The following is a 144,179-nucleotide window of genomic DNA, read 5'->3' as shown; positions in this document are numbered from 1 at the left end:
CCTGCATCGGCGCTAAACGCGACCCTGTTCCACCTAACATATTCCTGGAAAGGTTGTTCAAACCATCCGTAGTATGGGAAGGGGAGTCCGACAATACTAGCACGGACCCGAACTCACCCCTAGATTCCGAACCGTCAAACATAATCGTAGGCTCTGCCACCGAAATTACATCTTCGGCCCACAAAACCATGGCCGTAGTTGCCCCGTGGACTGAACCCTTCCTGGCCTACCTAAATAGGCAGGAGCTCCCCGAGGACCAAAATGAAGCACGCTACATCGTCCAGTGTTCTAAGGCTTACAAGGTCCACGAAGGGGAACTCTACAAGAAAAGTGCTACCGGAGAGCTCCTAAGATGCATCTCCGAAGAGGAAGGGCGGCAGCTCTTGGCTGAAATCTATGCCGGACAGGGCGGGCACCACACCGCGGCTCGAGCACTAGTCGGCAAGGCCTTCCATACAGGCTTTTATTGGCCAACGGCCCGAGCAGACACACAGGACCTTGTCCAACACTGTGTTGTTTGCCAGCTCTTCGCCAATCAGAGTCATATGCCCCCTACCGCTGTCCAAACAATCCCCATAACTTGGCCCTTCATGGTCTGGGGGCTGGATATGGTCGGACCTCTGAAAGGGGGAAGCCATAAGAAAAAATAATTATTGGTTATGGTAGACAAGTTCACCAAATGGATAGAAGTCAAACCAGTCAAAACGGCCGAATCCAGACCAGTAATAAACTTTATATCCGGGGTCGTACACCAATACGGTGTCCCCCACAACATCATCACCGATAATGGCTCAAATTTGCCGGCCGATGAAGTGAAAGCTTAGTGTGGCAAAATGGGCATTAAGCTCGACTACGCTTCCGTCTACCATTCTCAAACAAACGGCCAGGTCGAACGGGCAAGCGGTCTCATCATGAGCGGCATCAAACCCAGACTAGTGCGATCCTTGACAAAGTCGGACACGCACTGGGTCGAGGAGCTCGACTCCGTACTCTGGGGGCTGCGGACCACGCCAAATCACACCACTGGATATACACCATTTTTTATGGTGTACGGCGCAGAAGCAGTACTACCCTGCGACATAATACATGATTCGCCACGCGTACACATGTACGAAGAGAAGGAAGCCGAGTTAGATCGGCAGGATAACTTGGACGCCCTGGAGGAGGATCGCGACATCGCGAAGGCCCGCTCCTCATTCTATCAGCAACAGGCTCGATGATACCAAAGCAGAGAAGTGCGGGCCAAAACTTATAATATTGGCGAGCTCGTTCTACGCTTATCAGAGAAGAAGAAGGACAAGCTCAAACCCAAGTGGGAAGGTCCCTTTGTCATTGACAAAGTTCTCATAGGAGGATCATTTTGCTTACATAATGTGTCCGATAACAGACTCGAGCCGAATCCATGGAACATGGCCAGACTCCGAAGTTTCTACGCCTAGCGCCGAACTCAGTGTTTGTCTCTTTACCTCCTCCTTTTTAATTATGCTCCCTCCCTTTGCCTTTCTCGACCTTTTTTTTCTTCACACAAAGTATTTAATACAGTACAGACTCCCGATTACTCCGGCCGCACTATGTGTGTAAGCAATACCTGGGGGCTTCCTATATGGAAGCTAAACATAATTACTCTAATGGCTTTTCGCCCATCACATGTGCATTTATTTTCCACATGTGCCTTTTCTTCACCATTATAAGCATCGATATGACTTAAGATGTGGCCAAGCTGGGTTGCCTGGCTCTTGTGTTTATGCCCTATGTTCCCATTAATTCGGCTAGGGCATAAGGGGAGCACCTCTGCGATTGTTATTGCCGGTTCAGCCGGATGTGTACCTCAGACTGGGTGAATCCGAAAGCTAGTTTCCTTAAGACAATATTCGGTCGGTGAACAAAAGATGTATTCGTTTATTACAACGTAAATCCCCAGAAGTCTTGTATCCTGCGCCATCGTTCGCAGGCTGGAAATGTGCATTGTCGCATGCATACCCAGGGAAAGGAACCCCTAACGGAACTATTCTCCCTGGAAGATGTTTCTTACTATCCATGTTATATAACATAACTAGTTGGGTACTTGTCTGTTCAAGCACTTATGACCCCTATGCCTAGTTTCCACGCATACCCCGGTTTTGTATAACTGAGTGGGTATTCGGACACACCCCGGACTATAGTATCCGGGGGCTGAAGCGAAAAGGTCCGCCATGACAAATGATTTTAATCCGGCTAGGGGCTACTTATGCCCATCGAATTACACAGTCACTTAGACTGACTATATTCCTCCTCTATACCACCCAACAGGCTATCTAGCTTACAATCCTATTGAGAATACTTGGCGGCTAACGCTACCTGGTCATATACCAGACTTACGGGAATTTCTTGCCCATTAGGCCCCGTCGGTCCTACTTCGGCCATATGGTTCGGGTCCAGCCTGGTGTAGCGCGTCTTCACCATAGCCCAGGCTTCTCTTGCACCTTGCCAGCAAGCTGACACCTTCCACAATCGGAAGCGCCGCCGTGCTCCTTGAAGCATATCCACAAGCTCCCTCATGCCATTCGGCAGGGAACTTGTTGGCCACAAGGCTTGAGCAACGTCGTGCATCACCCGCCCAGCTCGCTCGAGCAACTGTGAAAAGTCTTGTAGCAAATCGCCCGCAGATGAGGGCATCTCCTCCCCGAGGTGACCCGTTAACATTCCTACAAGCAAAACTCTTTCAATATACTTCCTCGCCGAACTATAATCTTGTTCGTCTGGATACTTACCATAAATTCCGCATCCAAGCTTTTTATTCTCCTTCACGGAATCCGCCAGCTGAGCACGGACGTCCTTCAATTCCACGCCCAACCGGACATTGGCATCTTGAAGATTGTTCTTCTCCTGCCTAACTTGCGTAAGAATGCGCTCGCCATCCTTTAGCTGCCTTTGGAGATGCGAGTCGTCATCCGTTACGCCCTCTGGATTCACCCCGGGATTGTCTGCAGAATTCTCTGTTAGACTTGTTATACAAATCATTTAATACCTGGTGCATCTTCGTACAATTGAGACAAACGTTACCAGATGAGGCCTTTTGGGATTCCTCTAACTTGGCAACCGTGTCCCTCAGCTGGGACTTGCATTCCTCTAGCTCTCGAGCCAATTTCTCATTCTTATCTACAAGGATCTGCGCATAAATTGATCCTTAAAACAGTTGTTCCAACCATTTCAAGTCTCAGGGGCTACTGTTATACATACTTATCAAAATTTCTTACCCGTATATCTTTGGTATACTGGTCCATCGCTCGGGCAAGCCTGCCTTGAGCTGCTCTGATGTATGCGTCCCTCGAATTGAAGGCATTAAATGCCTCTTCGGAGAAGATGTTGTTCCAGAGCACGGCCCTCCGGCGCCGGTGATTCATGGCGCTCTCTACTTCGGAGTTCGTGGCCGATAGCATATCAGCATCCTCTGTCAGAGAACTATGCGGTTCTGGCCCCGTGTCCGCCTCCGCTCTCGAAGCTGGTTCTAGAACCCGGCTGGTGGAGGCGTGATTGGCGGGATCCCCGGATATAGTCCGGCTGCTCCTCTTCCTTCCAAGACATGAAGGGCGTTGTTATACTTCAAATACAATAATCGCAGGACAGGTTTTTGCTTTACCTATGCAGTGGAGTGTCGACTCTCACCGCCTTCCTCTTGAGCCTGCCCGATCCGGACGCCCGTGGTCGACGAGTCCCTAGGGGCTCGGCCCCATGCTCCAATCGTCGTCTCTGCAAACAGCACAACACCTTAAGGGTAAGGCATGACACCTGAGGGGGTCCTCTTCGGAGGATAGAGTCTTCGGCTTGGCTTACACGCGACATTGGTAGCAGTACGGGATAATCGATAGTAATAGCCACTGCGGCACCGTCACAGCTCGCCCGATAAAATATCCCGTTGACAAGTTGCACGGTCATATCCGGATCTTCTTCGAGTCCTGGATCCAGGGCCCTTTCGGGGTCCTCTGGCTGCGGGGAAGGGCTGGAGATTCCTTCTATGGCCCTCCTCAGTTCCTGCTTGGAAATATCGAGGCAGATAATCTAAGCGAAGAACGCCACAATAAGTGAAGTGGGAAAATGAATGACGACTTACCCAGTTTGGGGGATTGTACATGGAGAATCCGTCCCGCGGTTTGATGTGAAGGAATTCTTCCTCTTCTCCTTTGTATAAATCGGATAGTATCCTTGCCAAAGCAGTGGCGGAGTCCGGACCCTTACGGCCACAATGGGTGGCATCGTCTTCCCCGTTGAAATGCCACATGGGATTGCCCCGATATTGGAGCAGTTGCACCCCCTACATTATGCATATTGTCATAACCTCCACTATCGCCAGTACGGATTTGGCCAGTAACTTTATCCTGCTCATCAGGAAGTGTATCTCCCTGGTGTCCTCCTCTTGGGGGCCTCGGGGGCGCCAGCTTAGACGTGCTCTTGGCGGGGCATTACTGAACCTGAGGAGACCTGTCCGGACTAGATCCGGGAGGGGAACAACATCAATGTAGAACAACTCCGAAGGCCAGTTCTCTGGTGCCTTTTGGGAGTGCCGGATAGGTATCCGGTATCTGCGATATGCCATACTTCGGCCCCACCCACTTGACATAGGGACTCTCCCTGGTTACGGGGGACAAGGCAGAACAGCTTCTTCCATAACCCAAAGTGAGCCTCGCAGCCTAGAAATAGCTCACAAAGGGTGATGTACCCTGCTATATGTAGTATGGAAGCTAGGGTAAAGTTGTGCAACTGGAGGCCGTAGAACTCCAGGAGCCCGTGAAGGAACGGGTGGATAGGAAACCCGACGCCCCTTAATAGATGCAGAATGAGGCATATTCGCTCCTCTGGAGACGGATTAGGAGATCTCTCCGCTTGTTCCCCGCCATTATAGGTGGCTATTCCGGCTCGGATGGAGGCCATGAACACCGGAGAGAGAAACCCTTGGATTTGTAACTCTATCAAACGGCTATGAGGAGCTGAACACTCTTCCCAGTCCCCCGGCTCAGGGCAAGGGGAGCAAGCAGAAGAGCTGCAACGACCGGCCATGTTGGAATGGTTTTTCCGGGGTGCTCTGTTGGATGCTTGCTCGAGGGGGAAGAGTGAGGTTCGGATCTGGGAATCCCCGTCTCTTCAAATAGACGGCTAGCCCGAAGGATCGGGGGTGGCAAATGCAAAAATGCCTTGACTCCTCGCATTCGCTCGACACGTGGAAATGGTCATTATTGAGGCACTGAAGCTGAGGAGAACAAAATTGATAAGAAGCCGGACACTGTTAGTCGTAATAGGTACATTGGAGTATTCGGAGATGGAACCCGCCTTGCAATGCCGAAGACAAGACTACGCGCCGGACTCATCGTCATTGAAGCCTGGTTCAGGGGCTATTGAGGGAGTCCTGGATTAGGGGGTATCCAGACAGCCAGACTATATACATCATCCGGACTATTGGAGCGTGAAGATACAAGACTCAAGACTCCGGCCCGTGTCCGGAGGGGACTCTCTTTTGCGTGGAAGACAAGTTTGGCAATCCGGATATTATATTTCCTTCCTTGTAACGGACTCCATGTAAACCCTAGCGCTCTCCGATGTCTATATAAACCGGAGAGGTTGGTCCTTAGAAGGCCGATCACAATTACGATCATACCATCATAGGCTAGCTTCTAGGGTTTAGCCTCTACGATCTCGTGGTAGATCTACTCTTGTACTACTCATATCTTCAATATTAATCAAGCAGGAAGTAGGGTTTTACCTCCATCGAGAGGGCCCAAACTTGGGTAAACATTGTGTCCCTTGCTTCCTATTACCATTAGCCTAAGACGCACAGATCGGGACCCCCTACCCAAGATCCGCCGGTTTTGACACCGACAGTGATGACCAGAATTATGGAGGTAGAAGAGGAACTCAAGTCTACACGCGATGCATATGAGGAGGAAATGAGAATACTAGTGGAGAAGAATGACAACCTGACGAGGAAGCTAGGAGCATTCATGGGAGACCCTGTGCCAGGAGGAGATGACGACCATTCCAAGGACATTCGTTCTGAGGACTACATCATCATCGATGACACCAATTCTGACCCCGATGATAGCGATGATGACTATGAAGACAAAGCTGGAGCGGATATCATGGAGTCATCCACCGATCAAAAGTTCTAATCGACCACCACATCATTAGTAGTATACCCCATGTATATAGTATTAGTCCGAGCACTTTGTAACAGTAGTTAGATCGTTTGTATGCCCTTGTTTGAATTGATTGGTGTGATATGAATATGTTTGTCTCATGTGCATATGGGTAGTGTTTTCCCTTTAGACCTCATTCTATTTGTTTTCTCACCTTTTCTAAACCCATCAGATGCCTATGAGACATGACAATGGATTTGCTTTCCCACCGGAGCTCACTTAGTTGATCCAGCAGCAGAATACCTTGATGCAGCTACTAGTTTAGAATCAGAACCAAGGCAACAACAACAACAACCCACCACCACCACCACCTATTGATCACTTAGCCTGTTTCCTAAGGCTGAATCCGCCAATGTTCTCTAGTAGCACCAAGCCAATTGTTGCAGATGATTGGCTCCGCAAGATTGGAAGGGAGCTGACCACTGCAGGATGCACAGACGCGGAGAGAGTGCGTTTTGCCGCACATCAGCTTGATGGACCCGCAACATCATGGTGGGAGAATTTCACTGCTACTTACCCCATTAACACTGTTACATGGGATCAGTTTTAGCAGGCTTTCCGACTGCCCATGTTTGAGCAGGAGCTATGAACATGAAGAAGCGCGAGTTTCGCAACTTGCGCCAAGGAGGATGCACAGTGGGCCAGTATGTGGATGAGTTAAGTAAGTTAGCATGATATGCCCCTGATGACGTAGGTACAGATGCTGCTAAGCCGGAGAAGTTTCTAGAAGGATTGAATGATGAGCTGAGCATGCAGTTGATGGTGGCAACATTCATACCAGGAGTTAGTAGATAGAGCTCTTATGATTGAAGGGAAGCAGCAACAGATAGAGAGCCGCAAGAGGAAGTATGGACAAGGGGAGTACAATTCAGGAGCTCAGCAGAGACCTCATTTTACCCCGAACTCGAGAGGACACATTCACCATAACCATGGAGGCCACACTACCGATGGGGGAAGTTAGCATAACCATAGTGGCCCCAAGAATGGGAATGGGAATGGAGGAAGCAACATCCAGAACCGTTCTAACCTAGCAATGCCCGCCAAGAAGGATCTAAGTCACATTACTTGTTTCAAGTGCGGGAAGAATGGACATTACGCCACCAAGTGTTCTGAAGCAAAGAATGGAAATGGAAATGGAAGCTCTGGGAAGGAGCCCAACCCTTTCAACAGGGGACAAGTGAACCACGTTAGCGTGGAGGAGGTTGAAGAGTAGCCAGATGCAGTTATAGGTAAGTTTTTGGTTAAGTCATTTACTGTAATCATTCTTTTTGATACTGGTGCATCGCATTCATACATATCAAGGGGATTTGTGGATAAGTATAAGTTTCCCACCAAAGTTCTTAGGACACCTATGTTAGTAAGCTCGCCAGGAGCGGAGCATATGGCAACCCAAGGATGTTTTCAGATGCCATTGACCATAGGTAGGCATGTTTTCCCCTCAGATCTGATAATTCTGGAGTCACAAGGATTGGATGTGATATTGGGTATGGATTGGTTATCGATGTATGGAGGAAACATTGATTGCGCCCGTAAGTTAATTATGCTCACCACCCCATAAGGAAGAAGGATCAAGTATGTATCTCGACATGTGTCGAAGAGGACTCAAGTAAATTCCTTATCAGGAGTTGTACAGGAGGAAGTACCAGTGGTGAAGGATTACCCAGATGTATTTTCGGAGGAGTTACCAGGCATGCCACCGGATAGGGACATTGAATTTTTGATTGAGCTTTTGCCAGGCACCGAGCCAATATCAAAGAGACCGTATCGGATGCCTGCAAAGGATTTGGAGGAAATCAAGAAGCAGATCAAGGAGTTACTGGATAATGGTTACACACGACCAAATTCGTCACCTTGGGGAGCCCAGTGCTTCTAGTGGAGAAGAAGGATGGATCATTAAGGATGGTTGTTGATTATCGTGCGTTGAATGAAGTGATGATCAAGAACAAGTACCCACTACCGATGATCAATGATTTGTTTGACCAGTTGCAAGGAGCTAAAGTATTTTCCAAGATCGATCTGCGATTAAGATACCACCAGCTGAAGATCCGAGAGCAGGATATACCTAAGACAGCTTTTACCACAAGGTACGAGCTATACGAGTATACCGTTATGTCATTTGGTCTAACTAACGCGCCTGCCTATTTCATGAACATGATGAACAAAGTTTTACGGAGTTTTTGGATAAGTTCGTCGTGGTGTTCATTGATGACATATTGGTCTACTCGAAGAATGAAGAGGAGCACAAGGAACATTTGCATTTGGTCCTTGAGAAGCTCAGGGAACACCAATTATATGCCAAGTTCAGCAACTGTGAGTTTTGGTTGATGGAAGTTGGATTTCTCGAACATGTTATATCCGTAGAAGGAATAGCAGTAGACCCCACCAAGGTTGTTTGTATGACTAAATGGGTGGCACCCACATCAATTGGAGACATCAGGAGTTTTCTCGGACTCGCAGGTTATTATCGGAGGTTCATTGAGAATTTCTCCAGGATTGCAAAGCCCATGACAGAGTTGTTGAAGAAGGACACCAAGTTCAAATGGACTGAGGAGTGTGAAGCTAGTTTTCAGGAGTTGAAGAAACCTTTGGTTACAGCCCCAGTGTTGATTCTTCCAGATCAATGAAAGGATTATCAAGTGTATTCCTATGCTTCACGTCGAGGACTTGGAGTAGTGCTTATGCAGGAGGGAAGAGTTGTTTCATATGCCTCACGACAGCTTAAACCTCATGAGCTAAATTATGCTACTCATGATTTGGAGTTAGCAACCATAGTGCATGCGCTGAGGACATGGAGACATTTTCTCATCGGAAACCACTATGAGGTATACACAGACCATAAGAGTTTGAAATATATCTTAACGCAGAAAAAGTTGAACCTCAGGCAAAGGATATGGTTGGAGCTCATTAAGGATTATGATATGAAACTGCATTATCATCCCAGAAAGGCCAATGTAGTAGCAGATGCGTTGAGTCGCAAGAGTCATGTTAATATGCTCATGACCGCAGGATTACCTAAGGAGTTAGCAGAACATCTTCGTGAGCTATGTTTGGAAATAGTTTTGAGAGGTTACGTAGCAGCATTGGAAATTCAGTCCACTTTGATGGGTAAGATCAGAGAAGCTTAGAAGACTGACAAGGAGATTGCGGAGATAAAGGAAAGGATGATCAAAGGAAAGGCTAAAGGATTTCGTGAGGATGAGCACGATACTTTATGGTTTGAGGATCACGTATATGTGCCTAATGACCCCGAGATCAGGAAGTTGATTCTGCAGGAGGCCCATGATTCGCCGTATTCAATTCACCTAGGAAACACTAAGATGTATCTGGATTTGAAGGAAAGTTTTTGGTGGACAGGAATGAAGAAGGATATTGCCAAGTATGTAGTAGTATGTGATGTATGTCAGAGAGTTAAGGCAGAGCATCAAAAGCCAGCGGGATTGCTACAACAATTGCCGGTACCCTAATGGAAGTGGGATAAGCTTGGCATGGATTTTATCACTGGATTGCCCAGGACTCGTTCGGGCTATGACTCTATATGGGTTGTAGTTGATCGATTGACGAAAGTAGCTCATTTCATCCCAGTGAAGACCACCTATACGAGTGCTAAGTTGGCAAACATATACATGACTAGGATCGTATGTCTGCACGTAGTTCCGAGGACCATTGTATCAGATAGAGGAACCCAGTTTACCTCAAAGTTCTAGAATTAGTTGCATGAGACTTTGGGTACTAGGCTAGAGTTCAGTACAACCTTTCATCCATAGATAGATGGGTAGACCGAGAGAGTCAATCAGATTCTGTAGGACATGTTGAGAGCTTGTGCGCTAGATTATGGATCTAGTTGGGACAACAACTTGCCGTATGCAGAGTTCTCTTATAACAACAGTTATCAAGCCACTTTGAAGATGGCCCCTTTCGAAGCTTTGTACGGAAGGATGTGCAGGACACCATTATTGTGGGATGAAGTTGGAGACCGTCAGTTGTTTGGACCAGATCTGATTGAAGAGTCCGAAGAGAAGGTTAAGCTGATTCGTGATAGACTCAAGGTAGCCTAGTCTAGGCAGAAGAGTTATGCGGATTCTAAATGCAAGGAGACAGTTTACGAAGTCAGAGACAGAGTATACCTTCGTGTGTCACCACTTCGAGGAGTTAAACGTTTTGGAGTTAAGGGAAAGCGAGCACCATGTTTTGTGGGACCATACCGACTTTTGAACGTATGAGAGAGGTTGCTTACAAGCTGGAATTGCCAGAAGGATTGTCAGGAGTTCACAATGCGTTTCACGTTTCCCAGTTGAAGAAGTGCCACGCAGAGATGGCCGATATTCCTCTGAGAGATACAGTGCCACTTGAAGCGATTCAGCTGCATAGTGATCTGACTTGCGAGGAGAACCCAATGAAGATTCTCGAGTTTAGCAGCCGAACCACACGCATCAAGGTTATCAAGTTTTGCAAAGTTCAGTGGAGCCACCATACCGAGGATGAAGCCACCTGGGAACGAGAGGAAGATCTACGGAAGGACCACCCACACCTATTTTCTAGCCAACCTGAATCTCGAGGGCGAGATTCATCTTAAGGGGGGTAGGTTTGTAACATCCCAAATTTTCAATTTGGAATGTTATACATAGGTCATCATATGCATTTCATATTTTAATTGCATTTTGGTTTAATCCTACAAATTCTAAGCAACTCAAGGACCCACAGAGAGAGTTGGGGATTTCATGTATTTTCATATTTGAATTTTTCTCAAATTTGAATAGAGGATCATTTTGGTTTCAATGTTTTTCTTCCCGAATATTTCCACTATTAAAATAAAAGAGAGGGGATAAAATGACTTCTCCAAAATAAAAGAAATATTGGAGGAAAATGTTAAATTAAATAAATATTTTAATTGGATTTTCATTGCTATTTTATTTGGATTAGAAAATATGCATTTTTTTAAAATTGCATTAGTAGCCCAAATAAATGCACTTTGTCCGTGAAAATATTATTAGAGGACCATGAAAATTTATTTCGGGATTTTTGGACTTCGATTGGTATTTCTTTTATTTATTTTACTCCGTCCGTTAAAAAAATCGCAATCGACCTACGGGCCGTGCCCGAGCCGGACTCTTCCGGCCGGCCCCTTTATAGGGCGAGCCCCAGGCCCGACCTCAGCCCAGCCGCCGCCCCGCCCCAAACCCTAGCCGCCGCCGCCCGCCACCCGCGCCGCGCCGCCGTCGCCTCGCGCCGCCGCCGCCGCGCGCCGCCGCCGCCTCCCCGCCTGCCGGAGCCACCGCTGCCGCTGCCCACCGACACCGCCGCCGCCCACCGACATCGCCGGAGCCTCGCCGGAGGTAGCCGTCGCCGCCGCCGGTCTTTTCGCTCGGTTAGGTAAAACCGTTCGGTTTTTTAAACCCTAGATTGGTTTTTTTATTAGATCGGTTTTTCTGCGGTTACGTTATTTTGCGAACGCTTGTTCGTTAGCTCGTTTTAACGAACGAATTCGTTCGTTTGTCTCCGTTAGAGGACGATCATCCGTTAGATTTTTTTCTTTTTCTATTTTTTCGCCAGGGACCTATCCATGATTATTTTATTGCAGCTTAGCTCCTAATCTTCAAACCCTCGCAACTTTTTAACCGCTAGTCGGAATCCAGTGAAACCAATGCCAAAATCTTCATCTCGAGCCCCTCTTTCCATTTAATTGACTTGAACATGATTTTGACAAATTAAAATTTGGTTCCAAGAAGTTTTGGTTTCGATCTTCTTTTGAGCGTAGTTTGAGTTTCGTAGCTCCGTTTTGGTTGATTCTATTTGCAAATCGAAGCTCTTCAGTTGAACTTTCACATTGTATCTTCTTCTTTTAGTTTTACCGGTGCATATATGCTTGAGTGCTTATGTATGTTATTGTTTGTTGCGATAGAATTCCCGGAGTGCGAAGCGTGCTACTATGAGTCTCTAGGGTTTGCAGATCGTCAGCAAGGCAAGTAACACTTTAATCATATCCCTTTACTACCTAGTTTTATTGCATTAGTTCCAATCCTCAAACATTGCATGGTTAGGACCTATATAGCATGTGGGTTTGGGAAGTAGATGATGAGGTAGAGCCTATTGCCCTCTTATTATCAAACCTTTGGGAGTTACTTGTACGTTATGCTCAGGTTGCTATGCTATGCTTGTAGACGTGGAATTGTTGAGTGTATCCATGACAGATGTGAGAATTGTTAATTAATGGTTAACTTAAGGTGGCTACTTAAATACACATCTGGGTGGATTGGTTGTGGGCACCTGGGGAATCCAGTGTTGTCCAAGGGATATGCCAGAGTACCCGTTTGATCATCCTACGGTTCGCCACCCAGGCTCAAAGGGATCATAAGATTATTCATGCTAGAAACTTTCGTGTGCAGCCACAAGCTATTATGGGCTCCAGTATAGTTGAGTAGGTTGCATGATCCCTTTAAGTGGTGGGCTAGCAGATGTAGGGGAAAGTAGGTGTCACTGCCCATCCAAATTAAAGAGTTAATGTTTCTGAAAGACTGTGTCTCGGTCATCCGTTTCTCAAACACCATGTAGTGCGAGAAATCCAACGGAGGATATCGAGTCTTGTGAGGAAAAGTGCGCAAACCTCTGCAGAGTGTACAAACTAATCATGGTTAGCCGTGTCCCCGATTATGGACATCTTGAGTATCTGGTTCTTGGATTATCATGTTGATCTCATCACTCTAAATTAATTTGTTGGGTTAACTGATACATGTTTAATTGGGATTGAGTTGGAGGAACCTTCTCAATGTTTAACAACCACCATGATAGTTAAATAAAATTTATTCCCATGTTGTAGGAAAAAATGGCTTTATGCAAAACCTTAACCATAGAGCTCTCCACCAGCCATATATCCATGTAGTGATAGCATTTATTCTATTCATTGCTATTTTGTGTTACATTGCCAGCATATTCCATGTGCTGACCCGTTTCGGGCTGCAACATATCATGTTGCAGACTTTTCAGACAAAGAGTAAGGTGCGCTATGTCATTGTCGTTCACTCAGCGATGCCGTTGGAGTTGATGGACTCACTTTATCTTCCAAGCCTTCCGCTGTTATCTTATTTAGATGGCCTTAAGCCATATTATTGTAATAAGTTCTCTTTTGAGACATTCAATGTAATAAGTGTGTGATTGAAACTTTGTTATAAATCCTCGAGTATTGTGTGTGTCCGCATTACCGATCCAGGGATGACACAAATGCACAGAGACTTGACCGTTTGAGGTCTGGTCGCTACAGAAACCACTTTTCCACTGCCGCAACCTTCTGTACCCATGAGATCCTATCTTGGGGCCTTTTCCGGCGATCTGCTGGAGGGGGATTCGATCACAAAGGGCTTCTACATCAACACCATTACATCTCTGATGAAGCGTGAGTAGTTTACCATAGACCTTTGGGTCCATAGTTATTAGCTAGATGGCTTCTTCTCTCTCTTTGATTCTCAATACAAAGTTCTCCTCGATGTTCTTGGAGATCTATTCAATGTAATATTCTTTTGTGGTGTGTTTGCCGAGATTCAATGAATTGTGGATTTATGATCAAGATTATCTATGAATATTATTTGGTTCTTCTTTGAATTCTTATATGCATGATTTTATATCTTTGCAAGTCTCTTTGAATTATCGGTTTAGTTTGGCCTACTAGATTGGTCTTTCTTGCCATGGGAGAAGTGCTTAGCTTTGGGTTCAATCTTGTAGTGTCCTTTACCAGTGAAAGTAGGGGAAGCAAGGAACGTATTGTATTGTTGCCATCGAGGATAAAAATATGGGGTTTATATCATATTGCTTGAGTTTATCCCTCTACATCATGTCGTCTTGCTTAATGCGTTACTCGGTTCTTATGAACTTAATACTCTAGATGCATGCTTGATAGTGGTCGATGTGTGGAGTAATAGTAGTAGATGGAGGCAAGAGTCGGTCTAATTGAGACAGACGTGATGCCTATGTTCATGATCATTGCCTTATATGTCATCATAATTATGAGCTTTTCTATCAATTGCTCGGCAGTAATTTGTTCACCCACCATAATACATGCTATCTCGAGAGAAGCCACTAGTGAAACCTATGGACCCCGGGTCTCTTTTAAATTATATTAAGTCTCTTTTACATATTATTGAATCTCGTTTACTATTTTGCAATCTTTACTTTCCAATCTATACATAAAAAATACCCAAAAAATTACTTTATTATCTCTATCAGATCTCACTTTTGCGAGTGACCGTGAAGGGATTGACAACCCCTTCATCGCGTTGGTTACAAGTTCTTGACTGTTTGTGCAGATATTCGGTGACTTGTGCATCGTCTCCTACTAGATTGATACCTTGGTTCTCAAAACTGAGGGATACACTTACGCTACTTTGCCGCTTCACCCTTTTCTCTTCAAGGGAAAACCAACACAAGCTCAAGAGGTAGCAAGAAGGATTTCTAGCACCGTTGCTGGGGAGATCTTCATCAAGTCAAGCCATACCAAGTACCAATCATAAACTCTTCTCCCTTGCATTACATTATTTGCCATTCGCCTCTCGTTTTCCTCTCCCCCACTTCTAAAATGGTTTTTGAAAACCTTTGCCTTTTCTTCGCCCCTCTTCCGTTCATCTCTTTCCACTTACTTCTTGTGCATTCATGTGTTATATCATTTGTTTCGCCCTCATGGATAGTCCTCCTATCGTTGTTAGTACTCCCGATATTGAAGTTCTCAATTTTAAACAAAGGGAGGGAGAAAATCTAAAATATGCTTGGTATAGAATTTGCAATGCTCAAAATAGATCTACTTCCATTCTTCTTCGCAATTTTTATGTAGGCATTACTCCTTGGAATATATATGTTCTTGACACCATTACCGGAGGGAATTTCTTGGGAAGCCATACTTTTGATTCTTATAATGCCATGATAGATTTGTTAGGCCCACCACCTCTTTTGGTGAATGGAACCATTTTAACCTTGGAACATGTGATGCAAAGGCTTGATATTATTGAAAATAAAATTGCTACTATAGAGTTAACCGAAAATTTGGATAAAACGATTCATAATCAAATCACTCAATATGGATCTAAGATAGGAGTTACCTTAATGAATCTTAGGGAAAAAGAACCCATAGTTAACGAAAAGATAGATCAAGATTCTACTAGAATTGATAAACTCGAAGATATTATTACCAACTTGGGTTCCGCTTTTTCTATCATTAAAAATACCTCAAATCCTCCTCCTGCCAAAGTTGCCAAGTTTATCTACATTCCTAAGAATAATGGTGAATCTTCTAGTAAGGAAAATGAAGATCTCAAATCAATATGTGTTCACCCCAATTATTTCGATATCATTAAGGAACCTTTTGCCACAAATGAATTTCCTTGATTTCTTGCCTAGGAATTTGTTCATTAACAAAACTAAAGAACCTCCTAAGGACTATGTGTGTTCAATTGAAGGATTACATACCAAATATAGCAACACCTAGATCTATTCTTGCTTTTATGCCTAGCTAGGGGCGTTAAACGATAGCGCTTGTTGGGAGGCAACCCAATTTAATTTTTGTTCTTTCCTTTTTGCTCCTGTCTAGTAATAAATAATTCATCTAGCTTCTGTTTAGATGTGGTTTTATGTTTTAATTAGTGTTTGTGCCAAGTAGAACCTTTGGGAAGACTTGGGTGAAGTCTTTGCGATCTTGCTGCAAAAAACAGAAACTTTTGCGCTCAGGAGAATAGCTGTCATTTTTTTTACAGAGGAGTGATTTTAGGTTGATTCTCTTTGCATAAGATTAATACACAAATTACTCATGTACACCAATTTATTTCAGAGTTTTTGCAGTTACAGAAGTATTCAAAAGTTACAGATTGCTATAGGCCATTCTGTTTTTGACATATTCTGTTTTTCGTGTGTTGTTTGCTTATTTTGATGAATCTATGAGTAGTATCGGGGGGTATGAACCATAGAGAAGTTGGAATACCGTAGGTTTAACACCAATATAAGTAAATAATGAGTTAATTACAGAACCTTAAAGTGGTGGTTTATTTTCTTATACTAACAGAGCTCATGAGATTTTTCTGTTGAAGTTTTGTGTTGTGAAGTTTTCAAGTTTTGGGTAAAGATTTGATGGATTTTGGAATAAGGAGTGGCAAGAGCCTAAGCTTGGGGATGCCCAAGGCGCCCCAAGATAAAATTCAAGGACAACCCAAAGCCTAAGCTTGGGGATGCCCCCAGAAGGCATCCCCTCTTTCATCTTCGTCTATCAGTCACTTTACTTGAGGCTATATTTTTATTCACCACATGATATGTGTTTTGCTTGGAGCGTCTTGTATGATTTCAGTCTTTGATTTATAGTTTACCACAATCATCCTTGCTGTACACACCTTTTGGGAGAGACACGCATGAATCGTGATTTATTAGATTACTCTATGTGCTTCACTTATATCTTTTGAGCTAGACAATATTTCTCTAGTGCTTCATTTATATCTTTTTAGAGTACGGAGGTGGTTTTATTTTATAGAAATTGTTGATCTCTCATGCTTCACTTATATTATTTTGAGAGTATATTATAACAGCATGGTCATTTTCTTTGGTTATAAAATTAATCGTAATATGATGGGCATCCAAGATGGGTAAAAACTTCCATATAAAGTGCGTTGAATACTATGAGAAGTTTGATTATTTATGATTGTTTTGAGATATGAAGATGGTAGTATTAGAGTCATGCTAGTAGAGTAGTTGTGAATTTGAGATATACTTGTGTTAAAGTTTGCGATTCCTGTAGCATGCACGTATGGTGAACCGTTATGTGATGAAGTCGGAGCATGATTTATTTATTGATTGTCTTCATTATGAGTGGCGGTCGGGGACGAGCAATGGTCTTTTCCTACCAATCTATCCCCCTAGGAGCATGCGTGTAGTACTTCGTTTCAATAACTAATAAACTTTTGCAATAAGTATATGCACTCTTTATGACTAATGTTGAGTCCATGGATTATACACACTCTCACCCTTCCACCATTGCTAGCCTCTCTAGCACCACACAACTTTCACCGGTACCATACACCCACCATATACCTTCCTAAAAACAGCCACCATTCCAACCTATTATGGCATTTTAGTACCATTCCGAGATATATTGCCATGCAACTTTCCACCGTTCCATTTATTATGACACGCTCCATCATTGTCATATTGCTTTGCATGATCATGTAGTTGACATCGTATCTGTGGCAAAGCCATCGTTCATAATTTTTCATACATGTCACTCTTGAATCATTACACTTCCCGATACAACACCGGAGGCATTCACATAGAGTCATACTTTGTTCTAAGTATTGTAATTCTTGAGTTGTAAGTAAATAAAAGTGTGATGATCTTCATTATTAGAGCATTGTCCTAGTGAGGAAAGGATGATGGAGACTATGATTCCCCCACAAGTCGGGATGAGACTTCGGACGAAATAAAAAACAGAGGCCATAAAAAAAAGAGAAAAGGCCCAAAGTAGCACTTGTGCTTCAAAGTAGCACCATGATCTTCATGATAGAGAGTCTCCTATGTTGTCACTTTCATATACTAGTGGGAATTTTTCATTATAGAACTTGGCTTGTATATTCCAATTATGGGTTTCCTCAAAGTGCCCTAGGTCTTCGTGAACAAGCAAGTTGGATGCACACCCACTTAGTTTATTTTTTGAGCTTTCATACACTTATAGCTCTAGTGCATCCGTTGGATGGCAATCCCTACTCACTCACATTGATATTTATTGATGGGCATCTCCATAGCCCGTCGATATCCCTAATTGATGTGAGACTATCTTCTCCCTTTTTCTCTTCTCCACAACCACCATTCCATTCCACCTATAGTGCTATGTCCATGGCTCACGCTCATGTATTGCGTGAAGATTGAATAAGTTTGAGAACATCAAAAGTATGAAACAATTGCTTGGCTTGTCATTGATACGTCTCCAATGTATCTATAATTTATGAAGTATTCATGCTACTATATTACCTGTTTTGGATGTTTAATGGGCTTTACTATAGACTTTTATATTATTTTTTAGGACTAACCTATTAACCAGAGGCCAGCCCGGATTATTGTTTTTGACTATTTCAGTGTTTCACAGAAGAGGAATATCAAATGGAGTACAAATGGAATGAAACCTTCGGGAGAGTTATTTTTGGAACGGAAGCAATCTAGGAGACTTGGAGTAGATGTCAGGAAAGTTTCGAGGAAGCCATGAGGTAGGGAGGCGCGCCCTACCCCCCTGTGCTTGCCCCCACCCTCACAGGCCCCTCGTGGCTTCCCTGACCGACTTATTTCGCCTATATATGTCCATATACCCTAAAACCTCTTAGGAACACAATAGATCAGGAGTTCCGCCGCCGCAAGCCTCTGCAGCGACCAAAAACCAATCGGGACCCTGTTCCGGCACCCTGCTGGATGGGGGATCCCTCACCAGTGGCCATCTTCATCATCCCGGCGCTCTCCATGACGAGGAGGGAGTAGTTCACGCTCAGGGTTGAGGGTATGTACCAGTAGCTATGTGTTTGATATCTCTCTCTCGTGCTCTTGATTTGGCACGATCTTGATGTACCGCAAGTTTTGCTATTATAGTTGGATCTTATGATGTTTCTCCCACTCTACTCTCTTGTAATGGATTGAGTTTTCCCTTCGAAGTTATCTTATCAGATTGAGTCTTTAAGGATTTGAGAACACTTGATGTATGTCTTGCCGTGCTTATCTGTGGTGACAATGGGACGTGGTCTACTTGATGTATGTTTTGGTGATCAACTTGCGGGTTCAATGAACATATGCATAGGGGTTGGCACACGTTTTCGCCTTGACTCTCTGGTAGAAACTTTGGGGCACTCTTTGAAGTACTTTGTGTTGGTTAAATAGATGAATCTGAGATTGTGTGATGCATATCGTATAATCATGCCCACGGATACTTGAGGTGACATTGGAGTATCTAGGTGACATCAGGGTTTTGGTTGATTTGTGTCTTAAGGTGTTATTCTAGTATGAACTTTATGATAGATCGAACGAAAAGAATAGCTTCGTGTTATTTTACTACGGACTCTTGAATAGATCGATCAGAAAGGATAATTTTGAGGTGTTTTCGTACCCTACCATAATCTCTTCATTTGTTCTCTGCTATTAGTGACCTTGGAGTGACTCTTTGTTGCATGTTGAGGGATAGTTATATGATCCAGTTATGTTATTATTGTTTAGAGAACTTGCACTAATGAAAGTATGAATCTTAGGCCTTGTTTCCTAGCATTGCAATACCGTTTACGCTCACTTTTACCACTTGTTACCTTGCTGTTTTTATATTTTCAGATTACAAAAACCTATATCTACCATCCATATTGTACTTGTATAACCATCTCTTCGCCGAGCTAGTGCACCTATACAATCTACCATTGTATTGGGTGTGTTGGGAACACAAGAGACTCTTTGTTATTTGGTTGCAGGGTTGTTTGAGAGAGACCATCTTCATCCTACGCCTCCCACGGATTGATAAACCTTAGGTCATCCACTTGAGGGAAATTTGCTACTGTCCTACGAACCTCTGCACTTGGAGGCCCAACAACGTCTACAAGAAGAAGGTTGCGTAGTAGACATCAAGCTCTTTTCTAGCGCCATTGCCGGGGAGGTGAGTGCTTGAAGGTATATCTTTAGATCTTGCAATCGGATCTTTTTATTTCTTGTTTTATCACTAGTTTAGTCTATAAAATAAAAACTTCAAAAAAATGGAATTAAGTTTGCCTCATACACTTCGTCTTTTTAATATCTTTCGTGAGAATGATGGAAAGGAAAATTGTGCTCAAGTGCTAGAAAAAGAAATCTATAAAATGTTTGGCACTAAATCTTTGAATGATGAGCATGATTGCAATGTTGTTAGTATGAACTCTTTGAATATCCATAGTACTAATGATGATTGCACTAGTCATGACGAAAATGTCTCTTATAAGCATGTCAATTTTTGTGGAGTTGTTGGGGATATGACTACTGAGTTCAAACCGCCCAGGAGGGGCTGGATTACACTCACAAGGAATCCTGTATAAGAGCCCACGAAGATGAAGGCTATGGCGCTATAACTATGGAGGCTTAGAGGCCCGGAGCCCAATGGCGGATTAGGGCCCATAGTAGTAAACCGCCATAGATGTGTAAACTTGTATTGTAAGTTAGGGAAAGAAAGAAACCGAGCCAGACGCTTGTATGAGCCGGCCTCGGGATTCTGTAGACCGGCCGAGCGTCAACCTGTGTATATATAGGGATGACCCGGCGGTGGTTCAAGGACAAGAAACAACAACTCGAGAAGTAGGCAAAGCATATTTGCTCCCTGGTAATCAAGACCACATCAAAACACCACAACTGTATCATAGGCTTTTACCTTCACCGCAAGGGGCCAAACCAGTATAAACTCCTTGTGTCCTTTGTCCGGTTTAACCCCTCTAAGCTAACCCAACCGCAATGGCTCCACGACTAAGTCCTTTCACTAGGACATCTGACGTGATAATTCCACGACAGTTGGCGCCCACCGTGGGGCTATCGCTCGATGGTCTCAAGTTCTTGGAGGGCAAGTTCGAAGGGCTCAAGGGATACGCAGTGGGCCGGATGACTAAGTTTCGTCATGGCAAGCTCTACATCGACGACGCAGGTTGGGGCCCCGACGCCAGCTCAATCGAGTACGGGTACCGGGTCCCCTTCGGATGAATTCACGTCTTCATCGGCAAGATCGGCGAACCGGGCCCTGAGCCGGACATCTGCACCAACCTCATTGAGATGGCTCAGCGTGCGAGCCCTACCCGGGTTCAGCCCGCCATGAAGCGTGCGTTCGTAGGATTCATCCATTGTGCCGAATCTGAACCAGTAACTGATGGTGAGGCGACCGTCTATTTCGATGGCGATTCATCCACCGGCGAGACCGAGTCTTTGTATCAAGTTCAGGATGGCCTGTTTGGGGGTTATTACGATGGCGGCAGTATTCCGGACTCCTTTGAACCGCCAAACCGGGTTGTAATCTTCATGGCCGGTACCCAGCTCACACCTCAATCTTCAACAGTGGCGGCGATGGTTTCCGGATTAGCAGCCGGGGCAGGAGGCCCTGCGCGCCCGCCGGTTGAAGTCTTGTTCGGGTTGTTGGACGCTTTAGCAACATTGTTGACCGCTGAGGTTAATCCAGATAATCAGGATGAGCATAATGCAGAAGTCAGAAAGTTGCAAGATCAGATAGCTCAGGCTAAGGAGGACATGGCTGCTGAAGAGACCAGGATGGCTGAGGAGCGGGTTGCTTTGGATGCTTAGGCTCAGCGGGTTCATGCGGAATCTTACCGGCTTATGCTGGACCAGAACGCTTCAAACGAGGTGATGAGGAGGAGGCACTAGTCTCGACTGCCACCGGTTTACGAAGCAAGGAATCTCTTTACTACGCCAGGAGCGGGCACCAGTAACCCGCCTGTGGTGAACCAGATTGAAACACCCAGGACAGGAGCGCCGGATCAACCGGGCATGATGGGCCCACCTCAGCAGAACCGTGATCCTCCACAATACGTGGCACCACCACTGGGTTACTTCCCTACCCCTTTGGACAATATGATTGCTGCGGCATCAAGATTGGCTACTATTCCAATGGAAGGTGACTCCCCCACGGCAATTGAGACACGATGGGCGAGAGATCTACTCCAGACAACAATGGTTTAGCAACAGGCTTATTCATACAGTCGGGATGGGATTCACTCTACCCCTCGTCCAAGCCAAAGTTACAGCAAGCATGTTGAAGAGCCAGCTGTGTCAAGCAGTGGACGGAATCATAATACGCCACAGAGGCCTAACTCGGCTAGGGGAAGGAATGAAGCATAGGATTTAGTGGAGCAAGGACGAGCACGCCGCGGTGCCGGATGGACTGCGCAGGACATGGAACGTCAACTTACGCCGGTTCGAGCAACTACTAAAGTGGAGCCAGGGGTTACTTTTACCACTTTGGGGGTGCCATGTCTCACACCGGCCCTGCGCAATGCGCGGTTGCCAAAGGACTTCAAGGGCCCTCGAAAGGTACCCAATTACACTGCTGATTTACACCCCGAGTCATGGGTAGAAATCTATGAGATGGCCATGGAGATGCTGGACGTGGATGGAGCGGTGTGTGCTAAGTACTTCACTATGATGCTAGAAGGAACAACTCGCACTTGGCTAAAGAGTTTAGCGCCCAATTCAGTTGGGTCATGGGACGAGCTGAAGAGCCGGTTCATCAACAACTTCAAGGATACTTGCAAGCAACCGATGGCAATTGTTGATCTGGCCGCTTGTGTTCAACGAGAGGGTGAATTGACTACCCATTGGGTACGCCGAGTTTCTAAGATCTTGCAATCATCTGACCGCATCAATGCAGATTCAGCAATCATAATGTTGGAAGGCAATTGCAAGTTCAAGCCTCTGAAGTTCAAGTTGGGGCGGATGAAGTGTCACTGCAATGATATGGGAACACTCATGGGGTCTCTAGTTAAGTATGCTGCCTATGATAGTACCAAGGATCCCGAGTCTGACGAGGAAAAGCCGGTGAAGGGAAAGAAGAGCGGCAACACCAAGGGACAGCAACCTAACCCGGCGGGCAATAGTAAAAATGGTAAACATAAAGCGGGCAATTCAGATTTTGTGGCTAACACCAATGTGCAGGATAAATATCAACATCGTAAGGGTAAACCGCCCCAGCGCGGTGGTGGTATGAATCTGGAGCGTTTGTTCAATCAGCCTTGCCCGAAGCACGGGACAAAGGAGGTTCTAACCACGCACCTCTAGAAGGACTGTTTCATTATGAGAGAGTTCAAAAACTCTAATCTTTTCCGGTATGATAAGGGTCCATCTGGCGGTTCAGGATCTCATAGGACGGGTTACGCGGTGGCGGTTCAAACTCCGGATTCTAGGGCAATCAAGGCAATCAGGGCAATTAGAACAACCAAGGTAGTTATAATTAATAGAATAATCAGGGGAATCAGCAGCAGTCAGGTTATCAGAGTCACCCGAAGCAATTGAGTAGTGGGCAGTATCATGTTTTCACCACTAGCTTGTGCAAGCGCAATCAGAAGCTCCACAAGAGGGCAGTAAACGCTGTTGAATCGGAAGTGCCACGTTACTTACGTTGGTCCGAACAGCCCATTGTGTGGAGAAGAGAGGATCATCCACCCCGGGTTGATAATCCGGGTCATCTGGCTTTGGTGGTGGCGCCTCAGGTTGGAGGTTATAAGTTCACCAAGGTGGTCATGGATGGAGGGAGCAGTATCAATATTCTGTATTATGAAACCTTCCGGCGCATGAGATTGATGGATAAAAATGTTAAACCGTCAAACACTATTTTCCATGGAGTGGTACTAGGTAAATCGGCATACCCGGTTGGTAAGATAAATTTGGAGGTGGTATTTGGAGATGACCGTGATTCTAGGTCAGAAACCTTAACCTTTGAGGTGGTGAAAATCCAGAGCCCATATCACTACCTGTTTGGACGGCCGGCTTATGCAAGGTTCATGGAAAGGCCCTGTTATGTTTATCTACAACTCAAAATGCTAGGTCATAAGGGGACCATTACATTACATGGGAGTGGAAAGATAGCCTTGGACTGTGAAGAAGGTGATGCGGCTTATGCTGAATCAGTTTGTGCGGCAGAAGAGTTGAAGTTCTACAAGGACAATGTTGATCCGGCAGATATGACTCCTCTGAAGAAGCCCACCACAGAACATGACCCGGCCCTGAAGTTCAAACCGGCTGATGAGACTAAGTTGGTTGATTTTGTTCCTGGCGATTCATCCAAACTATTTAGTATCAGCACTAATCTGGATCCGAAATAGGAAAGCGCACTCATCGAGTTCATCCGTGAGAACCGGGACATCTTTGCATGGAAGCCTTGTGACATAGCAGGTGTACCAAGGGAACTCGCTGAGCACAATCTCAATATTGATCCCAAGTTAAAACCGATCAAGCAGTTTCTTCATCGCTTCAACGAAGAAAGGCACAAGGCCATTGGTGAAGAGGTCGCCCGACTGTTGGCTGCTGGGTTTATCATTAAGGTTTTTCATCCAGAGTGGCTGGCCGATCCGGTGCTAGTGCTTAAGAAGAATGGCAGTTGGCGCATGTGTGTGGATTACACGGACTTGAACAAAGCTTGTCCGCTCGATCCTTTTGCTCTCCCTCGTATTGATCAGATCATTGATGCTACGGTGGGTTGTGAGTGTTTGAGTTTCTTGGATGCTTATTCTGGTTATCATCAGATCAAGATGGCAGTTAAGGACCAGGAGAAAACAACTTTCATCACTCCTTTTGGAGCCTTCTGCTATGTATCTATGCCCTTTGGGCTCAAGAGTGCCCACGCGACTTATCAGCGCTGCGTGTAGAATTGTCTTCATACCCAAATTGGGCGCAATGTTCATGCTTATGTGGATGATATTGTGGTTAAGTCCAGGAAGAAGGAGACACTGATTGAAGACTTGAAGGAGACCTTTGACAATCTTCGGGTGTATAAGATGATGCTCGATCCGGCCAAGTGCGTCCTCGGTGTTCCGGCAGGCAAGCTTTTAGGTTTCCTGGTGTCTAACAGGGGCATTGAGGCTAATCCGGAAAAGATCAAGGCTATTACATCTCTGGCTAAACCGGCATGTATCAATGATGTTCAGCGGCTGGCAGGTCGAATCGCAGCCCTGAGCCGGTTTATCAGCCATTTGGGAGAGAAGGAAATCTCTTTGTATCAGATGCTGAAGAAAACAGACACTTTTGTCTGGAGTAACGCTGCTGATGTGGCGTTTGAGGACCTGAAGAGGCAGTTGGCTGAACCGTCGGTCCTTGCTGCTTTGGTCGACAACGAGCCGCTATTATTATATGTGTTTGCTAATGCCCGGGGTGTCAGCGTGGCTATTGTGGTCGAGCGCAAGGAGGCTGGGAAGGAATATCCGGCTCAAAGGCTGGTTTACTATATCAGTGAAGTACTCATCGAGTCAAAACAAAGATATCCGCATTGGCAGAAGCTGGTGTATGGAGTTTTCATGGCGAGTCGGAAGCTTAAGCAGTACATTCAGGGCCATCCCATCACAGTGGTCAGTTCTGCTCCTTTGGGTGATATAATTCAGAACAGGGAGGCAACTGGCCGGGTTGCAAAGTGGGCTATTGAGCTTGGACCGCAGGGGTTGAAGTATATGCCTCGGACACCTATCAAGTCTCAAGCGCTTGTCAACTTCATCAATGATTGGACAGAATTGCAGGCACCGGAAGACAAACCGGATAACATATACTGGATTATCCACTTCGACGGGTCTAGGCAATTGGAGGGCTCGTGGGCTGGAGTTGTCCTTACTTCCCCTCGAGGTGATAAAATTCATTATGTTCTCCGCTTAATGTTTCCTTGTACTAACAATGCAGCTGAGTACGAGGCCTTGCTCCACAGTCTTCGCGTGGCTAAGGAAATGAACTTAAGCCGGGTACGATGCTTTGGAGACTCTGATCTGGTGGCTCATCAAGTTTCTAGTACTTGGGACTCTAAGGATCCACTCATGGCGGCTTACAGACGAGAGATGGATATTGTGGCTGGTCACTTCAAGGGTTATCAGGTTGAGCACATTGATTGGTGCAAAAATGAAGCAGCAGATGCTTTAAGCCGGCTGGGGTCTCAGCGTAAACCGGATCCGCCCAATACCTTTTTGGATGTCCTGCATAACCCGTCAGTTAAGTTGCCTACAGAGGAGGACTTGGCTGTTCCTGGTCCGGAGGCACAGTTGGTGGCCGCTTTACATATTATTCTGGATTGGATGGTTCCCTATTTGGCGTATGTGAACCGGGGCGAGTTACCAGAAGATGAAGTTTTGGCCAGACGGATAGTCCGACGGTCCAAGTCCATGGTTATTCACAATGGCGAGTTACACCACTGCAGTGTCTCAGGTGTGTTCCAGCACTGTGTTTCTCCTGAAGAGGGGCAAGAGATTTTGCGCGAGATCCAAGAAGGAGACTGTGGTCACCACGCCGGTTCAAAATCTTTGGTTGCTTTTCGTCATGGTTTCTATTGGCTGACGGCTCATGCTGATGCTGAGGACTTGGTAAAGCGGTGCGACGCTTGTCAGAAATTTTCACGCCGAGCTCACATTCCGACTCAAGAACTAACGATGATTCCAATCACTTGGCCATTTGCTACTTAGGGGCTTGATATGGTAGTACCTTTTAAGTGGTCCAAGGATAAGAAGACCCACCTGTTGGTGGCGGTTGATAAGTTCACTAAATGGGTTGAAGCAGAGCCAGTAAGCAAGTGTGATGCAGCCACGGCGGTTCAATTCATCAAGAAGGTGATCTTCCGTTTCAGTTTTCCACACAGCATCATCACAGATAATGTCACGAACCTCTCCAAAGGTGAGATGGAGGATTTCTATCAAAGAGAGCACATCAGGCTTGATGTGTCATCAGTGGCCCACCCCCAGTCTAATGGTCAACCTGAGAGAGCTAATCGGGAAATCTTGAAGGGTATCAAGCCCCGGCTTATGGTTCCTTTGAAAAGGACGCCGGGTTGTTGGGTGGAGGAATTACCTTATGTGCTATGGAGCATAAACACCACCCCCACTCGATCTACATGGTATACACCTTTCTTCATGGTTTACGCCGCAGAGGCGGTACTCCCAAGTGATATTCGTCATGACTCGCCCCAGGTTGCCAATTATGTTGAAGCGGACAACGAGCAAGCACGTCAGGAAGCACTGGACCTGTTAGATGAAAAACGGCACATGGCGTTGGCTCGTTCGACGGTTTATCAGCAAGACCTGCAGCGTTATCACAGCCGCCGGGTTAAGACAAGAACCTTTCAAGAAGGCGACTTAGTGCTTCAGCTCATCCAGGATCAGACCGATATGCATAAGTTATCCCCACCTTGGGAAGGGCCCTTTGTGGTCAGCAAGAATCTGCACAACGGATCATACTACCTCATCGATGTTCGAGAGCACGCAGACTCACGCAAATCTGAGGAGGAGACCCGGCGGCCGTGGAACATAGCTCTCCTTCGACCTTACTACACCTGAGCCATAAACGCCTCTTACGTACATATTTTGACAATGTATATATTATTATCAATATAATAAACCGGCATCCTTGCTATAAGTAGGGCCTCTACTGTTTTTCTCATATTTCTTGATTACATGGGGGCTTCAGCTGACAAAGCGGAGTTCTGTCCGTTAATCCGGCTATCACGGCACAATACAGCTTGGGAGCTTCACACCCAAGGGGCCAAAGAGAGTCTTGTTGCTACGCACAACTCAAACATGGGCACCCATAGAGCACAGCTCACAAAGTTACTTGGGGGCTCTTTGTGCAATGCAACAAAGAGTTTGAAAGGACCCTTGTAATATGCTATCAAGCATGGCTTGGAAGCCTGGTGTATTCACCTAAAACCCCGGGTTAACATGCCTTCATCAAGTAAGCCACTCCTTTCCAGGTAATCCTGGCATGACCCGCCGAACGTTTGACAAGTCAATCTTGTACAGACCCTGAACTTGTCAAAGTTAAAATGATGATTGGTTAGTTGGAGGCCCATCTTGAAAGGCTTTGTGAGATGGTTTAACTCAGTGGCCTGGCAGCCCATGAAAAGCCTCGAATTTGGGCCCGGCAGCCCTTGAAAAGCCTCGACTACACTGTTTTATTTGCCTTTGTCAAGATTTTTCTCTTTTGATGAAATTTTATGATGAACCGGCGTCTATTGACCCAGCATGGCTATCAGTCATCAAATTAACCTGGTGTTTGTTAACCCGGCTTGGCTTTTAGCTACAAGTTGTCAGACCACATTCAATTTTAAACCGGGGTTTATTAACTCGGTCTGGCATTGACTATATGATGCCAGGATGATCATCCGGTGTTTATCATAACCCGGCATGGCTTATTATACGCCACCACAACATGGTGTGAGTTATCAACACTCAAGATTTGGGTTATCGCCCTTACTACAAACAAGTTGGTAAAGCCAACAATATGATTTAATATCACAGGTATGATCTATTTCATATTTTGATATTCTTGCAGCCTAGGTTATAAACCAGGCTTTGTATTGGGCATTATGACCTGTCCGGCGGTAAACCGCTAGGACAATGTTTTTATGCAGAAACAAGGATTGCATGAAATTACCAAGGCATATAAGCAAGCATAGCAACAATCATGGCAGATTAAACAGTGTCATGTAGCAGTGCACGATGGCAGCATATCAAAGTAATGCAACTAGCCTATTACAAGGCAATTTGACGCCCAAAATAAAGACTGTTTGTTGCATAGAACGCAGTCTGCGGAAATCAAGCCGGCTGTTGGATCAAGATTCATCACCAGGCTGATGTGAAGTTGAAGGATCATCTTGCGCCGGTTCACCCTCCTCCTCCCCATCCACTGGCTAGAAGTCAATGTTTGCCTAGTCAATTCCAGACAAAGCTCGGAAGACAGCTTCATCACTTATAAGATCTGACGGTTCAATGTCAGGGGCATAAGTGTGCTTACGGATTGGTGGAATTAGATTTTGCACTTCATTGACAGATTCCTCAATCGACTTGTTGTCCGCGTCATAGTTGGACCGGTGGACAGACAAGTCAACTTCTTCCGCTAATCTGCTGGCAAGCGGGCGCATCTCCTTTGACAAGACTTTGAGGGCTTCATTGTCAAACTCTGACCCGTCTTCTTGTTGGCTAGGATAGCCATTTCCAATGTCTACCGGATCAAGATCAGCTATCCAAGCCTTGGCCCGAGTCAGTATAGATAAAGCGCCAGCCCTTGCAGCAGATCTCTTCATCTCTTCTAGCTGAGCAGGAGTCATAGATAACTTGGCCAACGTATCCTTGATTAAGGTTGGTGGTGGTTTGTTGTATGAGGCTGCGCAGATGACTCGTTGAGTGCCGGTATACAGTTATTCTATCAAGGTATAGGCTGCTTTCAACTTCTTGCGCATATCCGAGCCCAGATGAGCAACACGACTGCCTGCAATCGTTTAAAAAATTGCTATTAACCAGGAAGTGTCAAAGATGTTTACTAAAAAAACTGAAGAAGAGTACTTACCAAAGATAGCAGAAGTCATAGCATTGATTTGCCGCTTTAAGCCACTCAGCTCTCCTGCTACCGGTTTAAGTGACGCTTCAGCATCTTTAGCCCGTTTCATCAAAGCGGCTTTTTCAGTTTCCCAGCCCGCCCGCTCGTTCTTAAAGTTATCCTTCAGTTGCTCCATGGATGTTAAAGTGCCCTTCAGTTCATCTTCGGCTTTGGAGGTTTCAGCTTGCTGAGACTTAATATTTTCCTGGAGGTCGGCGATTTGGGAATCCTTATTGGTTAAGTCAGCCTGCACAAGACAGATAGTAATTTGGTAATAATTTTTCAAAGTCCCAAGCACATAACAAGTTATACACTTGGCACTTTGGGGCTAATGCGGATTGTTTCTTCCTAACTGCTATTTTAAGTCCCAAGGCTCAATACAAGTATTCATCTTGGCACTTGGGGGCTAATGCTTATTTGATCAGCCAGATATGAAGGAACTCAACAAGGATGAGCTTTACAACAGGAAGTACCAGTTCATCTTCAAGAGATAAACCGACCCTTGGGGGCTACACAGTTGAAGTTTTTCTTATTAAAGTACCGGTTCATCTTCACAAGATAAACCGGCCCTTGAGGGCTATAATGGAGTTGATATAAAGCAAAATGAAGAACTCTATGAAACGTTCAACTGGAATTACCTCATAGCGCTCCATCATCAAGTTGACTAAACCAGCCTCATAATCACGACTTGTATACAGGCGGTTTAGAAATCCAGAGTGAAGTTCCTGAGCGTTAAGGTTAACACAGCTGGATAAATCTGTTTCCACTTGCCTTTGCCCATAGCAGCAAGTTCTTCCTTGGCAGCATGCTTCGATAAGGCAACCGGGTTACCAGGAACAGTATGACCAGTACCAGTAATGACAACATCATCATCATCACCTTTGGCTGGGCTTGGCGGATTGTCAGCATTCCTGGTTGGGCTTAGAGGATTGACAATATTTCTGACTAGGCTTGGCAGATTATCTTCATCCTTGGCTGGGCTTGGCGGATCAGCATGCTGGTTCATGACATTTCTCTCGTCCGATTCAGCAAAAGTATCTTGAACCGGAGGTACTGGATCTTCTTGGACAACATCAACATTCGGATCATGAGGTTTAGGGGTCTGATTATCATCAGTTGGAATAGTCAGCTTAGCTTTCTTGCTGAGTCTGGCTTTGGCACTGAAAAGAATAAAAGTACAGAGATTAGTATAGTAAACCAGAGCAACATATAAAAGTAAGTTTATTATGCTTACCCAGGAAAGGTCTTGAGGGGAGGCATCTGTGTGGTTGATGAATCGCCGAAGGATGAATTAGAAGTTCCCTGATAATTTGAATCAGGCGAATTAAGAGGAAATCGAAAGCAGCCCGCCTTGGGATAAGATGTATTGGAAGTACAACAGACCTCTGGACGACGTTTGCGAACCGGAGAGTTTGGTAAACCGGAAGAAGTGACTTGTTGACCACTGTGCCGGGTTGTGCGACGATCTTCTTGTTACTATGTCTTCAAAGAAAAGTGCGGATCCAAATAAGCGAGAGGATGTGAATGTTTCACTTTCCGGACTGCACGATGGAGTTTTTGTACTGGCACATGTTCTGAATCGGAGGAAAGGGAAATTACCTCTACATTGTCAGCACGGCTGGCTTCCGCATCATCCTGATAGTGATCATTGTCAATAAGGTGCATGAAAAATGAGCCAAGTGAATCAAGTTCTACCTATGATTTCGAGTCATTAACATCTTCGGCCGGATCAGGGGACTCGGCGTTCTCTTCTTAGCTGGCCTTTTTGTGACCTTGGACTTAGCACGAGGTGCTCGCACTGGTTTGTCTTGTGCTTTTGCCGGTTTATCTAGAGTTTTCCTCTTCTAGAACGGATCATTGGACTGCAAAGATAAATAGAAGGCCATCAGAAAATATCAAAAGAGGACAGCTTAAAGTAAAAGATGCAATTCTTACAACTGGCGGTTTGTTGGAAGCATAAAAGGGACGCAACCTAGTTTTGCTGCACTCAGCTACCGGTTCGTCTAACATCTTCTTGATGGCTTCAGTAATCTCATCATCAGTTAACTGAATGTCAATATGACGTTGAGGTCTTTCAAATCTCCGGTGTACTTGCACACTAAACCGGGACGACGGCTTAAAGGCAAGACACTCCACGAAACCCAGCAGCGGACAAGATCGACACCAGTTAAACCGTTTGCCATAAAAGCCCGGATCTTAGAAATCTGTGTGGCATATTTCATTCGTTCCTTGGCAGTCGACCGTTGAGGTAGTGGATGTTCATTACTGAGCCGGTGAGCACGATAGCCCGGCAGAGGAGTTTCATCTTCAGGGGCAGTGTTTTGGCAGTAAAACCAAGTTTGGTTCCAATCCTTGGGGTGGCTGTGATGTTTGGCAGGAAAATTGACTTCTTTCCTTTTTTGAATCGATACCCCTCCAAGCTCTGTATTGGGGCCGTCAGTACTCAGTACGGCGGTTCAAGTGAAAGAAGTCTCTGAACAATTCAACACTCGGTTCTTCTTGCAGGTAAACTTCACAAAACACTTGAAAATTGCAAAGGTTAGACACAGAGTTTGGTCTAATGTCTTGAGGGTGGAGTTGAAAGCTGGCAAGTACATCACGGATTTTTTTGATCCGGGAGGGCTAAACCCTCAGTCCAGATGATGTTCAAACACAAGTACTTCTCTATCTTGAGGTTCAGGAGGACACTCAATACCTGGGACCCTCCAATGGATGGTTTCCTGTTTTGCTAAAGCGCCAGTCAAAACGTACCCAGTCAGATGCTCTTTAGTGACCCGGGAACGAACCCAATTGCAAGCAGAGAACTGTTTGGCCATTGTTGATGACGAGCTGTAAAAGAAGTTTGAAATGCTGGCTCACAGTTCAAAATTGATATGTATAAACCGGTGTCAAACCGGGGGATTCAATCAGAGCATATGTGCACGTTAAGTCGGATACTGATGTTCAGATAAAGCTGGCGGTTTGAGTGAGGGCTAATGGTACCTGGTGGATTGTAACTTTCTAAAAGTTAAACCGCATACGGTGGTATAGAAGAAACAAATCTGAAAAATTTCTAAGTACTGCAGAAACAAGTTTCACAGGCTAAAGCTATAGTTATGGATCTGGCGCAGTTCAAGAAAAGGATAAATTCTAAACTTAAAGGTTGCGACAGCAGAAGAACACATATGCTCGGACGGGATCTCTGGTAGTAAAAAATGTTTTCTAAGGGCGACTAGGGGTGTTAAACTATCACCATTACCTTTTGCTATTAGCTTCACATCTATCTATGAGATCTAGGGGAGAAAAAAGGATGAACAATGAAGAACAACCGACGAACAGCGGAACCCTAATGCCAATCTAATATTGGGAAAGAGGAATACTTACTGATGCTGCGGGGCAGCGGAGGAGTGTCGCAGTTTATCTGGTCAAGAACAGATTGATGCAGCTGTTGGGGAACGTTGCAGAAAATAAAAAAATTCCTACGGTTTCACCAAGATCAATCTATGAGTTCATCTAGCAACGAGAGAGAGGAGTGCATCTACATACCCTTGTAGATCGAGCGGAAGCGTTCAAGGGAACGGGGTTGAGGGAGTCTTACTCGTCGTGATCCAAATCACCGGAGATCCTAGCGCCGAACGGACGGCACCTCCGCGTTCAACACACGTACGGTCAGCGTGATGTCTCCTCCTTCTTGATCCAGCAAGGGGGAAGGAGAGGTTGATGAAGATCTAGCAGGACGACGGCGTGGTGGTGGATGCAGCAGGGATCCCGGCAGGGCTTCGCCAAGCGTCTATGGGAGGGAGAGGTGTAGCGAGGGGGAAGGGAGGCGCCAAGTGCAAGGGTGCGGATACCCTCCCTCCCCCCTTTATATATAGGGTCCCCAGGGGGGGGGGCCTAGGAGATGGGATCTCCTAGGGGGGCGGCGGCCAAGGGGGGTGCCTTGCCCCCCAAGGCAAGTGGAGGCGCCCCCTCCCCTAGGGTTCCCAACCCTAGGCTCAGAGGGGGCCCAAGGGGGGCACACTAGCTCACCAGGGGCTGGTTCCCCTCCCACTTCAGCCCATGGGGCCCTCCGGGATGGGTGGCCCCACCCGGTGGCCCTCGGGACCCTTTTGGTGGTCCTGGTACAATACCGGTGACCCCCGAAACTTTCCCGATGGCCGAAACTCGACTTCCCATATATAATTCTTTACCTTCAGACCATTCCGGAACTCCTCGTGGCGTCCGGGATCTCATCCGGGACTCCGAACAACTTTCGGTTTGCTGCATACAAATATCTCTACAACCCTAGCGTCACCGAACCTTAAGTGTGTAGACCCTACGGGTTCGGGAGACACGTAGACATGACCGAGATGGCTCTCCGGTCAATAACCAATAGCAGGATCTGGATACCCATGTTGGCTCCCACATGCTCCTCGATGATCTCATCGGATGAACCACGATGTCGAGGATTCAAGCAACCCCGTATACAATTCCCTTTGTCAATCGGTATGTTACTTGCCTGAGATTCGATCGTCGGTATCCCAATACCTTGTTCAATCTCGTTACCGGCAAGTCACTTTACTCGTACCATAATGCATGATCCCATGACCAGACACTTGGTCACTTTGAGCTCATTATGATGATGCATTACCGAGTGGGCCCGGAGATACCTCTCCGTCATACGGAGGTACAAATCCTAGTCCCAATCCATGTCAACCCAACAGACACTTTTGGAGATACCCGTAGTATACCTTTATAGTCACCCAGTTACGTTGTGACGTTTGGTACACCCAAAGCACTCCTACGGTGTCCGGGAGTTACACGATATCATGGTCTAAGGAAAAGATACTTGACATTGGAAAAGCTCTAGCAAACGAACTACACGATCTTGTGCTATGCTTAGGATTGGGTCTAGTCCATCACATCATTCTCCTAATGATGTGATCTCATTATCAATGACATCCAATGTCCATAGTCAAGAAACCATGACTATCTGTTGATCAACGATCTAGTCAACTAGAGGCTCACTAGGGACATGTTGTGGTCTATGTATTCACACGTGTATTATGATTTCCGGATAATACAATTATAGCATGAATAAAAGACAATTATCATGAATAAGGAAATATAATAATAATGCTTTTATTATTGCCTCTCGGGCATATTTCCAACAGTCTCCCACTTGCACTAGAGTCAATAATCTAGTTACATTGTGATGAATCGAACACCCATAGAGTTCTGGTGTTGATCATGTTTTGCTCGTGGAAGAGGTTTAGTCAATTGATCTGTGACATTCAGATCCGTATGTACTTTGCAAATATCTATGTCTCCATCTTGAACATTTTCATGGATGGAGTTGAAACGACGCTTGATGTGCCTGGTCTTCTTGTGAAACCTGGGCTCCTTGGCAAGGGCAATAGCTCCAGTATTGTCACAGAAGAGAGTGATCGGCCCCGACATATTGGGTATGACTCCTAGGTCGGTGATGAACTCCTTCATCCATATTGCTTCATGTGCTGCCTCCGAGGCTGCCATGTACTCCGCTTCACATGTAGACCCCGCCACGACGCTCTGCTTGCAACTACACCAGCTTACTGCTCCACGATTCAACATATACACGTATCCGGTTTGTGACTTAGAGTCATCCATATCTGTGTCGAAGCTAGCATCGACGTAACCCTTTACGACGAGCTCTTCGTCACCTCCATAAACGAGAAACATGTCCTTTGTCCTTTTCAGGTACTTCAGGATATTCTTGACCACTGTCCAGTGTTCCTTGCCGGGATTACTTTGGTACCTTCCTACCAAACTTACGGCAAGGTTTACGCCAGGTCTGGTACACAGCATGGCATACATAATAGATCCTATGGCTGAGGCATAGTGGATGACACTCATCTCTTCTTTATCTTCTGCCGGGTTGGGCATTGAGCCGAGCTCAATCTCACACCTTGCAATACAGGCAAGAACCCTTTCTTGGACTGATCCATATTGAACTTCTTCAATATCTTATCAAGGTATGTGCTTTGTGAAAGACCTATGAGGCGTATCGATCTATCCCTCTAGATCTTGATGCCTAATATGTAAGAAGCTTCTCCAAGATCCTTCATTGAAAAACATTTATTCAAGTAGGCCTTAATGTTGTCCAAAAGTTCTATATCATTTCCCATCAGAAGTATGTCATCTACATATAATATGAGAAATGCTACAGAGCTCCCACTCACTTTCTTGTAAACGCAGGCTTCTCCATAAGTCTGCATAAACCCAAACGCCTTGATCATCTCATCAAAGTGAATGTTCCAACTCCGAGATGCTTGCACCAGCCCATAAATGGATCGCTGGAGCTTGCATACCTTGTTAGCATTCTTAGGATCGACAAAACCTTCCGGCTGCATCATATACAGTTCTTCCTTAAGATATCCGTTAAGGTATGCCGTTGTCACGTCCATCTGCCATATCTCATAATCATAGTATGCGGCAATTGCTAACATGATTCGGACGGATTTCAGCTTCGCTACGGGAGAGAAAGTCTCATCGTAGTCAACCCCTTGAACTTGCCGATAACCCTTAGCGATAAGTCGAGCTTTATAGATGGTAACATTACCATCCGCGTCCGTCTTCTTCTTAAAGGTCCATTTATTTTCTGTCGCTCGCCGATCATCGGGCAAGTCTGTCAAAGTCCATACTTTGTTTTCATACATGGATTCTATCTCGGATTGCATGGCTTCAAGCCATTTGTTGGAATTTGGGCCCGCCATCGCTTCTTCATGGTTCGAAGGTTCACCGTTGTCTAACAACATGCTTTCCAGGACAGCGTTGCCATACCACTCTGGTGTGGAACGTGTCCTTGTGGACCTACGAAGTTCAGTAGCAACTTGATCCGAAGTACCTTGATCGTCATCATTAATTTACTCTCTAGTCGGTGTAGGCACCACAGGAACATTTTCCTGAGCTGCACTACTTTCCGGTTCAAGAGGTAGTAATTCATCAAGTTCTACTTTCCTCCCACTTACTCCTTTCGAGAGAAACTCTTTTTCCAGAAAGGATCCGTTCTTGGCAACAAAGATCTTGCCTTCTGATCTAAGGTAGAAGGTATACCCAATGGTTTCCTTAGGGTATCCTATGAAGACGCATTTTTTCGACTTGGGTTCGAGCTTTTCAGGTTGAAGTTTCTTGACATAAGCATCGCATCCCCAAACTTTTAGAAACGACAACTTAGGTTTGTTCCCAAACCATAATTCATACAGTGTCGTCTCAACGGATTTAGACGGAGCCCTATTTAAAGTGAATGTAGCTATCTCTAGAGCGTATCCCCAAAATGATAGCTGTAAATCGGTAAGAGACATCATAGATCGCACCATATCCAATAGAGTGCGATTACGACGTTCGGACACACCGTTACGCTGAGGTGTTCCACACGGCGTGAGTTGTGAAACGATTCCACATTTCCTTAAGTGTGTACCAAATCTGTGACTTAAATATTCTCCTCCACGATCTGATCGTAAGAACTTTATTTTTCGGTCATGTTGATTCTCTACTTCATTCTGAAATTCCTTGAACTTTTCAAAGTCTCAGACTTGTGTTTCATCAAGTAGACACACCCATATCTACTCAAGTCATCAGTGAGAGTGAGAACGTAATGATATCCTCCACGAGCCTCAACACTCATTGGACCGCACACATCACTAGTATGATATCCAATAAGTTGGTTGCTCGCTCCATTGTTCTGGAGAACGGAGTCTTGGTCATTTTGCCCATGAGGCATGGTTCGCATGTGTCAAATGATTCATAACCGAGAGACTCTAAAAGTCCATCTGCATGGAGCTTCTTCATGCGCTTGACACCAATGTGACCAAGACGGCAGTGCCACAAGTATGTGGGACTATCGTTATCAACTTTACATCTTTTGGTATTCATACTATGAATATGTGTAACATTATGTTCGAGATTCATTAAGAATAAACCATTGACCATCGGGGCATGACCATAAAAGATATCTCTCATATAAATAGAACAACCATTATTCTCGGATTTAAATGTGTAGCCATCTCGCATTAAACGAGATCCAGATACAATGTTCATGCTCAAACTTGGCACTAAATAACAATTATTGAGGTTTAAAACTAATCCCGTGGGTAAATGTAGAGGTAGCGTGGCAACGACGATCACATCGACCTTGGAACCATTCCCGACGTGCATCGTCACCTTGTCCTTTGCCAGTCTCCGCTTATTCCGCAGGTCCTGCTTTGAGTTACAAATATGAGCAACGGCACCGGTATCAAATACCCAGGAGCTACTACGAGCACTGGTAAGGTACACATCAATTACATGTATATCACATATACCTTTAGTGTTGCCGGCCTTCTTGTCCGCTAAGTATTTGTGGCAGTTCCGCTTCCAGTGACCCTTCCCTTTGCAATAAAAGCACTCAGTTTCAGGCTTGGGTCCATTCTTTGACTTCTTACCGGCAACTGGCTTACCGGGCGCGACAACATCCTTGCCGTCCTTCTTGAAGTTCTTATTACCCTTGCCTTTCTTGAACTTGGTGGTTTTATTGACCATCAACACTTGACGTTCCTTTTTGATTTCTACCTCTGCTGACTTGAGCATTGAAAATACTTCAGGAATAGTTTTCACCATCCCCTGCATATTGTAGTTACTCACAAAGCTCTTGTAGCTCGGTGGGAGCGACTGAAGGATTCTGTCAATGACCGCCTCGTCCGAGAGGTTAATGTCCAGCTGGGACAGGCGGTTGTGCAACCCAGACATTTTGAGTATGTGCTCACTGACAAAACTATTTTCCTCCATCTTACAACTATAGAACTTGTCGGAGACTTCATATCTCTCGACCCGGGCATGAGCTTGGAAAACCATTTTCAGCTCTTCGAACATCTCATATGCTCCGTGCTGCTCAAAACGCTTTTGGACCCCCGGTTCTAAGCTGTAAAGCATGCCGCACTGAACGAGGGAGTAATCATCAGCACGTGACTGCCAAGCGTTCATAACGTCTTGGTTCTCTGGGATGGGTGCTTCACCTAGCGGTCCTTCAAGGGCATATGCTTTCTTGGCAGCTATGAGGATGATCCTCAGGTTCCGGACCTAGTCCGTATAGTTGCTACCATCATCTTTCAGCTTGGTTTTCTCTAGGAACGTGTTGAAGTTCATGTTGACATGAGCGTTGGCCATTTGATCTACAAGACATTTTTTGCAAAGATTTTAGACTAAGTTCATGCTAATTAAGTTCATCTAATCAAATTATTTAACGAACTCCCACTCAGATTAAACATCCCTCTAGTCATCTAAGTGTTACATGATCCGAGTCGACTAGGCCGTGTCCGATCATCACGTGAGACGGACTAGTCATCATCGGTGAACATCTCCATGTTGATCGTATCTTCCATACGACTCATGTTCGACCTTTTGGTCTCTGTGTTCCGAGGCCAGGTCTGTACATGCTAGGCTTGTCAAGTTAACCTAAGTGTTTTTGCATGTGTAAATCTGTCTTACACCCGTTGTATGTGTACGTTAGAATCTATCACACCCGATCATCACGTGGTGCTTCGAAACAATGAACTGTCGCAACGGCGCACAGTTAGGAGGAACACTTTCTTGAAATTATTATTAGGGGTCATATTATTTACTACCGTCGTTCTAAGTAAACAAGATGCAAAAGCATGATAAACATCACATGCAATCAAATAGTAGTGACATGATATGGCCAATATCATATAGCTCCTTTGATCTCCATCTTCGGGGCTCCATGATCATCTTCGTCACCGGCATGACACCATGATCTCCATCATCGTGTCTCCATGAAGTTGCTCGCCAACTATTACTTCTACTACTATAGCTAACGATTTAGCAATAAAGTAAAGTAATTACATGGCGTTAAATCATTGACACGCAGGTCATACAATAATTAAGACAACTCCTATGGCTCCTGCCGGTTGTCATACTCATCGACATGCAAGTCGTGATTCCTATTACAAGAACATGATCTCATACATCACAATATATCATTCATCATTCATCACAACTTTTGCCCATATCACATCACAAAACAATTGCTGCAAAAAACAAGTTAGACGTCCTCTAATTGTTGTTGCATCTTTTACGTGGCTGCAATAGGGTTCTAGCAAGAATATTTTCTTACCTACGAAAAAGCCACGACGTGATTTGTCAACTTCTATTTACCCTTCATAAGGACCCTTTTCATCGAATCCGTTCCAAGTAAATTGGGAGAGACAGACACCCGCTAGCCACCTTATGCAACTAGTGCATGTTAGTCGGTGGAACCTGTCTCACGTAAGCGTACGTGTCGGCGTTCTAGGAACGGTGGTCCCCAGACTTGCCTGCCTGCGGCCTGTGGCGTGCCTGAAGGGGTGGCCCAGCATGGCCCATCTTCATCAGCACGAGCTCAAGACCCTCGCGAGGGGCCGAGCCTCACGGGGTGGACGACAGGAAGCTTCCTCAGGCACAGCCTCGTCAGGCTGGATCGCGAGGAGGCGGAGAGATCAAGGTGGGATACCTCACGAGGTGACCATGACGCAAGCCATGAAGACCAAGGGCGCCAGGCGGGCGCCAGGCCGCGCAGTGTCCTTCTTTCCTCTTTGGTGCAAAGGGAGCAAGCGCATGCGAAAGCGTCAAGCAAAGGCATCCATTTCGGTGCAACAAGACCAAGACCAGCAGAACGGCAGGACGGAGGTCATCGTGGAGCCCAAGCCGGCGTCACCACCAGAGCCTTTGGCAGGAGAGGACCAACTTTAGTCAGGATAAGTGTACTAGATGTTCCCCTTCAAAATTGCCAATTGTTGGCGCCCTTCCCGCTCAATATTTGAGAAGAGGCCCAGGGCCTTTGCCTATAAATAGGACTAGCCACTCCCAGGGTAGAGGCATCCAGAGGGCGACTGAACTCTCCCTAGCAGTTCATCGCACCAGCCAAGAACAGACCCTCGCGAGGCTGTTCTTCCTTGTATTGTTCATCATCAGCCCAAGAGGCAATCCACCACACCATGCACTGGAGTAGGGTATTACACCACAATGGTGGCATGAACCAGTATAAACTCTGTGTCTCTTGTGTTGTTCCTTTGATTGCTTAGATCGTTGCGAGGCGGTGAGGTGCAGGTAGGTGGTGGGTGAAATCTCTGCGCGCACCCCAGTGTTCCAATCTAGAGGGTCTGCCGGAACCCGAAATCCGACATTTGGCGCGCCAGGTAGGGGTGCGCCGGAATTCGTCTTCCGCCGCCGTGTTCTTCACCGACCATCGCGTCCATGTCAGACACTCGTCAGGCCCGCGCCGAGCGCTGAGCCGCTCGCGCTTCCCGCGTCGCCCAGACGGCCCCCGTCGGCGGCCACCCCCGCCGTTCCCCGTCGCCTGCCATCAACGCCGCCACCGGCCCGGCAGGGAACGAGCAGCAAGCATCGTCCAAGCATCCATCCATGAGGCAAGACGGCCACACTGCTACTCCCTCGCTCGCCCCGGCTGGTTCTTCGTCCCGCGTGCCCCGCGCGGCCATGGAGGCTCGAGCTGTGCTCATCACGGCAAACAAGCTCCTGCGCTACCGCCTAGTCGACGACGTGTACGAAGAGTGGCTCGACCGCGTCGCCGAGCTCGTCCGCCGCCGCAGGGGGCTCCCCCGCGCCGTCCTTCTTGCTGCACCGCGCCCCGCCCTGCGCGGGCAATGAAGCTCCGGGGGCGCCTCTGCCGCCTCCCCCTCAAGAAGGTGCCCTGGCCCCAAGGCGCGTGGCTCCTGGGCGGAACCCACTCCGTCCGGTGCTAGCGCAGCAAGAGCGGAGCTCCCAAGAGGTCCCTCATCCCCAAGAAGCTGCCCGAGTGCTCCCCACTCCGGCCCATCGGGACCACGCTCCTGTTCCAGCACGCCAAGACCCCACGCTGCTCCCAGCTGCAGCGCATGAGGAGGGCCCGCAAGACCAAGCTCCTCATCACCAGAGGCCTCCCGTGGCCACAACAGGCTGCCGCGCCTTCACCACCGAACTGCGCAGCGTCGCGTGGCCCTGCAAGTTCAAGCCAGACCTGCCTCCTCGCTATGACGGCACGGCCGACCCTACGGAGTTCCTCCAGCTCTACGAGCTGGGCATCGAAGCCGCCAATGGGGTTGAGCAGGTCATGGCGAACTGGTTTCCCATGGCACTCAAGGACGGGTCCTGCACCTGGCTCCTGAACCTGGCTCCAGGCACGATCTCCTCCTAGGACGAGATGCGCACCGTTTCATCGCCAACTTCCAAGGTACTCGCGACCGGACACCTGCCGTAAGCGACATGCGCCACATCAAGCAGCAACTAGGGGAGACCCTGCAGAAGTACATCCAGCGCTTCAACAACGCACGTCTCAAGATTCCCAAGGTGGCTAAGGAGGCCATCATCTCAGCCTTCTCCGAAGGCGTGCGAGACGTCAAGATGAAGGAGGAGCTGGCGATGCATGAAGATCTATGCACTTCCTTGGAGCTGTTCAATTTGGCGACCAAATGCACCAGGGCAGAGGAAGGGCGCCTTTCCCTCCTCGAGCTGCCAGCCGCAGACCCAGAAGAGAAGAAATCAAAGGCCAAAGATGTGAAGCGCAAGGGGGCTGTCGTGCTCACGATAGAACCAGACACCAAGCGGGGCAGAGATTAGCCAGAGTCTTTCAAAGGCAGCCGGTACTATGTGTACCACGACCTCCACACCCACAACACCAACGAATGTCAAGAGCTCCAAGCCATGCGAGAAGGGAGGAGCGGCCGACGCCCTGACCGCAACGATCGTGGCTACGGCCGAGGAGGAGGAAGGAACGCAGGACGGTGGGAAGACCGCGGCCCTCACCAAGGGTGGCACGACCAACCTCGCGAGGATCACCGGCAGGATTAACCTCGCGAGGGAGACTGGAGGGATCAGCCTCACGAGGATCATCCACAAGGAAACGCAGGCCTCTCTCCACTGCTGCCGCAGCCAAGGAGAAACGAGAACCATCATCAGGACGAGGGGGCTGGGGGATTCCAGGAGCCGCGTGCGATCGCCTGCATCCTGGGCGGAGCTCAAGCCCCAGCCTCTCAACGCATCTTCAAGCAGTTCGCCCGCGAAGTGAATGCAGTCCTCCCCAAGCTTGAAGCCACGCGCTCCCTTTGGTGGTCGGTGTGCACCATCACGTTCAGCTCAGCGGATCAACTCAAGTGCGCGGCCACAGCCGGAGTCCTCCCGATGCTTTGCTCCCCAGTCATCAGCAACGTGCAAGTCACCAGGACACTCATGGATGGCGGGGCAGGGCTCAACGTCCTGTCCATAGAGACATTCAACAATCTCCAAGTGCCTTACAATCAGCTTCAGCCAACCAAGCCTTTCTCCGGAGTCACCGATGGCTCCACGGTTCTGATTGGGCAGGTCCGCCTCCCTGTCACCATCGGGGCCGGGCGCGCAACAACTACCGCACTGAGCTCATCGACTTCGACATCGCCCACATTCGCCTGCCGTACAACGCCATCCTCGGGTACCCAGCTCTCGCCAAGTTCATGGCCGTGACTCATCACGGCTACAACGTCCTCAGGATGCCAGGAAGTGACGGAGTAATCACGGTGCCCTGTGAAGAAAGAGACGCAGTGTGCTCCCTCGAGCGAGCTTTTCAGGCCGCATCACTTGAAGACCCAGATCGCGGGAGCGGGAGGCTCCCTAAGACCGCTGCCAAGAAGAAGAAGACATTGCCAGGCCCGACCCCTCAGGAGGCAGGCCCCTTAGGGTCTGCGCCTGCTCAGGGGGCACCTCTTCCTGTCGCATAGGAAGGCGCGCCCGGCGCCCTCCTCAAGCAAGGCTCGGGGGCTCCCTCCTGGAGGGCCACCGACTTTGCTATGTCCACGAGGGAGGCGGTTGGGCACCACTTGGAGGCGTGTTTCAGAGCACGTTTCCCTCAGGAAGGAGCAAGGCAAGGAGGGCCAAACCCTCAGGAGTTCGTCAGTCAGATCACGCAGGAGTTGTAGGAGTCAAGAGTCATGAGTGGCAGCCGCCGCTTACCCGCTGCAGCTCCCCATCCAGGTGAGGATGGCGGGCTGCGCGTCTGCATCGACATCCCAGGGCTCAACCGAGCCGCCACTCAGGAGTGCTTCTGGCCCTCACACGTGGGGCGCTGCGAAGGCCCTCCCCACAGCTACGTTCGCATGCCCTACGGCTTGCCGAATGCGGCTGTTGTGCGCCAGCGCCTCATGAGGAGCATCCTGGAGGCTCAGGAGGCCAGGAATTCCGCAGTCCTGGCGGAGATGGAGATGGTTTGCGAGGAGCCACCAGCGCCTCCGGAGCCTCCCGAGGCTCCTGGCCCTGGGGGCTCGTGAAGATCAGTTTCCATGGCCCTCGACGTCCGCTACTCCAACACCCCTTTGTCTTCAACGCTATCAGGTGACATCCTTCAAGTTTCGTTTCCAGCTGGGAGCGCCCCCAGGGCTGCATTATTCCCAGGCCGCGTGGGTCCGTCCCTGCGGCATGTATCCCCTTTTTTACCTTATGTTCCTAGCTTACTTTGTTGGGGGCGCCCCTCGGGCTGCATCATCCCCAAGTCGCTGGGGCCAGACCCAGCAGCTTGTACCCCTCTTGCGTTTATTTTCGGGCCATGCATTCGACCCATCATGCTTGTTATTTGATGCCTGTCCGTGGCACCTCTTCTTCCTTCATGTCGGCCGCTTGCACGTTAAAGGGGGGGGGGTACCTGAGCATCGCGACTCAGAGCTCCTACTGGCTCTCCAGACCTCACACTCTGGCTTTGTCCACGGCATCGCGCCCTGGCAACCCAGCGACGGCTGAGACCCGCTCGAGGGCCGGGACCCGAGGACGTAGAGCGTCGACATCTAACCAAGCTTGCGCGTTAAAGGGGGGGGTACCTGAGCATCGCGACTCAGGGCTCCTACTGGCTCTCCAGCCCTCACCCTCTGGCTTTGTCCACGGCATCGCGCCCTGACAAACCAGCGATGGCTGAGACTCGCTCGAGGGCCGGGACCCGAGGACGTAGAGAGTCAATTTGCAGGAACACATCACAAGTTAAGGCCTAGTGCCAGGCGCAACCCACCTTGAGGTAGGGCCCCGTGAGTCCCGCGCTGGCTCACGGGTGCCCGGATGCACCTCGTCAGGCCTTTAGTGCCTCGTTGCCACTCCAAAACAACTAACGGCTAACCGCCGCTTGTCATAGCGGACTTTTGTTCTTCTTGTGGTGGGCCTACAGGATCCCTTCAATGAGCAGCGCCAGGCGAGGCCCTCACGGCATCCTCTTCACTCTCGTCCGCGCAAACTACTTGCACGTTAAAGGGGGGGTACCTGAGCATCGCGACACAGGGCTCCTACTGGCTCTCCAGCCCTCACCCTCTGGCTTTGTCCACGTCATCGCGACCTGGCAAACCGGCGACGGCTGAGACTCGCTCGAGGGCCAGGACCCGAGGATGTAGAGCAGAAAGGGGAGCAGAGGCGAGAGGGAAGAGGCACGCGGGGACCTCGCCAGGCAGCCCCTTGTCGGCCGATGCGCGGACCAAGCGCCGCACCAGGAAGCAGTTCCTGACTCTCGAGATCAGTCACCCTCCGGAAACACTAGCTATCGCAGCACCGTTCCCGCATCCAATGCAATCCCGTGTTAGCAACGTCGCGCTCCTTTCTCACCAAACAATGGCTGCTTGAGCGCTAAAGGGGACCTCCTGAGCATCGCGACTCAGGGACTCTTACTGGACCCCGGGCCGCTCACCTCCTGGCCTTGACCACAGCATCACGACCTGGCATACCAGCGACGGCTGAAGCTTGCATTGGGACCGGGACCTGTCGGCGTAGAGCATCGAGCCCTCACGAGGTTCGAAAGGAGGAACTAAGCTAAGGCAGGTTGAGCATCTCACACTACTTCACGATAAGGATCATATAGACAAAAGGAGCTACAGACACCTTACATGCCCCCACGGGGTGTGTTCTTGGCTCCTCGCAGGGACAAGAGACGCGTATCCTAAGGGGTCCTAACTATAGGAACCATCGCGGTAGACGCCATCATCAATAGTGGGCCGTCAAGCACCGGCTCCAACCTCATCCAGATCAGAGACGGCGGAGGCCTAACGGGCCCGTCCTGCTCCGAGAGCGGCACAGGCTCGGGGGCTCGTAGTTGTCGTCGCTTGTCTCTGGAGTTGCGAAGAGCTCGGCGGAGTCGCTGGATCCTCCAGCACTCCCGCCGCTTGAGGAGCTGCTGGAAGAACGTGCGACGGCAGGCGTGGTCCCTGCCCCTCCGGAGCTTCTACCACTGCCTCCGGGACAACACTCCAGCCGACGCCCATCTTCGTCGAAGACCTTGAAGAGCATCATGGAAGCGACATCGAACTCCAGGTGGATCACAAGGGCGCCCCTCGTCCTGCAAACCCGGGCGATCTCGCCCCAGCCCCGGGTCATGAAGACATTACCTGGAGCGACGAGGTCGACATTCGCATCGGTCGCAGGAGTCTGGCAGTCGACGTGCTGCAGCCAGAGCCTGAAGGGCCCCCTTGGCGGAATCTCGAAGGCGAAGGAAGGAGGAAGGCGAATCCAAGATCGAGGAGGCATGGCGGCGTGAAGCACAAACTCTCGGGACGAGCCCTCAGCGTGAACTCCAGGAGGGACAACGCGCGCCGCCGTGCCCCGCCGGTGCCGACGGCGGCGTCGTCCATGGCGCTCGACATCAACTCCTCCAGGACCCTCAAGGTGGGCGTACAAGGGTAGCAGGAACCCTGGCGGCGGCCGCTCGCACCAAGGCCTCGACACCTCCTTCCATGCACCCTCATCTCGGCGGCAGAGGACCAACCGCTTCTTCGGCGAAAGCGGGTCAGGACCCTCTCGGGGGGCCTTTCCCTTCTCTTCTGCAGAGAACCGGCGTATCGGAGCCATTGCGGCAAGGCGGAGCAATGACGAAGATGAAGAAGAGGAGGAGTAGCAGAGGAAGATGAACTGGAATGGCTCACGCCATTCCATACTTATAGCCAGGGGAGGCCAACCGCCGGCCTCCACGACCACAGGTAATCATGACCCGCTTTGCATGCAGGGACTTGTCAGTTCGCATAGTTGCCGAGGCATCATGGGGGAGCGGGGCACCCACGTCCAACCAACCGCCACGCGGCACCCGAGGCCGCAGGCTGATTAGGGCCTGCGGCACTTCGCACTTGCCCCTTCGCTTCTCTGCTCAGCCAAGTCCGGGCGCGCCTTGGGCCCAGGGGCTACTGTCGGCGTTCTAGGAATGGGGGTCCCCAGACTTGCCTGCCTGCGGCCTGCGGCGTGGCTCAAGGAGTGGCCCAGCACGACCCATCTTCATCAACACGAGCTCAAGACCCTCTCGCGGGGCCGAGCCTCGCGGGGTGGACGACAGGAAGCTTCCTCAGGCACGGCCTCGTCAGGCTGGCTTGCGAGGAGGCGGAGAGATCAAGGCGGGGTACCTCACGAGGTGCCCATGACGCAAGCCATGATGACCAAGGGCGCCAGGCGGGCGCCAGCCCGCGCAGTGTCCTTCTTTCCTCTTTGGTGCAAAGGGAGCAAGCGTAGGTGAGAGCGTCAAGCAAAGGCATCCATTTTGGTGCAACAAGACCAAGACCAGCCGACTGGCAGGATGGAGGTCATCGTGGAGCCCAAGCCGGCGTCACCTCCAGAGCCTTTGGCAGGCGAGGACCAACTTTTGTCAGGATAAGTGTACTAGATGTTCCCCTTCAAAATGGCCAATTGTTGGCGCCCTTCCCGCTCAATATTTGAGAAGAGGCCCAGGGCCTTTGCCTATAAATAGGACTAGCCACTCCCAGGGTAGAGGCATCCAGAGGGCGACTGAACTCTCCCTAGCAGTTCATCGCACCAGCCAAGAATAGACCCTCGCGAGGCTGTTCTTCCTTGTATTGTTCATTATTAGCCTAAGAGGCAATCCACCACACCACGCACTGGAGTAGGGTATTACACCACAATGGTGGCCTGAACCAGTATAAACTCTGTGTCTCTTGTGTTGTTCCTTTGATTGCTTAGATCGTTGCGAGGCGGTGAGGTGCAGGTAGGTGGTGGGCGAAATCTCCGCGCGCACCCCTGTGTTTGAATCTAGAGGGTCTGCCGGAACCCGAAATCCGATAGTACGTGTAAGGTCGGTCCGGGCCGCTTCATCCCACAATACCACTGAAGCAAAATAAGACTAGTAGTGGCAAGAAAGTTGAAAACATCTACGCCCACAACAGATTTGTGTTCTACTCGTGCAAAGAGAACAACGCATAGACCTAGCTCATGATGCCACTGTTGGGGAACGTTGCAGAAAATAAAAAATTTCCTACGGTTTCACCAAGATCAATCTATGAGCTCTTCTAGCAACGAGAGAGAGGAGTGCATCTACATACGCTTGTAGATCGAGCGGAAGCCTTCAAGGGAACGGGGTTGAGGGAGTCGTACTCGTCGTGATCCAAATCACCGGAGATCCTAGCGCCGAACGGACGGCACATCCGCGTTCAACACACGTACGGTCAGCGTGATGTCTCCTCCTTCTTGATCCAGCAAGGGGGAAGGAGAGGTTGATGAAGATCAAGCAGCACGACGGCGTGGTGGTGGATGCAGCAGGGATCCCGGCAGGGCTTCGCCAAGCGTCCGCGGGAGGGAGAGGTGTAGCAAGGGGGAAGGGAGGCGCCCAGTGCAAGGGTGCGGCTGCCCTCCCTCCCCCCTCTATATATAGGGTCCCCAGGGGGGCGCTGGCCCTAGGAGATGGGATCTCGTAGGGGGGGCGGCGGCCAAGGGGGGTGCCTTGCCCCCCAAGGCAAGTGGAGGCGCCACCTCCCCTAGGGTTCCCAACCCTAGGCGCAGAGGGGCCCAAGGGGGGGGGCACATCAGCCCATCAGGGGCTGGTTCCCCTCCCACTTCAGCCCATGGGGCCCTCCGAGATGGGTGGCCCCACCCGGTGGACCCCTGGGACCCTTCCGGTAGTCCCGGTACAATACCGGTGACCCCCGAAACTTTCCCGATGGCCGAAAATCGACTTCCCATATATAATTATTTACCTCCGGACCATTACGGAACTCCTCGTGACGTCTGGGATCTCATCCGGGACTCGGAACAACTTTCGGTTTGCTGCATACAAATATCTCTACAACCCTAGCGTCACCGAACCTTAAGTGTGTAGACCCTACGGGTTCGGGAGACACGTAGACATGACTGAGACGGCTCTCCGGTCAATAACCAACAGCGGGATCTGGATACCCATGTTGGCTCCCACATGCTCTGCGATGATCTCATCGGATGAACCACGATGTCGAGGATTCAAGCAACCCCGTATACAATTCCCTTTGTCAATCGGTATGTTACTTGCCCGAGATTCGATCGTCGGTATCCCAATACCTCGTTCAATCTCATTACTGGCAAGTCACTTTACTCGTACCGTAATGCATGATCCCGTGACCAGACACTTGGTCACTTTGAGCTCATTATGATGATGCATTACCGAGTGGGCCCAGAGATACCTCTTCGTCATACGGAGTGACAAATCCCAGTCTCGATCCGTGTCAACCCAACAGACACTTTCGGAGATAACCGTAGTATACCTTTATAGTCACCCAGTTACGTTGTGACGTTTGGTACACCCAAAGCACTCCTACGATGTCCGGGAGTTACACGATCTCATGGTCTAAGGAAAAGATACTTGACATTGGAAAAGCTCTAGCAAACGAACTACACGATCTTGTGCTATGCTTAGGATTGGGTCTTGTCCATCACATCATTATCCTAATGATGTGATCTTGTTATCAATGACATCCAATGGCCATAGTGAGGAAACCATGACTATTTATTGATCAACGAGCTAGTCAACTAGAGGCTCACTAGGGACATGTTGTGGTCTATGTATTCACACGTGTATTTCGATATCCGGATAATACAATTATAGCATGATTAAAATACAATTATCATGAACAAGGAAATATAATAATAATGCTTTTATTATTGCCTCTGGGGCATATTTCCAACAGCAGCAGCCTTGTTGGTGCAGATGCAAAGGTCGACGGTGGTAGTGAAGCTTGAGGTCTTCAGGGTCGCAAGGAAGAAGAAGAGGCGAAGAGGCAAGGTGGTGAATGGAAAGGACCCCCGATTTTATTTATAAAGGCAAAGGGATAAGTGACAGGCGCGAGAATCGAGGAGCCAAAAATTGGATATCTGATACAGCTGTCGCCTCGATGTTCGGATATCAATTAATAACAGGGAAGTCTTTATGAGTTTTTTACGCAGATGACGTCACGTCGGTTTACGGCAATTTCAGAAGATGACGTCATGGCGGTTTACAAGGTCAACACGAATATGTTTAAATCAAAGTTTCTCTAAGTTGAAGATTGGCATGAACAAGTTCAAACCAATCTGGGGCCTAATCTTGGGGATATGACTACTGAGTTTAAACCGCCAAGGAGGGGCCGGATTACACTCACCAGGAATCCTGTATAAGAGCCCACGAAGATGAAGGCTATAGCGCTTTAACTATGGAGGCTTAATTAGAGGCCCGAAGCGCAATGACGGATTAGGGCCCATAGTAGTAAACCGCCATAGATTTGTAAACTTGTATTGTAAGTTAGGGAAAGGAAGAATCCGAGCCGGACGCTTGTATGAGCCGGACTCGGGATTCTGTACACCGGCCGGGCGTCAACATGTGTATATATAGGGACGACCCGGCGGCGGTTCAAGGACAAGAAACAACAACTCGAGAACTAGGCAAAGCATATTTGCTCCCTGGTAATCGAGACGACATCAAAACACCACAACTGGATTGTAGGCTTTTACCTTCACCGCAAGGGGCCGAACAAGTATAAACTCCCTGTGTCCTTTGTCCGGTTTAACCCCTCTAAGCTAACCCGACTGCGATGGCTCCACGACTAAGTCCTTTCACTAGGACATCTGACGTGATAATTCCACGATAGGAGTGCATAGAGTTTGCAAGTACACACCAAATAGGGAAGATAGATTTTGCAAGAGGCATAAGTATTTTGAAACTAAATGGTTGCAAGAAAGGCTAGATGTGAGTGCTGAAAATTTAAAATTTCTTTACCGTACTTGTGAACTTTACAATGAACATGGTCATTTAAATCTTTGTTGCAAATTGTTTCATGATCGAATCGTGTCCAAAAATTGTGATGACTTGATTCCCTTGTGCATCATAATGAACTTAGTTTGCTTTTGGGTTATGAAGAAATGAAACGTTTAACTAAGCATATTCCAGAATTTAAAGAAATTTCTTGATATTGATATAGAGGAAAATTATATGTATTGTGCGGTGAATTTCATTGAAAATCCTTATATTGCCAATTTCATAAAGAAAAGAAAGCAAATAGAAGATGAAGAGAATACTAATGAAAGGGAAGAGACTTCCCAGTATCCTCCTATTATTTCTTATGATGGATCAGGTAACGAGGAGGAGCCTTCTATTCAACAATTCTCATTAATAAGGAGCTCAAAAAAGAGGGTTAAACCCACACATGATGTGAAGAAGAAAAAGAAAAGACGGAGAAGCAAAGGTATAAAGGTATCCCTCTCAAATGATGTTGCTCCTACTACTCATTATGATGATGATAATTGCTATACTATTGGTGCTATCCATACTATTAATGATGAGAGTGATTATGCTTATGATATAAAAAGGCCCAAGCTTGGGGATGCTATGTTTGATCAGATTGACATGTTTGAGAATATATTTGCTGCAATTAATGTTTGTCCCAAGCTTGGGGATGCTACCTTTAATGAGTATGATATTTTTAGCTTCCCAAGTTTCGATGAGCAAATTTATTATGATGATAGCATGCCTCCTATTTATGATGGTTATATTGATGAAAGTGGGTTTGGAAGAGTGTCAACTTTAGGAAGTAATGATCCCACTATTTTGGAGGGTGTTGAATCTTATAATATCTATGAAAGTGGATTTGGAGAGGTCATGACTTTATTTAGTGATGAATCCACTATTTTGGAAGTGGTTTCAACTGATTATATGAGAACAAAGTTGCTATTTATGATGATTATTTTGATGAAACTTATGCTATAAAAAGTAGTGATGATTATATTTATAAAACTTTTCATGATTATGATTACCCTTGTTCTGAACATACTCTTTTAATATGGAAACAATTTATAGTATTCGAGTCTCTTATGATACTCCCACTATTCCGAATAAGAAGAATTTTGCTTATGTGGATAGTAGTAAATTTTCTATGCAAGTAGATCATGAAAAGAATGCTTTAGGTATTGGTTATATTGTTGAATTCATTCACGATGCTACTGAAAATTATTATGAGGGAGGTACATATGCTTGTAGGAATTGCAGTAATATCAAGTTTCCTCCCTATGTGTTGAAAATTTTGAAATTATGCTTGTTTTGCCTTCCTATGCTAGTTGATTATTGTTCCCATAACTTGTTTGCTCAAAAAATACCTATGCATCGGAAGTGGGTTAGACTTCAATTTGCTAGTCATATTCTTCATGATTCTCTCTTTATGTTTCAATTCTTATCTTTTGTGTGAGCATCATTGAAATCATCATGCGTAGCTAGGGGCGTTAAATGTTAGCACTTGTTGGGAGGCAACCCAATTTATTTTTGTTTCTTTACTTTTTCTCCTGTTTAGTAATAAATAATTCATATAGCCTCTAGTTAGATGTGGTTTTATGTTTTAATTAGTGTTTGTGACAAGTAGAACTTTTGGGAAGACTTGGGTGAAGTCTATGCGATCTTGCCGTAAAAAACAAAAACTTTTGCGATCACGAGATTAGCTACCATTTTTACTGGAGTGTGCTTTTAGGTTTATTCTCATTGCATATGATTAATAGACAAATTACTAAGGTCCACCAATTTATTTCAGAATTTTTGGAGTTACAAAAGTATTCGAATGATATAGATTTCTGTTTTTGACAGATTCTGTTTTCTATGTGTTGTTTGCTTATTTTTCTATGAGTAGTATCGAAGGGTATGAACCATAGAGAATTTGGAATATAGTAGATATTACACCAATATGAATTTAGAATGAGTTCATTATAGTACCTTAAAGTGGTGATTTATTTTTCTTATACTAACGGAGCTTACGAGTTTTCTGTTGAGTGTTGTGTTGTGAAGTTTTCAAGTTTGGGGTAAAGATTCGATGGACTATCGAATAAGGAGTGGCAAGAGCCTAAGCTTGGGGATGCCCAAGGCACCCCAGGTAATATTCAAGGACAACCAAGAGCCTAATCTTGGGGATGCCCCGGATGGCATCCCCTCTTTCGTCTTCGTTCATCGGTAACTTTACTTGGAGGTATATTTTTATTCACCACATGACATGTGTTTTGCTTGAAGCGTCATTTTGTTTTCTTTTGTTTTTCTTGCTGTTTGAATAAAATACCAAGATCTGAAATTCTTAAATGAGAGAGAGTCCTCACATAACTAAATAATTATTTGACTACTCATTGATCTTCACTTATATCTTTTTGGAGTAGTTTGTCATTTATTCGTGTACTTCACTTATATCCTATGAGTAAATGGTTGAATGTGTTGAATGTCATAAATCTGATATTATATATGTTTCATATGCCTACCCCATTGGGAGTAATGACTTCTCATCTAAGAAGTAGAGGTGGTAAATTTATTGAAGGTTAGCATACATTGTATTAGTCACTTGAACAATTCATGAAAGAATATTGAAGGAAGAGAGGTTTCACATATAAATATACTATCTTAGACATCTTCTATGATTGTGAGCCCCATTAATTATTTTTAAACCTGAGCAAATTAGTTGAAATTGGACAAGGAAGACAACATAATGAGTTATGCTTGGGTATATTTGTATAGAAGTTATATTGTTATAGATCCTCCAACATGTGGTGCTTGCTATTTAGAATCATTTGCTAGCCTAAATATCTGTACTAAGTGGGAATATTGCTTGTGCATCCAAATCCCTTGAACCAAGTTTATTCCATGAGTGTCCACCATATATACCTATTTGTGGTATTTACCTGCCGTTCCAAGTAAATTTGCATGTGCCAAACTCTAAACCTTCAAATAATAATCTGTTTTGTATGCCCGAATCGCTCATGTAGCGACTAGGGGTTGTCAGTATCTTCCATGCTAGGTGGGTTATTCTCACGATGAGTGGACTCTGCTCATCATTCACGAGAAAAATGGCTGGTAACTGGGATGCCAAGTCGCATGATCAAAAGATCAAAATCAAATCAAAATAATTGCAAACAAAACTCCCCCAGGATTGGTGTTAGTTGGAGGCACCCATTGTTTTGGTCAAGCCATGGATTAATGATTGTTGGTGGAGGGGGAGTAAAAACTTGACCATTCTGTTTGGGAACCCCCTATATTGTATGTAGTATGGAAGATATTGGGAACTCTTGGTTGTTATGTTGACAATGAAAGCATACCTCTCAAAATTATTTATCTCTATTTCAAAATCGAGCTCTGGCACCTCTGCAAATCCCTGCTTCCCTCTGCGAAGGGCCTATCTTTTACTTTTATGCAAGAGTCAGTAGTATTCGTTCTCATTCCAATCTACTCTTTAGTTGGCAAGCATCATGTGATGGGGAAAGATCTAAGCATATATGGCCATTCAAATATATTTGATCATGAATTATTATTGTTGACAATTATCTATATGATAAGTAAGTTGGAGGCGAAACATTAAGCCCCTATCTTTCTCTGTGTTCGATCGATGCTATTTGTTCTAAAAATATGCTTTGAGTGGTAGCAATCAAGGAAGACTATATGATAGTTGAGTATGTGGGATTTGGTAAATCAAAGCTCTTACATAGACCCTTCCTGAAAATAAGATGAGTTGCAATTGTTTGATGACTGAGAATGAAGTTTGCTAGTTTTCAAGAAAGTTTATGGTCTATGCTTTAACATGTCAATATCTTGTTACTTGATCATGAAAAGTTTTATGAGATGGGCTACTATTATGTCATATAATGATGCTAGAAAAGGTGACTGCAATTTTCATTGATCAAACTTGTGCACCTGATAGCATTCACACTTCATAAATTCTTTCTTTTATCATTTACCTACTCAAGGACGAGCAGGAATTAAGAATGGGGATGCTGATACGTCTCCAATGTATCTTTAATTTATGAAGTATTCATGCTATTATATTACCTGTTTTGGATGTTTAAGGCTTTACTATACACTTTTATATTATTTTTTGGGACTAACCTATTAATCGGAGGCCCATCCCAGATTGCTGTTTTTGCCTATTTCAGTGTTTCGTAGAAAAGGAATATCAAACGGAGTCCAAACGGAATGAAACCTTCGGGAGAGTTATTTTTGGAATGGAAGCAATCCAGGAGACTTGGAGTAGACGTCGGGGAAGTTTCGAGGAAGCCATGAGGCAGGGAGGCGCGCCCTACCCCCTGGGCATGCCCCCACCCTCGTGGGACCCTCGTGGCTCCCCTGACCGACTTCTTTCGCCTATATATGTCCATATACCCTAAAACCTCTTAGGAACACAGTAGATCGGCAGTTCCGCCGCCGCAAGCCTCTGTAGCCACCAAAAACCAATCTGGTCCCTGTTCCGGCACCCTGCCGGAGGGGGACCCCTCACCGATGGCCATCTTCATCATCCCAGCGCTCTCCATGACGAGGAGGGAGTAGTTCACTCTCGAGGCTGAGGGTATGTACCAGTAGCTATGTGTTTGATCTCTCTCTCTCTCTCTCTCTCGTGTTCTTGATTTGGCACAATCTTGATGTACCGCGAGCTTTGCTATTATAGTTGGATCTTATGATGTTTCTCCCCCTCTACTCTCTTGTAATGGATTCAATTTTTCCTTCGAAGTTATCTTATCGGATTGAGTCTTTACGGATTTGAGAACACTTGATGTATGTCTTGCCGTGCTTATCTGTGGTGACAATGGGATATTCATGTTATCTACTTGATCTATGTTTTGGTGAACAACTTGCGGGTTCAATGAACTTATGCGTAGGGGTTGGCACACGTTTTCGTCTTGACTCTCCGGTAGAAACTTTGGGGCACTCTTTGAAGTACTTTGTGTTGGTTGAATAGATGAATCTGAGATTGTGTGATGCATATCGTATAATCATGCCCACGGATACTTGAGGTGACATTGGAGTATCTAGGTGATATTAGGGTTTTGGTTGATTTGTGTCTTAAGGTGTTATTCTAGTATGAACTCTATGATAGATCGAACGGAAAGAATAGCTTCGTGTTATTTTACTACGGACTCTTGAATAGATCTATTAGAAAGGATAACTTTGAGGTGGTTTCGTAGCCTACCATAATCGCTTTGTTTTTTCTCCGCTATTAGTGACCTTCGAGTGACTCTTTGTTGCATGTTGAGGGATAGTTTTATGATCCAGTTATGTTATTATTGTTGAGAGAACTTGCACTAGTGAAAGTATGAACCTTAGGCCTTGTTTCCTAGCATTGCAATACCGTTTACGCTCACTTTTACCACTTGTTACCTTGCTGTTTTTATATTTTCAGATTACAAAACCCTATATCTACCATCCATATTGCAATTGTATCACCATCTCTTCGCCGAACTAGTGCACCTATACAATTTACCATTGTATTGGGTGTGTTGGGGACACAAGAGACTCTTTGTTATTTGGTTGTAGGGTTGTTTGAGAGAGACCATCTTCATCCTACGCCTCCAACGGATTGATAAACCTTAGGTCATCCACTTGAGGGAAATTTTCTACTATCCTACAAACCTCTACACTTGGAGGCCCAACAACGTCTACAAGAAGAAGGTTTGCGTTGTAGACATCAGTCACCGTGGTTGTGCATGATTAAATACTTTGTGTGATGAAGATAGAGCATAACCAGACTATATGATTTTGTAGGGAAAGCTTTCTTTGGCCATGTTATTTTGAGAAGACATGATTGCTTCGTTAGTATGCTTGAAGTATTATTATTTTTATGTCAATATTAAACTTTTGTCTTGAATCTTTTGGATCTGAACATTCATGCCACAATAAAGAAAATTACATTGATAAATATGTTAGGTAGCATTCCACATCAAAAATTCTGTTGTTATCATTTACCTACTCGAGGACGAGCAGGAATTAAGCTTGGGGGTGCTTGATACGTCTACAACGTATCTATAATTTTTTATTGTTCCATGCTATTTTATTATCTGTTTGGGATGTTTAATGGGCTTTAATATGCTCTTTTATATTATTTTTGGGACTAACCTATTAACCGAAGGCCCAGTGCCAGTTTCTGGGTTTTTTCCTATTTTAGAGTTTTGCAGAAAAGGAATACCAAACGGAGTCGAAACGGAATCAAACCTTCGCTATGATCTTCCTTGGACCGAAAGCAAACCAGAAGACTTGGAGATGAAGTCGGAGTCGCAATGAGGCATCCACGAGGCAGGAGGGCGCACCTAGGGGGTAGGCATGCCCCCACCCTCGTGGGCCCCTCATAGCTCCACCGGCATACTTGTTTCGCCTATATATACTCTTATACCCTAAAAACATCAGGGGGAGCCACGAAACCACTTTTCCACCGCCGCAACCTTCTGTACCCGTGTGATCCCATCTTGGGGCCTTTTATGGCGATCTGCCGGAGGGGGATTCGATCATGGAGGGATTCTACATCAACACCATTACCTCTCCGATGAAGTGTGAGTAGTTTACCATAGACCTTCGGGTCCATAGTTATTAGCTAGATGGCTTCTTCTCTCTCTTTGATTCTCAATACAAAGTTTTCCTCGATGTTCTTGGAGATATATTTGATGTAATATTCTTTTGGGGTATGTTTGCCGAGATCCGATGAATTGTGGATTTATGATCAAGATTATCTATGAATATTATTTGGTTCTTCTCTGAATTCTTATATGCATGCTTTGACATCTTTGCAAGTCTCTTCAAATTATCGGTTTAGTTTGGCCTACTATATTGATCTTTCTTGCCATGAGAGAAGTGCTTAGATTTGGGTTCAATCTTGCGGTGTCCTTTCCCACTAACAGTAGGGGTAGCAAGGCACGTATTGTATTGTTGCCATCGAGGATAAAAAGATGGGATTTATATCATGTTGCTTGAGTTTAACCCTCTACATCATGTCATCTTGCTTAATGCGTTACTCCATTCTCATGAACTGAATACTCTAGATGCATGATGGATAGCGGTTGATGAGTGGAGTAATAGTAGTACATGCAGGAAGGAGTCGGTCTACTTGACACAGACGTGATGCCTATGTTTATGATCATTGCCTTAGATGTCATCATAATTATGCACTTTTCTATCAATTGCTCGACAGTAATTTGTTCACCCACCGTAATACATGCTATCTCGAGAGAAGCCACTAGTGAAACCTAAGTCCCCCGGGTCTCTTTTCCATTATATTAAGTCTCTTTTCCATATTATTGAATCTCGTTTACTATTTTGCAATCTTTACTTTCCAATCCATACATCAAAAATACCAAAAAAATTTGCTTTATTATCTCTATCAGATCTAACTTTTGCGAGTGACTGAGGGAGTCCTAGATTAGGGGGTATCCGGACAGCCGGACTATATACATCGTCCGGACTATAGAAGCGTGAAGATACAAGACTCAAGACTTCAGCCCGTGTCCGGATGGGACTCTCCTTTGCATGGAAGACAAGCTTAGCGATCCAAATATTATATTTCCTTCCTTGTAACCGACTCCATGTAAACCCTAGCCCTCTCCGGTGTCTATATAAACCGGAGAGGATGGTCCTTAGAAGGCCGATCACAATTACAATCATACCATCATAGGATAGCTTCTAGGGTTTAGCCTCTATGATCTCGTGGTAGACCTACTCTTGTACTACTCATATCTTCAGTATTAATCAAGTAGGAAGTAGGGTTTTACCTCCATCTAGAGGGCCCGGACCTGGGTAACATTGTGTCCCTTGCTTCCTGTTACCATCAGCCTAAGACGAACAGATCAGGACCCCCTACCCCAGATCTGCCGGTTTTGACACCGACGTTGGTGCTTTCATTGAGAGTTCCTCTGTGTCGTTGCTTTGAGGCTTGATGGCGTCTTCAGTCGCCAACAACACCGTCTAGACGAGACTTTTCTCCCCGGATAGATCTTCGTGTTCGGCGGCTTTGCACTGCGGGCCAATTCTCTTGGTCATTTGGAGCAGATCGACAGCTACGCCCCTGGCCACCAGGTCAGGTTCGGAAACTTGAACTACACGGCAGATATTCGCGGAGACTTGATCTTCGACGGGTTCGGGCCTGGGCCAGGAGCGCCGGACAGTCACGACGAGCACGGCCTAGACCTGCTGTCGGACAATGTTCGGGATATCATCCCTGTAGTAGCCCCGGATCTAAATCCGGAGCAGGTTGCGTTGCCTAAGGACAGAGGGGTGGACCCCGCCCCGCAGGCAGCATGCTCATCAGCGTTGGAGCCGAACATAGGTCTCACCTCTGTGGGGGCCTGTAACCCCGGCCCCCCGGACTCGTATCCGGTTGTTGGTTCCGGTCCGCACACCCTCGAGCCAGCCAATCCAGGTTGGGCTCCTGTAATGGAGTTTACTGCCGCGGACATCTTTCAGCACTCGCCCTTTGGCGACATGCTGAACTCATTAAAGTCTCTCTCTTTGTCAGGAGGCTCTGGGCCGAACTATGTCCGGCTTGAGTGGGAAGCAGGCGACGAAGGAATTCGCTGCCCACCCGCCACCCACTTCATTGCCATGATCGATGATTTAACCGACGTGCTTGACTTTGACTCCGAAGACATCGACAGTATGGACGACAATGCAGGAGACACACAGGAGCCACCGCCCACAGGGCGGTGGACAGCCACCTCTTCATACGATATATACATGGTGGACACTCCGAAAGAAACAAATGGCGATGAGGCAATGGAGGATAACCCCCCCAAGAAGAAAGCAAAACATGGGCGTCACTAGTGCCGCTCCAAGCCCCGCCAAGGCAATACCGGCACCGGAGACGAAAACAATCCGGACGGTGCCGAAGACGAATACAAACCCGATCAGCCCGCCTTCGAGCAGGCCGAACAGGAAGATGGGCAGGACAGCCCAGATGAACAGGCGATGAACGGGTATCCGGAGGAGGTCAACTACATGCCCCCCTCCGGAGACGAGATTAGCCTCGGCAACAATGAGTTCGGCGTGCCCAAGGACCCCGCGGAGCAGGAGCGCTTCAAGCGCCGGCTTATTGCCACCGCGAGGAGCCTGAAGAAGAAGCAGTAGCAGCTTCAAGCTGATCAAGACCTGCTCACAGACAGATGGACATAAGTCCTGCTAGCCAAGGAATATGGACTCGAGCGCCACATGGATGACCGGCCGCCTCGAGGTCGGGATAAAACTGCATATCAGCCCGAATACCAGCCTGCACCCCCACGCCAGTTTACTACGGCCCGGGGCAATACTCAGGACCTGCGTGATAGATTGGATAGCAACGCAGGACAACCAAGATCGATCTACGGATCACGGGGGCGCGCTGCAGCACATGACGATGATCGTCATACCGGATACACTAACAGTAAATCCGGCCGGCCCGAACACAACCAGCCTGATTTGGTCGGACTGCGCCGTGACATAGCCCGGCATAGAGGCGCCGCACACCCCCTCTGCTTCACTGATGAAGTGATGGATCATGAATTCCCAGAAGGGTTCAAACCCGTAAACATCAAATCATACGATGGCACAACAGACCCCGCGGTATGGATCAAAGACTTTCTTCTCCACATCCACATGGCCCGCGGAGATGATCTACATGCCATCAAATATCTTCCCCTTAAGCTCAAAGGACCCGCCAGGCACTGGCTTAACAGCATGCCCGCAAATTCCATTGGCAGTTGGGAAAACTTGGAAGACGCATTCCTTGACAACTTCCAAGGCACATATGTGCGACCTCCGTACGCCGATAACCTGAGCCACATCACTCAATAGCCCAGAGAATCAGCCAAGAAATTCTGGACTCGGTTCCTAACTAAAAAGAACCAAATAGTTGACTGTCCGGATGCCGAAGCCCTGGCGGCCTTCAAGCATAATATCCGTGACGAGTGGCTCGCTCGACACCTCGGCCAGGAGAAACCCAAGTCCATGGCAGCTCTCACGACACTAATGACCCGCTTTTGTGCGGGCGAGGACAACTGGTTGGCACGCAGCAGCACTGCGCCACATTTTGGCACGTCAGATGTCTGTGACAATAATGGCAAGCTACGGCGCAACAGACACAAGCGGCGGAACAACGGCGACAACACCGAAGACACGACAGTTAATGCCGGATTCAGCGGATCCAAATCCGGTCAGCGGAAGAAGCCATTCAAAAGAAACAATCAGGGACCGTCCAGTCTAGACCGTATACTAGAGCGCCCGTGCCAAATTCATGGCACCCCGGACAAGCTAGCCAACCACAACAATAGAGACTGCTGGGTATTTAAATAGGCCAGCAAAATAAACGCCGAAAACAAGGAGAAGGGGATGCATAGCGACGATGACGACGAGCCCCATCGTCCGGACATGGGGGGACAGAAGAAATTTTCCCCCAGGTGAAAACGGTCAACATGATCTACGCCACTCACATCCCCAAGCGGGAACGGAAGCGAGCACTATGGGACCTCTATGTGATGGAGCCAGTCGTCCCCAATTTGAACCCGTGGTCAGCTTGCCCGATCACCTTTGATCATAGGGATCACCCTACTAGCATCCGTCATGGAAGCTCAGCCGCATTGGTTCTAGACCCAATCATAGACATATTTCACCTCACAAGAGTCCTTATGGACGGAGGCAGCAGCCTGAACCTGCTTTATGAGGACACAGTGCGCAAAATGGGCATCGACCCTTCAAGGATTAGGCCTACCAAAACCACCTTTAAAGGTGTAATTCCTGAAGTAGAGGCCCGTTGTACGGGCTCTATAACATTGGAAGTGGTCTTCGGATCTCCGGATAACTTCTGAAGCAAGGAGTTAATCTTCGATATCGTCCCTTTCTGCAGTGGTTACCATGCACTGCTCGGACGAACCGCATTCGCTAGATTCAATGCGGTACCACACTATGCATACCTCAAGCTCAAGATGCCAGGCCCGCGCGGGGTCATAACAGTCAATGGAAACATGGACCGCTCTCTCCGTACAGAAGAGCACACTGCAGCCCTCGCGACAGAAGTACAATGCGGCCTCCTCCGGCAAACCTCCAATCCAGCGACGACAACCTCAAGCACCGTCAAGCGAGTTCGGAGCACCCTGCAACAGAATCAACAGGCATGCCAAGACCGCGACTAGCAATCCGGCCTCCGCTCAAATCCCATCAAGGCAGCATTCGTGCCGCGCGTACACAATTACGCACTCAAAATACCATGGGCACATGCGGAGGCGAAGCAGTGGCTCAGTCAACAGCGCGGTATCACCGCCTCATACCTTCATAACCTTTCCTTTTACCTTTCAGGACATTGCTTTAGTGCAGCTTCTCCAGAAGAGCCGGACTGTCAGACTTACATAGGAGAGAAAACCAAGGAGGCAACATGCTTTGCGCACAGAAGGAAATACCCAGGTGGAATCTATTTATGATCATTATACCTGCTTTATCTATCTGTACGTAGCCTGCCCCCGGATAGGATATGTCAAATAGTCCTATTTATCTCCGCTTAATGCATTCATTGTAAACATACACTTAAACGTATTATTCATCAATGGGAGATCATATATAGCGTCAGCTTATTATTCTTATTTGAGCATTTTTTTTACAAATGTCCATTTGATATTTTATCCGTACACTTTGGTACGTTGAGTTTGCCAGGGGCTTCTTATGGCGCCCCATAATACGGCAAGACAAGTCCGAACACTTTCAACAGTGCGGCACCCCGAACTTATAGCATTATATGCATCATCTCCGAATCATGTCTTGGGTCTACAGTTGGGATAGCCCGGCTCCCTTGTTTTGGTGCCTTACGTTCCATTATATCGGCTAAGGTAGCGCAGGGAGAACTACTGCGATTGTGTCCCGGTTCTTCCGGACGAGAACCTTAGTAGAGAAAGCCGAAAACTGACCGGCATGATGTGGCGGGAGCTGGTCACTGTTCGAGAGGTCTTAAAATCCTTAAATATTTTTCCGCTTTAGGCGATAATTCGGCTTTGTCCGATCTAGGCGTGTATAGCGCCCCAATTCGGCCTTCCGGATTCTAGGGGCTTCACCAAAATTTAAATTGTAGACTTCTATGGCTAAGTGAAGGTTATAAAGCCGAATAGTCCGATTGCCTTGTTCGCTACACCGGAAACCTCCTTAAGGGACCAAACATTTGGATAAAAAGTGTTCAGGTTTTCCACGAACACCCCAGTACTAGTTACGTGGGGGCGGAAGCCGACGAATGGCCTACTTTCAGTATTTTTATAAACAGCCGCACAAAAGGTAATATTTTAAATAACAAAAGCGCTACATAGCGCAAGTAACTTTGTCCTTGAATTACAAACATGAGAGAAGTGAATTCATTCTAAAATTATATCCTTGGTACATTCATCGGCCACGAGGCGGGCGCCCTTCATAACGCCATCATAATACTTCTCCGGATAGCGATGCGGCTTGCCCTCCAGCGGCCCGTCCTTCACCAGCTTCTCCGCATCCAGCTTGCCCCAATGCACCTTCGCACGGGAAAAGGCTCGGCGGGCACCCTGAATGCAAACAGATCGCTTGATGACTTCCAGTCGTAGATAGGCATTCACCATCCGCTTGATCAGGCCGAAGTATCTGGTGGGCAGGGGCTCACCAGGCCACACCCGGACTATGAAATCTTTCATAGCCACTTCGGCCGCCCTGTGGAGTACGACCAACAGCTTCAGTTGGTCACTCAAAGACGTTGGATGTTCAGCCCCAGCATACTGGGACTAGAACATCTTCTCCGTTGAGCTCCCCTCCTGAGCACGGTAGAACTCCGCAGTGTCTGATATGCTGCATGGCAGATCTGCGAATGCCCCTGGAGAGCTCCGGACTCGGGTAAGTAAAAGAAACGCCTCCTCCACATGTTTGCTTTGCATAAAGAATTTCTTACCTGCCGCTATCTTTTTGGCCTCCTGGATCTCCTGCTGTGCCTTCTCGGCTTCGGTCTTGGCATCTTTTATATTTGCAAGGGCCTTCACAAGCTCGGACTCTTTCGCCTTCAGCTCATGCTCCACGGACTCGAACTTTTTGCCGAGCTCCTGGAGCTCTAGATGTGCCTCGCCCACTCAAGCATTTTGCTTCTCGTGCTCTTTGCGTTCCAGGGCCGCCTTGTGTTCAGCCTCTGAAAGCGCTTTCTTGAGAGACGCCACTTCGGTGGTGGCCTCTGTTATCAAATCACGACGCTTCGTCATTAGAATAACCAATTTTATCTATCCTTCATTATAAGAGAAAGGGGAATCCTTCACCTTTGCTCTCTTCGAGCTGTCTCCTCGTGAGGTCCAGCTCTCCCTGTGCCCGCTCCAAGTCCTGTTTCAGGCCGGCGATTTCAGCCGTACGGACAGCAGCGGCCAGCAGCACAGCCTGTTTCTTTACATTCAAACTTACTGTTAGACTCCTGCGGATTATAATTGACCCTTCGTTTGGTTTTTCCTTCCGAAAACCTAACAGAGTATCAGGGGCTACTACCTATCGGGTGGTAATTTCACACATTTTTTTCCTTACGTCAAAGCCTGTCAGGAGGCTGGCGCAGGCTTCGGTTAGTCTGCACTTGGCGGACGAAACCTTTGGAATCACCGCACTCATAAGAGTACGGTGCTCTTCATCTAGGGAAGCGCCATGAAGCGCTTCCAGCAGACAATCCGGTGCCTCGGGCGCAACGGAAGTCCTCGATACAGACGGCCCTCCCTCCCTAACAAGGGGATGCCCACGTGAGTCCAGAACCACTGAAGGCTCCGGAACAATGTTCGGCTGAGAGTCCGGCTTACCGCGGCTCTCATCAACACGATCCGCGGGGATCTTGAACCCCGCGTGTCCGACGTCTGGAAGGCCGCCTTGGGGCGCCTCCAGAGCCACCTCCCCCCGCTCTGGGAGCCTTTGGGATAACACCTCCGTGTCATCTCCAGACTGAGGAGTAGTGGACATCGGGAGCGAGATCATCACCGAATCGCTCAAAGATCCATTCGAAGACGATGCTTCGGGATGGGCCCTGGCCGGACTACATACAAGTTCGGCGTTATAACAGAACTATGAAGCAAATTTACGATAGAGTGCGGAAACTTACGATCGCACCGCGGGCTTCTTCCTGGGCAGCCACCCCTCCTTGCTATCGGCAGCGGTGGCGGAGTAGTCCGGAAGGGACGTCTTTCCCTTCTTGGACGTCCCAGCCTCCCCCTCTGGGGCGGCCTTTCACTTTTTCTCCCCCCAAGATGGGGAGGTGGACTTTCTTCTTGTTTCCCCCCGCCTCCACAGGAGGAATCTGCCTTGTCGTCATCAGACGACGAGGGTATGACGTCCTTGCACTGGGGGCCTCTCCTGGTCCCCTGGTCCGCCCTCTCAGGCCCCTCGTCCTTTCCGGATGGGGCGGCCTCCTCTTTTTATTCTTCGTCCCCTTCGGGGGAGGAGTGTGCCTCATCGTCTTCGGGCGAGGCTTGTGCAACCTTACGTCGGAGACCCTTTCGGGTCCCCGAGGCCTTCTTATTGGCCTTCTTCTCCGGCCCCTTGTAGGGCGCCAGGACCAGCATCTTCGTCAGGAGAGCATTAGCTGGGCTTTTCGGCAGGGGAGCCGGACAGTCAATCTGCTCCGCTATCTCCACATAATCCGGAATAAATATGCACAATTACTCAAGGCTCCCCCATGAATATATTGGGAAGTACCGAATCCGGTGGCAGCCTGAGAACTCACCCGAGCAGGAGGCCGCACGGCGTGGAGCCCACGGTCCTCGGATATGGGAGGAGGTACTTCGGAGGCCTCGAACAATGCCTTCCACGCATTTTTGTGCTTCATGCCGTAGAGCCTCTGAAGCGTCTGGTGTTCGGCCGGAACGAACTCCCATAGATTGAATGCCCTCCTTTGGCACGGCAAAATCCGGCGAATGAGCATGACCTGGATCATGTTGACAAGCTTGATGGTCTTGTCCTTCATGCCCTTGATGTAGTTTATGAGTCCGGTCAGCTCTGTAGATTGGCCCCAGGACAGACCCTTATGTTCCCAGGAGGTGAGCCGCATGGGGGTTCCGGATCGGAACTCGGGGGCTGCCGCCCAGTTGGCGTCATGCGGCTCGGTGATGTAGAACCACCACGATTGCCACCCCTTCACGGTTTCCACAAAGGAGTCGTCAAGCCAGGTGACGCTAGGCATCTTGCCCACCATGGCTCCTCTGCACTCCGCTTGCTGGCCGCTCACGATCTTCAGCTTCACGTAGAAGATTTACAGCCACAAGCCGAAATGAGGCTTGATGCGGAGGAAAGCCTCGCATACGATGATGAACACCGAGACATTGAGGACGAAGTTCGGGGCTAGATCATGGAAATCTAGCCCATAGTAGAACATGAGCCCGCTGATGAAGGGGTGGAGAGGAAAAACCAGTCCACGGACGAAGTGGGCAAGAAACACGACCCTCTCGTGGGGTCTGGGAGTTGGAGTGACCTGCCCGTTGTCTGGTAGCCGGTGCGCTATGTCTGCGGCCAAGTATCCGACCACCCAAAGATTCGCGATGTGCTTCTCCTTCATGGTGGAAGCCACCCATTTACCTCCTGCTCCGGAGATGTTTAACTGTGTGGAGAAGACTTGGACTAGGGCGCTGGAGCTCGAGGAGGCAAGAGTGGGCAAAGGAGGAAGAAGGCGTGGGAAAGAATGGGGAACTCTTATCCCCTTATAGAGGCAACGAAAGCGGTGCGCCTCCCCACTAGCCTGTTGAGAATCGCTTACTTCCCAAGCGCCACGATTGATGGCACGGGGGGATTACCCGTACCCGTATTGATAAGAATCTCGTGATAAGGGGACACGATCTCTGCTTTGGCAAGACATGTCAAGGAAACCGCCTCGCAATACCCGCTCTGGCTGGTTGTGAAAAAACGGTTCGAATGAAAAAACGGTTCGAATAATGACCTGACCGTAATGGTATATCATGTCGTCTAAAAAGTTGTCAGCTGAAGTATCATTCTCTCTACGGTGGTATGTGAAGATCATTTTGCAGATCCGGACATGGTCTATGTGTTCGATAATAAACTTGGGGTATTCGGAAGGAGGAACCCGCCTTGCAATGCCGAAGACAAGACTGCGCGCCGGACTCATCGTCATTGAAGCCTGGTTCAGGGGCTACTGAGGGAGTCCTAGATTAGGGGGTATCCGGACAGCCGGAGTATAGAAGCATGAAGATACAAGACTCAAGACTTCGGCCCGTGTCCAGGTGGGACTCTCCTTTGCGTGGAAGACAAGCTTGGCGATCCGGATATTATATTTCCTTCCTTGTAACCGACTCCATGTAAACCCTAGCCCTCTCCGGTGTATACATAAACTGGAGAGGATGGTCCTTAGAAGGCCAATCACAATTACAATCATACCATCATAGGCTAGCTTCTAGGGTTTAGCCTCTAGGATCTCTTGGTAGATCTACTCTTGTACTACTCATATCTTCAATATTAATCAAGCAGGAAGTAGAGTTTTACCTCCATCGAGAGGGCCCGAACCTAGGTAAACATTGTGTCCCTTGCTTCCTATTACCATTATCCTAAGACACACAGATTGGGACCCCCTACCCGAGATCCGCCGGTTTTGACACCGATAGTGACCGTGAAGGGATTGACAACCCCTTTATCATGTTGGTTGCAAGCTCTTGATATTTTGTGCAGGTATTCAGTGACTTGTGCATCGTCTCCTACTAGATTGATACCTTGGTTCTCAAAACTGAGGGAAATACTTACGCTACTTTGTTGCATCACCCTTTCCTCTTTAAGGGAAAACCAACTCAAGCTCAAGAGGTAGCAGACACCAGGGTGTGCCAGGCCCCCCAGGTGCGCCCTAGTGGGTTGTGCTCAGCCCAGCCCACCTCAGGTGCCCATCTTCTGGTATATAGGTGATTTTGACCTAAAAAAATAAGGGAAGGACTTTCGAGATGGAGTGCCGCCATCTTGAGGCGAAACTTGGGCAGGAGCACTTTTGTCCTCTAGCGGAGGGGGAAATTGAAGCCATCATCATCACCAACAACCCTCATATTTGGGAGGGCAATCTTCATCAACATCTTCAACAACACCATCTCTTCTCAAACCCTAGTTCATCTATTGTGTTTAATCTTTGTACCAGAACCTCACATAGGTACTTTTGGGTGACTAGTAGTGTTGATTACATCTAGTAGTTGATTACTATATGGTTTATTTGTTGGAAGATTACATGTTCAGATCCATTTTGCTATTTAACACCCCTTTGATCTTGAGCATGATTATTATTTGTGTATAGTTACTTTTGTTCTTGAGGTCATGGGAGAAGTCATGTTGCAAGTAATCATGTGAACTTGATATGTGTTCGATAGTTTGATGATATGTATGTTATGATTCCCTTAGTCGTGTCATGTGAATGTCGACTACATGGCACTTCACCATATTTGGTGTCAGGGATATACCCCGTTGTATGATCTGGCCTGATGTATGACCCGACTGGAACTTGGCGACTTACTAGTGACCCCGCTGACACGGATTTCAATCCAGACGAGCTCACAACAGGAGGTTTTGCGAGATTGCGACAACATAGATCCACAAGGACTCTGTCATGGACTCAATCTCGGCGACTTTGCCATAGTGCACCCACATGCAACTCTTAACTCAACCTACTCTTTATTATATAACTATCACACTCGGTTGCATAGATAGATAGAACGCGAAACAAGCACTCAAAACTATATCATACTAAAACTTTATTCTTCTAAATCATGAAATAACTAAGGGTCAAACTAAAGAAGATAACGATGCTAAAAATGATGGTGATACGATACAGGGGCACCTCCCCCAAGCTTGGAACAAGCCAAGGGTGGTGCCCATACTTGTGTACTCAAATGTCTTTCTTCGATGATGATGGGGAAGTAATTTTATTGGCGATGATTCCCTTGGAGTGTGATTTTCTCCTCCTTAAGCTCATTGACTTCCTTTTTATTATCCAAATTCTCCTTGTGGATTTTGTTGGTGACGGTTAGTGCACCATCAACCAAGGGGTGCAATTTGGTTGTGGAGCAATAAGCAACATCACCCTGTGCATGACAATAAGGGGTAAATCGAGTGATGGAAGGTTTAACATTATTTGCCAAACTTAACTTTTTGAACTCCACATGCATATCTCCTGGCTGAGGTCGGGGTGTTCCCTTTTCTTCTTCGCTCAAGGACTCCATCCTTTTAAGATCGGCATCCTCCTACTCATCTGTAGTCCATCCATATGAGTCAACCTCCCCGTAGATTCTATGGTCGGCAGTGAAGTGCGAGACATAGCTCTCCCCGTCTAATTCTTGAGACAACATATTGATCTTGGTCTTCTAGAAAAATAAACTGAAAATAAAAATAGAGGATAAAACTTGCGATATGGTGGTCAAAACATCTGTGAGTATATATAATTAATATTACCCGTGCGTGACAAGTAATCTGCAAGAAAACAGAGTTGAGAAAGTCCACGGGGGAGTCACGAGCTCACACGACGTGCCCCCTGATCTCATCGCTCCCTCGTGCACTTTCCTGATTGTTTATTATTTTCCTAATTTCTATAAAATGAACAAAAAGTAATTTTATGGAACTTTTGGAGTCGCTTTACTTACTGGACCACATACCTACTCCTTTTTAGAGTTCCGAGCGTTCTGGAAAGTTTCTTTTATGTGTCCCTCAGTGTCATTGTTTGAATAATATTAATTTCAACATTAATGGGCGTACCTGGGATATAATGTTTAATTGTTTGCCCATTAACCACTCTCGGATTAGTGCCCTCGACATTGTTTATGTTGATGCCCCGGAGCGACAGACTTCCTCAACGATATATGGTCCTTCCCATTTAGAGAGAAGTTTTCTTGCCAAGAATCTGAAACAAGAATTGCATAATAGAACTTGATCACCTACTTGAAATTCCTGTTTTTGGATTCTTTTTTCATGGCATCTTTTAACTTTTTCTTTAAATAACTTGGCATCTTCATAAACTTGTGTCCACAATTCAACTAGAGAACTAATATCAAATAACCTCTTTTCACCGGCAAATTTGAAATCATAGTTAAGTTCTTTAATTGTCCAATAAACTTCATGTTCTAATTCAAGAGGTCAATGACATGCTTTTCCATAGACCATTTTATATAGGGACATACCTATAGGATTTTTCTAAGCAGTTCTATAAGCCCATAATGCATCATCAAGTTTCTTAGACCAGCTCTTTCTGGATCTATGAATGGTCTTTTGTAAGATTAACTTTATTTCTCTATTACTCAATTCAACTTGACCACTAGACTAAGGATGATAAGGTGTTGCAAAAAGTTTACGAAATGCACCATGAATAAAGTGTGAACCACCATCAGTCATTATATATCTAGGAACTCCAAACCTTGGAAAGGTAAATTCCTTAAGCGTTTTAACATATGTGTAGCGATCAACACTATTGGTTGGAATAGCTTCTACCCACTTATTGACATAATCAATGACAACTAAAATATGTGCTTACCCATTGGAGGAAGGAAATGTCCCATATAATCAGATCCCCAAATATCAAATGGTTCAATAACGAGTGAACAATTCATAGGCATTTCCTAACGTCAGGAAATATTACCAATTCTTTGACATCCATCACAATAAAGAAAAAACTTACGTGCATTCGTGAAGAGAGTAGGCCAATAAAAACTAAATTGCAATACCTTATGTGCAGTTCTGTGTCCTGCATGGTGTCCTCTGTATGCCTTGGAATGACACTCCCGTAGGATTTGTTCCTGATCATGCCTAGGTTCCAAAAAACTGATCTGTCCTCTCCCGGTGCAGGATCACAAGGATGAACTATTCTGGAGACATGCTCTTAGGCATGCCGATGCAGGCCGGCGTTTAGGACGGAGTAGACTAGAGTGGCGACGCAAGTTGAGGAATGAAGCAAAACCCTAAGTGTTTTCGACGTGTCTTTGGTCGTGGCCGGTAAGCAGTAGTATATATATGAGTACCAGTGGTTGTATTGTGTCGCGATTATAATCTCAAACCAACTTCGTTTCCAATTCATATACTTACCGAACAAGAAACAATCAACTTGGCTGCCAAATCATAGTAAAATAAAATGGAAACTGCCTCAAGCCCATCCAGGCTAGGCGAGCAAGCGCATATCATCTTCTTAACACATCACCTAGTGTGGTGGAGAGAACCCACTATATAAGAGCATCTACAGCCGAGAGCCTCAACCCCTGCCCCCCCCCCCTGAAAATGCCTGGGCGGGCTCCCCGGTTACAGACTAGTCGGAAAAACCTGACTCAGCTAGCACCTCAAACGGCCTCAAATGCCCGGGCTGACTAGCACCCCTCATATCCAGCCCAAATATAGGGCGGATATGGGGATATCCGGGCGTGCCCACCACATCAGACTGGACAGGCCTACACTACGACAAAATGCACCATATCCGCCCCTTACCTACCGGATCCATTTGCACTCTCCTCTCTTCTTCCTCCTCCACGCCGGACGTCTCGCAGCTCCGCTGCTACCCTTGCTTGACATCCGTTCTGAGCCTCAGCGCCGCCAACACCGGCACAACAGTCGTTGATACGTCTCTGTCGTATCTACTTTTCTTAACGCTTTTCCTCTTGTTTTGGAATCTAATTTGCATGATTTGAATGAAACTAACCCGGACTGACACTGTTTTTAGCAGAACTACCATGGTGTTGTTTTTGTGCAGAAATAATAGTTCTCGGAATGGAATGAAACTTCTTGAGGATTTTTTTATACAATGAAAGAGAATTTCTGGAGCCAACAACCACTGGAGGGGGGCACCTAGGTGGGCACAACTCAGCAGGGTGCTCCACCCCCTCCAGGCATTCCCAGGTGGGTTATCCCCACATGATGGCCCAACAGACCCTAAAAGCAATGCTATAAAATCCTATTTTTCCAGAAAAAATCAAGGAGAAAGAATTATCACGTTTCACGAGATGGAGACGCTGCTGTCTCCTGTTCTTCATCGGGAGGCCAGATCTGGAGTCCGTTTGGGGCTCCGGAGAGGGGGATCTTCGATATTCGTCATCACCAACCCTTCTCCATTGCCAATTCCATGACGCTCCCCACCGGGAGTGAGTAATTCCTTCGTAGGCTCGCTGGTCAGTGAGGAGTTGGATGAGATTCATCATGTAATCGAGTTAGTTTTGTTAGGGCATGATCCCTAGTATCCATTATGTTCTGAGATTGATGTTGCTATGACTTTGCCATGCTTAATGCTTGTAACTTTGGGCCCGGGTGGCATGATTTCAGATCTGGACCATTTATATTATCACCATTTGTAAGTGCATCTAGTGCCACCCCTAGTTGGTTTTGGAGTATTGACGACAAAGTTGGTTGAGGGACAAATGCGTTTGTGAGAATTGCAGGATAACGCAGGTAGTGTCCCTCATTGATTCGGTTTACCTACCGGAGATGACCCCTAAAATGTATGAAGACATTGAAGACAATGGTGGTATGTGAAGATATTCACATTGAAGACTATGACATGATAAGACATTGAGCGAACACTATGAAGCGCGAAGACTGTGTTGTTTCGTTGTTTCCTTTTCTTCTTTGTTGAGTCATAGGAACCACCGTACTGTTAAGTGGGGTCCAAGTGAACAAAGTCAGAAAGACTGAAGTGATGCTCAACCCAAATCCTATGTCTTCGAGCAAAGACAATGAGAGCAAATCTTATCCAGAGCTGGATGAGTCAGCTTTGCTTGTAGCCCAAGTAAAGTTGCCATGTGTGTTTGAAATCTGACCGTTGGAACACGTGTCAGTTCCTTAATGACCCAGGGTCATTTCGGACATATCAGGTCGGGTTGCGTTGTGGCTATAAATAGCCCACCCCCTACACCATAAATTGGTGGCTGCTTAGAGTTAGTTTACGGCTTTTGTCGTTTTGAGAACAACCCACCTCGAAGCCTTTGAGAGAGAAATCCTTGCGAGGACCAAGCCCAAACACCCAGAGCCAAAGAGTGTTAGGCATCACTGAATTATTTCTGTCTGTGTGACCTGAAGACTTATTACACTTGAGAACTGTGTATACTCCAGCCGGTTAGGCATCGCGTTCTGAGCATCCAAGAGTCATTGTGGATCGCTGGTGAACGAAGTCTGTGAAGGTTCGGCTGTCTACCTTGAAGACTTACCAGAGTGATTGGGCGAGGACTGTGTGTCCTTAGCTCAAGGGGAATAAGGTGAAGACGCGGTCTTCTGAGTTGAATCTCAGCCTCCCTAACCAGACGTACAGTTGTCACAGCAACTGGAACTGGTCCAACAAATCCTGTGTCTTCAACAAGTGACTGGTTCTATTCCTTCCCTCCTTTACTTTGAGTTTGTCTTCATGAAGTCATTGCTTATTTGTTTTATCTGTTTGACTTCATTGCTTGACTACTATCGTTGATTGGATTCATACTATCTTCCATCCTGATCCTCACTACCTAGCTGCTATTAGTCTTCGTATGTTCACATTATTGCATACTTGACAATGGCTTGCTTGTTGTAGTTTATCTTCCGCTGCATATCAATTAGGTCATTTCTATTGTTTGTCTTCGAAACTTCCACGTTTTGAAGACTTTGATAAAAATCGCCTATCACCCCCCCTCTAGTCGATAACTAGCACTTTCAATTGGTATCAGAGCAAGGTACTCCCTTGTTCTGTGTGATTCGGTTTAACCACCTGGAGTTTAGCTATGTCGACTGAAGGGATAATCAAAGTCTCCGCTGCTTGTCCCGTGTTCGATGGAACTGAATATCCCTACTGGAAGAATAAGATGCGCATGCATCTTGAAGCCATTGATGTCGACCTCTGGTATGTCATCAAGAACGGCGTTCCCAAAACTGGTGAAGGTGTCACCCCTACTGATGTCAAGAAGTTCATTCAACTGGACTCCACTGCAAAGACCATCATCTGTGGTCATCTGACCAAAGGACAGTATGGCCGTGTGAGTGCTCTGGAAACGTCAAAGCTAGTCTGGAACTGGCTATCCAAGGTGAACGAAGGCGTCTCTACACAGAGAGACCAGAGGATCAGTGTTCTTCACAATCTCTTCAACCGCTTCAAGAGAAATGACAATGAAAATGTCCAGCTCACGTTTGATTGCCTCACCGACATCACAAATGAGCTTCAGGCTCTTGGCGCCACTGAGATTACCAAGCATGAAATCGTCAAGACACTACTGAGATCACTTGACAGCTCCTTTGACACCCTTTCCCTCATGATACAAGAACGCCCTGACTTCAAGACACTCGATCCGTCTGATATACTTGAGAGGCTCAACACACATGAGTTCCAGCTTTCTGAGAAAAGAGATATCTATGGTCCCAATTATGGCCGAACTCGCGCTTTGAAGGCAAAAGTGGTTTCCACATCTGAAGAAGAATCTGACTGCGGTTCTAATGATCCTGAAGACATTGGAAAGGAAGTTGCCATGCTTGTGAAGAAGTTCCAGAAGCTCACCAAGAAGAAGGGCTTCAGAAAGTCTTCACGATCCAGCTCAAGAAATGATGAAGCTTCCACTCATGACAACAAGAAGAGAACATGTCACAAGTGCAAGAAACCTGGACACTATATCTCTGAGTGTCCTCAGTGGGACAATGAGAAGAAGAAGAAGAAGAGCAAGGAATATGATTCTGATGAAAAGAAGAAGAAGAAATCTTCAAAGTCTTCTTCTAAGTCCTCATCAAGGTCTTCATCACATAAGAAGAGCTCATCTGGTAAGGCTCGTGCTTTTGTTGGCAAGGAAATGGATTCAGAGGAGGAGTCTGCTTTTGAGGAGGTGGAGGTGGAGTCTGAAGAAGAGTCTGACCCTGGCGTTGCAAGTCTGGTTCTAGCCACAGCCTATGTTGCCAAGTCCATCTTCAACACTGAAGACAATGACTTCCACACCAACGCTGAAGCTGATGACATGGACGATCCTGCTCCCACCTACTGCTTCATGGCACGTGGTGCCAAGGTAAAATCATGCGATGCTTACTTTCAAACATCAAGTGAAGATGACTCTGATTGTGAATCCAAACCCAGCTAAAAACACTTGATAAAATTGCTACTGAACAACAAAGGGCTATGGAACATACTAAAAAACTGTTAGACAAAAGCGATGACCTGTTGGACGCGGAAATGACACGTTCACAATCCTTAGTAGAAGACATAAAAAATATTCATGCTAAGTACCAAGAACTTGAAAGTCTTCATGAGACGCTCTCAACCACATATGAAAAGCTCTCCTATGATTATCTTCAAAGGAAGCAAGAGCTTGAGAAATTGAAAGCGACTCATGAAGATCTTCAAAAAGAGAATGAGTCATTTCGCACTCAACAGATCAGTTCCGCTCAGGATGGATTTGAACCACCATGCTTAAATGCATTGAGCGTGATAACGCTACCTCTGTTGCTGAATGTTCCAATGCTGCTGCTGTTGCATTGTCTTCAACTACTGATGTGGAAACTAACCCCTCTACGGAGGATACCACTACTATTGCTGATGAAAATGCTAGGTTGAAGACATTGCTTGAAACAGGGATGTATAAAAGTCTGAAAGGACATCAGACACTTTGTGATGTCCTCAAAAAGCAGATTTTGAACCGAATTCCTAGGAAAGAGGGTGTTGGGTTCAAGAGGAAAATGAATGCTGATGGTTCCTACTGGAAGCCTGAGCAGTATCCCAAAACCACATGGGTTGCTACAAAGGAACCTTCAGTGGATCCATCCACTTTATCTGGCTTTACCTGTGCTAATCCAATTATCATTGATGAATCCTTTGATGCAAACTATAAACTGTTCAAAAATCAGAATGGTGAAGTGTTTGCCAGGTATATTGGTACTAACTGCAGGAATGGACCACCTATGAAGAAGATCTGGGTTCCCAAAAGTTGTCTTGAGAATCTTCCAGTGAATGTCATCATGACACCACCAGGGAAGAAGACAAACCCCAGATCAAAGGCATCATATGGTCCAACGGCTTCATACGAATACAGGACTCACTTGGGTCACCCTAACGCCAATGTTTTGCAGGGAAATCATGCTCAAACTTATGAATATGAACATGTGTCCTCAAACCGCCATGTTCATAGGACTAAGAACTTTTCTGCTTATTCATATGAGTATCATTCATCTCCTGCAAGGCTATTTGCTAGGGCTTCAAAGCCGAAATTCTCAGATGCTGCACTTAGACTCATTGCTTCTAAGCCACCCCTGAAGATGTGGGTGGTGGAGAAGAATTAACTCTCTTTTACAGAATATGGTCTCCAGCCAGCAATCAAAGGCGTCCGGTACTATTGCTGGGGACCTAAAACACATTAAGGGACACTCGATAAAATGACTTACTATGTATTCCACATATGAATCGCTTACATGTCATACTGTGTGTTCTAACCTTGATCTAAGCTGTGATAATCCTAGTGTGCGTCAAATGCTTATGCTTCACAACATACCTTGTGAAGCCTATCCTCCTAACTGCATTGTAGGGTATGCCACCTCGTGCTTCAGAATGGATTATCGACAACGGATGCACTAATCATATGACTGGTGATCGAAGTCTTCTCATGGACTCAACCTTACGTCCATCCGACAAGAGTCAAATCACATTTGCTGACACTGGTAAAAGCAAGGTATTGGGTCTAGGTAGAGTTGCAATCTCAAAGGATCAACACATGGATAAAGTGGTGCTTGTTGAATCCCTTGGGTTCAACTTAATGTCTGTCTCAATGCTTTGTGACTTAAACTTGATTGTGCTATTTGGAAAATATTGTTGCCTTGTACTAATGGAATCTGACAAGTCTCTAGTCTTTGAAGGATATAGGAAAGATGATCTATACATGGTAGATTTCTCAGCAGGTCCACAGCTTGCCGTATGTCTTCTTGCAAAAGCTTCAGAATGCTGGCTCTGGCATCGGAGGCTGGGGCATGCTGGCATGAGGAGCTTACACACACTCGTCAAGAAGAAGCATGTCATAGGCATCAAAGGTGTCAAGTTCAAGAAAGATAATTTGTGTGGTGCCTGTGAAGCTGGAAAGATGACTAGGGAGAAGCACCCCTCGAAGACAATTATGACGACATCTCAACCCTTCGAGCTACTACACATGGACTTATTTGGCCCTACTCACTACTCTACCCTCACAACAACAGCTTGTCTCTATGGCTTTGTTATTGTTGATGACTACTGAAGATACACACGGGTGCACATAATTCTCTACAAGACTGAAGTACAAGATGTCTTCAGACGATTTTCCAATCGAGCCATGAACAATTATGGCGTCAAGATCAAGCATATCAGAAGTGATAACAGCACTGAATTCAAGAATACCGGGCTTGATCTTTATCTGGATACAATGGGAATCACTCATGAGTTTTCTGCTCCATACACACCTCGGCAAATGGCATTGTAGAGCGCAAGAACAGAACCCTCATTGAGATGGCTCGAACAATGCTCGATGAGTACAAGACACCAAGAAAGTTCTGGCCTGAAGCTATTGATGCAGCATGTCACATCATCAACCGTGTTTACATCCACAAGCTTCTGAGCAAAACATCCTATGAGCTCCTCACTGGCAAGAAGCCAAATGTCTGTTACTTCAGAGTCTTTGGTGCTAGGTGCTGGATCAAGGATCCCCATCACAAGTCAAAATTTGCACCTAAAGCTCATGAAGGCTTCATGCTTGGTTATGGAAAGGACTCGCACTCTTACAGGGTCTTCAACCTCTTCCACTACAAGATCGTTGAAACTGTGGACGTGCGATTTGATGAAACCAATGGTTCACAACGAGAGCTCCTGCCAAGCACATTAGATGAAGCTCCTCCCAGCGAATCTATCAAGCTAATGGGAACTGGTGAAATCATGCCTTCTGAAGCACAGCCTGAAGAGGAACTTATCATTTCTGCACCAAACCAACCTAAAGACAATGCTCAGACTGAAGACAATCCTCCCAATGATGACAATGATCAGCATGAGCAAGGTCTTCGTCCAGTTCATCCTCGTGTTGCAAATGAAGTACAGATTGAGAAAATAATTGATAGCATCAATGCACCTGGTCCACTTACTCGCTCAAGAGCAACACAGTTAGCAAATTTCTGTGGGCATTTTTCATTCGTATCAATATCAGACCCCAAGAAAGTTGTTGAAGCCTTTATGGAACCTGAATGGATTCAAGCCATGCAAGAAGAACTTCAACAGTTCAAGCTGAATAATGTTTGGGAACTTGTCAAGCGCCCTGACCCTCACAAGCATAACATTATTGGCACTAAATGGATATATCGAAACAAGCAAGATGAGCATGGTCAAGTCGTCAGAAACAAAGCACGTCTTGTGGCTCAAGGATATACTCAAGTTGAAGGAATTGACTTCGATGAAACATTTGCTCCTATAGCAAGGCTTGAAACTATTCGCATACTGCTAGCCTATGCTAATCACCACAACATCTTGCTATATCAAATGGATGTGAAGAGTGCATTACTCAACGGCAAGATTGAAGAAGAAGTGTACGTTGCTCAACCACCTGGCTTTGAAGATCCAAAACATCCTGATATGGTGTACAAACTAAACAAAGCACTGTATGGCCTCAAACAAGCTCCTCGCGCTTGGTATGATACAATCAAAGACTTCCTGAAGAGCAAAGGCTTCAAACCTGGATCCCTCAATCCCACACTCTTCACGAAGACATATGATGGTGAACTGTTTGTGTGCCAAATATATGTGGATGACATTATCTTCGGCTGCACCAACCAGAAGTATAGTGATGAGTTTGGATACATGATGCAAGAGCAATATCAGATGTCCATTATGGGTGAGCTAAAGTTCTTCCTTGGTCTTCAAATTCGTCAGGAAAGGAATGGCGTCTTCATATCTCAAGAAAAATATCTCAAAGACTGTCTGAAGAAGTTTGGAATGCAAGATTGCAAAGGGTACACGACACCTATGCCAGCCAAACACCATCTTGGTCCCGACGACAATGGTAAAGAGTTCGATCAAAAGGTATACCGCTCCATGATTGGTTCTTTACTTTACCTATGTGCATCTAGGCCAGATATTATGCTTAGTGTTTGCATGTGTGCTCGATTCCAAGTGGCACCAAAGGGATCGCATCACTTAGCTGTGAAGCGAATTCTTAGATATTTGGCTTACACCCCAACACTTGGATTATGGTATCCAAAGGGCTCAAGATTTGATCTGGTTGGATTCTCGGATGCTGATTATGCTGGTGACAAGGTCGATCGCAAGTCTACATCAGGCACATGTCACTTTCTGGGACGATCACTTGTCTGTTGGTCTTCAAAGAAGCAAAACTATGTATCACTCTCAACTGCTGAATCTGAATACATTGCTGCTGGATCTTGCTGCGCTCAGCTTCTGTGGATGAAGCAAACTCTCAAGGACTATGGCATCAATCTGAAGCAAGTCCCTCTCTTCTGCGACAACGAAAGCGCTATCAAGATTGCCAACAATCCAGTCCAGCACTCGAAGACAAAGCACGTTGAAATTCGTCATCATTTTCTCAGAGATCATGTCATGAAGAAAGATATTGACATCATTCACGTCAACACTGAAGAGCAACTGGCAGATATATTCACAAAGCCCTTGGATGAGAAAAGGTTTTGCAAGTTACGGTGTGAGCTAAATATCTTGGAATCCTCAAATGTCTTGTGATTAGGCACACATCCTAACACTTATGCATGTTGATGACTTAGATGTGCAACACACGAAGTAAAGTATATCTTCAATCAATGAAGACTTACATTCTGAGTGTGAATACATTAACATGGAATTTGACTTCGGAGCGCCACGATAATTGTGCGTCGTGTCTGCGTCTAATACTTCCTATACGGTGGGTAACGCCACCACCAAATTTCTTGGTTTGAAGTGTTTCACTCACGGCGTAATTGTTGAATATCTTCGCATTTGGTTTCACTTGAACTTTCAACTTATCTTCATGATTTACTTCACTATGTTGAGTTGATTGCTTTCTCATATATATATATGTATATATATATATATATATATATATATATATATATATATATATATACTAGTATTCTGTCCTCCACATCATTCACTTATAGCTATGTCTTCATTTGTGAATCTTTTGAACTAAGTGAATGTGATCGGACCCTAATCTCTCTATGCTTTCTATCTCAAACTCTATATGTCCAAATCATATGCATTCTATTGAAACTGTCAAATGTCTTCTCTGCATCCTTGTCAGCAGAAGACACAGAGACAAACATCAAGTCCTTTTAAATGATTCATGTTTATTGTTGAAATCCGGAGAAGCCGGAACAACCGTCCGACAAACTTGGCGGACGTGGGAACGTGGGACAACTCTGAGTATGTTGCATGCTTGCCACGTGTCCCATGGATGTGAACAGGCAGGGGCACCTGTGTAATTGCGCTATGCTGCACACCTACTTATAAATACGTGTCCCCTGCGGTCAAGAAAACCTTCTTCTACCTCTCCACCTCATCAAAACCCTAGCGCCACCGCTAGCTCTCGACGACGCCGGCGACGAAGTGCTTAGCTGCCGCGACTTCTCCGACGCCGTCCTCACGCCGGCCGCGGGCATCGTCCTCACTGCTGCCACCGTAGGTGTCCTCCGTCGCCAAGTTAGGGCACGGTGGATTGAACTGCTCGGTCTCCTATTCATCCCATCTAGAAGTTCTTCGTGTGGTAAATATAACTCTATTTTTACCATCTTTTTGATCCGCAATGATTCATCCTATTTACCAAAATTGGTTTCTGTCTACACAATGTTAGATCTATTCTTTCTACATCTCATACTGCCTAGTATATTCACTTAAGCTTCATATATAGTTAGATTCCTCACTTGTACTTATTCACGGATTCGTACAAATCTGGAACCAACTCTCAACATATAAGTGAATGTCTTCGCAACATGAGGTCAATGTCTTCAAACTGATTTATCTTAAAAATCTTCTGAGAATGCATATGACCTCTTCCCCTTCCCTCGCATCTCTAATGCTGTCACAGGTACATGACCATGGGAGAATCCCTTGGTTCTCATAGTCTGCATTCGTTTGCAGAATTCTTACAGCAACACATTAACTCTCCTGAAGCTAGTTCCTGTTTGACCAGCAAGAGAAAGCCCTTGAAGCCTTTGAACATATTGAAGCCATTCAGTTTGAAGTTCATGGCTGCGGAGAAATCAGTAAGGAAGGGTGGCAGACAGCGTCGAGGGGGAACATCAAAAGATTTGCCTGATGACCTCGCAAAAATCTACAAGACAGATCCTGAAGAGGATTATAATCAGCGCAAGACCCGAATCCAATGGATTCGACGCTATTGGGCTGAACAATGGTTCAATTACAAGTTCGTGACCCAGGAGTACGCTGAGAAAAATGCTATCAAGAGTCCTTGGGGTGCTATTCTCTATCGAGGCCTTCCCCCCAAGAACAAAGCTGAAGCTATTGCACAAGAATTCTATCCTTGTATGGTCCATGGACCACAGGCTGAAAATGTCGATCCATCATCATTGCTCTGGTGTCGTGATGATAATCTCTTCAAACGCAACTTCCAGTATGCAAAGGCATTGTCAAAGGAAAACAAGAAGTCATGGGGATTGGACTTCAATCATGGTCCCTCTGCTCCCCGAAATGACGGCACACGTGAAGCTGAAGAAAATGAGATCAGCCCCTTCACAAACCTTGATGGCATCATCTCTTACATCTTGGTACAAGGTGCCAAAGTGGATCCTTCTGATAATGATGCTGATACTGATGAAGCCCCTGCTCCTCCTCCAAGGCCGCGGAAGCCCAAGAAAACTAAGGCTTCATCATTAGATGCACCCTCAAAAGCTTCTCGTGTGAAGCCACTGGCCACTGCATCTCCTCAAGACAGTGTGCAGTCTGAAGATCTTTCACGCATCTCCAAGAAGACGGAGAAGAAAAAGAAAATCATCAAGAGTACTGATCAGACATTGACTCCTGCTGCCATTCTGCATGAAGAGCACATTGATCTGTCCAGCGATGACGATCTTGCAAATGATGCTCTTGAGCAACTGATCAAGAGCAAGGAAGAAGCAGATATCTTCAATAATTTGCCTCTCTTTGACGTGGCAATCATTCATAACTTCATTGATGAGTGGTTTGACACACCAAATCTCAGCTTTGATGACTTGCAACTTCCCATTGCCCTCAGCGTCTCCTTCAATGGCGCTATTGCTTTGAGCTAGCTATTGCTCAGCGCATCGTCGAACTGAAGCACAAGATTCACTATGAAAAGGCTCAGTTCAAGAAGCATGTGGCCACGCTCAACATGCAAGATGTCAAAAATTTCAAGATCATGCTGCACGAGCCCAAAGAAGCCTTTCACAAGAAGCGTGAAGAAGCTCGAGGCTCTAGAGAATGCATGAAGAATCTGGCTGACAAGTGTGTGCTTGCCTACAATGAGGCTGAAAAGCGCAAGGCTCTTGGTCGTCCTGGCATCGACCCCAGGATGGCTGCAAAGAAGAAGAAGAAGAAGCTATCAACTGTCCAACCTGCACCTTCAAGGCAGGATGAACCACGCATAGTCTTCCCAAGCAGCATGACTGGCTCGAAGCCAAAGTCCCTGTCAACCGCTTCAGAACAGAAGAAGACGAGGGCTGCAGAGGCTGAAGCCAGGAAACGGAAACCCTCAGAAGCCTCTGATGCTGCTCCCTCCAAGAAGAAGCGCAAGACCAAGAAGAATCGGGCTGCTCCCACAGAGCCCCTTGTTGTTGAACCTATCTCAGTGGTTCGCCCTGCATCTGCAAATCAAGAACTACGAATGATTGTTCATGAGCCTGCTTCCACAGAGGCTCATGAAGCTGAAGACATTTTAGCAGTTGATCCCATCACTGCTGAAGACATTGGTCACCATGACAATGTTGAAGATGATGAAGTTCTTCCTCAGATTGAACACAACGTGGTATCATCGCCTGTTCTCACGAACAGCAAAATCATCAGCATTAGTCGTCCTCTGACGCCAATTGCTCAGGATGCATCATGGGCTGATCGCCCGCAACAACAAGACTCCCCCAGTACTCCCCAACAACAACAAGTCACATCATATGTGCAAGTTGAAGAGGATGAGGGCCTGCCTACTCCATCTCCAAGGCGTCGCCTGTGTTACAAAGGCTTCGCAAAGGACCAAGGCCTCAAGTCCCTCTGCAGAGCGTTCCAGAAGGAGAAGTGCACCACCAACCTGTTGCACGTCAAGTGTTTTCAGAAGCCACTCCAACTGTGAATGTCTCCGTGTCTGAAGCCCAAGCTGCTGAAGACAATCCGGCTACATTAGCCGATGACGAACATCAAGAAGAACATGTCCCTACTCCCCCCATTCCTAAAGAAGTTGTTCCTGAAGTGAATGTGTGTGTGCCAGACCCTCCAGCTCAACAAGTGGAGGTTGAAAACGTTGAGGCTGCCACCACTAACACGAATGAAGCCAATGACGTAGTCATGGCTGAAGCTAATGTGGAGCCTGCCCCAAGCAACATGCCAGAAGTCAATGCTGCAACAGCTCCTGAAGCTTCTGTTGTGCAGCCTGAAGCCACTGTTGCTGCCACTGCTCCTGTTCCGCCACCAAGGCCATATACAATTGAGCAAGCATACAATGATGGCGAGCTAATCACAGTAAGATGGCTCGTTCTGGTCCCTCCGCCTAATGTCTCTGGTCCTCAGTTTGATTATCACATTGAGCATAGGCCTCAGGTCCAGAAACCAAAGCCAAGACTGCCAAGGTTTCCAGGTACTGCCACATCTGTCGGGTCCTTCAATGCAAATGGCTTCAAAAGCCACAACACCTTCTTTGACAGCTCAAAGAACCCCTACTCAAGGCCAAGAATATCATCTGATCATTTCTGGAGTCATCAGCAGCGAAGCTATTACTCCTGCGTTCTGTATGATCAAGGGCGCATTTTCCCTCATATGCGCCTCGACACTGAAGCCATTGCTGGACTGCCATGCTTAGAAGAAGCACTTGACTGCTTTCGTGATGCTGGTCTGCTCAGCTTTGTGACAGACAAAGAACATTGGAATGAAGAACTTTTGCTTCAATTCAATGCTACCCTCCACATTCGCGGCTACAACAGGGATACAAAAACATGGATTCTCGAGTGGATGACCGGAAATGTTCATCATGAAGCCAAAGCTCTTGACATCATTGAGCTAATAGGCCTATCCACTCCCGGAGAGCTATACGAACCTGGTTGTCAAAACCACCGCAATGCACTGGAGAGCATCTTCCATAAGCCTGAACCCAACATGAGCCAGATATTGAGCATGATGAAGCCATTGCCACATGACGCTGAATACCCAAAGGAGTTCTTTCTTGATGACCTTGAGTATCTGCCGCGCACCATATATCACATCATCAGGCGGATTCTATGGCCTATCAAAGGACATTCATCAGCTGCAAAACTTGAAGGAGCCATGAAGACATTGGTCTTTTACATCCTCAATGGCATCAGCTTCAATGCACAAGATTTCTTCCTCAGGCAACTGACCTTTTTGGCCTGAAATTCTATGCTCCATGGGTCATGCGCCTCATCAAGCAACACTCTGCTGTCAACTATCAGCCCTCTGCTCGCAATCATGTGATCTTTCTACCAGAGGTTGATATGTCAGTTGAAGCCATATACCCTGAGCCTGCGAAGAAGCCTCCTTGTCTTCAAAATGCTGAACATCAAAGCTTCACTCAGCCTATGGAAGGAGTCCAAGGTGTCACTCGTGTCTATCCGATGGCTGGAAACACTCGTATGCCTCATCGTGCGCCAACTGAAGCTACTGAGAGCACAATTGCTCAAAGGCCAAAGAAGCACTCTCGGGACCTAAATGACCGAGAACTTCTTGTGGCTCTGCATCAGAAACAAGATAAGCATCATTTTTGGCTCAAGCATCAGATGCAAAGTCTCTTGGTGGATGTAAATCACATTCGAAATATTGCCACCAAGAATGCATTTGTCACTCACGAGACCTGTCGGCGATCATGGAAGAGTTTGACCCTGCTCAGTGCTGAAGCAGATCTTCAAGACGATGGCTTCACTGAACGATTCAAGTTTGACTCCACTCCTCCATGGAATGTTGTCCTACGACGAACTCCATCCCTTGAAGACTCTGACTATTCTTCCTCCGCGGCAACTGTGAATGCCAACGTGATCGATGATGAAGACGATGCTACTTCACCACCCCCTACTTCTGCACGCATCGACACTGCACCAAGTTCGTCAGCACCGCCAAACGACAAGGACAACCCTGCTGCTTCAACTACTCCTCATGAGGACGAGTAGATGCTCTATGTCTTCAAACCTTTTTGGTCATTACTGACAAAAGGGGGAGAAGCGTATGAGTTTGATAGTCTTCAAGCGGGTTCATATGGGTGGTTGCTTTATATTTTGCCTAGTGGTTACAACTCTTGCTTTTGATATATTTCGTTCGTTGAGTTGTAACACTTAAACTCGATGGTCGTCTGCTACTTATTTGCTCTTTCATGTGCGATGATAACTTCCGCACATAGATCATTCTGCAGTCGTCCATTTTCCATTATGCATGTCATTCTTTAAGTTATATCATTTCATGCATGATGAATTATCTTCATAAGTTGAAGAGGATCTCTACAAGTACAACCTGCCATGTGCATTTGCATTCCAAAAGCAAATTACTTATATGCACATCTTCAGGTGGAGCCCTTGCCACTTATGAAGACAATACCCTATCCTTTACAATTTCACAAACTTTATCCCGTTGAAAACTTCAACCAGTTTGTCATCAATCACCAAAAAGGGGGAGATTATAAGTGCATCTAGTGCCACCCCTAGTTGGTTTTGGAGTATTGACGACAAAGTTGGTTGAGGGACTAATGCATTTGTGAGAATTGCAGGATAACGCAGGTAGTGTCCCTCATTGATTCGGTTTACCTAGCGGAGATGACCCCTAAAGATGTATGAAGACATTGAAGACAATGGTGGTATGTGAAGATATTCACATTGAAGACTATGACATGAGAAGATATTGAGCGAAGACTATGAAGCGCGAAGACTGTGTTGTTTCGATGTTTCCTTTTCTTCTTTGTTGAGTCATAGGAACCACCGTACTGTTAAGTGGGGTCCAAGTGAACAAAGTCAGAAAGACTGAAGTGATGCTCAACCCAAATCCTATGTCTTCGAGCGAAGACAATGACAGCAAATCTTATCTAGAGCTGGATGAGTCAGCTTTGCTTGTAGCCCAAGTAAAGTTGTCGTGTGTGTTTGAAATCTAACCGTTGGAACACGTGTCAGTTCCTTAGTGACCCAGGGTCATTTCGGACATATCAGGTCGGGTTGCCTTGTGGCTATAAATAGCCCACCGCCTACACCATAAATTGGTGGCTGCTCAGAGTTAGTTTACGGCTTTGGTCGTTTTGAAAGCAACCCACCTCGAAGCCTTTGAGAGAGAAATCCTTGCGAGGACAAACCCCAAACACCCAGAGCCAAAGAGTGTTAGGCATCACTGAAGTCTTTCTGTCTGTGTGACCTGAAGACTTATTACACTTGAGGACTGTGTATCCTCCAGCCGGTTAGGCGTCGCGTTCTGAGCATCCAAGAGTCATTGTGGATCGCCGGTGAATGAAGTCTGTGAAGGTTCGGGAGTCTACCTTGAAGACTTACCAGAGTGATTGGGCGAGGACTGTGTGTCCTTATCTCAAGGGGAATAAGGTGAAGACGCAGTCTTCTGAGTTAAATCTCAGCCTCCCTAACCAGACGTACAGTTGTCACAGCAACTGGAACTGGTCCAACAAATCATGTGTCTTCAACAAGTGACTGGTTCTATTCCTTCCCTCCTTTACTTTGAGTTTGTCTTCGTAAAGTCATTGCTTATTTGTCTTATCTGTTTGACTTCATTGCTTGACTACTATCGTTGATTGGATTCATACTATCTTCCATCCTGATCCTCACTACCTAGCTGCTATTAGTCTTCGTACGTTCACATTATTGCATACTTGACTATGGCTTGCTTGTTGTAGTTTATCTTCTGCTGCATATCAATTAGGTCATTTCTATTGTTTGTCTTCAAAACTTCCACGTTTTGAAGACTTTGATAAAAATCGCCTATTCACCCCCCCCCCTCTAGTCGATAACTAGCACTTTCACCATTATATCCATGTTCTAGATCCGATCTTGCAAGTTATAGTCACCTACTACATGTTATGATCCGGCAACCCCGGAGTGACAATAGTTGGGACCACTCCCGGTGATGATCGTAGTTTGAGGAGTTCATGTATTCATCGTGTGTTAATGCTTTGTTCTGGTTCTCTATTAAAAGGAGGCCTTAATATCCCTTAGTTTCCGATAGGACCCCGCTGCCACGGGAGGGTAGGACAAAAGATGGCATGCAAGTTCTTTCCATAAGCATGTATGACTGTTTACAGAATACATGCCTACATTATATTTATGAACTAGAGCTAGTGCCATATTGCTCTAGGTTGTGACTATCTCATGATGAATGTCATCCAATGAATCATCGATCTAATGCCTATTGTCGGTGTCAAAACCGGCGGATCTCGGGTAGGGGGTCCCGAACTGTGCGTCTAGGCAGATGGTAACAGGAGACGAGGGACACGATGTTTTACCTAGCTCGGGCCCTCTTGATGGAGGTAAAACCCTACGTCCTGCTTGATTGATATTGATATTGTGGATGTTTACAAGAGTGGATCTACCACGAGAGCAAGGAGGCTAAACCCTAGAAGCTAGCCTATGGTATGATTGTAATGGTTGTTGTTGTGTCCTACGGACTAGAGCCATCCGGTTTATATAGACACTGGAGAGGGCTAGGGTTACATAGAGTCGGTTACAATGGTAGGAGATCTACGTATCCGTATCGCCAAGCTTTCCTTCCACGCCAAGGAAAGTCCCATCCGGACACGGGGCGAAGTCTTCAATCTTGTATCTTCATAGTCTTGGAGTCCGGTCGATGATGATAGTCCGGCCGATGATAGTTCGGCTGATGATGGTAGTCCGGCTATCCGGACACCCCTTAATCCAGGACTCCCTCAGTAGCCCCTGAACCAGGCTTCAATGACGATAAGTCCGGCGCGTATATTGCTTGGCATTGCAAGGCGGGTTCTTCCTCCAAATGATAGAAGATTGTGAACACCAGGATAGTGTCCGGCTCTGCAAAATAAATTCCACATTTCAGCGTAGAGAGAATAATATATACACAAGTTCAATCTGCTGACGCTTTTTGCGGCATGACATCACACCACTACCAAGCCATTACTTGAATCGTTTTTTACTCTACCACCTCAGCGCATTTAGCGAAGCGGTTTCCTTGGCACGTCTTGTCGAAGCAGAGATCGTGTTCCCCCTTAATCCAGGATTCTCATCAATACGGACGTGGGTAACCCAACCGCGCCCGTCGCCACGCCCCCTCTATCGAAGGCGAGTCCCAAACGGTCATGGAGACGGCTCTTGGTACTCTCCCTCTTTATAACGGGACCAAGGCTTGTTTCTTTCCTTCAATCCTCCATCGAATCCTCTCCCCGCTCCAAGTTCCAGCACCTAGAGCTCCAGATTCGAGCGCTTCGGACCTTCAACGATGTCCGGTTCTGACTTCCAGGGCCGGTGGATGACGGAGGAGGACATGCTAAAGCTGCAGGAGGCCAAGTACCTGGCTTATGAGATTTCGCACAGGTTGCCTGCCGAAGGGCAGGCCATCCCCACCCCCGAGCCCGGCGAGTATGTCGTTTTTGTATCCCACCTCCGTCGGGGTTTAGGCTTCCCGATGGATCCTTTTGTGAGAGGTCTCATGTTTTACTATGGGTTGGAATTCCACGATTTGGCTCCGGAGTCCATCCTCCATATTTCTGCATTTATTGTTGTCTGTGAAGCCTTCCTCCGAGTCACCCCTCACTTCGGCCTGTGGCTGAAGACCTTCAATGTGGCGCCGAAGATGATCGGGGGGCGTCAAGCGGAGTGCGGCGGGGCGGCCATAAGTAGGAGGGCCGATGCCCCGTGGCCCGCTGGCTCCTTCCAAGAGGAGCTCGGCCCGTGGCAGCAAGAGTGATTCTATATTACCGTTCCGAGGGGCCGCAGACAAAAGCCGCCGCCCTTATTCCGCCCGGGACCTCCGCGACGGTTGATGTCGTGGGTCAACCAAGGGCTCAACTGGGGGCTGTCAAAGGACATGCCCCTACTGCAGGGCCGGATTCGAGATCTCCTAATGAGGGAGGTTGATATGGTGGTGGTGATGCAGGTTATGCTGATTAGGCGTCTTCCGCCCTGCAAACGCCGCCCTCTCCAGCTGTGGGAGTTCAATCCGGAGGGCCCACGGATTCTTCAACACTTAATGGGTATGACACCCCTGGAGATGTACAAATTATTCTTCGGATCGCAAGAGGCGCATCCGGAATTGACCGAGGATGCTGGCCTAAGCTGCAATCGCCCGGATTCTCAAGTAAGTAGTTCCAAGTCCGGACATACCGTTTGTTTGCCTTTCGATAATTTGCCTTATGACCAACTTCCTTCTAAATAGGAGTGGATAGCGGAAGCAAAATTGATATGGTGTCCGGCCCCCCTCCCCGAGACCGAGCCGGATTCCGTGCTGGTCCGGATGCTTGAGGTTGCGCCTCCAGAGGAAGGCAAAGGGGAAAGCAGGAAAGCTACTGCCTCGCCTAAGGAGGCTCTTGAAAGAGGGGGGATCGAGAATCCCTCCCTCCAAGGGGAGAAGAGGACTGCCTCCGAGGACCCAGGGGCAAAAGCCCCTAAACGGGGGAAGAAACCTTCGCCAGAGGGTCCTGCGTCCGGGGAGGCCCCGGCCGCACAATCTCCCTTAAAGAGTCAGCCCTCCAACGAGCCGTAAGTAGAAAGAAAGGAGTTTTATAGTAAGGGACATCCCTATTTGTGCTTCTGAGGATAACTAAAGTTTTTACCTTGTAGTTCGGATCTCCGTCCTTCGCAAATGAGCTCGTCTTCGGTGGACCTTCGTCCAGAGATGATGGAGAGTGAGACGCCTCCGTCCGGGGCGCCGTCGGATAGGGCGGACGAGCCTGAAGTGTTGTCACGGAGGGAGCCCCCGGGTTTGACAAAGCCGGATAGTTTGGCGCCAACTGGTGTACGGCTGAAGGATCTGCTTGAGAAGGCGTCTATCTCAGAAGATCACCACGCATTGATGATCATGGTGATTGAAAGGATTTCGTCCACCGAAGGCGGGTTGCATAATGCCGTCAGGAGTTTGCTGGCGGGGTTTGAGGTACGTAAAAATGACACACCTTTTAACAGTTTTGCATATAGAATGCACCCTGTATAGATAGTAGCCCCTGAGACTCGGTAGGGTGTCGAAATCGACAGCATGCCGAGGATCAAAATCGCAGGTTTAAATTCCCGCCGTGCCGATGCAGGTGGCCGGTCGTTCGGGGGCCAGCCGGACTGATGGAGTTGCTGAACTAAAGCGGCAACTCGCTGTTGTGGATGCGGACATCACGCTGGTCAACAGGTGACTTGATAAGTCGCAAGGTAAGTGTTTTTGTGCGGTCACTTGGTAAGGGGGCCGAAACCAGCTCCTTACAACATGTGCGTAAAATATAGATAGTGCCGCTGCTGTGGAGAGCCTTCGGGCCGAACTTGCTCGAGCCAAGGAGCAGGCCAGAAGGAGTAATGCGGCAGCCTCGAGGGCGGCCGACGAGTTAGCGGCCGAAAGGGCCGCACACTGCCGGAGCAGGGAAGAGATGGCCGAAATGGCCGTGAAGTTAAAAGATGCTACCGACTGCAATGAGGCTCTTGGGAAGGAGCGCCTAGCGGGGCAAGAAGACCTGGAGAAGGCCACCGCCGAAGCCAAGGATGCCCACTCTGCAATGCGGGCTATAAAGGAAGAGCAGCGCCAGGCCGGAGATATTGCAGCTGGCAAGCTGTTTCTGCTGCGCTGAAGGTTTACGGATCCAAAGTATGCTCAGCTGGGCCAACTGTGGGGTCCAGAGGACCCTTATATGGACTTAGCAGCGAGTGCGGCGGATGCCGTTGTGCATTTTCGAAGCCAGAAGGATCACAAGACAGAAGAGCTGTTTTGGTCTCAATTGCATAGTCCGGAGCGTTCACTTCCGCTGACCGACCGTTTGGCCGAGTGGGCTGAGCTAAATAGGTTGTCCGGGCTTGCTATGACGGATATAGTGACCCATGTCCGGCCGGATAGGCCCGAGCCTAAGAGTTACTTTGGCTTATTGCAGCAATTTCTTGGGGCGGTGCCGCATATCAAGGCGATGAAGCAGTCGACCTGCATAGAGGGTGCGCGGATGGCACTCCCCCGTGTGAAGACACATTGGACAGAGATGGATGCCACCGCTGTTGCGACCCCGGGTTCGGATGATAACCGGTTACCCGCCGAGCACTATTTTGGCGAAGTGCTGCGTGGTGCTCGTGTAATAGAGTCGCAGTGCTCAAAAAATGTTACGTTTGAATGAACGTTTTTATGATGTAAAACAATATTTATGATTTAAGAGCCTTTTATACTTGTGCGTTCAAGTAATAGAATATCTCCTAAGCGGCCGTTCATGTATACGTGTGTATAACCTGAAAGATGGCAGTCGTCGGCTTCAGCCCCCACGCACAAGGTGCGGGGGTGTTTGCAAAAAATAGCGCGTTTTCACACTTAATCCGACGTCTCGGTCCTGTAAAGGAGGTGGTAGCGTAGCAAACGAGGCAACCGGACTATAATGCTTTATCACTTTCACTTAGCCATGGAGTTCGAGGGTGGGGCTACGACATAGCCCCTGGGGGCACCGCGCTCTCCGAATTTGGGGCGCGTATGTGCCTGACCGGGAAACGGCCCTTCGTCAAAGCGGAGGAATTCTAAACATTCCCATGGTCGATCGAGTGGTTGACCAGTCTCTCGCTGTATCATGACAGTCAGTTTTCGGCTTTCTCTACTGAGGTGCTCGCCCAGCCGAACTGGGGCACAATCGCAGTAGTTCTCCTGGTGCCGCGTTAGCCGATGATACGGAACGTAAGGAAGCAAAACACAGGAGCCGGGCAAACCCAACATTTGACCAAAGACATGATTCAGAGCTGATGCATATAAGGCCTAACTCGAGACGCCGAACACTCCCGAAGGTGTTCGGTCTTTACAATAGCGGGCAAAACAATGCCCTAAGCCCCTTGTGTCCAGGTACGGGCAGGTTCTTCTGGCGCGGCCGATGCCAAAACGCCAGTCTCCACTCCAGTCATAATGAGAAACCAGGGGATTATAGCAACAAGAGACAGTAAGAAAGGTTTATGTAGGGTCTTAGTCTGAAAAGAGTCCTTGCAACGGGTCCCTACTGCACGTCTGCGCCTGTGTCTCCGTTGTGCCGTATCCTGGACGGGTGTGCACGCTGTTCATCTGTAAAAAGAGAGGAACTTAGTTTGAAAAGAAATCGTGCGAGAAAGTGCATAAAAAATTGAAATATAGATTAATAAAGCTGAGCTTGTGCTAGCTCATTATGGCTTATATGTACAAACCCTTGTGAAGGGGTGTGTGGCTAGGTAGCCCCTAGCTTATTTATTCCGGACTTGTCCAGCCGTGTCCGGGGTCTTAGGTGACCTTTTAATGAAATGATGCCACGTGGACCGGGCATTTTAAGCGTAAGAGATGCGTAATGTGGTATTGCATTGAAGCGGACGAAACCTTCCCGTCCAAGGGATGCTTGATAGCTACTTTTAAATGGGGCGACATGAAAGGTTAGCTTTTCTCGTCGGAAGTTGTCTGGTGACTCGAACACAACTTCTAGTAATAATGAAATTGTGCACCTGGTGTAAGAGCCTGGCGCCACTCCTTTGAAGGAAGTGCGGCTATGCCGAATTGTAGTAGGGTCTATCCCAACTTGCGGATTGTGTCCGGATATAGCAGGTTTAAGTCACTGCCGCCGTCCATCAGAACCTGCGTGAATTGCAGTCCGTCTATTATGGGATCCAGTATCAGGGCAGTCTATCCTGCGTTCCGGATACTTCTGGACTAATCCAGGTGGTCGAAAGTGATCGGTTTTGACATCCAATCTCCGTGTTCCGCTGGGGTGGACCGTGCGACACTTGTCTTAGCGAGTGCCGTGTTGGTTTTCCGTACTATCACATGAAGTGAGTTTACTGTTTTGACTTCTTGTGGGAAAGTCTTTTGACTTTCGGTGCTCTGCTGGTGGGGTTCATCATCGTCCTCGCTTGGCGCATCAAGCCCCTTGTGTCTGGCGTTGAGTCTGCCGGACTGTTTAAAAACCCAACAATTTCGGTTGGTATGGTTTGCAGGCCTTCCGGAGGTACTTTGGATTTGACATATCCGATCTAAATTTTTGTTTAAATTTGATAGCTCGTCGCTGTTGTCCTTAAGAGGCAGTGTTTTATTGTTTGGCCGCGAGCTTTTGAATCCGGCGTTGACCGCCGTGCCCTTTGGGCTTTTTTCTTTGTTCCGGCGTTGATCTTTCCTGCGCCGTGATTTTCCGTTTCCATCTCTGATCTCGGATGTACTTGGGTCGCTGGTGCTGCATCTTGCTAGCCAGCTATCTTCTCCTGCGCAAAAGCGTGTCATGAGGCTTGTTAGCGCGGCCATTGTTCTTGGCTTCTCTTGGCCGAGGTGTCTGGCGAGCCATTCGTCTCAGACGTTGTGTTTAAAAGCTGCTAAGGCTTCCGCGTCCGGACAGTCGACTATTTCGTTCTTTTTGGTAAGGAACTTGTTCCAGAATTTGCACGCTGATTCTCCGGGCTGTTGGATTATATGACTCAGATCGTCTGCATCCGGAGGGCGGACATAAGTCCCTTGAAAATTTGCTCTAAACGCGTCCTCAAGTTCTTGGGTAGGGGGTCCCGAACTGTGCGTCTAGGCGGATGGTAACAGGAGACGAGGGACACGATGTTTTACCCAGGTTCGGGCCCTCTTGATGGAGGTAAAACCCTACGTCCTGCTTGATTGATATTGATATTGTGAATGTTTACAAGAGTGGATCTACCACGAGATCAAGGAGGCTAAACCCTAGAAGCTAGCCTATGGTATGATTGTAATGGTTGTTGTTGTGTCCTACGGACTAGAGCCATCCGGTTTATATAGACACCGGAGAGGGCTAGGGTTACATAGAGTCGGTTACAATGGTAGGAGATCTACGTATCCGTATCGCCAAGCTTGCCTTCCACGCCAAGGAAAGTCCCATCCGGACACGGGGCAAAGTCTTCAATCTTGTATCTTCATAGTCTTGGAGTCCGGTCGATGATGATAGTCCGGCCGATGATAGTTCGGCTGATGATGGTAGTCCGGCTATCCGGACACCCCCTAATCCAGGACTCCCTCACCTATGAATTTACCTTATATTGTTGTTGCTAAGTTACTAATGCTGCTACTACTATTGTTACTGCTACAAAATCACTACTATCGTTGTTCTTGTTACTATTGTTGTTCCTACTATTATCAAAACTATCATACTACTTTGCTACTGATCACTTTGCTGCATATAATTAATCTCCAGGTGTGGTTGAATTGACAAATCAGCTGCTAGTACTTGCAAATATTCTTTGGCTCCCCTTGTGTCGAATCTATAAATTTGGGTTGAATACGCTACCCCCGAAAACTATTGCGATCCCATATACTTGTGGGTTATCAAGACCTTTTCTGGCACTGTTGTCGAGGAGCATATCTATATTTCTTGAGTCACTTGGGATTATTATCATATTATCACTATGAAGAATCGGAAGGATGCTAAGACTGAGATTTTTTTCCTCTAAGACTAGGGGAGGTAAGGAACTGCCATCCAGCTCCGCTTTGGATTCTCCTTATATTATAAGTAAACTTGCAGCACCACCACATGCTATTAATTCTGATATGTCGCAAGTTGTTGATGATGCTACTTCTGCTATGAATGCTACTCATGATGATTCTAGTACCTTGCTTGATGATGATGTGCCACTAGGTGAATTTCTTGATAAACAAATTTCTAGAGTAAGATAGCATGCTATTGTTGAAACTAAAAATCTTGAAACACCTACTAGAACTAGCCCTCCTAGATATAAATTGCCAAAGGTACCGGAAGGTTATGCTATGAGTGAGGAGGCAACTAGAGATATTCTTGCTTGTAAGGATAGAGATGATCTAGAAAAATTATTATGCAAGTATAAAGAAAGACCTTCGAATGCTAAAATGAAATGTGATCCTATGTTTGCTACTTCACCTATCTTTATTGATGATAAGGATTATGAATTCTCTGTCGAACCAGAGTTAATTACTTTGGTTGAATCTGATCCTTTCCATGGTTAGGAAACTGAAATTGTTGTGGCACATCTTACTCAGTTGAATGACATAGCCACCCTTTTTTCTCATGATGAGAATATTTGCAATTACTATATCCTCATATTATTTCCATTCTCATTAAAGGTTGATGCTAAAGCTTGGTATAATACTCTTGCTCCTGATTGTGTGCATAGTCCCCAGGGTATGACTTATTACTTCTCTGAAAAATATTTCCCTGCTCATAAGAAACAAGCTGCCTTGAAGGAAATATTTAACTTTGTGCAAATTGAAGAAGAGAGTCTCCCACAAGCTTGGGGGAGGCTTCTCCAATTGCTTAATGCTTTGCCTGATCATTCTCTTAGGAAAAATGAAATACTTGATACCTTCTCTAATGGATTAACTGATGCTTCTATGAATTTCCTAGGTAGTTATGCGGGTTGTATTTTCAGGGAACGAACCCATAGGCAAGCTGAAGAATTATTGAATAACATATTGAAAAATTATGATGATTGGACTCCTCCTAAAACACCTCTTAACCTCACTCCGAAGAAGAGGGTATCTTATATATCAGTCCTGAAGATATGCAACAGGCAGAGAAATCTATGAAGGAAAAGCTATTAAAGCTGAGTGTTGGGGATATAACTATTAGGTATGACCCGCCCAGGAGGGGCTGGGTTATACCTATGGAGATTCATAATATGAAGCCCAAAGACGATATTTGAAGATGGCGGTTCAGCTAAAGGCCCAAGGCCCGAAGGCGGCTTAAGGCCCGTAGAGATAAACCGCCATATATGTATGACTTGTATTATAAGGCAAGAATAGATAGTCACCGAGCCCGACACTGTTTATGAGACGGTCGGGACTCTGTAAGCCGCTGGGCGTCGACCTCTGCATATAAAGGGACGACCCGACGGTGGTTCAGGACAGGAAACAAGAGATCAAAAGCTAGGTCAAGCGGATTTGCTCCCTAGTAATCGAGACATAAGCAATACCACTTCAAACTAGATTAGGCCTTTACCTTCACCGCAAGGGGCCGAACCAGTATAAACTCCCGTGTCCTTTGTCCCGTTTTAACCCCTTTAATCTTCCTAGTTGCGATGGCTCCATGACTAAGTCCTTTGGCTAGGACATTTGCAGTGACCTTTCCACGACAGTTGGCGCCCACCATGGGACCAGCGCACGGTGGATTTGAGTTTTTAAAGGGCAGATTCAAAGGGCTCAAGGGATACGATGTGGGACAGATGACCAAGAGTCGTCGCGGCAAGCTCTACATCAACGATGTGGGCTGGGGCCCCGACACCGGCTCAATTGAGTATGGGTACCGGGTCCCCTTCGGTGGAATCCATGTCTTCATCGGCAAGATCGGCGAGCCGGGCCCTGAGCCGGATATCTGCACCGACATCATCGAGACGGCTTAGCGTGCGAGACCTGCCCGAGCTCAGCTCACCGTGAAGCGTGCCTTCATGGGATGCATCCACGAAGAGGAATTTGATGAAGGATATATGTCTGGCGGTGAGATGGCCATCTACTCTAATGGCGAGTCGTCCACGGGTGAGACTGATTCGTTGTATCAACTGCAAGATGGTGGGCTTGGGGGCTATTCTGATGGCAAAAGTATTCCGGACCCCTATGAGCCGCCAAACAAAGTCGGGATCTTCATGGCTGGCATGCAACCTGGGCAAAACTCTACGGCTGCGGCAGCAATGACTTCCGGGTCAGCAGCGGTGACGGCAGCCGGGGCAGGAGGCCCTGTGCGCCAGCCGGCTCAGGTTTTGATGGCTTTAATGGATAAATTGACAACTCTGCTAACAGTCGTGTTCAACCCGGTGAATCAAGCTCAGCATGATGCGGAGGTGGCATAGTTATGTGAGGAGGTAGCACAAGCTAAGGAAGACCTGGCGGCAGAGGACGTCAGGAAGGCCGCAGAATGGGCTGCTCTGGATGCTCAGGCCTAGCGGATTCAGTCAGAGGCTTTCCGGCTTACGATGGATCCGAACGCGTCAAATGAAATCATGAGGAGAAGGCACCAGTCCCGTCTGCCTACGATTTATGAGCCTAGAAACCTCTTTAGCACACCTGGTGCAGGGCCTAGTAACCCGCCAGAAGTAAACCGAGCGGCGGCACCTGGGGTTGGAACGCCGGTTCAACCACGCGTAACAGAACCCCCTCGTCTAAATACCGCTCCACCTCAGCATGTACCAACGCCACCGGGTCATTACTCTAATCCATTGGAGAACATCATTGCTGCGGCAGCATGATTGGTGGCTCTCCCGGTAAATGGCGACTCTCCAACGACGGTTGAAACACGAAGGGTCAAAGAACTTCTTCAGATCGCCTTGGCGCAGCAGGAGGCATATTCTTACAGTCGAGATAGGATTCACACAACCCCCCGTCCGAGCCGGAGCCGGAGTTATAGAAGGAACATGGACTCACCCGCCATTTCAAGCAATGCCCAACGTCGTGACCAGTCACACGGGCATGACTCGGCACGTGATGGAGCTCTTAACTTGCTTGATCAGGGTAGAGTGCATCAACAAGCTGAGTAGGCGGCTCAGTAGGCGGCTCACCAGCCCCTTCCGGTTTATTTGACGACTTTGGTTGAGGTAGGCGTGACCTCTAGGTCTACAGGCATACCCTGTTTGGTAACGGCTCTGCGTAATGAGTGTTTTCCCAAGCATTTCAAAGGACCTCGAAAGGTGCCTAATTACACAGCCGACTTACCCCCTAAGGCATGGATTGAAAGTTATGAGATGGCCATGGAGCTACTGGAGGTCAGTGACGCTGCGCGTGCCAAATACTTCACCATGATGCTAGATGGAATGGCCCATACTTGGTTAAAGGGGCTGCCTGCCAACTCCATCGGGTCATGGGAAGAGTTGAAGGCCCGGTTTATTCAGAACTTTAAAGACACATGCAAGCAGCCCATGACGATTGTGGACTTGACTAACTGCAAGCAAGAGGAGGGTGAATCCATGACCCATTGGGTGCGCTGGGTCAAATCTATCATGCATTCATCTGATAACATGAACGTCGGCTCTGCGGTCTTGGAGAAAAATTGTCATTTTTTGCCTCTTAAACAGAAGCTGGGGCGGCTCAAGCGCGATTGTAATGACATGGGCCAGCTGATGGTGGCTCTATTCAAGTATGCTGAGTCTGATAGTACCAATGACCCCAAGTCTGATGATGAGAAGACAGGGAAGGGAAAGAAGATCGGCAACACTAAGGGTCCGCAGCATAACCCGGCGAATCAGGGGGGCAACGGCAAACACAAGGATGATGGTAGCTCGGAGTTAGTGGCTAACACCAATGCGTAGGGCAACAATCAACATCGTAAGGGGAGGCCGCCTCCTCAGACCGGCGGGTCAGGTCCTACTCTTGAGCAGTTGCTGAATGAGCCCTGTCCAAGGCATGGCACGCAGGGGAAACCAGCCACTCACCTTTGGAAGGATTGTAAGATTATGAAGGCTTTCAAAAATTCTAACCTTTGACAGCGATCAAAGGCCGAGCGGCGGCTCAGGTGGCGGTGGTTCCCACGGCTCGAGTTATGGAGGTGGCAGTTCTAATTCCGGCTTCCGAAGCCACCAAAATAACTAAGGTAGCCAGGGTGGTTACAATTAGCAATCTGGCCAGGGGGGTCAGCAGCAGCAACAATCCGGGTATCAAAGTCATTCGAAGCAGTTGAACAGCAGGCAGTATCACATTTTCACCACAAGTTTGTGCAAGCAGTACTAGAAGCTTCACAAGAAGGCTATGAACATCGTTGAGCCGGCAGTTCCCCAATACTTGCGATGGTCTGAGCAACCCATTATGTGGAGCCGGGAGGATCACCCGCCCCGGGTTGATAATCCGGGTCACTTGGCTTTGGTGGTGGCGCCTCAAGTTGGTGGATATAAGTTACTAAGGTACTCATGGATGGAGGTAGCAGCATTAATATCCTTTATTATGAGACTTTCCGTCGCATGGGGTTAACTGACAAAAATCTGAAGACATCCAACACCATTTTTCATGGGGTAGTGCCCGTAAGTCGGCATACCCAGTTGGCAAGATTGAACTGGAAGTAGCCTTTGGATACGAGAATGACTCCAGGGCTGAGAAGTCAACTTTTGAAGTGGTCAAGATCAGAAGCTCATACCACACTCTGTTTGGACGGCCGGCTTATGCCAAGTTCATGGCACGGCCGTGTTATGTTTATCAGCAGCTCAAGATGCCTGGTTACAAAGGGACTATCACAAAACATGGAAGTCGGAAGATAGCCTTGGAGTGTGAAGAAGGTGACGCTAGTTATGCTGAGTCGCTCTATGCAGCAGAAGAGTTGAAGTTTTACAAGGATAATGTTGACCCAGCTGATATGACGTCTTTGAAGAAGCCAACCATGGAGCATGATCCGGTGATGAAGTTCAAAACGGCCGATGACACGAAGCTCGTTGACTTTGTTCCTGGTGATTCATCCAAGCAATTCAGTACCAGTGCTAATCTGGATCCTAAATAGGAAAGCGCGCTCATCGAGTTCATCCGTGAGAACTGGGACATCTTTGCATGGAAACCTTCTGACATGCCGGGTGTACCGAGTGAACTCGCTCAGCACACTCTCAATATTGATCCGAATATTAATAAAATCAAGCAATTCCTTCGTTGCTTCAATGAGGAGAGGCATAAGGCCATTGGTGAAGAGGTGGCCCGGGTCTTAGCGGCCGGGTTCATTTTTGAAGTTTTTCATCCAGAATGGTTGGCTAACCCAGTGGTAGTGCTTAAGAAGAATGTCACTTGGCGTATGTGTGTCGATTATACGGACTTAAATAAGGCTTGTCCGGCTGATCCTTTTGCTCTCCCTTGTATTGATCAAATCATTGATGCGATGGCGGGTTGTGAGCGTTTGAGTTTTTTGGATGCTTATTCTGGTTATCATCGGATCAAGATGGCAGTTAAGGACTAGGAGAAGACTGCTTTCATTACTCCCTTTGGAGCCTTCTGCTATGTGTCCATGCCTTTTGGGCTCAAGAGTTCCCAGGCGACTTATCAGCAATGTGTGCATAATTGTCTTCATAGTCAGATTTGGCGCAATGTTCATGCTTATGTGGATGATATTGTGGTGAAGTCCAGAGAGAAGGAAACTTTGATAGATGATTTAAAGGAAACCTTTGATAATCTCCGGGTCTACAGGATGATGCTTAACCCAGCCAAGTGCATTTTTGTGTGCCAGCAGGCAAGCTTTTGGGTTTTCTGGTTTCTAACAGGGCATCGAGGCTAACCCGGAGAAGATTAAGGCCATAACCTCTCTGGCTAAATTGGCATGTATCATTTATGTTCAGTGTCTGGCGGGTCATATTGCTGCCTTAAGCCGGTTCATAAGTCGGTTCGGTGAGAAGGCCATACCACTGTATCAGATGATGATGAAAACTGATGACTTTGTCTGGAGTGATGCTACTAGCGATGCATTTGAAGATTTGAAGAGGCAGCTAGCTGAACCGCCGGTCTTTGCTGCTCCCATTGATAGGGAGACATTATTGTTATATGTGGCTGCTAACTCCCGTGCCGTTAGTGTGGCCATTGTGGTGGAACGAAAGGAGGCTGGCAAAGAGTACCCGGTTCAGCAGCCGGTTTACTATATCAGTGAAGTGCTCATTGGGTCCAAGCAGAGATATCCACATTGGCAGAAGCTCATTTATGGGGTGTTCATCGCCAGACGGAAGCTTAAGCAGTATTTTCAGGGTCATCCCATCACTGTTGTCAGTTCTACTCCTTTGGGGGATATTATTCAAAACAGAGAGGCCACAGGACGAGTCGCCAAGTGGGCCATTGAACTTGGGCCTCATGGTTTAAAATATATGCCTCGCACGACCATCAAGTCTCAAGCACTGGTGGATTTCATCAATGACTGGACAGAGAACTATAGATGCCTGAAGAGAATCCAGATAACACATATTGGATGATTCACTTTTATGGATCCAGGCAATTGGAAGGCTCGGGGGCTGGAGTTGTCTTAGCTTCACCTCGAGGTGACAAGTTTTGTTATGTTCTAAGGTTGATGTTTCCTTGTACTAACAATGCAGCTGAGTACGAAGCCTTCCTCCATGGTCTTCGGATGGCTAAGGAGATGAACTTAAGTCGGGTGAGATGTTTTGGCGACTCAGACCTGGTAGCTCAGCACGTTTCAGGCAAGTGGGATTCCAAATACCCGCTTATGCCGGCTTATCGCCGCGAGGTGGATGCCATTGCTAGACATTTCAAGGGTTATCAGGTGGAACACATTGATCGCAGGAAAAATGAGGCGGATGATGCCTTAAGCCGTTTGGGGTCTCAGCATAAGCTGGTGCCACCTAACACTTTCTTGGATATCCTACATAACCCTTTGCCTACAGAGGAAGACCTGGCTGTTCCTGACCCGGAGGCACAATTGGTGGCGGATCTTCACACTATCCCAGATTGGACAGTACCATACTTGGCTTACATGACCCGGGATGAGTTACCTGAGGATGAAACTTTGGCCAGGCAGATAACTCGGCAGTCTAAGTCAATGACAATTGCCAATGGCGAGTTACACCATCGCAGTGTCACTAGGGCGCTTTAGCGTTGTGTCTCTTCGGAGGGTTGTGAGATTCTTCGTGAGATTCATGAAGGAGATTGTGGTCATCATGTCGGCTCAAAGTCCCTTGTGGCCAAAGCTTTTAGTCATGGATTTTATTGGCTGACGGCTCATGCTGATGTAGAGGATTTGGTTAGTAAATGTGATGGTTGTCAGAAATTTTCACGGCGAGCTCACGTGCCGGCTCAAGAATTGCGGATGATTCCAATTACTTGGGTGTTTGCAGTCTGGGGACTTGACATGGTTGGGCCTTTTAAAAGGTCCAAGGATAAAAAGACCCACCTCTTGGTGGCGGTAGACAAATTCACAAAATGGGTCGAGGCAGAGCCAGTTAGTAAGTGTGATGCGTCCACGGCGGTTCAATTCCTGAAGAAGGTGATTTTTCATTTTGGCTTTCCACACAGTATTATAATAGACAATGGCACTAATCTGTCCAAGGGTGCCATGGAGGAGTTTTGTCAACATGAGCATATTCGACTTGACGTTTCATCAATAGCTCACCCCTAGTCCAATGGTCAAGCTAAAAGGGTCAATCAAGAAATTTTGAAAGGCATCAGACCCCGGCTTATGGTTCCTTTGCAACGGACGCCGGGTTGTTGGGTGGAGGAGTTGCCGTCTATGATATGGAGTATCAACACTACCCCTAACAGGTCTACGGGTTACACGCCTTTCTTCATGGTTTACGGAGCAGAAGCGGTTCTTCCTAGTGACATCAGTCATGACTCGCCCCGTGTGGCGGCTTATGTTGAAGCTGATAATGAACAAGCATGTCAGGATGCCCTTGACTTGTTGGATGAGAAGCGCGATCTTGCGGCAGCCCGTTCGGCGATTCACCAATAAGACCTGCGCCGTTACCATAGCCGCCGGGTTAAGTCCGGAACCTTTCAAGAAGGTGATTTGTTGCTCCGGCTCATCCAGGATCAAACTAATGCACACAAGTTATCCCCACCTTGGGAAGGGCCCTTTGTGGTCAGCAAGAACTTGAACAATGGGTCATACTACCTTATCGATATTCCAGAGCACAAAGAGTCACGTAAGTCGGAGGAGGAGACCCACCGGCCATGGAATATTGCTCATCTTCGGCCTTACTGCACATAAGCCACCGGCTCTTATGATGTACATATTTTTATCATGTATATATTATGATGATTATAATAAAGCGGGGTCTATGTTGTTTTATCTTCAAATGATCATGTGTCTTCGTCATCATAAATGACCATTGGGGGTTGATCGTATTCGAATCTAGCTTAACCCCTTTGGCACAGCTTCCTGATCGTATTCAAATCATAGCTGTTCAAACCTCTTGATCATTTGGGGGTTGGATCGTATTCAAATCATAGCTTAACCCCTTTTGGTCCAACCCTAATCATATTCGAATTAGAGTCATTAAATATTTAAACCATTGGGGGCTTATCATACTTGAATCTAGCTTAACTCCTTTGGCACAGCTTCCTGATCGTATTCGAATCATAGTTGTTCAAACAACTTGATCATTTGGGGGATGGATCGTATTCGAATTATAGCTTAACCCCTTTTGGTCAGACTCTGATCGTATTCGAATGAGAGTCGTTAAAAAAGCTTCAAGGTCACTTGGGGGCTTCCTGTTCAAACATTGGTGTCTTCACCAAAGAGAACATAGCTGTCGGTACCCTCTTGATCGGCGCAATGCCAAAAAACACTTGGGGGCTGCCTGTTCAAACATAGGTGTATTCACCAAAGAGAACATAGTCACTAACCCTTTTGGTCCGGCTTACTGATCGTATTCGAATCAGAAGCCTTGTGTTTTTCTCTCCTTGTTGATTTAAGTCATTTGAAACGGTTTTCCGGGTTTCTCTTGATACTTTTTGCTTACGTCTGAAGCATATATGTGGTTTCAATTAACCCGGCTTGACTTTGGATGATAAGTCGCCAGCATATGAGAATCATAAAACACTTGGAAGTTTTGGCTTCTAAATATTGGGTTATCACCCTTACTGCACAGGTCGCATAAACCGGTAGTACAAATTCAATATCATAGGTATGATATTGTTATAATAGTTATGTTTCAAGTTCTGATTCATACCAGCCTTATCTATGACTCTTTTTTACATATCAGTGGTATGTGAGATATTATGACCCACCCTGCGGTAAACCGCTAAGGGTTCTTGTGATCTATTTCTGTGTGCAGGATAGTTCAAAGATTTCCTTATGCACAAGTCAAACGAATGATAAGTGTAAAGATGATAAATATAAGAGGGTGGCATAACAGTGTTGAGCACCAAAACGTGCATGATGGCATGATAGAGCAAAGTCATTGCTATCCTATTACATGATTCCTCGAGTCTAAATAATCAACTGTTTTTCAAAGTCACAGATATGAACCGCCCAGCGGATCAATTTTCTTGCTGGCCTGATGCATCTGGATCAACCCTCTCCTCTTCTTTGTCCTGTTCTACATCCTGGAAGGTTGATGACGACTAGTCAATGCCATTCAAAGCTTGAAACTCAGCTTCATCATCAATTAGCTTGGACGGGTCAACTTCAGGGGCAAAGGTGTGCTTACGGATTGGGGGGATCAGGCCTATCACTTTGTAAGATGGTCTTGGCATCCTCTGATTTCTGGCGTCATAAGCCGGATGGTACTTGGTGAGGTCTGTCTCATTGGCAATCTGGCTGGCCAGAGGACGTATCTCCTTCACGCAAGCAGCAAAGTCCTTCTATTCAAACGGAGTGTCATCCTCCTTGAGGCTTGGATACCCAATAGAGATGTCAGCCGGGTCTAATTCCGATAGCCATGCTTTGGCCCAGCTCAAGGAAGTCACGGCTTCGACTCTCGTAGATAATCGCTTTATTTCATTAATCTGCTGGGGCAGCATAGAAAGTTTCCTTAGCACATCAACCAGGAGTGTGGGGGCTTCATTGGACAGAGCAACTGTGGCCAATGCACGCTGAGCACCAGTGTAAAGCTGCTCTACCAATGTGTAAACCACCTTTAGCTTTACAACTATGTCATGGTTGAGATTGCTGCTCCCAGGGCCTGCATAATAATCATAGAGGAGTTAAGAGAATATAATATCATCAAGGAGGATATTCAAAATTTGACAGTCATCAGCGGACTTACCAAAAATAGCAGCTACCATCTAAGACACCTGGCGTTTTAAGCCGGTAAGTTCCGTGCTGGCTTCCACTACAAAAAAAGACACATTTGTGACATTTTGGGACGAACAAAATTTTTTCTGTCATACTTATGACACTTCTATGACCATAATTGTGACAAAATCCGGTATCATCATAGATGTGGTGGGCTCCTACTTCTAGGACAAAAAATCATGACAGAAAATGGGCTTTTCATCCTGGGCGGGCCGGAGACGCAGCTGCATGACATTCTTTGGGCCGTCCATGATGGAAACAACCATGGTAGAAGCGAGGGCGAGGAAAATTTCGGGGAGTTCCTGGTTACGGTGGGTGGTCGGGGGCTGAGCGATGCGCGTTTCTCTTGTACCGTACGCGTGTGGGTGCGAGGCGTTGGGCTCTAACTGAACCCGAGTGAGACGTCACCTTACTAAAGTCGTGCGATTGCACTGCAGGCTACGTGTTAGTGAACCCGAGCGATCGAGCGATTCCTTCGCTATTGCTGCTAACTGAAGCCAGTCGATGCTGCCTTTGGATCAAACAGTGAGCATTGCTGGGGGGTTTGGATGAATAGTAAGCATTGCAGCTGGATGGTTTGGATGAACAGTGAGTGTTGCTGGGGGGGGGCTCGCATGAACAGTTCCCGATGGGGGTGGATGAATAGGACCCCATGGTTGCCTCTCGATGAACAGGACCATGAAAGATCGAGCCGGTTGGGGCTGGATGAACAGGACCCCATGGAGGGCTGGATGAACAGGACGACCCCGTGGAGGGTTGGTTGAATAGTAGCCGGTGGAGGGCTGGATGAACAGTAGCCCGTGGAGGGCTGGATGAACAGTAGCCCATGGAGAGGGCTGGTTGAACAATAGGCCGGTGGAGTAGCGTGCGGTGGAGGCTGGATGAACAGTCGCAGGTGGAGGCTGGAGGAGGTCGACGGTGGCTGAACAGTAGCCCATGGAGGCTGGAGGAGGTCGATGGTGGAGATGAACAGTATCCCGTGGAGTCCTTGTTTTGTGGTACGCCACACCCCTCCCGATGAACAGGACCCCCGTTTCGACCATAGCGCTCCAACACAAGTCTGTTTCCTTTGTTTTGTGGTACGCCACACCCTTCCCGATCAACACGACCCTATTTCGACCGTAGGAGGTCCAACATAACTCCGTTTCCTCCATTTTGCGGTATGCCAGACCCCTCCCGATGAACAGGATCCCGTTTTCGAACGTGAGCGGTCGAACACAAGGCCGTTTCCTTCATTGCGTGGTACGCTAGACCTCGCTTCCATCGGCTGTTCCGTCGAAGCCCTCCTGATTAACACGATGATGCATTCCGTTCCGACCCAGCCGGTTGGCTCCCCATGAACATGACGACGATGCAGTTTCTCCGTTCTGACCCAGCCATGTACACGAGCCCTAGCCATACGTATGCGCGAGTAGGTGTTCGAGACCCCACCCGTATGTATGTACGTGGCCGTATTTTCTTTCTTGCACAGTGGCCGCTGTACGTACGTGTACATGCTACGTGCACGCCTCTACTACGACACGTGCACGCCTCTACATCGACCAGTATGTACGTACATGTTCGCGACCAGAATGACAACACTACGTACGCTTCGACCAGGTGGGTCCCGACTGTCAGGCACTTCCTTGCGTGCGAAGATGTAGCTGGTGGGTCCCAGCAGTCAGGGGGCGAATTGTTTTTTTTTGCCCGGATGCACTTCCTTGCCTATGAAGATGTAGCTGGTGGGTCCCAGTAGTCAGGGGGAAATGTTTTTTTCGCGAAATACAATCGCCTGTCTAGTGGGTCCCTGCTGTCAGGTGGAGGAATAATTATTTTGCACGTAATAAGGAGCCAATTCCTTGCGGCTGCCCTCGACCTACCTGTCAGCCTATCAATGTACAATACTCTTCCAATGGAAGTCATTCCTTGACCACGTTGACCACGCCGCGCCGAGAGCACCAGGGCGGTGGACGACGGCGAGGCCTAGGAAGGGGACGACACGGAGACGAGGACGACGCGACAGTAGATGACCACGCGGAGGGGATTACGAGGGTTAACTGGTTCGGCTGCGGTGTGAGACTGTTGTCGCCGCAGAATAACAGGGGGTGTGGGTGAGTGGAGGGATGGCCTGGCCAGCGGTGGGAGTAGTAGGGGCCAGTGAGGCCTCCGCGGTAGCACAACTGGCCACGGAAGGCAGAAGCAGGCGACACGACCAGCGTTGCTTTGGGCTGGAGCAAGAAGACCAGAGGTTGAAGAAGCACGACGGCCATTGGATGGACATCGTACGGTCACTGCAGCTAGAATCGTTTATATTGACTAAGTTGACAAAGCCCTTGGTACCGTCAACTTAGTAGGCCCACAGGCCAGCTTCCGAAACGGTGCACCCCAGATGTCAGGGGGAGGAATCATTTTTTGGGCGGGTGAAGCTAGAATATTCGAGATTGAAGAAGAAGGACGGCATCCGTTGGATGGACATCCAACAGCCACTGCTGCTAGAACCGTGTGTTAACTATAAGTTGACAAAGCCTTGCATACGCATCAACTCTCTTCTTTTTTAGGGGACGCGTCAACTTAGTAAGGCCACAAGTATGTGGCAGAGAACTTATAGCCCATTTGAGATTTGTAAGAATGTGCAGCCCATTTTTGAACTCTAATTGAATTTACTACAGCTCATTTACAGCATGTTAAAAGTACAACCCATTTCAACCAACCGTTCAAAACAGAATTCAATAAAAATTTCCCACATATTGATGGGATCCGAAATTTTTTTATCCTGAATTTTTTAGTCAGGTTAAATACAATTTCAATATAAATTTATATTACATAAAAATCCAACGAAACATTGCACGTGCAACAATTAATAAAATTAAAATTTTCAATATCCAAAAATAATATTTTATAAAGTAATTACGTGTTTGGTGCATTTTTTATAGTTACTACCCAGTATTTATAATTACATCCCATTTATTATTTCTTAAAGCCCATTTTCTTGTTAAGCCTAATGCATCCCTCCTAGGAAAGATTTGCAGCCCAGCTAGGCGGAGAATAACAATTTGACCTTGCCGGGGTATTCCTAAAAAAAGTATAGCTGGGCTAGCCATTTTCAGCTTAAAAAAATAATATCTGGGATGGATATCTGGCCTGGGCTAGACGGGCCACAACTCGCCCAGTTAATACCTGCAGCGATGTTTTCGTTGTTATTTGGATGAAAAAATGAATATCTGGGCTAAACATTGCTCAAGAAAAACTCTGCAGTGCTCACACCTCCAAAACACAAATACTGCTCGAGCTGCTTGGCCCCAGCTGTCGGCCGCTCCTTGTGCAATTCTCTCGTTTATTAAGTACATAGGTTGACAATGGTGTGGGAGCGTGATGTCAAGAAACTAGGAGGAACAAAAAAAATATAGTTTTATATAATAAGGAGGCACTTGCGTACGTGCGGCTATGGCCTTGGTGGGTGCCCACTGTCATCCTCTCCAAGTAAAGTCATCTCATCATCCTCATGTTCGTTGACCATGTTGACAACGCGAGACGGCGGCGCCACAGCGAGCGCAACAACTCCAAGGACGACGGAGAGGGCCTCGCGGGCCCTATGGATGGTCTGATACATAGGGCCACATGTCCGTGATGACATTGTCGTTCGCTTGTTGACCGGTGCTCGTTGAGGAGACGGAAGTTGCAGCACAGGTCCTCCTGCACTGGTAGCTCTTCTGCCATTAGGGCGTTGAAGTGCACTGCACTTGCTCTATCATGAACACGGCATGAACCAGCTTGGACAGTGGCGTCGGCTCCTGGTCGGAAGCTACGTCCATTGCCTGATTGTCGTTGCTCAGCTCGGCGAGCTCGCTGGCGAGCCAGCATGTCCGGCTGCTAGATGGACCTGCTGCCAAGCACGAGTCTGACTGCCCTAGCCCACCCAGACCGCCTCCCTCACCCATGCGCGCTTTGCACCCAAAACGGTCAGCGCCGCCTGCCCCGCTTCCCGGTGCAGGCGATTGCTCCGCCTTCAAACGACACAAGTGTCGTCCGTCGGTCCGTCTGCCGCCCACCTTAATGATACGTGGTTGCCAAGGCGGCTACTCCGGCGCCACACGTCCGTCCCTCCGCCACCCACCATTGCTATATAAACTGCTGCGCCGGCCATAGCCGCAGTCATCCTCATCCGTTCGCTTTCTCCTGTCCACACCACTACTGCCCACCATGGCGCCCTCGCGCTCCAATGCTCTTCGAGACGGGCGAACGACGGACCACAAAGAGATGGCAGCCATTGCTGCCGACTGGCTGGCCGGTAGTCAGCCGGAGGACGACGACGTCCCAATGGAGAACATGGTAGTCGACGATCCGGTGCCAACCCCATCCTCCGTGCCATCCTCGCCGGTGCATTGCACCATGACCATCGGCGAGGCCCGTGCCCAATATATAGACACGGTGAGGCAGAAGCGTGAAGAGCAGTTCCGGGAGGCGCAGGATGGTGCCGCCTACAACCACCATCTCCTCCAGGAGCACCTGCAGGCGGAGGAGCAGATCGCCACGGGGCGGGCGGAGCAGGAGGCGCTGCACGACGCGAACTGCTCCGCCCATGAGGGCCGCCTCGAGCGCTGGCGGTACCGCATGCGGGTGGCGGAGGCTGCGACCGCCTACAAAGAGGGCGATGAATCGGGCGAGGCGCTGTTTGGTGAGACCGGGGACGAGGCAGAGGACAATGCCGGCTCTGACGAGTCCCCACTCTGCTGGCGTTGACGAGGCCCTACTCCATGGAGTCCCCGCGGCGCCAATAACGAGGAAGAATACACCGCCGGTTCCGCCGAGACCCCGCCCCACCAACAACGAGGCAGAGGACATCACCGGCTCAATCGAAGCCCCACCCTACCGGCAACAAGGGGGAGGATTTCCCCCGCTCCACCGAGGCGCCGCCCACCGGCAACGAGATAGAGGACATCGCCGGCTCCGTCGAGGCCCTGCCCCGTCGGCACCGACGCGGAGGCCCTACTCCGTCGAGGCCCCGCCCCGCTGCCAACGAGGCTGCGCCACACAGAAAACGAGGAAGAGTAGAACACGGTAGATCGCCACCGCTCGGGTCCAAGTAAGGCCATAGCTGCTACCCTCCGGTTGAAGCCAAGCTAGGCGGGTGGACCATTGACAGCCGATTAGCTTCTTGGCGGCGACGTGGAGTTGGAGAGCTATGTTGGAGAAGGACGCTGCTACTACTTAACTACTGGTGTAGTTGGCTGACTGACACGTGGGCCCAATAGGCATCTGGGCCATATGTCAGTTACGCAACTGCACCTGCAGTTAAGTCACTGAAGCTTCTGTTTGGCTCAGCCGGACACAGGTGGGTAGCTTCGGTTAATTAATTATACCTCCAGCGCACCCCTTTTTAGTTCACGAATGTATGAAATGTAATGAAATCCGGCATGTTTATTTAAAGACATTATAACGGTGCACTCTATGAGGCTTCTCACGCCCTCACCATTCTGAACCGCCCGATCCATCCCCTAGACATTTTTTGGCCGTTGGATCAACTTTTCGGTGAAAACACTTCCCACAACTGGGCTAGATATTCTGTGGGCCGCTATTCTTGGAACAAAATCTGCGTTCTCTAATTAACTGTGCCCTCTCGGTTGCGAGGTATGACAGAAAAATGGCTTGCAGGCCTAGCATCGGACAAAGCCCACCAAGCAAATCAGTAATCCGATCACACTTCGGCCAGGAGAAAAAAACGATCCAAAGAGAGATGACGATCGAACAGCAGATGGCCTTCCTGATCGGCTGGCCAAGGCGGAGCGATAATGCCAGAGAGGTGACACGAGAGTCACCAACCAAAGCGGATCTCCTCGCACACCTCCGCAACCAAAGCGGTAGAAACATGCGAAACAGCACGACAGACTTAGATCGATGTCTGATCTGCCGGTAGTGAAGGAAGCATTGAAGCATCAGTTCCTAGAAGCCTTCATAGTGGTTGATGTGCGCCACTCGCGGCGTTGATTAGTGGATGTATGTTATTGCTTTGGCAGCCTACACCTGTTGTAGTTCGTGTGCTTGTAAATATATACTTCGTGGCCTCATGCTCCCCCGTTGTTCCAGCAGCAGAACCAAGCAACTCCTCCACCACCCATGTGTCCTTCTCACTATGAGTTTTCGTTCATTATCTCGAGCTTCATCTTGTGCAGGTCCATCCATGTTGATTTGGCATCCTTCTGTCTTCTCCCCTATTTGAGATTTCTCTTCATGCACTTTCTGATAATCTCTTGAGAGAGTATTTCTATTAGGGCCTGCCAAGTGTTTGGTACTTGTTCGGCACGGTCGATTCTGATTTTTGGGACTTCACAGTTACAGAGAATAGATGAGACCATTTTATATCTAAAAATTATTGTCTTCCCCTCTGCCGCTTTCAATCTCTTCAGGTTCAGGTTGATTTTAAGTTTTGGTAGCAATTGGTGGATCGGTTAACAAGTACTACAACTACTATTTGCTATTACCATACACTTAGTTTTTTTCACTATATTGGTTACCTGATGAATCAAGCAGTTATTCAGGTTATGACTTATGAAAGAAAAATATGGATTGTGCTGGTGAACATAAAGCAGGCGGGAACTCTCTTATAAGTCTTACTACATTGACATTTAGACCTAAAATAGCTTCAAAACTGATTCAGGTACAGTCGAAAATTCTATGAAATGTCACCATGGGTGCGAATAGTTACAGCATCTACAATGCATACACTTATATGTATTTTTTTAAAGGGGAATTTAGCCTTATATGTATATGTGTTAGTCTTATATGTAAAATTTAGCCTCATATGGTGCGTTACGCCATCCTGTGTCCAGTATGTGACAGGTGATAGTTATTATCTTGTTTGATTAAATTCTAAATTTCTGATTGTATTGTCCATCTTGCTCATGATATTACCTGCTACCAGAATATTCTCTCATAACTGTGAGCTTTCCTTCTTGTATGTGGTGCAAGGTGATCAACTGCTGATCGGTAGCCACTTTGAACCTTATTTGTTTTGTGCAAGTCGACCCCTTTTCGATGATGACCTATTTTGGACAGGCTCTTCACGTATCATACGGAGCTTCTAGTTTGTGACTTCTTTAAAGTAGCATTCAGTCAGGTTGCTCTAAATGAAACATCTTATTACTACATATCCACATGGCTCCTTGTATGGTACATCTCAGTGCTATTTGATTCCCTACCTAATTAAATTCCTGTATTAGGAATCTTCATCCATGGATGTAATGCTACACTCAAGAATCGAGCAGATTTCTTTCTTTCTTTTTGCCGTTGAAGATGGATGTCCTGTGTATAAACCAGCGAGGATTTAATTGGTGTGTCATGCATAAAAGTTAAAGTTTGTCAAACTACATGTACATGTTTGTTTCCTGCTACTGATTTAATTGGTTGTTTCTTATAATAATACTAGATTGTTGTGTATGTTTTCATAACAAGCCAATCTGTATACTGACTACTTTCGAGAAGATTGACGCCATAAATCCAGCCAAAATCAATAAAACTCATGTGTCCTCTGCCCACAAATAGTTCTAACATAAATAGGTAACAAATTAGGATTGTGTACATTGCAAAAACTGCCTTGCAGTACATTTGTCAAATATCCATCAAGAGTTTATATTAAGGCACGGCCAGTAATTCCAACTGAATCAACTTCCAAGTCCACTTGACACAACACAAATCTCAGCTCTCATCTAATACCACATTACTTTCTTGCAAAAAACTTACTGTCCGATAACTAAGTAATGCCACGATCGAGTTTTTGCAAAGTTTTATTCATCATGTGTCCACGGCTCTGTATTTACAAGTATTATATTATTTAGTTGTCAAAATAGATGGGTGCGGCAACGCGTGCCATTGATGATCTAGTATGAAATCCGACCGTGTATGAATGAATTTATTTTGATTAGTTCGAATTCTTGTACCGTTGGCATTGGATGAACATGCAAAAGATACGTCCTAGCATTATTCCCAGGGTGATCACCTTGTTTGCAGCAGTTTCACATGTACTCCCTCCGGTCCTTTCTAGTCTGCATACAAGTTTTGTCTGCAGTCAAAGTATCTCTACTTTGAACAATCTTATAGAAAAAAGTATGCACTTTCACAATGTGCGAAGTAAAAAGGAACAAAAGGAGTACAATGAGTTTGAGCAGCTTTTTAGCGTTCCTGTACATTGCACTCAAACACACAGGCCTGGCTATTTATAGAGAACATTCAAAACAATCGATGATTATGCATCTCAGCGATTCACATGTCAGAGCCAATATTTACTTCACAACTGAAGAATAAAGAAAAAATTGATCGACGCTGCTGACAGCAAAGGGCGTCCCATTTGAAAATATCAAACGCATGTCTTCTTGCTAAAATCGATGAGCAACATTTGGCAAGGTTGTCCCATTCCAAAATATCAAATGCCTACGATTGTGGAATGGGCAGGGTTTGCCGTCAGTTCGGACATTGACATGGCACCTCGTGCTTAATAAACCAACTGTTCTTTTTGTGCAGTTCCACCAAAATCAACCAAATTCGCGCGTAGCTTGTATGATTTCATCCTTATATGTTGCAACGCCTTGAACTTATCAGCACCTCCTTTCTTGGGGTGGAAATGAATGATTTGATGTATTCATGAACATTTTGTTCAGTTCCCATTGAAATCAAGCTAAGCACCCCTGTTTGCACAAATACAAAAAAGTGATTAGTATAAAGCAAACTGTACTATGACAGTTTAAACAGGCACCTACATGGTCCATGTAGAGCACACTTATAGAAAAATGGAACTTGCCAGAAAGAATCCTAGAACAACATAGTACTCGCGCATCACAGCAAGAAAGTGGAGATTTGTCAGTCCTTCTAAGCTGAAGTTAGTTTGGTCTTGTGGGGAGTAATGTAACCATCCTTCAACTGCTCCTTTTGATGAAGTTAGTTTGGTCCATGGAAATTTGTTAGTCTTCAGAGCAGGATGATCCTGTTGTGCAAAGACAAGAGGACAACTAAATGCTAGCATCCCTGTTTGCTCGAAAAAAAGGAAAGGAAATATTTAAAACAACACGGATGAAGCACTTCTCAAGGACAATACCACCTTTTCATGACAGTATCTAAACAGTAGCACAACACCAATAGAGATGACAAAGCTCAGTCATATGGATGAAATCAGTGGGCGAGTACCAACCTTTGTCATGAGGCTTATTATGTAGAGCATACAGATGAAGCACTTCTCCGGAACCATCTGTTGCTATCTACTGTGGTGGCCATCTTACTATATACTCCTTGTCGGTGTCAAAACCGGCGGATCTCGGGTAGGGGGTCCCGAACTGTTCGTCTAAGGCGGATGGTAACAGGAGACAGGGGACACGATGTTTACCCAGGTTCGGGCCCTCTCTATGGAGGTAATACCCTACTTCCTGCTTGATTGATCTTGATGATATGAGTATTACAAGAATTGATCTACCACGAGATCGTAGAGGCTAAACTCTAGAAGCTAGCCTATGGTATGATTGTTGTATATCTATCGACTAGCCTGGCCTTGTTTATATAATGCACCAAAGGCCTAGGATAACAAGAGTCCTAGCCGAATACGCCGGTGGGGGAGGAGTCCTTGTCTTGATCGCCAAGTCTTGCGGAATCTTCCTTGTATGCGGCAGCTGACCGCACTGGCCCATGAGTATACGGCCATGGGGGTCCTCGGCCCAATCTAACAGATCGGGAGATGACGTGGTGAGTACCCCCTAGTCCAGGACACCGTCAGTAGCCCCCTGAACCGGTCTTCAAGTTAGGGACGCTCCTCGATTCTTCCGAACTGTTCTTCATCTTCAGTTTCCGGTCTTGAAAACTGGTTCAACAAATCTTCTCATCTCCGATCTTGAGGATCGCCGAAATGCATTCGATGAGTTTACACGTCGGGTATCCGAGGAGCCCCTTTAATTTTCCGGCCTTTATCAATGCCTTGTTATTTTTATGCCACACCTCGGGTTTGAAGTTGTTCCCGGGCGGCAGCGTCCTCTTGCATCTGAGCTCCAACGCCGGACTACATTCGAGGTATCTTTTGCAGCCGAGCACCAACGCCGGACCGCTTCCCAGCTCTAACGCCGGAATGTATCCGAGCTCCAACGCCGGACTATTTATCCAGGCTCCAACGCCGGACTGTATCCGAGCTCCAACGCCGGACTATGTATCCGAGCTCCAAGGCCGGACTATATCCGAGGTTTCGTAAATCACCTTGGTTCAAAGAATTTTGAAGGAGTTTAGCCAAGCTTAATGCCGGAAATGCCCTCTATGGAGCCAGCCACTAGCGCCTGAGCTTTATGCCGGACTGCTTCCGAGGTGGTGCACCACCCCGAATGTGGGGGGATTTTTGTCAATATTTTTGATTGGTGCAATTTATTCTCTGCCGAGATACATAGCTAGTAGCCCTCAAGGTGGGTAATGGTCTAAAACCCGAGATGCACATGAAGGATGACATAAGACCGCTGATCCCCGTAGCCACTGAGACTCAGGTTGATTTGCAAAATCGGTCTGAGGATCAAGTCCTAGCTCGACAGAATACTTCGGGACACAAAAAGCGGTGCGCTCAGTCCTCAAGACTCAGGTTGGGTGCGGCCGACCAACCTAAGGATCAAAATCTCCTCGGAAACTGTATTGCACTTAAAATTTTCTGCATAGAATAGGCAATGCAGTAGCCCCCAAGACACTGGTCGGGTGGCAACACCAGATCAGGGGATCGATGTGCCCCTTTAATATTTGTGAATAATAAGCCCGAAGCCCAGTAGCCCCCGAGCCTTAATGCGGGCACGGGTGGCCGAATTAAGGATTGATATCCATAGTAAAATCACAAATTATGTATAATGACTCTATGCATCCAAGGACTTTACGTCATTAATGCTCGGATCCGCATTGTACAAAACTTTGTTGACCGACCATCAGCTTCCACCTCCTCGGCCAATAGCCGAGGAGTGTTTGTCCTACTTTATAAAGCCTTTATGAGGGCAAAGATTTACAACAAACAAGGCAATCTGGCCATACGGTTTTATAAACAAAGGTACGCAGAGATATATGTGATAGTAATGTTTAACGGAAGAAATGTCTTCCAAAGAAAATAGTCCGGCTATCGGTTCCTTTCTTTGGGTTGTCATGCTAAGCATGATCATGAAACCTCAGCTCCAACGTAAGAGCAAAATATCAAAGATTTAGTTTTGGAGGCCAGTTAATAGCCCCCGGTAGTGTTCGGTGAAAGTCGAGGTCAAGCCATAAACACTTCTTCCATTGTTATGAATGGCCCATCGTTTAACACCGTCATCGGATCGCTGACCAGTTTACGCTTATTGTGACAGTCAGTTTTCGGCTTTCTCCACTGAGGTGCTTAACCATGTGAGCTGGAAGCACAATCGCAGTGGTTCTCCCTTTGCACACCTAGCCGAACAAAGCGGAACGTAGGAGGAAACAGCAGGAGCCGGGCAACCCAACTATTGACTGAAGACACAATTCGAAACCGGTGCATATATAGCAATATCCGAGAATGTTTTTGCCGAATCTCTAAAGGTGTCCGGCGTTGCACTGCGAGACTTGTGCTGAAAACACACAAATATTTTAAAAAGTGCCATAAGCTTGGAAAACCAAAAAAACGTCAGTAAAAACATGACGTCGAATGAGATCAAGTGATCAGTGCCAATCCGAAAATTGGCCTTAGCAAAAGAAGTGCTTCTGTCGTGCTTTAACATGATACATCCTATCTCAAGACTCCAAGCGGGTCAGCCTACGGCTTCAACCTCCTATCCCGAGGGCGGAGTACTTCTCATTAGGCCAGTTTAGCAAACTAAACTCTAGAGGCTTTGAGAGAGAAATTAGGCTCCCCGGCTAGTGACCACACGCTCGTGTCGAAAAAAGGAGTGATAGATAATAATAGAAAACTGCAACGACTAAGAAGAAGAACACTTATCATAAAATGGCTCATATAAATTTAAGAGCCCCCCAAGTGACTTGGGTAAAAGAATGATTGCATGTACCGAAGTACTTATATCATATCTATGTTCAACCAAACTTTAAACACATCTTAACTGACCGTCGGCTTCTCCCTCTTCGGTCAAGGACCGAAAAGTGTTATGTACTCCATCTGTCGAGAATATCGACGGTGTTTCCAATAACCAGGCAATCAGGCCATAAGGCTGTAACAGACAAAGCGCGCTCAGGGAACTTCTGATATATTACTGCGAAGTGTCAGAAGCATCTTCGAAGAAAATAGTACCCCCACCAATACCTTTCTTCGGTTCTCATTGTTATTATGAGACTTGTGCAATAGATTTTTTGTACTCATGAGTTCCGCTGTGTGCCGACCATCATTGAAAACTATAAGAGCACTAGCTTTCGGCTTCACCCAGTCTGAGGTCCGGCTCGGATGACCTGATCGTGACAATCGCATAGGTGCTCCCTTTACTCCCTAGCCGAACAATCGGGAACGTAGGTGTAAACACAGGAGCGAGGCAACCCAGCTTGCAAATCGCTTAAGTCAATATGGTGCATATTGTGGCGTAATACACGAACAAGGAACGAAGCCGTGCAATTATAATCATATGCAAGAGGAAAAGCTTCATGAAGGAAGCCCCCAAGTAAACGGGGTATTTGAATTTGCACGTCACAAACAAAGTTTGGACAAGGAAATTTTTACCAGCAACTTTTTTCCAAAAAAGTATAATGCTTGGTCGAGCCGAACACAAGTTAAAAATTTAGAACTTTGAGCATGAAGGCAACTTAGCTGGTTAATGTGTTCGGTATTGATGACGCCAAAGGATATTGTCCGGCTGGATCATTTTCCTGTGCACAAAAAATTGTACAAACCAGAGATAATAGTAATAATAATAAAAAAATCGTTGCATAACAAATAATTTATGCAAAGTGAGTAATAAAAGAAATATGGCCTGGCGCCGAAGTCAATGTCGATGCAGGGCGGCGGCGTGATGCGGTAAAGGCATGGCAAGGCCTGAATTCACGGGCCAGTTCGAGTTCCGGATGCGGCGTTCGCCGGACTATGTACGGAAACTGACCGGACCACCATGCGACCTCGTTAATGCAGCCACCATTTGATAGACCTGCGTACATATGATGGACAAACCAGAGTAATAACTCGTTGGGAAAAATGAACCCAAACAAGCAAAAAATATTAGGATTAATAGCACCTGGCTTATTTGTTGTAGCAATCCGAAGAAAGGTGATTCCCAAAATTGGGGACTCGATCCGCACACCTATCGCCTGATTGGCGATAAAGCAACGGCATGGCGATGCTGGCAAAGGTTTGCTCGCCGAGGCAAAGTCCTCGGTCCAGCTAACGTGACGGATGTGGTCGGCCAGCGACGCCGAAGTCTCTGGAGTAGGTTGATGAAGAGATGATGAAGCCCCCGGTCCAGCTAACATGATGAAGCCTCGGTGTCAGCCGATGAGTCAAAGTAGGTCGGCGTGATGGACACCAGCTTGAAAAAGCAACAGTGCGGCCCTGCCGATGCAGGTCGTGACGTGGTCGATGCCGGCTCGATGAAGTGACCGTGTGGCGATGCAGGTGTGCCCGCTCCGTGTAATCCGTGGGGCGATGATGTTGGTGATTATTTATCCTTCGCGATGCCGGACTCTTGTTCGGCTTGCCGAGATGATAATCCGAAGAAGTTGAGCGCGGCTCAACAAAGTGACGACGTGTCCAGCGATGGTCGGCAGCCGTGGAGTAATATTGTCGGACTGGTTTGACACAAGCATGACGTTTGAAGATCATGTTCAATAGATTTTAAGGCTAGTGGGATGTGTTCGGGAACAAAACACGATACCCCATACAAAACTTCCTTCAAAAAGGATGTCCGAATTCCGGTTCATAAAAAAGACGAACTCGGGTCGGATTCGTTTTCGTGCAGAAAATAGATCCGAAAAGTGATGCACTAATCGGAAGGTTACCGGAGTTTGGACGGTCGGATCGAGCTAAAATTTTGGGGGGTGGTCGATACAGGAATTCTGCAGCTGATCAATGGTTGGATGTTCCAAAGGACGTCCGAGCTAGAAGCTCGACACCACGCCCTAAACTCGTCCAGATTCTCGTCCAGATTTGACAGGGCTCCAGTATATCATAGATCGTCGGAGATTCCTCCATCGGAACTCGACGAAATTTAGCATGGCTGTTGTAGACGTAATTCCGCACTATTCCACCAAAGCAATCATCAAACCGATGCTCGAGGAGGCGGTGACGGTGAATACAAGTTCGCTGTCCAGAAAAACAGCATGGTCGCCCGAGGGCAATGTTAACGTTGAGCCCCCGGGCTTCCTGGATGATTCCTCCATGATCTTGATAGAGATCGAAGCTGATGTTTGATGAAGGCCCTCATCCGAACATGACAATCGGAGATAGGGCGCAGTCCTTGGTCGAACCAAGGTGACCATTTGAGCTGGTGACGTAGATGCCGAAGTCGCAGTTGATCTGCAGGCGAGCCATCGACCTTTTGCCGAACACACAGCGGAACTCTCAATGAAAGCACCAATGTCGGTGTCAAAACCAGCGGATCTCGGGTAGGGGGTCCCGAACTGTGTGTCTAAGGCGGATGGTAATAGGAGACAACCGAATACACCGGTGGGGGAGGAGTCCTTGTCTTGATCGCGAAGTCTTGCGGAATCTTCCTTGTATGAGGCAGCTGACCGGACTGGCCCATGAGTATACGGCCATGGGGGTCCTCGGCCCAATCTAACAGATTGGGAGATGACGTGGTGAGTACCCCCTAGTACAGGACACCGTCACTCCTCAATTAGTTTAATGTTTCCAACATCTTCTTGTGCAGTTCCACTAAAATATATGGTATCTTCAAAGAAGATCCCTGTTTGCACAAGTAGAGATAATTACATATTAGATTAAGAGTGGCATCAAATTAGTGGTAAAACAATTGCTCGTTCCAGCCATAGCAATAAATTAAGATGCAAAACTATATCATTACTTGTGTCATCACAGTTCCAGTGCTTCATTACAGCATTGGGAGTTGATTTTTGTTTTTCTTCTGCTTGTTCTTCCCCTTCATAACTTGGTTCAATAACAGACAAGCTTCGCCTTCAATGTAAGATTTGGCATGTCAATTAGGGTGCACAAGTATAGCACTAAACAATGACATTAACTTTCTGATGAAAGTGGCAAAATACAGGCCAACAGTTGTGAAATACCCTTATCTTACCTCAATGGGATATTACGGTGCACATACAGATTGGAAATCTTGTCTCCATTTGTGCAGTTTACTAAAATCAAGCAACATTACCGTACAAGTAGCACAACATATGAAAGCACACTTTAGAATCATGTGAAAGAAGGCTAGTACTGACCTCTCATGACGCGGAATTCAAACAACTCACAAGAAGAAGATCTGAAGCAAATCTGCGAACACGTATAGGAAGTAAGATCTCCTCTTGTGCAGTTCCACTAAGATCAAGCAATCAAGCAACATTGTAGGTGTGACATTTTGGTTTAACTGCACAAAAAACTTCTAAAACAAAAGTGTTTTGTGCAGTGAAACAAAAGTTCACAATGGCAACGAGGTGAAGTAGATAACCCTGTTTACACAGAGGTGCAAAGGAAACAACTAGTGGTCAATAATTGTGGATGACACAGAAGCCAACAAAAAGAAGCATCTACCTTATCTAAATGGGAAGGAAAGCAAGACAGTAGAATTTCTCAAACGGTGGCATTGATTAATATTAACAGAGAGATTGTATTAACAATCAAATTCGTTAAGCATGTAATTTGCTTTTAACTGTGGCATTGCATCAATTTTCTAGTGGCATTATTAGAGGGTGTTTGTTTACAGTGACATTTTGGTGTAGGGACTAAAAAACTCCGTGTCAGTCCCATCTAAACCAAACAGGAGGGACTTTTCGGGACTAAAAGTGGGCATTTGGGACTAAAGAAAGAAGACCCAGAGGAAGAGTCTTTTGGGACTTTTTCCAATAGTTGCCCCTACCACACATCGCACCTTGTCTCTATTAGTTCATTAGTAGGGGTAACATCGTATTTTAGCATCTCATTTAATAACCTCTAGTCCATGTTTAGTCCCTGGAACCGAGCAGGTAGGGACTATGGAGTTTTTAACCAAATAGGGCCTTAGATTAACAACAACTAAAGAGTTGCACGGGACAGTGGACGCACCAGCACCATGTGCATCTACCGATGTACTGGGGTGATGCACAGTCTGCTGCAACAAAGAACAAACAACCAAGGAGCATATTTGTCTTGGTCCCTGTTTTGTTATGTTTAGACACCTTTCCCTATGTGAGCACAGCAAATCTAGTCATTCTCAAACTCTATAGCCTTGTCCCCCCAAAACAAAAGATCAGTTTGTTACAGATGTGCGTACTGCGTTTGTCATTGTTTTCCCTTTTCGACCAACATAGGTGATGGATAGCCAGTCTATACTAGTACTTTCCGCCCTTCCTTTCCTCTTTGAACCACGTCCTAGATTTATGCTATACAACTTTCCCCACTACTTTCCCCCATTCCTTTCCTCTTTGAACCACGTCTTAGATTCATGCCATACAACTTTCCCACTACTTTCCCCCTCCCTTTCCTATTTGAACCACGTCCTAGAATCATGCTATACAACTTTTCCCATTACTTTCCCCCATTCCTTTTGTCTTTGAACCATGTCCTAGATTCATGGTATATAACTTTCCCCACTACTTAAAGTCTTCCTCCTTTAAGATCATATGGCGCCCCCTCCCACCCCCACCCCCTCCACGGCGATCTCCACCACCTCTGGCGATCTCCACCCCTAGCCACCAAATTATAGTTTCTCTCCATTAGATCTCTCCGGTGTCTTGAGATCTACTCGTTCATACCCATCTTTCATGAGTTCCAATAATGGTTCCACCCTTGGCTTGGACTTCTCCAAGGGTTTGGTTTTTGCTGAGAAGGTTTTTCAATCTACGGGCTTTTCGGTGCATCCCATGGAGGACTCGGAGATCTTTACCATCGTGGTTTCGTTTGGACGTCATTCCTTCCGTTTGAATGAAGATTCGGTGGCGGCAGCTCTTGAGGCAGCAATTGGCGGCTCGGGTATTGATCTTATGGTTTTCTTGATCAAGGATAAGGTATTTGGCTTTCAGGTATCTTGCAAGGCTGTTGCCATGATCATTATTAGTCTTCGATCTTTTGCTTGTGATCATTTCAAATGTTACTTTCATCTTTGGAGTAACGGGGGCCCGAATTGGAGTCGTGAGTTTAGGATCTGGAATTTGGAACGTGATGCTGAGTGGACCCTCGTTAGTCCTTCTAAGCGGCGTGCAGCTCTTGGGGTTCTAGCCATGCATTCTAGGCCATCAAAATCTTCATTCAAATCCTCAAATTCTGTTGGCAAGAAATTGTCATTTGCGGTCTTTCAAAATTATAATGCTTGTCGAGGTTATCGGTATCCGGCTACGGAAAATTGTATTCAAACTACTGAAGACGCTGGTTATTCTATCCCGCCACATGAGAGAGTTGTCATCCATCCCGCGCCGCCGGTGAGCCTCCGATGGACATCGACGAGGCCGTCTATCTCGTTTGGTACGGTTCAAGATCTCCTGCCGTTATCTGATCGCTCGCCATCTATCTCGGGCGGGAATTCGAGTACTTTGAATGTGGACGTGCCAACATGTGCCACGGACCATGGGCTGCTCTCCGTTGGGTCTGACAGGGCTGGCCCGGCTTCTTCTGCGGATATTTTGGAGATTCCTTCTTCTCAGCAAGCCAGTGATGATTTTGAGGATTTAATTTCTAATATGGTTGATGAGGTTCTCACGTGTCAAAAGTGTTTGAGGAAGGGACACTTTGCGGACTCTTGCACGTCCAAGTTGTGGTGCATCTCATGCCTTAAGTCGGGTCACATCAGGAAGGATTGCAACAAATTTGCACAGGTTTTGGGGCTTGTTTGGCAACCCAAATCCACTAATGCTACGACTTCCGAGGCGCGCTGCGAGAATATCTCTCTGACAATGCTTTTACCAAAGTTGGACCTCCCTTCCACTTCCGCATTAACTCCCTCGTCCAGTTCCATCAGCCCTGGCCCCAAGACTCGCTCTGTCTCGCCGCCTGAAACCCCTCCTCCGCCGTTGCACTCGCCGTCGTTCGAGGCCGAGCCCCCGATTCCGATGGCGAACTTTCATCTGGATCCTCAGCTTTACGTCCCCGTGGGCCAGCATGTCATCCACGGTGGTGAAGATCGCCTTCCAAGAACCTTCGTTTCGCCGCATACCCCAATTGTGCGCCGCCATGAGGAGTTTATGCTTGTTGAGGTAATGCCTATCCCCCAGCCAGATGAGATAGGTGCTGGTAGAGAGGCTGTAGTTAAGTGGTTGCATGAGCATGGAGTTTTAGTCAGATCGGCTCAGCCATGGATTCGCTCTGTGGGGCTTTTTGAACTTCGTGATGCTACTATACGTTTCCATCTGCTGCAGCTCCCACCGCAGCCACTGGGCAATGATCGCTTTGTGCGCTTTATGAAGCATGATGAGGGAGAAAATTTCCGTGGCATTCAGGGTTTCCGTCAGGGCCTTCTCATGTTCCTGGGCATTCCTTTGGATCTTCGCAATACAGAGTGTATCTGGGCTGCTGTCAACACTTTTGGCAAGTTTCATCATTGGGTTAGCGAGGATCCTTACTTGGTCAGGTCTCTGGTGTTTGCTTCCTTCCCTGAAGACATTCTAGTGCCACGTGATGTGGTGTTTATGGATTTTGCACCCTATGGAGGTGCAAGAGTTTCCTGGACTGCTCCTCTATATATCTTGGGGGCAAACTTTGCCGAGCAGATGCCTCAAGATGAGGATTGGATGCCCATCAATGGCAATCCGCACCCGGTGCCCGGTGTTCCATTCCCTGAGATGCCCCCTTTCAACTTACCTGCTTTTCCTGCCTTGGGATGGAATGCAGTGCCACCAGCACCTGTGGTCAATGAGATAGCTGATGATAACTGGGGGAACTGGGATGACAATGTAGCCCCTGATCCTGTGCAGGACCAGGAGTCCATGGTGGTAGATTTATCTGCACAGCCAAGCTCTGCTGCTAATGCCCATGTGCCACCTGTTGTAGTTCTTGATGATGAGCAGCCGGAGGCCCCTGTTACTCCTCCATTCAATGAGGAGTTTGCTCCTGATCATTGGGCCATTGTGGTCTATCAGCCTCCTGTGATTAGGGAGGAATTGGTTATGCCTGCTGTGCCCTATGGGCCTCCTCTACCTCCTGACATGATTTGGAGAAGATCTTTTGAAAGTCTGCTACAAGCTCCTGTAGTGTTCTCTGTCCCCAAGCCAGTTCCAATGCAGCCTCTGTCGCCTATTGTTCTGTCTAAGCGAAGCTGGGATTTCGCTTTCTCTGATCTCGATCTGCCTCGTCTCACTTGGAAGGACCAGGAAGTGGCCAGGCCGGTCGCTAGAGCTTTGTTTGTTGACTCTGCACCTGATCAGGTGGTTCCTCCTGTGCCTGTGGTGACTGCGAGAAGGCCACGACAACCATTGGCGCCAACACCAATTGTTGATACGGCCGTCAGACGTTGCACTAGGAGTTCTGTCAAGCGGGATGGTTTCAAGCCCGTTTTCCATGAGCTTGCTGTACAGCCCAAGAAGAGGAAGCCCAGAGCGAAGCCCTTCACGGCCCATGAGTCTGAAGAGCAGGCTTCTGAAGAAATCCCCCTGGCGACTCCGATTGCGCGGCTTCAGGAAATAGGGAGAGAGTTGGAAATTGATGCCACTCTCCTCTTTGTGGATGCACTTATGGTGGACCCACATGCTTCTGCCTCCGTCGATCCTGATGTTTAGCCTGCTCCTGGACGTTTGGGTGTGGCAGGCCCCTAAGATTGCCGCTTTTATGCTTTATGTATGTCAGTTATGTCATGAACTTTCTTATGTCTGTGTGGTGGGTCAGACTTTGTTCTGTTATTTTGGACATGTGACATTGTGTGTCATATGGGTTATGCTCCCCAGTATATGTTTTAATGAGTACCTCATGTAGAAACTGGAATGTGCTGTACTGGAATGTTAGAGGTTTGAACTCTGAAGCTAGGCAGCGAGCTGTCAGACAAAAAATTGAGGAATGTCAATGCTCTATAGCTTGCTTGCAAGAAACTAAATGCTCATCTTTCGATTCCAGATCAATCAAAAGTTTCTGCCCTAAGAGATTTGACTCTTTTGCTTGCTCCCCTTCAATAGGGGCTTCTGGTGGTATTCTTGTGGTTTGGAATTCAAATGTTTTTATTGGAAATCTAATTGAAGTTCAGCAATTTGCTGTTGTGATTAAGTTTACCTCCAGGAAGAATAATGAAAGTTGGACCTTGGTTGTTGTATATGGTCCTTGTCAGGGGGAAGCAACGGACAACTTTATAAACTGGCTATATAATCTTTGTATCCCTATTGATGAGCACTGGTTATTGCTTGGTGACTTCAATTTCCTTAGGTCAGTGGACAATAGAAACTTACCTGGTGGGGACATAAACGATATGTTCATCTTCAATGAGGTTATTGGACATTTGGGACTTCTTGAACTGCCAATTAAAGGTAGATCATACACTTGGTCCAATATGTAGGACATCCCTCTTCTGGAGCAGTTAGACTGGTTCTTCACCTCAGTAGATTGGATCACTGACTATCCAATGACTGAAGTGTTGCCTCTGGCCAGGACTGCCTCTGACCATATCCCTTGTTTAGTATCAATCAAGACAACCATACCTAAATCAAATCTCTTTAGATTTGAAAACTATTGGTTGGAACTATAGGGCTTTATGGAGTGTGTGGAATCATCTTGGCTAACCCCATCTAGGAAGACTCACATTACTGCTAAGATTGCTGACAAGTTTAAGCATCTAAGAATGTGCCTTAAGAGATGGCAAATGAATGTTTCCAAGTTAAAATTTTTGATTAGCAAGTGTAATCATGTGGTCTTCCTTTTAGATGAGCTGGAGGAATGGAGGCCCTTGTTTAGACAGGAGTTCAATTTCAGGAAAATTGTGAAGGTCCATTTGGAAAAGCTTTTGCACCTGCACTGCATGTACTGGAAAAAGAGATGCACTATCAGGTAAATTAATGTTGGGGGTGAGAACACCAAGTTTTTTCATGCCATGGCCACTGAGAGGCACAGGAGAAAATCAATTGCTAGTCTTAGATTACCTGATGGCTCTGTGGTCTCTGAACATGATCAAATGGCTAGAATTATTTGGAGCTGCTTCAAGAATAGAATGGGCACTTCTAGAGGGATTGCAATGGGTTTTGATTTAGCATCTCTAATAATTCCAATGGATGGCCTGGATATGCTTACTAAGCCTTTTGAAAAAGAGGAAATGGATGAGGTGGTCAAGCACATGCCTGTGGATAAAGCACCTGGACCTGATGGTTTTAATGGTCTATTCTTCAAGAGGTGCTGGCACATCATATCAGCTGATTTCTACGATCTGGCTCATGCTTTTCATGAGGGGACTGCAGTGCTGGACAACATTAATAGTTCTTTCATTACTCTGATACCCAAGAAACTATCACCGGAGGAAGTGGGGGATTATAGGCCTATTTCTCTAACAAGCATGGGTCTGAAGTTCCTTTCTAAGATGGCTGCCAATAGGTTTCAGAGGATAATTATGAAATGCATTCATAAGAATCAGTATGGTTTCATTAAGAGCAGAACAATTCAGGACTGCATTGGTTGGACCTTTGAGTATCTACATCAATGCCAGCAGTCAAAGAGGACAATTGTGATCCTCAAATTGGACTTTGAGAAGTCTTTTGACTCTGTTGAGCATGAAGCTATCTTCCAAATCCTAAGGCACAAAGGTTTTAATGAAAAGTGGATACTATGGATGAAATAGTTACTTGCCACTGGTACTTCTTCTGTCCTTTTGAATGGTGTGCCTGGGAGGAAGTTTGTTTGCAGAAAAGGAGTTAGACAGGGGGACCCTGTTTCTCTTCTTCTCTTTGTGATAGCTGCTGATCTTCTGCAAACAGTGATCAATGATATGTTCAACAAGGGGATCCTAAAGCTACCTATTCCCTGCCATGACCAAGACTACCCTATCATTCAATATGCCGATGATACTCTGATCATCCTCGCTGCTGACAGGCAACATCTTCTAGCACTGAAGGATATGCTGTTGATGTTCTCTTAGTCCACAGGTCTTGATGTCAACTACCATAAATCTTTTATCATTCCTATAAATGTTGAAAATGCAGTCATGACTGAGCTTGCTTCTGCTTTTGGATGCCAAATTGGAAAGATGCCTTTTACTTACCTTGGTCTACCTGTGGGTACTACAAGGCCAAAGATGGTGGACTTTATGCCTCTTGTGGATTGTATGGAGAGGAGAATGACTGCCAGCTCCTCCTTCCTTAATCAAGGTGAGAGGCCGCAGTTCTTAAATTCTGCCTTGTCTTCCATGCCAATCTTCTTTATGGGCAGCCTGGCTGTTCGTGCTGGAATCCTCAAGCAGTTGGAAAGAATTCAAAGGCAATGTCTGTGGAGAAAAAATAGGGAGGAGCCTGCTCCATCTCTTGCTGCTTGGGATTTGATTTGTAGACCAAAAAACAAGGGTGGTCTTGGTATTTTGAACCTGGGTGTTCAAAATGTGGCTTTGCTTCTCAAGCATGCTAGTAACTTTCTCAACAGGAAAGACCTACCTTGGGTGTCCTTAATTTGGGACTCATATTATCATGATGGCATGCCGCAGGGAACAACTTTTTGTGGCTCTTTTTGGTGGAAGGATATTGGTAAGGTCTTGCAGAATTTTAGGGACTGCTCCTGGGTGCAGGTCAATGCTGGGGACACTGCTCTCTTTTGGTCTGATAACTGGAATCTTGGCAATGAAGTTTCTAGCTTATAGTCTAGATTCCCAAGATTATTCTCTTTTGCCAAGGATCCATGGATTTCTGTTAAGGCCATCTTCAATTCAATAGACTTGTACCAACACTTTCACCTACCTTTGTCTGCTCAAGCCTTTGATGAACTAAACTTGATAAGAAATATGTTGGTCTCCCATACAAGAGATGACACTTGTAAGGATCTATAGTTCTGGCAGGGCTCTTCAAAGGTTTACAAACCTAAGCTGTTTTATGGTCATGTTTTTCAGAAGGAAACATTCAACCACTTGCTGTGCTGGATCTGGAAATCCTCTTGCACTATCAAGATCAAGGTTTTTGCATGGATGCTCATCATGGATAGACTCAACACTAAAGATATGGTTGATAGAAGGCACTGGCACATGGATGATGGTGCTACTTGTAGGCTATGCCCCCTCCAAGTGAGAGAAACCAGAGACCATCTCTTCTTCAACTGCAATTTCAGTGTCAGAGTTTGGAATTATTTGCAGATTGATTGGTCGGCTGGAACTTCAATGTCTGACCTAATGATCCAGGCAAGGAGAAGTTTTGATAAGCCCTTTTTCAATGAAGTAGTATTTATTGCCTGCTGGAACATCTGGATCATCAGAAATGCCAAAGTGTTCAGAGGTGAGAGGGCAAGTTTCAACAAATGGAGAGGAGCTTTCAGGCATGATATTACTCTGATGCAGCATCGAATCAAATCTGGATACAAGGATGAGTTACTCAAGTGGATTTCTTTCTTGCCACCTTAAGTTTTAGCCTTTTCTTTATTTTTATTTTGTTTTTCTCCTCTCCTTTCGGTTACCTCTTGTAATCTGGTTGTTGTAACTTTTGTCTGGCTCTAATAAAGTTTTGATATGCTGTGGGGGTTTTCCTCACAGTCCACAGTCAAAAAAAAACTTTCCCCACTACTTTCCTATTTGATCCAACACCTAGATTCGAGTGCAGAAGCGGAAAAAGCCCACATGCAGGTAGAGCAATGCATGTGGAATAAGTAAATTATACCTTAAGGTTCTTGGGGTGTGGTTCGGTGGGTGACCGGAGGCCGTTCGTCCCACACTATGTACATCGGCAAAGAAGAAGGGGTCGGAGGCCCTCCCGCGCCGCCACTGGGTGAAAATGAACAACTGCGCCGGTAGTGGATTCCCTCCCTCACCGACAGTGATAGTGTTAAGCCTCCTTCCCTTCTCGGCAGACAGATCATGTCGGCTCTTTGACTAGTAGTGAGGGGAGAGAGAGAGGCCAGCGAAGTCTTGTTTAGATCTGGAGAGAGTGAGAGAGTGTGAAGAGGGCAACTACAAGCGATGAGGCTCCAGCGTGTATAAATATACTGGAGAGAGAGCAAGATTGTATAGCTCTGTATCCATCCATTTTGACCAGTCAAAGAATCCTCCTGGCACGAATTATGCTCAAGTGTAGTTATCGAACCCGAGACCTCAAGTTTTATGAGCGAACAGGCTAACCAGCTACACAACCCTCCCATTATGTTCAACGAGAGGAAAATAACCTTTTATACATTCTTGCACTCGTGTGACAAGCATGACATGTTTTTTTGTGTGGGGGTCATTGGGATTTAAATCATAATCGTGTCATGTGGCTTTGGTGGTAAGACTATCCACAGTGGTGCAGAAATAATGCAGCCTTAGTCACCTTACCTCTCTCCACATAGTGCGTTGGGTCCCACCAGTCAGAGGGTGAAGCAAACAAATTAATAAGAAAAATTAAAAGCGCTAGCGGTGTATCTTACCTCACACATCTCGCTACTGCTCGGGAACACTGTCCAATTGATCCCTTTGTTCGCTCATGTACTATTTTAAGTGAATCCTTATTATAACATGCCCACAATTTTAGGCACTTGTATTCAACCTAAGTCAGTGTGCCACCTTATCTCGTACTACTCCCTCCATCTAGGTGTAATATGTCACGTTAGAAGGTGCAGCGGGACCAAGGTGCAAGCAGATTGGAGGAGAAGGAGAAACTTGACCGGTCATTCCTCCAATCAAAGCCCTGATTTTTTGTCTCTAAACGCAACAATTAATCGAAACAACTAAGAGATGTCGTTTTATCTACCATGCAGGGCCACGTATTAACTCTCATGCAAGCCGACTTTGATTTCTTGACTGATCAATGCGTAGTTGCGCTCCATGCATTGGGTTTCCGGGGGAGATAACAAGGCAGAGTAAGGAGCGTTTGGTTACATTACTTAGGCTGGTCATAGTGGTGAGTAACTTGGAATAGTAACATGCATATGTTACTAGTCTATGCTACTACTACGCAAAGTTTGCAGTCGGAAGCGAGCCGATCTGGCTCTCCTGAGCTAGCAACGTTTTTCTAGCCTACCCAAGCTAGCTGGCCCACAAAAGCTAACATATTTTAACAGTTCCAAACGCCTAACCTTGCCCGGCTATGCTATAAGTTGTTCTTGCTAAGGATCCAATCGCTCCCTAAGTAACAATGCTCGCTAGCAACGAGGCCAGGAGGGGATTGAGATGCGAAGTTAATGGACGACGCCTAAACATTTTGGGAATATCTGATTTCCGTAAGATGACTTAACACCTAGACGGAGGGAGTACTACTCCTCAGTCCAGGTTTGATGGAATATGCGTCACGTCTTCTCTTCTTGTACGTGCTCCATTTGTAGTTCACTTCCTATGGCTTCGCACTCGCACGATTTTCCTATTCTATGAACCTGTGTGTGCGTGTGCGTGTGTGTGTGTGTGTTTAACAGCATGTGTGTTAGAGAGAGCGACAGATCGACCTACTCCTACAGAGAGATGGTGTGTAGTGTACAATTTTAGCCACAAGAGTCGATGCATCCTCTCGTTTCTGGGTGTCCGATAGGGGCAGGCGGACAGCTACCACGCCCACTCCTGACCAGCTTGGCCCACCCAAAGCCCCTCCATCGCCCACGCATGCTTCCCGCCCAAAATGGTCAGCGCCGCTCCAAAGAATCGGTGCCGCATTCATGCCCGGGAAGAGCAGATGCGACCTCTCACTGGCGCCTGCTTTGAAGGGAGAAGCGGATTCAAGAGTGATGGTTGCTTCATCCGTCCAACTTACTACTGGGTCTATGTGATTTGACGGCTCATTGGTCATTATTACTGAGGTGGTAGGACTATTGGATGTACCACGCTTTCGGCGAAAGGAGGTACTACTAGATTACAATTTTCTCCATTCTTACAGTCGAGGAGTGCAAGAGCTGTGAAAACACGCAGGCTCAGTGATTACATAGTCCACCTCACACTATCATCATATTTTCTGGACACGTGCGGCACCTAACTCTTTAGATAGTACTCCCTCCATTCCTAAATATAAGTCTTTGTAGAGATTCCTCTAGGTGGACTACATACGGAACAAAATGAATGAATCTACACTTAAAATGCATCTATATACATCTGTATGTGGTTCATGGTGAAATCTCTACAAAGACTTATATTTAGGAACGGAGGAAGTACTAGTATAGTACGTACTGTAATTTATCAGCAAGATAGTACAATGCTATGAAGCTTCCAACTTCTGTTACATGTATCTTGCATCCAAGGTTGCCCGTTGCAACATTTCATCAAATACAGGAGACTAACATGCATGCTATTGCATCTCAATGATTGATAGATCATAGAAAATATGTACTCCCTCCGTTCCAAAATAAGTGTCTCAACTTTATGAAAACTTTAGTACAAACTTATACTACTACTAAAGTCGACACTTATTTTGGAACAGAGGAAGCTAAAGAAAAAAATGATCCATGATGTCCCTAGCCCTTGAACCGTAAACCCTAACCAGGGTTTAATTTGCTTGCAACGTTCGAGCTTCCCAAGAACTAAAGTTTGCAACCTTTTGACCATCGGATCATTTTGTGCAGTTTCACCAAAATCAAGATGAGCATCCATGTGGCAAAGAAATTGAAGAAGCGTGATTAGAATAAGATTACTGGGACTAGTTGATGAGACATAAACTCATCAGACATATAGTACATAGAAGCCAGTAGAGGTATGTGCGGGGCAAAGAAGTAGAGAAATATCCACATGGAGTTATGTGGGCAGCTAGAGCAGTGGTGCAAGCCGGCTGTAAAGGGAGTTGTACCTGAGGGATGTTGGGACGTAGCTCAACCTTGAGGAGGGCGGCGGGAGGCGGCAACTTCCCATGTTGCGGCAGTGAGCAAGGGATGAAGGCAAGCTCACCGACTTTGTGAGAGAGAACAGTGGGGACCCCTGATAGGGTCGTGCCGACAGTGGGTTTTCACTGTCGGTGACGGCGACCGCATCTACACTAAGCATCCACCCCTTCCCCCGGCGGACGTGATCTGCCGGGATGTTAGAGATGTGGCCACAGTCGTTTTGTGCGAGAGAGTGTGAAGAGAGCAAGCCCAGCAAGCAACTGTGTAGGCCGGCCCGTCCTGACTATGTATATAGTGGAGCTGTTTCCTTTTCTCTCCATATGAACCTATTATATTGCGTATGTGCCACTAAAGGAAAAAAACTTTATTTATAAATGACGCGACACCAACTACTCGTTCTCCTATAAACCTTGAGCTTGGCATCTCCAAAATATTAACCTTGCGATTGGCTCTTCGCCTCTTCGGGAAGTCGAGCAATAATGGTACTGCAGTATATATCGTTCTGGCTATATGAGACCGAATGAATTGCTGCACGTCCACCATGTGGGCAAGGGTCGAGGGGCGAGGGAGAGTGCGTACTATTAGGCTGGCCATAATGGGGGTAACATAAGTAGTATATCATGCACTTGGGACTCGCAAACCTGCTTATGTGGCAGACAATTAAAAAAAAGATGGTTATAGACACATAGGTAGATACCGTAACATAGTAAATGCGATACTACTATGTGTCATGCATGGCAATAAATGAGACCACCTATGATACTAATCTATGATAGTATGCACTATAGAGGTAGTAACATAGACTAGTGACATATGCATGTTACTAGTCTAAGTTACTCCCCACTATGACCAGCCTTACATCCGTTTCAGGGGGTGTTTGTTTCTAGGGACTTTTTAGTGTAGCGACTAGAAAAAGTCCCTCTTAGAGACTTTTTAACCAAACAGGAGGGACTACTAGGGACTAAAACTTGCTTTTTGGGACTTAATGAAGAAGACTCTCATGGAGAGTCTTTTTTGGGACTTATCCAACAATGCCCCTCCCTGCACTCATTACCCCACCGCCCCATGGTGTTGTTTGGTTGTTATTTTTCTCTATACTAGGGGTAACATGGTCATTCAATAACCTGTAGGGAGGGACTAGGGACTTTTTAGTCCCTGAAAACAAATAGGGAGGGACTTTTTAAGGAGTAGGGACTTTTTAGTTGGGACTAGAAAAGGTCCTAGGACTTATGAACCAAACAGGGCCTCAATATGGACTACATACGGAGCAAAATGAGTAAATCTAAATTCTAAAATACGTCTATATACATCAATGTTTGGAGTATGTACTAGTAGTTCATATTGAAATCTACTAAAGGACATATATATATTCAAAACAATATGATAATCTCTCTAACCAAAGTAGTAGGGACGAGGAGTAAACGGAGGGAGTAGTAAAATTTTCTCCTCGTCCTGCGAGCCACCGCGCACGTGGGCGAGGGAGCGGGCATAAGGCATACAATACTACTACTACTACTACTACTACTAAGCAAGCTTCACCTCATCCTGCAAGCCACCGCGCCCGTGGGCGGGGGAGACGGCATACTAAGCAAGCTTCTACTCGTTCTGCGAGTTGACGAGACACATCAAAAGTACTCCAGTGTATAGAGCCTTGCCTCTAAGGTAGGTCCGAGATGGTTTGCCTCTTTTTTAACATAATGCGTCAAGTTGCAATTTGTTTGTTCACCCGTGGTAGACGATCCTCCCTCCACCAAGTGGACAACCAGTACACGTGTCAAATTACCACATGGGCTGCCTTTTCATACAGAAATGAGCTCCAACATGTACCCGCGCGGGTGTGGTTGGGAAAGAGACGGGAGTACGTGCGCCGTGCGTGCTCCTCTTCTCTTCGTGCACATCCCCCACCTACATGGGTGTGTGTGAGAGATACAAACCTAGACAGATGGCGTGTGCGTTCGTGAGTGTTTTTGGGGGGGGGGGTTGATTTCGTGAATGTATTTGTGGGAATATGTATCGATAACATCTCAAACAAAATTTTGCATGCAACGTGTGTGAAATGGAGGCCTATCCATATCATATATAGAGGGCCGAGTGTCGGCGTTCTGGGAACGGGGTCCCCAGACTTGCCTGCCTGCGGCCCGCAACGTGGCTCAAGCAGTGGCCCAGTATGGCCCGTCTTCATCAACCCAAGTTCAAGACCCTCGCGAGGGGCCAAGCCTCGTGGGGCAGACGATAAAGGCCTCCTCAGGGGTGGCCTCACCAGGCAGGCTCGCGAGGAGGCAGAGAGATCAAGGCAAGGGGTACCTCGCGAGGTGCTCATGACGCGAGCCATGACGATCAAGATCAGGCGGGTGCCAGCTTGTGCAGTGTCCTCATTTCCCCTTTGGTGCAAAGGGGGCAAGCGCAGGCGTAGAGTACCGAGGAATCAAGCAAAGGTTTCCATATCAGTGCAACGAGACCAAGACCAGCAGAGCGGCAGGACGGAGGTCACCATGGAGCCCAAGACGGCGTCATCACCAGTGCCTTTAGCAGTCGAAGACCACCTTTAGTCAGGATAGCCTGTACTAGTTGTCCCCTTTCAAAATGTCCGTTGTTGGCTCCCTTCCCGCTCAATATTTGGGAAGAGGACCACGCCCTCTATAAATAGGGCTAGCCACCACCAAGGCAGGAAAGGATCCCCGGTCGATTAGACCGATTCCTCCCCAAGCACACCACCAAGCACAAGAACACCTCTCCTCGCGAGGGAGTTCTTCCTCTGTACTGTTCATCATCAGCCCAAGAGGCAATTGAAAGTGCAACTATCCCTAGGTGGTTTTGGTAATTCCTAACAACATATAGCTCATTGAGCTAATACTATTCCAAGATAAATATTTCAGGAAAGCTCAATGATTAGCATGGCATAGATGAGAAAAGTGGACCCCTCAAAATGCTAAGGACAAAAGGATTGGCTCAAGCTCAAATCTCAAGACTCTACATTTTATATTTTAGTGATCCAAGATCACATTGAGTCTATAGGAAAAGCCAATATTATCAAGGAGGGATGGGGTGTTGCTTAATGAGGTTCTTGCTTCAAAGTGCTTAGTGATATGCTCAAAAGCCCTGAACTACTTTCTCACATCCACATATGACCTAAACCAAAAGTCAAACTCGGACCCACCGATTCTTTCTATCCGGCGCCACCGAGTTCAGATGTCATAGCCACTGCCACAAACCCTAGGCAAATAAGTCTCACCGATAGGGGTCTCGGTCTCACCGAGATAGGATTGTAATCTCTCTGTTTCCCTTCGTAACGTTTCAGTCCCACCGAGATGAGCGATCGGTCCCACCGAGATTGCAATGTAAACTCTTTGTTTCCCCTTCGTTACGTTTGTTGAGGAAGATGATGAGTCACATGTGTTGAGGAAGTTGAAACCCAAAATTCCAGATCACAATGATGCTCACCCAGTAGCTGAGGATATGAAGCTCAGGAAGGATGCGGGTCTCAGACAATGGAGATTGACAGATCCCTATGCTGTCAGGAGAAGGAATGTTGTGGACTACAGGATCCATACAAAGAAACAGCAGGACTTCTATGAGACAGTGCTGCTTGATAAGAAGCCAATTGTCTATGATATGAGATGGGTGGACTGGGAATACATCAAGAAGAATGAAGAGCATTATTCAGGAGTCTTTGACAGCTTCAAGTCTTGTGGGGTAGATGACTTTGTTGGGCAGAAGCTCACAAAGTGGAATGATGAGCTTATTATGCAGTTCTACTCCACAGCTTACTTCTACCCAGATGGAAGGATTGTCTGGATGTCTGAATGTACTAGGTACCAATCAACAGTCGAAGAGTGGGCAGAGTTGATCAATGCTCCTAAGGAAAACGAAGATGACTTGGATGTCTATGCCAAGAAGAAGAAGGATCGCAACTCCATGGCACATATGTACAGATAGATCCCAGATGCTGAAGTTGAGACTCACAAATTTGGATCAGTACATTAACTTTTGTCAGGTTTGCCAACAATCAACTAGATCCTCAGGAACACTCTATTGCCAAAGTTTGGTCATCACAAGATGATCAGAGGCCATGCAATTAATTTGCTTCACATATTTGATGTGCCTCAGAAGTTCAAGGTCATGAGCTTAATTGTTGAGACTATCAAGAGAATTGTTGCTGACCAGAAGAGAAGTTGTGGGTATGCCCCACAGATTCAGAAGCTCATCAACTCCAAGATGGGCACAGGCACATATCTCTTGGACAAGGAGCATATGCCCATGTACCCAGACTTTGAGGACAACACAGTAGTTATGGATGAAGATGAACCATCTTCTGTACAAGCTCAAGCAAAGAAGGAGAAGGCAAGGACTGAAAAGGCTGCAAAGATTCCAACTGCTGAAGAGGCATCTCAGTACTTCCTGAAGAGCAAGCAAGATCATCTTGTCTACTTGATTGCTTCCACTCTGAGGATTGAGACGGGTTTAGCCACTCTGACACAAAACCAGGAGAGCTTGGAGAGGATCATGGAGCAGAAGTTTTATGACTTAGATGTGAAGGTCACTGAGATCCACTCAGTTGTAGAGCAACTTCAGGCTGACATGGAGAAGAGGAAGGGCAAGTCTACCATGGATACATTTGCTAGAGTGCCCAGAGGCCAGAGATCTGCTGTAGTGCCAGTGACAGACTGTAACACCCCGGATGTAACTTTCCATCTTTGTATCTCCAACTCTTGCCATTTTCGGCTATGTGATATGATATTCCCTCCGTGGTTGGGTTTTGTCTTTTGTTTTGCATTTTATTCATGTCATGCATATCATATCATGTCATCATGTGCATTTCATTTTGCATACGCGTTCGTCTCATGCATCCGAGCATTTTCCCCGTTGTCCGTTTCACAATCCGACACTCCCACATGCCCCGGCGCACCCCTCTTGTCTCTTTTCGTGTGTGGGTGTTAAACATTCTCGGAATGAACCAAGCCTTGCCAAGTGGCCCTGGTATAGCATCGGTAGACCACCTGTCAAGTTTCGGGTCATTTGGAGCTCGTTTGGTACTCCAACGGTTATCCGCATATCCGTAAAGGCCTCTTTTAAGTTGCAGCCCAACACCCCTCCAAAACAGCCCAATAACCCATCTAAGTCATTTCCATGCTCTCCGTCGTCGGATCACGATCGTGTGGGCGAAAACCGCACCCCATTTGGACACTCCTAGCTCCCTCTACCTCTATATATAGATCCCTCCCCCGAAATTCACGGGCAAAACCCTAGACGAATCCCTCTCCGCGCCGCCGGACACGTCCGGACGGAGCCGGACGCGTCCGCCGCCGCGCCCTGGCGAATCAGGGACTACCACATGGGCGAGCCCGTGCCCACATCGCTGCCGGCCTGCGGAGCCCGCCCCGGGCCCCCGAGGCCCATCGCCGTCGCCCCGCTGCCTGGCGCCCCGCGCGCCGCCTCCCGTGATCCCGCCACCGCCGCCCGCTACCGCGGCCCGCGGCCGCCGCTGGCCGCGCCAGCCTCCGCCGCCTCGGCCGCGCCGTCCTCCGCGCGCCGCCCGCGACCGGCCGCTGCCCGCGACCGGACGCCGTCCCGCGTCCGCCTCCTCCGCGCTCCGCCGCCCGGCTGGTGCAGCGCCGCCCTCCGCCGTCCCGGCCCTCCAACTCCGGCCGTCGTCGCGTCCTACTCCGGCCACGTCCCCGACTCCGGCGAGCCTCGAAGTCCGAGCCGGCTCAGATCCAGATCCGCAGCGGTTGACCTCTTCCTCCTCCATTTTTCGTCTCAAGTCTTTAACTGCCTTAATTTTTGTTGCATCTTCATCGCATCACATCTTCGCACTGCTAGCTCCATTTCATGCGTGTAATATACCGAATTGTTTGTCTCGAAGAGTACATCATTTCATTCCATTGGATCATTTGCATTTGAGCTCATCTTGATGCCCGAAATGCTGGTGGAAGAGGGCTTCATAATGTTAGTTTCAGATTCTTATCAGAACGATCTCTTTTGTCATTTTTGCCATGATTGATGTGTGCATCCTATGGACTTGGTCCCTAAATGTGTTTTGAACTAGGCTATGTCTTCTTTACAGAGGTGCTTACCATGTATTTTTGTGATAAATGTGGTGACTAGCACAAGCATGCAAACTAGGCTTCGTGATAATGCTGATTTTAGTTCCTGTTTTGCTGTAATTTTGATGCCATGTAAACATGTTGCTACAGAGAGATCCATGCATAGTTTGAGATACTTCAGTAAGGGTGTTTTGAAAACATTGTTTTGCTCTATCCATCCATCGTCCTGGTTGCAATTATGGAGTAGTCTAGCATGTCATTTTCGTGCTCTAGTTTTGCTTCAAAATGTTTCCTGGCAGATTGTTTACATGTTATTCAATTTGGCCAAGGTTGTTGTAGTTGGTCCGGATATGCTATGATGTTGTTTATTGCCATGTATAGCTTCTATGACATGTCTTCTTGATGGATGTATGCTTAGTTTATCTTGGGATGCTCTGTAGTGAGTGCATCGAGCTCACGAAGGTGCCTTCATAATTATTTCAATGCCATGCTTTGTTTGCTGAAATCTGTTAACAAAACTTGCTATATTTACGTGGGTGCCATCATATTTTCTGGTCCTTTTTGGCTTATGGTTAGTAAGGGACTTTTGATCTATGCTTTGAGTAGATTCATGCCATGCCTTAGTTTGCTATTATTGGTTCCAGTAGCATGTTGATAACTTGCTCTGAACATTGCTTCATGCTGCTGTTTATGCCATGTCCAACCTGATAATTTTTTGCACTTTCTCCATGCTTGTTTGAACCTGTTATGATGTGATTTAGCCGTAGCTCAGTGTTCCTCTTTTGTAAAGCATCTCCTGTAGATCATTTCCATATGCTTTGTTTTTATGTTGGGGTGCTGTAGCATAGTTTCTTGTTGCATGCTAAGTAGCATCGTGCTGTTAATCGCAGCTTTGTGCCATACTTGTCTTGCTTGCCATTTGCAAACCGTGCATCCGAATCCGGCGATCTTTATATCAATTTCAACCGAAATCATCTCATCTTTCCAGAGGCATACTTGGTTTGCCAAGTTGATGCCTTGTTCATCATCTTTCCTTCCGAAGCACGCATATGCATTGCATATCACATCTCGCATGTCATGACATGTATTGCATCATGTTGTTTGTGCATTGCACCGTGATTTATTGTGGTTCCTTTGCTTGTGTTCTTGATTTTGGTAGAGCCGGGAGACGAGTATGTGCACGAGGAACCTATTGAGAACGCTTACGAGGATCAAGCCTTTGACAACTCTGAGAACCTTGCAGGCAAGATGACCATACCTTCGAAATCATTTCTATCTTTGCTTGCTAGTACTCGCTTTATTGCTTTGTTAGCCCTACCTGCCTTTGTTTACCATGCCTACCTATTGCCATGTTAAACCTGTAACCATCCTGTCCTAGCAACCGTTGTTTGGCTATGTCACCGCTTTTGCTCAGCCCCTCTTATAGCGTTGTTAGTTGCAGGTGAAGATGAAGTTTGTTCCTGGTCGGAACACGAATATTTTGAGATATCACAATATCTCCTTTTTAATTAATGCATCTTATATACTTGGTAAAGGGTGGAAGGCTCAGCCTTATGCCTGGTGACTTGTTCCACTCTTGCCGCCCTAGTTTCCGTCATCCCGGTGTTATGTTCCTGGATTTCGCGTTCCTTACACGGTTGGGTGATTTATGGGACCCCCTTAATAGTTCGCTTTGAATAAAACTCCTCCAGCAAGGCCCAACCTTGGTTTTACCATTTGCCACCTAAGCCTTTTTCCCTGGGGTTTTCGCGAGCCCGAGGGTCATCTTTATTTTAACCCCCCCCCCCCCGGGCCAGTGCTCCTTCGAGTGCTGGTCCGAAACGGGCAGACTGCGGGTCCACCTCGGGGCAACTCGAGGGCTGGTTTTACTCGTAGGCTGACCCATCCGGTGTGCCCTGAGAACGAGATACGTGCGACTCCTATCGGGATTTGTCGACACATCGGGCGGCTTTGCTGGTCTTATTTTACCATTGTCGAAATGTTTTTCGAACCGGGATTCCGAGACTGATCGGGTCTTCCCGGGAGAAGGTCTATTCCTTCGTTGACCGTGAGAGCTTGTGATGGGCTGAGTTGCGACACCCCTGCAGGGTATATAATCTTTCGAAAGTCATGCCCGCGGTTATGGGGCAGATGGGAATTTGTTAATGTCCAGTTGTAGATAACTTGACACTTGACCTCTTTAAAATGCATCAACCGCGTGTGTAGCCGTGATGGTCTCTTCTCGGCGGAGTCCGGGAAGTGAACACGGTTTGTGTTATGCTTGACGTAAGTAGTTTCAGGATCACTTCTTGATCGCTTCTAGCTTCTCGACCGATGCATTGCTTCTCTTCTCGCTCTCACTTGCGTATGCTAGCCACCATATTTTCTTAGTGCTTGCTGTAGCTCCACCATATTACCCCTTACCTACCTATGAGCTTAAATAGTCTTGATCTTGCAGGTGTGAGATTGCTGAGTCCCTGTGGCTCACAGATTCTACCAAAATAGATGCAGGTGCCGAGGATACTGGCGCAGATGGCGCAACTGAGCAGAAGTGGGAATTTGATGAGGCCCTTGGTCGTTACTATGTATCGTTTCTAGATGATCCCCAGTAGGGGCGATCGGGGATCTAGCATTTGGGGTTGTCTTCTTTTCATTTGAACTTGACCGTAGCCGGTCTATGAGTGTATTTGAATGATGTATGATCTTAATTTATGTATTGTGTGAAGTGGCGATTGTAAGCCAACTCTCTTTATCCCATTCTTGTTCATTACATGGGATTGTGTGAAGATGACCCTTCTTGCGACAAACCCACCATGCGGTTATGCCTCTAAGTCGTGCTTCGACACGTGGGAGATATAGCCGCATCGTGGGTGTTACAAGTTGGTAATCAGAGCCATCCCCGACTTAGGAGCCCCCTGCTTGATTGTTTGCTGGCGATGTTGAGTCTAGAACAAAAATGTTTTGAGTCTTAGGATTATATATATCAGAGAGTAGGATTCTTTTTACTCCTCAGTCCCTTCGTCGCTCTGGTGAGGTCTCCTGACGTAGATGTTTTGACTTTCACTAAATTTCACTAAAAAAAAAATTTGGATCACGCGGGTATCTTGGAATCGTTCCGATGGTTTTGTGACGAGAACATTGTTCTTGGTGCCTCCTGACATTTAGGGGTTGTGGCAGTGTCCCGGGGAGTTGAGCTCCGAGGTGTTGTCGTCACAATTTTATCGTTGCAGTTCTGGAATACCTGAGTTTTGCCGACATCGAAAATCTCTTTTATGCAGTTGTTGGTGAGATAACCCCGATAACCCAGTACTGGGGCGAGCTCGGGAGTATTGCCAAACTCGTATAACAGATGCTTTTCGAAGGTTGAGGTACACGATTTCCGAAGTTTTCTTGGTTATGTGTTGACGGATGGATACAGCTGGATGTAGGGATTGTTAGTTTGGGTGAGATATATTGCTTCCCCTGTATCCCCAACACCAGATTGCATAACCAGAAAGTTTCGGGAGTTTATAGGTGGGATTCAAGTAGCTCTAGCATTTCTTCCCACAGATATTTGGTTTGTGATTGGGTAATCCTTACCACTTATTTGTTCCAGTTGTACCTTGTTTATTTCATTCATCAATCTCTTATCAAGTGGCTTCTCACCTTTATGGACGTGTGATGTTTACTTTGGAATTCATTCGTTCATCCATGTTCGAATGTTTATTGTGAAGACTATATGTTGCAATTTCTATCCGTTGATTCAACTTGTCTATCTGTCTATCAAGATGGTAACGGATGTCACCCTCTCAGGATGGCTCCGCCAACGCGTCTGAATCCGGAACGCAATGATGGGAGTCAGGCGAACCCTCCACCTCTACCTCCGCCTCCGGAGGCATGGCAAGCTTTGATGGCAGCCTCTAATGCCCATGCTCAGATGATGATCCAGCTCATGCAAGAGCGCAACCAAGGCCAAGGCAACCAAGGGAATCAAGGTCAAGGGCAGTTCAATCATCAGCCTCTATTTCCTACCCTCAACCAGTTCCTGGCAAATCAGCCGAAGTCTTTCAGCTATTGTGTCGAGGCCACAGACGCCGATGATTGGCTCATGGATATCAACAAGCATTTTGAATGCAGCAATGTCAGGCCTGAGGACTATGTCAAGTTCGCTTCTTTTCAGCTCAAGGATCAGGCAGCTGATTGGTTCCAGCAATACAAGGATTCCAGAGGTGGTCGAGTGATTACTTGGACTGATTTCTGTCGGGACTTTAAAGCTCACCATATTCCTACCAGTGTTGTTGAGAGCATGTGTGAGGAGTTCCGCAATCTCAAGCAAGGCAACATGTCAGTGTATGAATACAACAAGCAGTTTCAGAAACTTGCTCGCTTTGCTAAGCAAGATGTTCCAGATGAGAAGAGTATGATCTATCAGTTCAGAGGTGGCCTTAGAGAGGATCTGCAGTTAGCTCTCGTTCTTGTTGAGCCTACTCAGTTTGATCAATTCTACAATATGGCACTCAAGCAAGAAGGTGCTCAGCTCAAGTGTGAGGCTTCTAAGAAGAGAATAAGGGATGCAGTGCAATCTTCTTCTTCCTCACAAGTGGCAGCTAAGCAGCAGAAGTTTTATCTTCCTCCTCCTCCGTTTCGTCAGCCTTACCAACAGAAGAACTCAGGTGGTCGTGGATCTTCCCACCCACCCAACCCAAGCTATCAGAACAAGTCTCAGCCTCAAGCTCCAAAGTCGAATGCTCCTTATCATCGTCCGCTATCAGAAGTGACTTGCAACAAGTGCCAGCAGAAAGGCCACTACACGAACAAATGCTTAAATCAAAGGCGCCTTCCTCCTCCTCCTCCTGAGATCTTCAAGCAATGCAGTGGTCAAGCATAATCCAAAGCATGCAAAGGTGTACATGATGAATGCAACTCAGGCAGAGGATTCTTCAGATGTGATCATCGGTAATCTTCCAGTTAATGATATTCCTGCAAAAGTCTTATTTGATACTGGTGCATCGCATTCTTTCATTTCAAGACCTTTTGTGGCTATGCATGATTTGGTTACTCAAGTATTGCCGAGTCCTTTGTCGATTGTTTCCCCAGCTCGGCAAATGACTTCTCGAGCTTTCGTTCCAAATGTCGATATCAAGATGGGCGACTATAAATTTCTATCTTCTCCAGTTGTTCTTGGCGATTCTGATATTGATCTTATTCTTGGGATGGACTGGCTTTCTAAGCACAAGGCTCAGCTTGATTGTGCTGCCAGGCAAATTCAATTGACACACCCTTCTGAGGATGTTATCGTCTATGCCGCTCGTGATGAAACCATTCGGTTGTTTTCTCTCAATGAGAAGGGCGAATTGGATGCTATTTCTCAAATTCCAGTCGTTTGTGAGTACCAAGATGTCTTTCCAGAAGAGCTTCCGGGTATGCCTCCTCATCGGTCAGTCGAGTTCGTTATTGATCTTGAACCTGGTACGGAACCTGTTTGCAAGCGTCCTTACAAGCTTGGACCCAAGGAGCTGAAGGAATTGAAGAAGCAGCTCGATGAACAAGAGCGTCTGGGTTTGATCAGACCGAGTTCTTCCCCATGGGGTTGTGGAGTTCTTTTTGTCCAGAAGAAGGATGGCATGGACCGACTTTGTGTCGATTACCGTCCATTGAACAAGAAGACAATCAAGAACAAGTACCCACTTCCCAACATCAATGAGCTTTTGGAGCAACTCAAAGGTGCTAAAGTCTTCTCCAAGCTTGACCTTCGTATGGGTTATCATCAGATTCGCATTCGTGAACAAGATATTCCCAAGACAGCATTGAGAACAAGCTATGGTTCTTGTGAATATACTGTCATGTCTTTCGGCCTTGTCAATGCTCCTCCAACGTTCTCTCGCATGATGAACTTTATCTTCAACCCCTACACCAATGAATTCGTCCTGGTGTATCTCGATGATATCTTGGTCTTCTCCAAGAATAAGCAGGATCATGCCAAACATTTGCTATTGGTGCTCGACAAGCTCAGAGAGCATAAATTCTATGCGAAGTTTTCCAAATGTGAGTTCTGGCTTGATGAAGTTCTTTATCTTGGTCATATCATCTCTGCCAAGGGCATTGCTGTTAATCCTGCAAAGGTTTCTGCATTTCTGAATTGGAAACCTCCTCAGAATGTCAAGCAGCTCCGCAGTTTTCTAGGTCTTGCAAGCTATTGCCGAAGATTCGTTGAGAACTTCTCAAAGATTGCAAAGCCTCTTTCCAACCTCCTCCAGAAGCATGTCAAGTATGTCTGGACGCCTGAGTGTGACGTCGCTTTCAACACCCTCAAAGAGAAGCTAGTCACAGCTCCTGTTTTGACTCCTCCTGATGAATCCAAGCCATTCGAAGTATTCTGTGATGCTTCCCTTCAAGGTCTCGGTGCTGTGTTGATGCAAGAGAAGAAAGTTGTGGCCTATACCTCTCGTCAGTTGAAGCCCAATGAAAAGAACTACCCCACTTATGATCTTGAGTTGGCGGCAGTTGTCCATGCATTGATAACATGGAGACATCTCTTATTGGGAAGGCAAGTGGACATTTTCACCGATCACAAGAGCCACAAGTATATCTTCACTCAACCCAACCTCAACCTCAGGCAAACTCGATGGGTCGAAATGATTCAAGAGTACAATCCGAGAATCGAATATACTCCTGGCAAGGCGAATGTGATTGCAGATGCTCTGAGTAGAAAGGCTTATTGCAACAGTCTAATTCTCAAGCCGTTTCAACCGGATCTTTGTGAGGCTTTTCGCAAGCTGAATCTTCAAGTTGTTCCTCAAGGCTTTCTTGCCAACCTCATAGTCTCTCCTACTTTGGAAGATCAAATTCGTGAGGCACAACTCCTGGATACCATGGTGAAGAAGGTGAAACGTGGTATTGACAAGGGCATTCCCAAATACAAGTGCTATCGCTCGGATGACAAAGATACTCTTTTCTTCGAGGATCGAATTGTGGTTCCAAAAGGTGATCTGAGAAAAGTCATCATGAACGAGGCACACAATTCCCTCCTATCCATTCATCCTGGAAGTACAAAGATGTACCATGACCTCAAGCAGTCATATTGGTGGACTCGAATGAAGCGAGAGATTGCTCAATTCGTGAATGAGTGTGATGTCTGCAGAAGAGTGAAAGCAAAACACCAAAGACCAGCTGGTCTCCTCCAACCTCTTG

Source organism: Triticum dicoccoides, chromosome 3B, assembly GCF_002162155.2.
Source record: "Triticum dicoccoides isolate Atlit2015 ecotype Zavitan chromosome 3B, WEW_v2.0, whole genome shotgun sequence".
NCBI lineage: Eukaryota > Viridiplantae > Streptophyta > Magnoliopsida > Poales > Poaceae > Triticum > Triticum dicoccoides.
This window is presented reverse-complemented; position numbering follows the sequence as displayed.